Here is a 144,179-nt window from a genome sequence, read left to right as displayed (position 1 = left end):
TTTGGAAATGGGAATTTATGGACAGGTGGGATTGCTCAATCTGACTGCACTGAGCCCTCATGCAGGACAGAGCTCTGGATCTCCTTCCTGCTTGGCAGGGTTCAGTTTCCAGGTAGTGTGGGCAAGGACTGGCACTCACCTGCACAGAAAGGCTTCTGACTTTTGTTCCTGTAGCTAAACCCAGGGTGAGATTCCTCTTTCAGTGCTCAAAGAAAGGAAAGGAAATCCCAGAAGGGATGTGCTGTGTCTTTGAAACCATTACCAACTGTGAGGAACACCCCTGCTAGAGTAGAACATGTCCCTGGTCAAAGGAGGTCACCCCTCTGACCAAACTGATCCCAGCCCAAAAGCCAGGCCTTCTGCTGTGCTCTGGAAGGGGTTCTGCAGGCAATGTGCTCAGGAGAGAGATCTCCACTGGCCTCACTTCTCCCAGGGACAACACATCCCATCCCATCCCAAGGGTTCCCAGGATGGCCACAGACAAAAGCAATGGGATCCAGCACACTTACTTAGCTCTTTGAATAGCGCTTCTACACCTTTCTGAGCCAGACAGCCAGCAGCCACAGACACTGGACATCAGGTGCACATGAAAATAAAATCAAAGACAGGATATTTAACAAGGACCTTTCCCCAAGGAACTCCAGGGCTGCACTGAGCAGGTTCTGGGGCAGAACACATCCCACAGCTGGCCCAGGAGCCCCATGCAGTGCTGGGGGGTCCCTGACCCTCGGGCCCACTGAGGCTCTCCTGGGCCAGGAAGCTGCCTCAGCTGCCACAGCACTCAGGCACCATACAGGTGCCTCAGTCCCACCAGAGCACAGCCACCCACGAGAGGGTGAGACCCTTCTGCCTCACACCAGGAGTGGAGAGGAACCTCCCAGGCCCCTTCACTGTCCCTTGGCACGTTCATTTCAGCCTGACCCTCAAAGCCCTGCTCAGCAACATCCCCCACTAGAGTAGGATGTGTCCCTGGTCAAAGGAGGTCACCCCTCTGACCAAACTGATCCCAGCCCAATGGTCAGGCCTTCTGTTGGGCTCTGGAAGGGGTTCTGAAGGCAATGTGCTCAGGGGAGAGATCTCTATTGGCCTCACTTCTCTCAGGGATAACACATCCCATCCAAGGTTCCCAAGGATGGGCACAGGCAAGAGCAATGGGAGCCATGAGTCCACACTTACTTATGGACTCAAATTGACCTCCTTGGTCATGCTGCCATGAACTCCCTCTTTTGGGGCCATTAGGTTCACCTGAAAAGAAAAAGAAAAATGAACAAGAGGAAGCTTCACTATGATATTTCCCCTTAGGTTTTAAAAAATGCATTTAAGAGCTTTTTTGTGACACATAGATCCCTCAAAATATACTGAAACCTCTGATCTACTCAGGGTTTTTTAATTTACCGATTTTCCCTTCCTCACTGTCCAAACAGAATACAGCTCTTTCCAAGATATTCCGTCCTTGCTTCTGGTCTCCTGTATCATTTTCTCTAGGTTCACTCTGCAATGCAAGTGAAAAGAGGGGCAAAATCTCTGTGGTGAGCAACATCTCAGCACTAGAGAAGATAAGGCAGTTGATAAGATGTTCTGTTGCACTCCCAGCTGGTCCCTAACCCATCTTGTCTGCCCTGGAGCTCTGAGAATTCTCACAGACACACACTTCATCTTCCTTGGTAAAAATTAAGACCTGCTTTTGCAGAGTGCAGAACCTGGTGTTCAACCCCAGTCATATTTTCCTCAGAGGCAAGGGACCATTTTCCATTCCTTCAGACTCAAATCCTGGAGGTTATCCTGACCAGCTATGAAGAAATCTATGGTGAAAGGACAAGTGACCTTGGCTGGAGTCGACGCAGGAGGTGTCCCGACCAGAGAATAATTACCACTCATTCCATGATGCAGAAGGCATGAAAGACACTTTATTACTCGTGTATAGTATTAAGAAATATATAGTTCCTATAGGAACAGTAGTGGACGTAAGACCTGATTGGTCTTAAGGTGAAAACCTCTCACACTATTGATGCACTATGAATAGTACACTCTAGCAAACCATTTTTATAAACAATGGTTATAGAAAGAGCGATAATAATGGTTTGATTTTTTTTTCTAAGATTGTTAGGTGCAGTTTGTGAGAAATTGTCTCTGTTCATTCTTTGACTGAACTGAGAATATTTACAGGCTGGCTGCCAAATGCCCATCAAACTTCTCTCACTCCCCCTCCTCAACTGGACAGGAGGAAAAAATACAACTGAAGAGCTCACATAAAGCCTGGGACATCCCTCTCCAGCTGCCACCATGGGCAAACCAGACTCCACTTGGGGACGATTGCTTTGCTTTTTCAGCAATTCCCAATAGAGCAGCAAGCTGGGTAACAAAGACAAAACTGAAATCACCTCACTCCCACTCTTCCCTCTCCTGGCTGTGAACACACCTGGTGCAGGTGGCTGGGGCAGCTGCAGTGCCTGATGCAAGCTGAGCTCCAGGTGGGAGCCTGAGACAAGAGCTCATGAATGGCCAACACAGCCCAACAAAGGGCACCAAGAGTTGTGGCACCGCTGGGGAAGGGGCATCGAGAGACCCAGCAGGAGCTGAGGGCCCGGGAGGAAGAGCCAGACTTGAGCCTTGGGCATGCAGACTGAGGGGATAAAACTGAGGGGCTCCCTTGCTGGGGGAACAGCTCAGGCTGTTCCTGTGTCACTGCACTGGGAATAAATGGCTTTATGGAATCAGACAGCTGAGACTGCTCTGGGAAACCTGGGCTGGAACCAGGGTGGCTAGAGTGTGATGGCCAGAGAGCCTTGGGAAGGGTCAGACTGGGAAGTTTCCCAAATATCCTCTTCTGCACAGCTGGCTGCAGAAAGCAGGGCCCTGCTGACCCTTCCAACAAAGCCACCTGTCCCTTCTGAGTACATCCATCAGAGCAGCAGGGACGAGGTGAAGGCAGAAACAGGGACTGCTCAGGAGTGAGGAAAGGTCTGCTCAGGGCACAGCTCACTGCTGTGCTCTGCTCTCCCTCTTTCTTGCACTCCATTTCCTTGGGCTTTCTGCTCCTTGGGACCTTCTGTTTTCTTTGGCCACGTTCCAGAGGAGGACCTGGACTGAATTAAGGGACCCCTTGCCAAAAGCTGCTGCATGTAAGAAAGCTTTCCTGGTGCTCAAGGAGAGGATAGACCCAGGTGAGGAAAAGAGGGGAGGATTAGAAATAGAGAAATGCTGGCAGGGACCCAAGAGAAGTCACAGCCCCAGGGCCCATGGCTGTCCCAGGGGTCTAACTGAAGGCATCAGACAGGAAATGCCAGGGGTGATTTCCTAGGAATGAACCCTGCTCCATCTCCTCCCACTACATTTTGCTGTTTTGCTCTGGTCTGAAAGGAGGGAAAGCATATAAATGGCAAAAAATGCTCAGAGTTTGAGAGGTTTTCTCCTAAAGCAGAGCAATAGCGAGATGGCTTCTCAAACAGTAACAATGAGTAGGTGATGTGCATGTGGAGCTGTCCTGGATGTGCTTCTGCCATTGATCACTGATGAGCACAGACATTAGCTCAGATCACCGCTCATGGAAAGATGGTTGTGCTTCCAGGGATGGGTCACTCCACTTCTCACAGTCAGAGACACATTGTCCTCTCTGTCTCTCATATTTGGAAGGAGCCCTGACAACTGCTTTAGACAGGAGAATTATTTTCGGCAGGGCCAGAGCTGCAGTCCTGAGCCAAAGTGGAAGCTTTGAGGTGGAAAAAGAAAATGAAGGAGGAAAGACAGAAGAGGAGAGGATAAAGGAAAAGAAAATGAGGTGCTGCAGGGAGAGAGGAGAAAGGTAAACAAACAAAACCAACAACAACAAAACCAAGCCAAAAGAAAACAAAAAAAAACTCACAAAAAACTCTCTCTTCTGCATTGTCAGTGATGTCTCTTGCCCAGAGACCAACAGAGTCTGGTCCGCCAACAGAGGCCCAATAAATTAGACATTTTGAGTTATGCATTGAGTCTAATATAACATCAATACCAGCATGTGAGTTAAATCCAGGAGCATTGTATGAGTGGTGGTGAAATCTCATGCTCTGTCTGGGGTGCTAAGGTGAGCTATTGTTTTAATATTTATATTTTACATTTTTAAGTTCTAATCACTCCATGAAATAATTATTTATTACATATTCAGACTAAAAATTTTTCCTGATCACCCAAGATCAAAGAAACAAACATTTGGCCATAATGTATTCATGGCATCCAGGCTGGGCCTAATCAACATGGTACTTACTTTTTACTTTTCTCCCATTTAATGTGTAGCAAGAGTCATGGCAACAATTTTTGCTATTGATCAAAAATAACATTAGATAAATAAATAAGGCCTGAATTGACGATTTTTTCTCTGTAGGAATAAATTAGGAACTGCATTAGTCTCTGTAGACTCTGGGCAGGAAGGGACAACAGACTTTGAATGGGAATTCTATGAAATATTTACTTTGTGGTCTCCCTCCAACCCTTCCTGACTGATCCCCCACCCTCTGCTGCACTACTAGGCCTTGATGAGACAAAGACACTGAAAGCCCTGGGGCCCTGGAGGGCAGCAGGGCTCCCTCAGGCCTTAGCAAAACCCAGTGAAGGCCCCAGGATGGTCCAGGGAGCTTTTCCCACTCAATCCCCTCTGGCAGAACTGATCTCAGCACTTGAGGGCCCTCAGCAGTGCCCAGCCCAGGGACGGTCACTGCCCAAGAGGCCTTGTGAGGAGGGGGTGTCACTGCTGTGCATGGCCAACAGTGATTGCACTGGCCTTGCCCACAGGGGAGGCTGCAGACTGTGCAGATTGCTCTGCTGCAGACAGTTCTGTTTGGACAGGGTCACGCTTCTGTTGTTGCAGACACTGATATTCTTTAGGAAATCCCACCAGGACTGAAGGACAGCTGGAGGAGGATTGCCACCCCAGGGACCTCCAGGGCAGTGGTTCCTGAGTGCCACAGCCCCCTGTGGCTGGGCAGGTGTGGTGCCAATGTGCTGGGCAGGGATCAGCCCTTCCCCTGGCGGGGCTCCTGCTCACACAGCCGCGGGTGCTGCTGCCTTGCTTGGCTGCTGGCCCGTGTGCTCCACCTCCCAAGCGCTGCCTTTTCACCTGGAGCTCAGGTGAAGGGAACTCAGGAAGCTCTGCGAGTCCAGAAAAGCAACTTGGGGAGCTTCAGGGCTCAGGAACACAAATTTAATGAAGTTCGGGGCTCAGAAATTCAGTCTCCAGACACTTGGGGCTCAAAAGCAGCAATTGAGGATACTTTGGGGCTCAGTAATACCATTTCAGGGCACTTTTGGCCTCAAAAATTGGTATTTGGGGACGTTCACAGCTGAGAATATAGGAGTCTCAGGAGCATTGGGGCTCACCCACCTGGGGACGTTTTTGGGACCTGAAACAGCATTTGGGTTCAGAAATACTGATTTAGGGAGCACTGGGGCTCTTAAACACCAATTTAGGGACACACAGGCCTATGAAACCCTGATTTGGGGAGTTCAAGGCTGAGAAAAAATCATGTTGGGAGCTTTGGGAATCAGGGAGAGTGATTTGGGGATATTTTCAGAGCAAAAAGAACAATTTAAAGAGCTTTTGTGCTCCAAAAAACCAATTTAAGCCGATTTTGGGCTCTGTAGTCCCTATTTAGGGAGCTTTGGAGCTCCAAAACAGCGATTTAGGGAACTTTTGGGCTGAGAAACATCAATTTCGGGAGCAGAAGGAGCAAGCCCTGAGGAAACCCGGGAGCAAGGGGCAGGCGCTTACCTGGGACAGGTCTGGGAAGAAGCTGCTCTGCGCTGGGGCGCAAGCACTGCTTAAAAACAGCTCACTTGCTCACTGTGCCCGACCCGTTCCCGCCCCCACGGGCTCCTCCCTCTCTCCCCGCAGCTCCTTTCCTGCTTTTACACCGATTTCCCCTAAATGAAGTTTCCCCGCTCCGGTCAGGGAGCGGTTCCTTGGCTGGGGGTGGGAAATGGGCACAGCCAGCGCTCCCCGCCCATCGCTCCCGGAGCCTCCCAGGCTGGGATGAACCCCACGGGCTGATGGCACGCCGGGCACAGGGCGTGAGTGAGGGGCATCAGGGCTCTGGAACACTGATCTGGGAACTTCATGGCTTAGAAACCCCTGTGTCAGCAGCTTCGGAGCCAGAACGGTGAGCTCAGGAGCTTTGGGGCCGAGAATGAGCAATTCTGGGGGCTTTGGGGCTCCAGAACACTGATTTTGGGAGGTTTTTGGCTCGGGGAAAAAATATTTAGGGAGCTCCGAGTCTCAACGAAAGCAATTTAGGGCTATTTTTAGCTCAGAAGCAGCAATTTAGAGAGATTTTGGGCTGAGAAACATCAATTTAAGGATATTTTGGTGTCTGAAATACCAGTTTAGGGAGCTTAGAAACACTCATTTAGGGAGGATTTGGGCTCAGAAATATCAAATAAAGAGTTTTTGACCTCCCAAATAAAAAACCTTTTTGGGGAGGGTTTTGCTTCTGAGGGCTGGAATATAAGTGTGGGGAGTCCTGGCAGACTGACTATACCCCAAACCCACCACGGCAAGTGCTGTGTGCCTGTGGTGGCGAGAACAACCCCTGGATGACTGCAGACAGACCCTGTGTCCCATGTCACTGCCTGGGACACTGTCCTGAGCTTGGAGCTTGGAAATGGGTGCTATGGGCACAGGTGCCCCATGAAAGAATTTAATCAGAGTGTGGTACTCATTGCCAAAGCAATCTTACAGAAACCTGGGGAAGAAGCAGGCACCGAGTGGATTTAGGACACCCCCTGTGATGGACCAGCCTCTGGAATGATGGAATGGGCTGGTGAGGATGACAGCGAGCAATGGGTCCTTTCGGGACTACAGCTCCCATCATGCACGGCGGCATCCACTGAGCGCCATTGCAGCCGAGACTTCATCTCCCGTGAAGCTCTGCGCACCGTAGAGCGTCTTTGCAGCCGGACCACCATCTTCAATATGCCCCGCGACCCCAGAGCCCCGACATAACCCGTTCCGGCCGTACAAGTCCCGTCATGTTCCGTGCCCCAAAGGGAACGACTCTCCAGGTGTCCCCCAGGGCTTCCCGGCACCATAAGTTCCCCGCAGGTGCCCCCTGAGGACCCGAAGTGGCCGCCCGCAACCACAACTGGCTCCCCGGACCCCCAAGTGCTGCAGTGGAGCTACTTTCGGGACTACAGCTCCCATCATGCTCCGCGGCGCTCGTGGCCTTTGAATGCAGCCGGGACTTCATTTCCCGTCACCCCCGCGCTCTGCAGGGCGCCATTAGCGCTCTGCCTTCACCCCCGCGCCCAGAAAGCCCCGTTAGAGTCCCCCAAGGGCCCGCCCGGACCCCGAAGGGCCCCAAATTCCCCTCCCTGATCTCCAAGGGCCCCCCTGCATCCCCAAGGGGTCCTCTGGACCCTGAATTGTCCCTCAGAATCCCTGAGTGCTTCCCCCCACCCCCCATTTCCCACCCGGCTCCCCCAAGTGTTCTCCCGATGCTCAAGTTCTCTCTGAATTCCCCCCCGAGACCCAAAACTGCCCCAAATGTGCCCCAAAATGATCTCCATGTAAGCCCAAGTGCCCCCTTGAACCATGTGTGAGAAAAACATGACTAAAAAGATTACAAAAGGACTAAACATAGGGCGAATTAGCATAGAGGAAAAATTAATAACCAATAGAGGTGAAGTAGTGAATGAAGGGAATTGTGATACTTAGAACCAGTTACCATTAATTTTATTGGTTGTTAAACACGGATAGATTTTTGATATAAATATAAAATTAGGTAATAAAAATGAAACAACTATTATTACAAATAAGAAATAAATACAATAAATACATTTAATTGAAAAATATTAAAAATAAAGAATAAATTACTTTTTTTTTAATATATTTTGGGATGTTACTCCCAGGTGGAGGATGTCAGACATGGTGAGGCTGGGGATGAGGAGCAGGTTTACCAAACAGAGTCAGCCTGCAAGGGTGTCATTCTTCTCTGCGCCCAGACCTCCTAAGGAGACATTCAGCATCAAGATCACTTGGGGAAAGCTTCAGTTACCTTTTCTCTGAACTGAAAAATAAAAAAAACTACTCATGATTAAAAAACTATAAATCATGAGGTGCACTTTGAAATTATCCTCCTGAACAGAACTCCAAACTGACTCTAATCACTGCACAAGCCCTGGAGACTCAAAGACAATGGAAGAGAGACAAAGAGCCCCTGAGGGCATTCTGTATTTTCATGATCCCCATGGTGGGTTTGGAGCTGGGTCCAGGAGCCTCAGGCACGGAGAGAAGGATGAAGAAGCTGCTCAAGGAGTCAGCAGCAAAACTCCAAGTGCCTTGGAGTATGGCTGGGCCCCAGTGAGGGCAGGGAGTGCCAAAGGCTGCCCAGGGACTGCTGAGAGCAGATCTTTGAGGCCAGGGAGTGCCAAAGGCTGCCCAGGGACTGCTGAGAGGAGATCCTTGAGGCCAGGATTGCAGGGAGCCCAAGGCTCTGAGCAGGGAACTGCAGTGCTGAGCAAGGCCTGGCTTGGCTGCAGGAAGCAGAAAGACCAAGCCCTGAGCCCAGCCTGGAACAGCAGGGCCTGTCCCTCACGGGTGGCTCAGGGCTGTTTGTGGGCCAGGGGGATGTGAGGGGCAGCAAGGACAAATGCCATAAACCTGTGTGACACTCCAGATCCTCAGGGAACTGAGGGGCCAGTGGGACACTGTGAGAAGTTGTGGAACCAAGGGGATCATGGTGGCACTGTTGGGGCCCATAGAACCAAGGGGCCAGTGTGACACTGTGGGGCCTCATGGAAACAAGAGGCCATTGTGAGCCTGCAGGGCTGCAACACCCCAGAACACTGAAATGCTGGGGGTAACCAAAGGTTCCTTGACTCGAGTTTGGTGCACAGGAGAAACACCAACCAGATATTCCCAACATGGACAGATGCAAAGAATATTCTTGGTAGGAAGGGACCCAGAAGTATCCTCAAGTCCAGCTCTTAAGTGAATGGCCCACACAGGGTTGAACCCACAGCCCCACTAATACCAGCACCATGCTCTGATCAATGGAGCTAAGAGGTCAAAAGGACCCAAAATTTTACTGGCAAAATATAGACAATCAATAAACTTTTGCAAAAGGTTTAGTACAATATCCACTTCAATATGAAACCCTTATCATAGCATTAAATTCAATAACTTAATCTAAAAATTTAATCGAAAAACCTTTATCCCTTAAGATGTTATGTTACCCAAAAATGTTCCAGCTAAGTAGGATTAGAAGGAGAAGAAATAGCGAACAACAGAAAGACAGAAGATCCATAGAAAGACACACACAGGTACCAGCTGCTCAGGTTCCAGCATTGCTAACAAAAGAACCCCAGGAGAAGGCAGGACCCAGACCATAGTCTGGCCTTGTGCTCTGGCTTTTAACCCCCTGGCCTTCATGAGCCCGCCTCTGGGTGGGACTGCCAGTTGCTTGTCCAATCAGAGCCAGGGTAGCACCAGCTGCTAGTGTGTGATTGATTGATTAACAGCTGGGCTAATCAGAGCTGGGTTAACATCACCCCCTGCTGTGTGATTGACAGCTCTGCCAGGCCAGGGCTGGGGGCAAGGCTCTGTCCCACCACAAACCAAGGCCTGACCCGGCCCTGGCCCCACACGGGCATTCCGAGCATCCCAAGGTGTCTCGGCACGTCAATCTCATCCAGCTTCTGACAGCGACCACGGTGACACTACGGAACCTCATGAAACCATGGGTCAGGTGTGACAATGTGAGTCCAAGATCACCACGGTGAGACTATGGAGCCTCATGGAATCAAGGAGGCCATTGTGCAACTCAGAGGCCCTATTAGAAGCAAGGGTCAATGATCAAACTGTGGGGCCCATGGGAACAAGGAGCCATTGTGACACAGCAGGACCGCATGGAGCCATGTGGGCCTCATGAAACCAAGAAACCATTGTGACATTGCAAGACCTCATGGAATCAAGGGGATCATTGTGACAGTATGGGACTCCATGAAATCAGGGGAACATGGAACAGGTCTGCCTGGTTTGGCCTCCTGTGGGCTGTCTGACAGGTCCCACTGAATTAGCCATGCCAAGGGCCACTTCCCATCTGACCATGACGCACTGGGGCTCTGTGCTTTTATTCCTGTGCAAAAGAACTGTCTTTCTTGTCTAGCCTCCCATGGCTGAAATTAGGATTCCACCTCTAAAATTCCCTGTATCCAAGGGTTGCACCCAGATAAAATCTGCTAATACAGTCAAGTCTGGCTAGCCTTGGCCTCTGGTGACTGCCTCTCATCTGCCCCTGCACCACTGGGGCTCACTTGTTTCCTTCCTATGGAGACCATTGTGACACTGCGGGGCGTTGTGGAGCCAAAGGGCCATAGTGACACTGCAGGCCCTTGTGGAGCCTGTTACACTGTAGGAACTTGTGGAACCAAGGAGATCATTGTGACACTGTGAGTACCATGGATCCATGGGGCCATTGTGACACTGTGGGGTCTTGAGGAACCATGGAGACCATTGTGACTTTTTTGAGCCTTGTGACATGCAGGGGCCATTGTGACACTGCAGAGTACCATGGATCCAAGGGACCACTGTGACACTGTGGGGCCTCGTGGAAACAAGGACATCATTGCGGCTCTGTTGGGCTGCATGGTCCCAAGGGGCCAGTGTGAAGCAGCAGGGCTTTGTGGAACCAAGAGGCCATTGCTGCATTTCAGGGCCTCGTGGAGCCAAAGGGCCATTGTGATCCTGAGGGGCGCCGTGGATCCATGGAGATCATTGTGGCATTGCAAGGCCCCATGGAATCATGGAGACCGTTTGTCATGATCCGTCCTAGTGAATGGATGATGTGATGGTTCGTAGGGGTGATCTCAGGGTGCAAAAAAAACCAACACGGCACAGGGGATTTGCAGTAACAATCAACAAGTGCAATTTTCTTGAAATAACCACAAGAGAAATGCATTGGTGAGGGGAACCGGGGGAACAAAGGAGAAAATAAGGAAAAGAGGGAGGAAGAGGAGGGATGGGTTATAGCTACCAAACGTGGTGCTGCGTTATCCTTCGGGATCCAGCCAATGAAGTCTGCCAGGCCACGTCCAGGGAGATCTTGGAGGCATAATTCATCTGGACCCCAAGTTATACTATTTTTCGTTGGGGGAAGGGGGAATGAATTTCACAACCGAAACAAAGGTCTTCAGGGGGTGTGGAGAGTTAGGGATATGCGTGCGGAAGAAATCGAGCTGTACGGTCAGTCGGGACATCCCCCCCACCCTGCAGTCAGACCTTTGCCCCGTACCTGGCCGCACCCAGCCGGACGTGAGCAGAAGGAAATGACACTGACTGCCCAAACTATAAAAACCCTTGTGACCCCTCAATAAACGCCATTTGCTGTCCACCACGTTTGTGTCAGGAGCATATGGACCGAGTGACCCTGGGGTTAGGGCCACCGTGCCGGGCTAAGAACCAGGTTGCCACGCCTTGAGAAGGCAACATCTGGTGCCAAAAACCCAGGACACGATCACCGCCCGGGGTTCGGGGATTGCCGTGACGAGGAACCGGCGGCTGCACAGCTGGCCTAGTGCAGCGGGGGGGACGCCCCCGGACCAGTGAGGAGCATGGACGCTATTGTGAAGGTCGTAAGTCAGATCCGCACTCAGTGGGGTATCGAGTTAAAGCTTAAGGATTTTATTCTCACAGTGCCGAGACTGATAAAGCTAGGGGCTATAGAAAGCCCAGTAGAAATTCTCCGTCCGGAGATATGGGATAATTGCACGAAGGCTCTGGCTGAGGAAACCATGTCCTCAGGCTCAGGGAAAACCCTCAAATCATGGGGCAGAGTTATTCAGGCTCTGCAAAAAGCTCGGCAAGAGCAAGAAACCTGGAAAGCGGCGCAAACTTGTTTATTAGCCATGCCACAGTTGGGGGTAGGGGCAGCGATGCAAACCGCGGAGGACTTTGACCCGTTCGGGTGCACGGAGGCGCGAACGCTGGAACCCCCTCAGCAACCGGACTCACCATCGGAGGCGGGGGAGCACGTTTTGGCAGGGGCTAGCAGAGGAGGCGCGGAATGCTGCTATAATATCGGACCCCGATGCGGTTGATAAAATGGCACCCCTGCCATATGCGTTTGAAATGGCGCCGGAGCACGTGACCAGGGCTGGAATGATGACATGGGGGGTGAAAATGCAGAAGGTTTGCTGAACAGCACAAGCGTGGGTAAGCGGGGAGGAGGGGCGGCCCCCGAGAAGGAGCCTAAGACCATTCAAAGCGCTCATTTTAAATTAGGTCCTTATAGGGCAAGAACCTCCCCCAGCAGGAGGCGGGGGGAGCCCAGAGGGAGGGAACAGCCTGACCCTCGCAAGAAGGGGTGGGGTCGGAGCCCGAGAAAACGGCTGAGCAGCCCGGAAATGTCCGGCCAGTCGACTTCCAGCTCGGACTCTGACTCGAGCTGGGACGGGCTCGAAAGGTGGTCGGAGGACGATTCCGACACCGACTCGGGCTTTAACAAAAAGGGAGCAGCGGCATAAAAGATCCCTAGCTGCAGCGCTCCTGCGTGGGTTAAGGGGATATCAGAGAAAGATCGAACGCCACTTACAGACTGGTGGAAAATAAAAATGGCTTGTGCGTAGTGGGCTCCGTCTGCCACACTGGTGTTCCCGATCCGTGTGGGGGGGCAGGTGGAAATCAAAGAACCTACTCCCCGGTAAACCCGAAAGACGTGCAGGCAATTGTTAAAGCGGTTGCAGACAGGGGGATTAATTCTGCCATGGTTTCCACACTCATTGACAGCGTTTTTGGAGGCGATGATATGCTTCCCTTTGATATCAAACAGACTTGCAGGCTGATTTTTGATGGGGCAGGGATGATCGTTTTTAAACAGGAATGGGAGGACAATTGTGTAAAACAGCTAGCCTTAGTAACAGGGGCAGACCATCCACTGCACGGCTCCAGCATACAGAGGCTAATGGGCACAGACCCCACTATGATCACCCCCCAGGCGCAGGCTGAGGGCCTGCGGGCCCATGAGGTTATGACAACAACCCGTGCTGCCCGAGAAGCCATCCGTGTTGCTTCCAAAATAAGAGCCAAACCATCCCCATGGTCAACTATAAAGCAGAGTGAGAGTGAGAGCTTCACTCACTTTGTGGACCACCTTCAGGCAGCATTAGATCTCTCTGCATTACCCTCAGAGGCAAAGGGTCCTGTGCTAGCAGACTGCCTATGCCAGCAATGCAACTCAGCCACCAAGGACATTTTAAGATCACTGCCACCTGGGTCCAATGTTGCTGCCATGATCAGACATGTTGCAAAGGAAGAACACCTAGCTCCCATCCTAGCAGCAGTTCACACTGCAATAACCAGTGTGATGGCATGCTTTAAGTGTGGCCAGGCAGGCCATGTGGCAGTAAACTGCCCCCAGTCAGGACGCCCCCGCAACCCATACGCCCCACTACCAGGAAAGAGAGAGAGACCACCGAGCAACCCGACATCACCTGAGAAGCTCACACCATCAAAATCAAAGCAGCAACGGTATCTCTGTGTGATCTTGTTTCTAGGGCTAGCAGGCAGAGGACAGGCAGACACAAAACATTACCCTCACCAGCCATTCAGGTGGGTTCTATGCCATCTCTCAGGTGAGGGGGTCATCAAAGAAATTGTTACAGCCGACACCCCATCTTTCGAGTTCAGGCTAAAAGACATTTTTCCCTCGCATACAGGGCACCCCAAATTTGAGGAGACGACATTATTTCAGACCTACTGGTGCCCTGCTTCCAACCCAGGAAAAAATTACTGTAATTACCCAGGGTACGGATATTGTGGATATTGGGGGTGTGAAACTATTGTGACAAGCAATAGATGGAAACCACAACTCTGCCTGATAAGTTCCTGCAAATTAAGTATACTCCCCACGGCTGTCTAGAACCAAAATTTGATATGGATGGGTACGTGATTTTGCCCCAAGGCAGAAAACAGCACACCTGCACAGGCTTTATAATGACAATCCTGCAGCTGACCCATGATGGCTGGGCCACGGGCAAAGTGTGGACAGCGTTTATTTATCTCTCTCGCCGCATCTGGGCGAACATACAAATTATCAGATTCCCACCTCCAATATCCCAATCAGTCGGACCCAATCCGATTCTAGCAATGAGTAGACCCAGGAAGGGGATTGCAGCTAACAGCAGTTCTAGCCACAAAACACAGATGCTAAAACTAACCTCCTCCCCATCCGATCTCTTAGCCAAACCAACCCTCTCCAATCCATTCTTAAGCATGTTAAATGCTACCTTCTTATCGTTAAACCAATCCAACCCGAACCTCACAGAGTCATGCTGGTTATGCTATGATGCACAACCCCCTTTTTCCGAAGGTGTTGCCCTCGATCTTCTGTTCATCTTCTCAAAGTCAGACAATCTACGCCAATGCAGATGGGACACCCCCCGGAGAGGCATTACTCTAAGTCAGGTTATGGGCCAAGGCAAATGCTTTGGCAATGCAACCTTGGCAAAGCAGATGGGCGTCTGCCGGGAATTCGTCAAACTTAAGAGAGGGAAGTTCCAGTGGGTGATCCCAGCTGCATCGGGAATGTGGGTCTGTCAACGATCCGGGGTAAGCCCATGTCTACTCCTTGACAAATTTGATCATTCTACTGACTTTTGTGTCCAAGTTTTAATTGTCCCCAGAGTCCTGTATCGCCATGAAGAAGAGGTGTACTGCTTGTTCGACGAACCCGACTGGCTCCACAAACGAGAAGTGATAACGGGCATCACCATCGCAATGCTCCTTGGTTTAGGAGCTACTGGCGCTGCCACAGGCATCTCGGCCCCTGCAACACAGCATCAAGGACTGGCACAACTGCAGATGACTGTCGACGAGGACTTGCATAGGATTGAGAAATCCATTTCTTCCCTAGAAAAATCCCTTTCCTCGCTCTCAGAGGTTGTCCTCCAAAACAGGCGAGGACTGGACCTTTTGTTCATGCAGCAAGGAGGCCTGTGTGCCGTCTTGAAAGAGGAATGCTGCTTTTATGCGGACCACACCTGAGTTGTTAGAGACTCCATGGCCGAACTGAGAAACCGACTAAACCTAAGAAAAATGGACAGAGAAACTCAACAGGGCTGGTTCGAGTCATGGTTCAACCAGTGCCCATGGCTCACCACCCTGATTTCTACCCTAATAGGCCCACTCGCTATAATCTTACTAACCCTAATCTTCGGGCCTTGCATATTAAACAAACTGGTGCTATTCATTGAAAAGCGTTTAGAAACGCTTAACATTATGTTTGTCGAGTGCCAACAATTACTTTAAGGCGTGCCAGTTACTAACACACTTACAATTTTATACTAATTTTACTAACCCATGAAATTTTGTAACCTCTACATTTTATAATTTTAAATGATTTTTACTAATCATGAGGGAGGGGGGAAACGTGGAGAGTTAGGGATATGCGTGCGGAAGAAATCGGGCTGTACGGTCAGTCAGGACATCCCCCCCACTCTGCAGTCAGACCTTTGCCCCGTACCTGGCTGCACCCAGCCGGACGTGAGCAGAAGGAAATGACACTGACTGCCCAAACTATAAAAACCCTTGTGACCCCTCAATAAACGCCATTTGCTGTCCACCACGTTTGTGTCAGGAGCATATGGACCGAGTGACCCTGGGGTTAGGGCCACCGTGCCGGACTAAGAACCAGGTTGCCACGCCTTGAGAAGGCAACAAGGGGGAAAGAATAGTATTTGTTCAGGGGTACACAAAATCGAGCCAGGCAGCAAGCGAGAACCATTGTTTTCATGGCCCAGTGCCTGCACCTGTGCTTGCTCTGGGCAGCTTTCCTCCCTGCCCTCTGCACAGCTCCCCCGAGTTGGGAGGGTTTCAGTCACAGTCCCTGGAAGAAGGTGAGAGGGGGCCTTCTCACACAGGGGTTTCATGTCTTGGGTCCTTGATGAAGAGGCCTACATCTCTACTTGTCTATCACGATGGTTGAGAACAGGCTAGAGGGGTCTTCTCTTAGAGGAGGGACCACGCTAAAGCTCAAACCAGCCAGGCCAGGAGGCGGGGAGAAATTCCAGGACGATTGTTCAGGAAAAAGGGCAGGGTGCTCCTTCGAGTTCAGTGTTGCATATAGCAAACAACACCTCTGGAAACAGTGAGCTAAGAGGCACATGATTTTCCCTCCCTCCCCCCACTGGTTCAGCAGTTTTTAATTTTTCGGTGGTCTCTCTTCATGGCAACTGTGAGGCAAAAATGAAGGATATTTTGGACAGACTCTCACATGGCCTCGGGCCCAGGGCCAGCAGCCATGGCCAAAGTGCTGCCCACGTTGGCTCTGGCAGGGCTGTCTTGCAGCTGCTGCCCATCCCTGTGCAGCCCAGGCTGCCCCTGCCCTGCACCTCTGTCCCTGCAGGCTGTCGGCATCCCCTGGCTGCCCCACCTGGCGTGGCCCTTCCTTTGCTGACAGCTCTGCCTCCTGCCTGCCTCTGCCTGCCCACACAGAGCCTTGGGCTGCTCCAGGCTACTGCCAGGGATGTGTTGCACCACAGCCCTGCCCTGGCAGGGAAATTCCTTTCTGCTGGTGTCCACTCTGCACCTCCCCAGCTGCTCTTGGTGCTATTATGTCTTCTTCAGGCTCATTCCCACTATGAAGAAAAGCTCCTGCCCCTCTGAAACCACCTTTCATCCCTCCCAGGCTACTCCTGTTCTGTCCTCAGTCTCCACACCACTGAGCCCAGAGCCTGCAGACTCTCCCTGCTGGTTTTGTGATGAGGCCTCCAAAACCCCATCCTGGGAGATTTTTGGAAAAAAAATAAGGTCTGTGAAAATGGAAAAATTGTGGTCAAAGTTATTTTCTCCCAAATCTTGCCATGACAGAAAAAGGGTCAATATCTTTAAACTGAATGAAGGTGGATTTACATTTGTTAGAAGGAAGAAATATTCTACAATTATGAAAGTGGCATGAAACTGCAGCTGTTTTTCTAGAGAATTGGATGCCCTATCCCAGGGATTGTCCAAGAATGGGAGCTTTGTGCAGCCTGACCCAGTGAAACCCTCCCCACCCCAAGAACAGAATTCCCATAGTGTGTGTTATCTGCTGTGCTGAGTGCCCTCACAAGGCTTCTGGCCAGAATGTCTGCTGAGGGCAGCCAGGCTGCTGCAGGGGCAGTGGCCTCCCAGCCATCACCATGGCAGCCCTGTGCCCTGGGCCTGGCTCTCCCCTTTCCTCTGCCCCTGCCTTGGCTCTGCTGGCATGAAGAGTTTTGTCATTAATATCTTGTCCCCGAGGTGCTGGGGCCAATGGCTTCCCATTCAGGCTCCTGGGGCAGAAGTGGCTTTTCCGAGCCCAGCCAGGAAGGAGCCCTGAGGCAGCAGCTCTGCAGTGGTGGCCACCAGGCCGGACTGCCAAGGGAGGCTTCTGGCCATGGCCTGCAAGCAGCTGCTGCTGCCACGGTGCCTTTGGTGCCTCAGGCTCTCCCTGGCACAGCTCCCAGCACGGCGCTCTGCCCTTGTGCCCGAGCCCTTCCCTGTGCTGGGGCTGGCCTTGGGCTTTTCCTGCAGTGGGACCTGCCCTGCTCATGGCACAGGAAAGGCAGCTCCTGCTGGAGCAGGAGGCTCTGCCTGCAGTGTGCTCCAACAACTCCAGCAAGGCCCTGTTGACTTCAAACTTGCTGCCTAGAGCAGAATATTCTAATTGTTAGATCTCCTATGCTGTGGAGGAAATAACTCTGATCAAGATCTTTCTGTCTAATCATGATCAGAATCAATCAGAGCTGTATTTCTAGAAATCTGTCTGGTATACCATCATTAATCCTGTGGGACAAGTTCAATTCCCCCTGTCCGATCTTTTGCACCTTTGTCAATGTCTAGGGCCCCTTCTCCTCTCTGAGATGGAAGTAAAGAAGTCTAGGGGTCCTGGAGTGTTTTATGGGTTCTATGGTGGCTGCTGTGTGCCATTTCTCCATCCCATGACTCAGCAGGAGTTTCTCCAAGGAAGAAACAAAGCTTTTGCCTGAAGCTCCCACTCTGCCCATGACAGGAACCCCTGTGAGTGTGTGGGACATCCTAGGTCTTTGGCAGCCTGGGGACTCCTGGGATGTCACCGTGGAGCCCCCGTGAGTGCCTGTGACAGATCGGTGCCTTTGCAGCCCAAGGTGCCCTGGGATGTCACCATGGAATGGCTGTGACTTCCTCTGACCACAGGGCTCTTTACCACCCCCAGAAAACCCTGGGAGGTGTCCATGCAGCCCTTGTCTCTGTGTGTGACATTGCAGCTCTTGAACATCCTGGGGACTCTTGGAATGTCCCCATGTGTTGCTATAGGACATGAAAGAACACAAGTGCACACCGCTCTTCTCATGGTGAAAAAAAAAGGAAGTTTATTTTCTGACTCCAACATTTATAGTTTCCCAAGAGTGACAGTGGATTGCCACCTCTCCAATGACACTGGACAAACCAAGAGTCCATCAACTTTCTCCTCCTCCATAAAGGAATGCAAAAAAATGAGTTATTTACAGCAAGTGTGTGAGAAAGTTCGCTACAAGAATGTCAATATCTTAGAAAATCTTAAAAAATCAGGGCGCCTCCCATGGAATCCCTCTGAGTGCCTGTGGCAACTCAGTTCCTTAGCAGGCACCCATCACCAGAATCCATTACTCTGGACAGTTTCCATGGCAACCCTCCCCAGCCCCCTGTTGCTATGGTCAGTTTCCATGGCAACCATCACCAGCTTCCTTGTTGCTATGGTCAGTTTCCATGGCAACCATCACCAGCCCCCTGTTGCTATGGTCAGTTTCCATGACAACCATCACCAGCCCCCTGTTGCTATGCTCAGTCCCCCGGCAGCTCCACGGAGACCCCATGCCAAGGGTGGTTGCCGTGGACACCAGCTCAGGCCTACAGCCAGAGCCCATTGCCATGGCAACCATTGGCAGTCCTATCCCCAGGCTCATGGGATCCCAGAACCACAGAATTGGCTGAGCTGGGAGGGACCCATCAGGATCCTCCAGTCCAACTGCCGGCCCTGCACAGGACACCCCAACAATGCCAGCCTGGGCCTGGCAGTGCTGTCCAAACGCTGCTGGAGCTCAGAGAGCCCTGGAGCTGGGACCCTTCCCTGGGGAGCCTGGGCAGGGCCCCAGCAGCCTCTGGGCAAAAAAACCTTTTCCTGACATCCAACCTGAGCCTGCCCCGACTCAGCTGCAGCTGTTCCCTCCACTCCTGTCCCTGGGCACCAGAGGGAAGAGGCTCCCACAGCCCCAGCCAGGGACCCGCTCCCAAGGCTGTTGCCATGGCCACCAGGGCTAGGACCAGCTGGGATGCTTGGTTTCCAGGGGCCGGGGTTCAGAAATGGGATTCCCCAATTTCCTGCTCCTGCTAAAACTGTGCTGCTGCTCGCTGCCCTCCTGCCTCCCATGGAATGCACAAAAGGCAAAATCCCACCCTGGGGTAGGAACAATTTATTGGGAACAGCAACCAGATAAGGAACAAACAGGAACAGCAACAACACTGGTAACAGAAGGGATCAGAAAAACTATTTAGAGGGAAAACTACAACACCACTGACTGTCTCTTTCCAGCCACATATTCACTCCTGCCTGTAAAGGACACCCTTCTCTCAAGGGGAGAGATTCCCTTTCCTGCCTCTAGCATTGACCTGAAGCAGGAGTGAAAATAATGACATGGCATTAGCCAGACCCTTACGTTCTTCGATCCCACATCATGTCGTTGGCAGGGGCAGGAAAAGGGAAAGGAGTCTTGCCAGTAAGGATCACTGGGAATTTGGAGCACCAGCATTCTTTCCAACATGGGTTCTCCAATGGGGGATGAAACTGGAGCTGTGCACCAAGATCTTCCTGCAGTTAGGGCATTTGCAGGGCTTCCCTTACTGGTGCCTCTGTTGGTGTTTGGTCAAGGCACAGCTCCGGGTGAAGCTCTTCCCACACTGGGGACACTCATAGGGCCTCTCCCCGGTGTGGATTCGTTGATGGATGATGAGGTGGGAGTTTTGCTTGAAGCCCTTCCCACAGTCAGGGCAGCGGAATGGCCTCTCCTCTGTGTGAATCCGCTGGTGCAGGATGAGATGGGAGCTGATCCGAAACCTCTTCTGACACTCGGAACACTCATAGGGCCATTCCCCGGTGTGGATGCGTTGGTGGGTAACAAGCTCAGAGCTGCAGCTGAAGCCTTTCCCACATTCCCCACACTTGTAGGGCCACTGCCCGGCGTGGATCATCTGGTGGCGATCAGGGTGCTGCTCTGCCTGAAGCTCTTCCCACACTCCAAGCACTTGTAGGGCTTCTCCCCATCGTGAAGCTGCTCATGCACCACCAGCTCCGAGCCCTGGCTGAAGCTCTGTCCACCTTCCTGGCCCAGGGTGGGTCTTTCCTCCTCAGAGCAACCCGGGCTGGGTTTGGTGCCACTCGTCCTGTGGGACCTCTGGGACTTTTCCTCCCCATTGGATTCATGCGCAGTGGAGCTGCTCAAAGTGGCCTCTTCCACCAGGTTCTGCTCTGGAGATTTGTCCTTCCTGGTCTCCATCCTCAGCTTCTTGTCTGGGGGAGGAAGGACAAAGAGAGGATGAGGTTTGCCTCTGTGCCAGAGGGAAGGGGAAGGAGATGTCCCCAGTGCTTCCCCAGCAGGACGGGATTGGCAGTGGGGTTATCCTGCAGCCTTGGTTCCATGAGATTCCATTGTATCACGTGGTGTCCTTGGTTCCATGAGGCCCTGCTGGGTCACAATAGAGCCTTTGTGCCATTCGTTTCCATGAGGCCATGCAGCAAAAGAGTGGACCCTTGAATCCATGAGTTTCCATTCCATCACAATGGTCTCTTGCATTCCATGAGGCCATACTGTAAAATGGTGGACCCTTGGTTCCATGAGTTTCCATTCCATCAGGATGATCTCTTGCATTCCATGAGGCCATACTGTAAAATGGTGGACCCTTGGTTCCATGAGTTTCCATTCCATCAGGATGATCTCTTGCATTCCATGAGGCCCTGCTGTGTCACTAAGGAGCCTTTGTTCCATGTGTTCCCATTGGGACACAATGGTCTCCAACGCTCCATGAGACTGAGCCATGAAACTCTGGGCACTTGATTCCATGAGATTCCACCACAGTGTCAGCATGGTCTCCTGGGTCCTGTCCCAATTCACACTTGGTTCCATGAGATTCCACCATGGTGTCGCCATGGCCTCCTGGGTCCTGTCCGAATTCACACTTGGTTCCATGAGATTCCACGGTGTTACCCCCTTGATCTTCTTTAGCCTTCAGTTCCATTTTAAAAGTCACAATTACAATTCTTCATTAGCAGACTCACATTTGCATAAAGCTGTGTCCCGGTTTTACAACCCTGTGTGGCCTCAGCGCCTGCATCAGTTCCTCCTGTGGTGCTCATCAGTCTTCTGGTGGTCTTTTGATGAAGGCTTCTATCGTCCTTCTCACATTGGAACTTTTTACCTGGATCATCAGCCCATGCCTGGTGCTCCTTGTTCTGCAGTCTAACCTGGTTTGAGCTGATTTTGCCCTTTGCAAGTTCTGTTCAAACTTGCTCTCTTGCTCTTGGTGCGTTTGTTGTGTCGCTTGCTCTGCTCTCTCGCTTTCTCTGCTGTCTCGCTGGCTTTGCCTGCATGTGAAAAATGCATGTATTTTATGATTGGCTTTTCGCAAATATTCAAATGAATATTATATGTGTTGTGTTAGAAAGTAATGCTGTATTAATTCTCTTAAGTACTGTGTTAAATATAGTTTTAGGTTATAAAAACTGTTAAAATAGAAACTATGCTATGTAAGATACTTTTTTTAAAGAAAGGACTCACAGTGAGATAGCAGCCACAGGACACCTAAATCGTTCAGAGAAAAAGAATTTGTTGCTCTCTTATGAAAGGAAATGAACTTCTTCCCACCTCGAAGGCGCTGTTAGGATTCAGAGGAAGATAGTGAGAATTACCAGACAGAATCCTGTGTTTGAATGGAATTTATGCGTCATGGATGAGGTGTATGAATATGCAACAGGCTATTGCTTTTAAGGGTCAATCCTTTGTTAACATGGGTCCTCTTTCAGGCTCATGCTGCCCAGAAAAAGGTACCCGGACATCCGTAACTCTTTGTCTCTATTGTTTCATATTGTCCTAATTCAAATTGTCCAAAGTGTTATCACTCTAATTATATTACTATTTTTATAACCATTTTATTACTATTCAACTTGTAAAATTTTAAGAACAATTGATTGGCATTTTTCCCACTGGCAAAGGGATTTTTCAGAAAACATCACAGTGATACTGTCCCAGCTGCAGGATCTGCTTGCCATCAGCCCTGAGCCCAGCCTGCTGCTGAACAAAGGGGCTGGGCTGGGGTCATCCCTTGATGGGGGCTGTGCACCCCCTCTGCCCCCTCCCCAAATTCCCTCTGGGGAGCAGGAGCTGGGGCAAGAGCCCTGTGGGGAGGGACAAAGGGGTGACACCGGCATGGGGAGGACACACACAGCCCCTGGGGACCCCCCCTCACCTTCTGCTGCAGCACCAGGAGGATGAACCCCAACATGGAGCCACAGAGCCCTGGCAGCATCTTGGGGGGTGATTGCTTTGGGGGGGTCACATCTGCCCTAAAACCCCTCCCTGGCCCCTCAAACCACCCCACAGCTCCTGCCCAGGACTCCCTCAAAGCTCTCCCTCTGTGGTGGTGTTTGAGAGTCCCCAGGACGAGGGAAGAGATGAGAATCTTGACTCCATGTTTCAGAAGGCTGATTTATTATTTTATGATATATAGGATAAGAAAATGATATATTAAAACTACACTAAAAAAAGAGAAAGGAGACATCAGAAGGCTAGCAAAGAAAGTAATAAAATCTTGTGACTGCTCAGAGTCCTGACACAGCTGGACCTGTGATTGGTCATTAATTATAAACAACCACGTGAGACCAATCAAAGATGCACCTGTTGGTAAACCATCTCCAGATCACATTCCAGAGATAGTTATTGTTTACATTTCTTTTCTGAGGCTTCTCAGCTCCTCAGGAGAAAAATCCTAGCGAAAGGATTTTTTAGGAAATATGTCCGTGACACTCCCTGCAATGTAAATGGCCCTAAGAGCCACCAAAGCCCCTTCCCATCTCCCCCAAAATCCACCCAAATTCTCTCCAAGCCACACAGCCCGGCCAGGACCTCAAACCCCCCTCACAGTGTGCCCCAAAAGCTCCCCAAACCCCCTCCCAGCACCACATGGCACTGACCAGGAGAGGTTGGTGGGCAGGAACATCCCCAGCCAGGGGCAGTCCAGGCACTTCAGCAGAGATTTGGGCACTTTGGGGGAACACCCCAAATGGGGAGACCCAGGCCAGGGACTGGGACAAAACCAGAATTCCTGGAGAGCAGACGGGCTCAGGGGGACAAACTCTGCCAGCAGAGCTACGAGATTGTGGCCCCATCTGCCTGGCTCCATGGCCCTACAACACCCACATCTTCCTGGATATTCCTCTGAACCCCCAATTCACTTCCAAATCCCAGTGAAGTGGTGCAGCTTTAGATCTCTTTGTTTAATTTCTTTTTTTTTTTACCTGAGTTCTGGGTGTTTTGATGGGATAAAGATGGAAATTATTTAAGTTGGAAAAGACCTGCAAGGATCATCCAGCTATGCTCCATGCCACCAGAAGAAATGATTGGACAGAGCAGAAATTTTAGGGTGCAAAGGTATGTTGGTGGTTCCTTTTGTTCCTTTTTACTTAGAGAATTGCTAGGAAACACTAACAACTGGATACTTAAGAAAACAAAAGATGTGATCAAGCTTAGGGAGGAGGGCATCTGGCTGCACTTCTCTTATCTGGGAGTTTCTCCTGAGCCCAGCCCAGAGCTGCTTCTCCAGCTGTGGGTTAGAAATTTAAGTCGGGATAGAAAGCAATTTTAGATTTAGCTGAAGTCTGCTGTTTAATCTCCTGTAGTCTGTTAACTTGTGTGCTCCCAAAAAAGCCTGCAGAGGAAACAAAGGAGATTCAAGGCTACCTAGAAAGGAATGCAAACACCCAAGCTGAAGAGAGATAAGGAGAGTGGGCCTCCGCACCGACCCTGGGGCTGAAGCAGATGGAAAAACTGAATCTGGGTTACAACTACATGACTAAACAACTGGCAGGCTCGTAGAGTTTATAAGACAGTTTAATACATGTGTACCAGGAAAATGAATCCACAAACATCAGAGGTTTATGTCCAGAAAGGAGACAGAGGAGTCCTTTGACTTTATTTGAATAAAGGGAGAGACCATGGGGCATTTCCCTGGAGTCTCTCAAAATTTTGGAGGATGCAGCCTCCTTTTTATCCCAATTTCCCTTCTCTCTTTCCCCATTTCTGAGGTACTTGAGAGGTACAGACTTCCCAAAATGCCTGATGCCAAAGATTTCCCTCTAAAGTATCACCCCCCCCTTTTAATTTTTAAATCTTATGGAATTTAGGGGTTTCCCTGATTATTTCTTTCATCTTTCAATGTCCAATTTCATTTATCAGCAAACCTAGAGTTTGTTTGTAAAAGCAAATATCTTTTTCCATTCATCAATGATTGGAATCCTTCCCATTGTTTCTTTTATCTCTCAGTGCTGGTTTTATCTAGCAGCAGACCCACAGCTGGTTTGTAAAGACAAATCCCACATTCCTCCCATATGCATATGCAACAAGTTAAGAGGTAAAATAGCCTTGGTAATTTTTGGGGGTGCCCATGTCCTTAGGGCAGTACTGAAATCAATCATATTGGCTTTACAGCCTCTACAAATTGTGGGTTTTTTCTGCAAATCAGGGTGAGCCTTTGCTTGTGAGACTGCACTGGGACGTTTTTGTGTAAAATGCATGTATTTTATGATTGGCTTTTTGCAAATATTCAAATGAATATTATATGTGTTGTGTTAGAAAGTAATGCTGTATTAATTCTCTTAAGTACTTTGTTAAATATAGTTTTAGGTTATAAAAAATGTTAAAATAGAAACTATGCTATGTAGGATTCCTTTTTTAAAGAAAGGACTTGAAATGAGATAGCAGCCAAAGGACACCTAAATCTTTCAGAGAAAAAGAATTTATTGATTTATTGCCAGCTTATCAGAAAAAACTACCTTCGTCCTGCCTTGAAGGTGCTTTTAGGATTCAGAGGAAGAAGCTGACACTGACCAGACAGAATCCTGTGTTTGAATGGAATTTATGCATCATGTATGAAGTGTATGAATATGTAAGAGGCGGTTGTTTTTAATGGTTAATCCTCTGCTACTGGGTGTCCTTTTTCGGGCTCATGCTGCCCAGAGAAATGTACTCGGACGTCCGTAACTCTTTGTCTCTCTTCTCTCATACTGTCCTAATTCAAATTGTCCAAATTGTTATTACTCTAATTGTATTGCTATTTTTTATAACCATTTTATTAGTATTAAACTTCTAAAATTGGTAGGATGTCCTTCCCTCTGGCATGGAGGCAAATCCCATCCTCTTGTTGCCCTTCCTCCCCCAGACCAGGAGCTGAGGATGGAGACCAGGGAGGACAAATCCCCATGGCAGCAGAACCTTGTGGAAGACAAGTTGGGAAGACGCCTGGCTGGTGGTCTCCACGTCATCCTGGATCCCAGTAGGCACCTGACTCAACGCTGGGGCAGGAACATCCATTGGGTCTCAGCTCCATATTGGAAACCCCTTGGGAAGAGCTGATTTTTTACCTTGTCATGGTTTGAAAGACAGGTGTCTGCTAAGGAAGGCAGGAGCCCTCCTTGGAATGGAAAATGTAAACCCTGTCCCTCTGAATTATTAGAATCATGAAATTAAGGGGCTCTCAGGCAAAGATACGGGAATAGGAATAACAGTTATTTATTGGTGTGTATAATAAAGCAAACAAACAACAACTACAGCACTGACAGAGGCTTTGCTGCACAAACCCACAGGGGTGGGTTGGATGATCCAGGTGCCCCAGCAGGGCTTGGGCAGCACCAGGCTGGGCTGCCAAGATATGTCAGCAGGCAGGGGGTGTGGGGTGTGAAAAATACATTCAATCTCCTGTGAAAATATAAAAAATTTAAAAAAGGACAATAGGAAACAAGGAATATAGAGCAAAGGTTATTACAGCCAGGTGCATCTTGGCACTCAGCTGGGAATACCCCTTAAATACCTTTTCTCTTACACCAACCTTTTGCATATTCATAGACCCTCATGCATAGTAAACATTTCCCCTAACCAGTTTACATGTTCCGAGAACTCCTAAGCCTATCTTGCCCTTGGATCTGCCTTTTTGGAGCATGAGTATTCCTGGCTTATGGTTTTAGTCCATTTTTTATCATCATCCTCAGTTTTGGGTCCAGACCACACTGCCTTCAGACAGTGGTTGCTGACAGTTGGCAGATCTGTACAGGTGTCCTCCTCCTGTGTTCATTGTGTTAGGAAAATTAATCCACAAATATCAGAGATTTATGTCCAGAAAGGAGACAGAGGAGTCCTTTTACTTATTCAAATAAAGGGAGAGGCCATGGGGCATTCCCCTGGGGTCTCTCAAAATTTTGGAGGATGCAGCCTCCTTTTTATCCCAATTTCCCTGCCACATTTCCCTTCTCTCTTTCCCCACTGGCTGAGGTACTTGAGAAGCACAGACTTCCTGAAACACCTGATACCAAAGATTTCCCTCTAACGAATAACCGTCCCTATTAATTTTTAATTCTTATGGAATTTAGTGGTTTCCCCATTATTTCTTTCATCTTTCAATGTCCAATTTCATTTATCACCAATCCTGAAGTTTACATATAAAGGCAACTATTTTTTTCCGTTAATCAATGGAATCCTTCCCATTGTTTCTTTCATCTCCCAGAGCTAGTTTTATCTACCAGCAGACCCACAGCTGGTTTGTAAAGACAAATCTGCTGTTCGTCTCAATTGGATGTTATCCCAACCAAAGCAGGCATTTTAGCACAAGCATAATTATATCAGCTATTTCACTACTATGTCTAATATTAATTAACAACAGAAACAGAAACTATATAGCAAAGTTATTTCAACACCATAGATATAAAATCCATTTTTACATTTGTGAAAAGCCACTATTATAATATGTATCTATAACAGTGGCTGCAGGGCAGGGAGAGCCGAGCTCTGGGTCTCAGGCAGACGAGGATGGTCCCTCTTTTACGGAGGGGGGTGTTAATAAGTGTGAAAAACACCAATCACTTGTTTTTAAAATTTTAGAAGTTTAATAGCAATAAAGTGGTTTTAAAAAATAGCAATACAATTAGAGAAATAACAATTTGGACAATTTGAATTAGGACAGTATGAGAGAAGAGAGACAAAGAGTTACGGACGTCCGAGTACATTTCTCTGGGCAGCATGAGCCCGAAAAAGGACACCCAGTAGCAGAGGATTAACCATTAAAAACAACAGCCTGTTGCATATTCAGACACCTCCTCCATGATGCATAAATTCCATTCAAACACAGGATTCTGTCTGGTCAGTGCCACCTTCTTCCTCTGAATCCTGACAGACCCTTCAAGGTGGGAAGAAGTTCATTTCTTTTCATAAGAGAGCAACAAATTCTTTTTCTCTGAACGATTTAGGTGTCCTGTGGCTGCTATCTCACTGTGAGTCCGTTCTTTAAAAAAAGAAATCTACATAGCATAGTTTCTATTTTAACATTTTTTATAACCTAAAACTGTATTTAACACAGTACTTAAGAGAATTAATACACATTACTTTCTAACACAACATATAATATTCATTTGAATATTTGCGAAAAGCCAATCATAAAATACATGCATTTTTCACATGCAGGCAAAGCCAGCGAGACAGCAGAGAAAGCGAGAGAGCAGAGCAAGCGACACAACAAACGCACCAAGAGCAAGAGAGCAAGTTTGAACAGAACTTGCAAAGGGCAAAATCAGCTCAAACCAGGTTAGACTGCAGAACAAGGAACACCAGGCATGGGCTGATGATCCAGGTAAAAAGTTCCAATGTGAGAAGGACGATAGAAGCCTTCATCAAAAGACCACCAGAAGACTGACGAGCACCACAGGAGGAACTGATGCAGGTGCTGAAGCCACACAGGCTTATAAAACTGTGACACAGCTTTATGCAAATGTGAGTCTGCTAATGAAGTGTTGTAATTATGACTTTTAAAATGGAACTGAAGGATAAAGGAGATCGAGTGGGTGACACCGTGGAATCTCATGGAACCAAGTGTGAATCGGGACAGGACCCAGCAGGCCATGGTGACACCATGGTGGAATCTCATGGAACCAAGTGCCCAGAGTTTCACGGCTCAGCCTCATGGAGCGCTGGAGACCATTGTGTCCCAATGGGAACACATGGAACAAAGGCTCCTTAGTGACACAGCAGGGCCTCATGGAATGCAAGAGATCATCCTGATGGAATGGAAACTCATGGAACCAAGGGTCCACCATTTTACAGTATGGCCTCATGGAATGCAAGAGATCATCCTTATGGAATGGAAACTCATGGAACCAAGGGTCCACCATTTTACAGTATGGCCTCGTGGAATGCAAGAGACCATTGTGATGGAATGGAAACTCATGGAACCAAGGGTCCACTCTTTTGCTGCATGGCCTCATGGAATGCTGGAGACCATTGTGGCACTGTGGAAACGAATGGCACAAAGGCTCCACTGTGACCCAGCAGGGCCTCATGGAACCAAGGACGCCACTGTGATACAATGGAATCTCATGGAACCAAGGTCCAGCTGTGACAAAGCTGGGCCTTATGGAACCAAGGATACTGCCATGATGCAGTGGAATCTCTAGGATCCAAGGATCAATTGTCAACACATCAGGTTCTCATGAAACCAAGCAGAACATTGTGACACAGTGGAATCTCATGGGAGCAAGGCTCTGCTTTGATCAAGTGGGACCTCATGGGACACAGGTGCCACAGGGACATTGTCAGGCCTAGTAGGAACAAGACACCACTGTGTCAGACCAAGGCCTCATGGGACCTGGGAGAGCACTGTGACACAATGGAACCTGATGGAACCAAGAGCCCATTGTGACACAGCAGGGTCTCATGGAACCCCTGTGCCACTGGGACATTGCCAAGGCTCGTGCAAGCAAGGTTGCACTGTGACAAAGGCAGGCCTCGTGGAACCTAGGAGACCATTGTGGGACATTGGAATCTCATGGAACCAAGGCCCCATTGTGACAAAGCATGGCCTCATGGAAGCCCAGTGCCACTGGGACATCTCCAGCCTTGGTGTAAACAAGTGTCCATTGTGACACAGCACAGCCTCAAATCACAGGAGAGCAGAGGGATGCCATGGAATCTTGGGGAAGCAAGTGTCAATTCTAAACACAGCGAGGACTCATGGAACCCAGGAGACCATTGTGACACTGCCCTTTGTCACAATGGGGCCGTGCTTCTATGAGGATCCATGGACCCACAATGTTCTCCTGGGTTCCAAGAGACCCCGCTGTGTCACAATGGCCCCTTGCTCCCATGAGCCACAGCACGGTCCCCATTGCCCCTGGTTTCTGTGAGGCCATGCTGCATTCACAACTGAAACTTGCTTCCATGAGGTTCTGCTGTGTCACAGTGGACACTGGGTTCCACAAGAGCTGGCATTGTCCCGGTGGCACCTGTGTCCTGTGGGCCCCACTTTGCCAAAGCAGAGCCTTGGCTCCATGAGATTCCAGGCTGTCCCAGTGCTCTGCTGAGTTCCATGAGGCTGTGCTGTGTCACAGTGGACAGTGAGTTCCACCTGCCCTGGCAATATCCAAATGGCACCTGGCTTCCATGAGGCCCCGTTGTGTTTGCAGGTGACACTTGGTTCCCCAAGATGTCATTGTCACGCCGCTCTCCTGGGCGCCCTGAGTCCTTGCTGTGCAATAATGGAGCCTTGTTCCTACCAGACCCGGCAATGTCCCAGTTGCACCTGTGTCCCATGAGGCCCCACTTGGTCACAGGAGAGCCTTGGCTTAACAACTGACCCTTGTTTCCTTGAGATTCCATTGGTGAAAAGCACGTTCACCCTCCTGTGAAAATGTAAAAAGTTTAATAAAGGAGAATGGGAGACCAGGGCCATGGAGCAAAGGTTATTACGGCTCTCAGCCAGGAGCACCCTGTTACCTTTGGGGATCCCCCTGAAATACCTTTCCCCTTATATCAGCCTGTTGCATATTCATAGACCCTCATGCATATCCATAAACTACTTTACATATTCCAGGAACAATTTTACATGACCGCTCCTTGGGTCTGCCTTTTCAGAGCATGTGTGTTTCTTGGCTGTGGTTTTGGCTCCTCTTTATCACCTCCAGTTTCTGGGCCTTGGTCCACTCTGCCTTCAGACAGTGAGTGCTGATAGTTGGCAGATCTGTACAGGCGTCCTCATCCTGTGTGCATTGGATGTGATCCCATCCAAGCAGGCAGTTTAACACAAGCACACTTCTATCAGATATTTCACTACTATGTCTAAGCTTAATTAAAAACAGAAATAAAAATTATATCTTTACAACAAAGCTATTGTAACATAACACATATTAAATTCATTTTAATATTTGCAAAAAGCCAATATTATGATATTTATCTATAGCAGGGTGAAGGAGCCCTGGCCCAGGCTCTGGCCCTGGGGGACACGGAGACTCTGCCGGGGGGTCCCTGTCCCCCTGTCCCACCCCCAGGGCCCCGGCCCCCCGTCCCCGTGTCAGGCTCTGGGGTCGATCTCATGGAACATCCTCTGGGGGAGGCTGTGGGGCCAGGGGCAGGGGGACCTGGGGGGACAGGGGACCCTGCTGTGCATGAGCAGGTTTGGACTGCTCTGGGGGGAGCTGTGAGTGGGACCAGGGCAGAGTGACCTCCCCAGAGACCTCACACTGCCCCTGTGATGTCACACACCCCTTGTGATGTCACACTGCCCATGTGATGTCACACAGCCCCGTGATGTCACACAGCCCCTGTGATGTCACGCAGCCATCTGTGATGTCACACAGTCCCTCTGATGTCACGCAGCCATCTCTGTGATGTCACACTGCCCCTTTGATGTCACAGAGCAAACTCTGTCCCCTTATGATGTCATACAGCAGTGCTATGATGTCACAGAAGACTGATGTCAGAATGTCACCCCGTGACGTCACAATCTGTTCTGTGATGTCACGGCCTGCTCCATGATGTTACACAGTCACCTGGTGATGTCACAACCCACTCTCTGATGCCACAGAGCCACCCTCTATGATGGCAGACTCTGCTCTATGCCCTCACACCCTACTCTGTGATGTCACAACCAGCCCTGTGATGTTACAGCCAGCTCTGAGATGCCACCAGCCCCTGAGTGATGTCACAGAACCATCAAGAACTCAGTTCTATTGAAACACTGAATTTTCTTGGACTTTGAAGAGACCCATGTCAGGGACACAAGTGAGAAAGTGTCCCCAGGTTCCAGCTAGAGCCAAGTCCTGCAGGCAGTGATGCCAGCTGGGGACAAGCAACGGAAAGGTGTCTCTGGTGCTGAGCAAACCTGGATGTGTTTGAGGAAGGCAAAGGGCCAAGGCCTGAGCCCCAGCCCCTGGCCAGGCAGATCCTGTCCCTCCCTCCTTGCTCAGGGCTCTTCCCGGGATGGGCACTGGCATGTGGGGATGTGCAATGCCAGGGGCAGGAGCATGGGGCGGCCCCTGCCAGGCTACTGAGCAGGGACAAGGAGGCCATGAGGCCCCAGGCCTGCAAGGGTCACTTGTCCCCTCCTGGCCCCAGGGCCAGCAGCTATGGCCAAAGTGCTGCCCAAGTTGGCTCTGTCAGGGCTGTCTTGCAGCTGCTGCCCATCCCTGTGCCCTGTGCAGCCCAGGCTGTCCCACAGTGTCCCTGCCCTGCGCCTCTGTCCCTGCAGGCTGTTGGCATCCCCTGGCTGCCCCACCTGGCTGTGAAGCCATTCATTACAATGAACAGTAGTTTCTGAGAAAGAATTAAAAAACCTGAGGAATAAAAGAATTAAAAGACACTCTATCAAGGGAAACACAGAAGTTAATAAATAACCTAAAATACATTGTTTGGGAAAACTTTGATTAGATAAGTTAATAAATAATCTAAAATACACTCACAAAAGAAACTTTGGAGTTAGAATATTTGAAGAAGCGAAAGTAGAAGCCAAAAAGTTAAGGTGACCTGCCAAGCCGTCAGAATCAAGCCAAGTGCAACAGTGATTTCTGCCAAGTCATGGAAAAACATGCCAAGGATGACAGGAAGATGCCCAAATTAGGAGAAGCTTAAAATTTAACTAAGGAAGACCAAGAGTTCCTGGAAAACCCCGCCTATACTCCTGCCTGCTTATTAATATGCATATAATAAATGATGTAATTCTTGTTCAAAATTTTATAAAAACCTGCTTTTGCTGTACCGGATTCAGAAATCCACTTGGTGATTTCTCCAACGCGTTGTCAATAAATACCTCCTGCCTATAGACCTCAAATCTAGTCTCTGGGCAGCTTATTATCACCTTTTGGGGCAAAATTCGGCATCATTTTTGGCGACCGCGGCAGGACGGAAAGGGTCCTCCCGAGCCTTGGCTCGGGGGGGACCGGGATCTCTTCGGGGCCCTTGACGGAATTCTGTCAGAAGGGATCCCCATCCCCCAGCCAACGCACAACGGTGGACAAGAACTTTCTGCATCTCCTGCTCCAAATTAAGAGGTATTTATCTTTGCTTAAGGGATTTATGGTAAAGCGCTTTATTGGGAAACGAGGGTCAGACGTGACCGCTCGAAGGGAAGCCGGGGGACGCCCTGGTAAAGAATCCCAGTTGTGTTAGAGGTACGGTAATAGTAACGCAGGTTGGAGTCCTGCTGTGAGGAATATTTGTTTTTCGTAACGCAGGTTAGAGTCCTGCTGAAAGGAGTATTTGTTTTTCGTTTATCTTGGTATTCTTTGGAAAGAATATTTGTTTTTCGTTTATCTTGGTATCTTTAGTTTGTTCTAATTATGTGGGAAACCGTTTTTACATTGTGTTTAATGTTATAATACTGTGAATTAAGGGTCAAGAACTGAAATTGTCCTCTGAGACCGGAAGAGAGGTCGGTCAGTTTGTGGTATTTTTGTGTCTGCTCTATGGGTCTGTTGCAAAATCTTACAGGAGGCGTCTTGTCACTCTTCATGTAATAGACACACGTCTCAATCCCGGGAAGAAATTTGTCACCCCCCTGCAATTGTTACGGTGCTTTGCGATTGCATGAATCTGGCAAACCGGTATCTCACGGTCTGTAGGCGACCTCTCGTGACCCTACCTGGTAAACAATCCGTTCTGATATAGACCATAAGGTAGGAACTATTTCATAAAGGTGTGTGGGTGAGAGTGAATGAGACGCAGCATCGCTGCGAAGCGAGAGGGAGTCCCACTCCGCATTTCCTGTTCTTCGCGAGAAGCCAGGTCGGAAACGGACAAAGCGATTGGAAATTGTGTGTATGAAGTGTTAAAATCAATTGGCATATAGTATTTACGAGAAAGAGACTGTTCCGGTTAAACAGAAAACGCAGACACAGGAAATAGCAATGGGAGGTCAACAGAGTAGGGACGTGAATATGAAAACCCCCTTAGGATGTATCCTGAAGCACTGGAAGGACTTGGGAGGGATTCCGGGGGGAAACATAAGTAAAAAGACGCTCCTTAAATATTGCACACAGTGGTGGCCATTGTATAAGTTAGGTGACGATGAGAAATGGCCACCGGAGGGAACAACTAATTATAACACTATTTTACAACTGATGCTTTTCCTCCGTTGACTTAATAAATGGGATGAAGTGATGTATGCTGACATGTTCTTTACCCTAAGAAATAAACCAGAGTGGCAAAAAGAATGCGGGGTAAATGTAGCACCTCAGGACCCCCTAGTACTAGCTCTAGAAAAAGATAAGAAAGGTTCAAAGCCTAAAGAACGTTGCTGTGATGCATGTAGCATTGGGGAACAATGTCTTAAGCTAACGAGAAGGGATAGTGGAAAGGAGAGCGAAATAAGCCTGTGGGAATATCATCCATTCGCCCCAGGACGGGAAGGGCCTCTACCCAGGCCAAAAGAGGAACAAGGGGACCCTAGCCCATTAAAGGAACTGGAACGATGGTGGAAATCTAAGTTTGGGCGCAGCCCTCAGAAGCTAGACAACAGTTGGCAAGAAGGTAGCCCATCAAAATCGGGGGTTGAAAAGAGGGAAAGCAGCCCGCAGGGACCAGATAGTCCACAGGGGTCGGGGAGCTACAGGGATGCTGACAGCCCACCCAGACTAGAAGTTGAGAGGGAAGAAGCCAGTCCACATGGAGCTGAAAGCCGAGGGGAGACACGCAGCCTGCCCGAACTAAGTCCATGTAGGGCTAGTAGCACACCTAAGAATGGAAGTTTAAGGAAATCAGGTACCTGTAGAATGGAAACTAGCACACCAAGGACTAGAGACAAAAGTAGCTCACTGGGAGGCGATGTCTCTGAGTTGAAATATAGTGAGAAGAATGACAATGAGGCATGCGAAAGAGAGGCAGAGAACAACTCACAGAAGCTGAATATAGTAATCCAGATAGAGGATAAGAGAGACGGAAGGGGAACGGAAGATGAGGAGGACAATAGCCCGGAACAGGACAGGCGCCGGCAGATGCGGGAAGAAAGGCGACAGATGCAGAGCGAGAGGCGGTTGGACTGTGTAAACCATGTTAGGGGAGTAGTAGGAAAAGAGTTGACAGAAATTGAAAGTGAAGATGAAGAACAGGGAAAGGGAAAGAGAAAAGAGAAGAGAAAGAATAGGGAAGACACTGAGGCGCAGGAAGAAGATCCCGGGGAGGGGATCAGTCACTCGTATTATACCAGATCTGTGGCACGGAGGGAAGCAAAGCAAAGAGAGAAAGGTAATCATACGATAGCTCCTCTCCGACAAATTATGCCAATGGTAGGGGAAAGGACTAGGGTAAAGGTGCCGTTCTCCACGAGTGACTTGAACAATTGGAGGGATGAGGCAAGGAACTTCAGGAGGAATCCAGAGGGAGTAGCGAAGAGGTTTGAATTAATGGCGAAGAATTTAGATATTGATTGGGAAGACATAGAGGTGATGCTTTCAGAATTGACAGATACCGAAAGGGAACTCGTATTAGAAACAGGAAAACGACATGCTCAAGTATTATCAGGGAGACTAGAAGATAATTTCCCCAGCAGTAAACCAGAATGGTACCCGGGCAACGAAGAGCACTATCGGCGGCTGGTGCAGTATAGAAAACTGATAGCGATGGGCTTGCGTAATGCGATCCCTAAGGCTATCAACTGGTCGATGCTATATGACATCAGGCAGGGAAAGGATGAGACCCCATCAGAGTTTTTGGATAGACTTAGGGCAGCCATGAGACAGTATACACCCCTGGACCCAGCAATGGAAGAAGGGAAACAACACCTGTTAGGATTAATGATGGGGCAGAGTAATCCAGACATCAGGAAGAAATTACAAAAGCTCGAACATCCAACAAATATAAACCTGGAGGCATTGCTGAATGAGGCATGGAAGGTGTATAATAATAGGGAAATAGAGGAAAAGAAAAAAGAAGTTAAGAGGCTAGCTCGAATAGTGGCTGTAGCAGTAGGAGCTCAAAATACAAACCGTTTGGGGCATAACACCAGGGGTAGGGGTAGAGGCTACCCAGTGAGAGGGGGAGGGAGGTTCCAACCCCACCCAGTTAGAATAGGGCCAAACCAGTGTGCCTATTGCTTCCAAACGGGACACTGGAAACATGAGTGCCCTCAATTAAGAGAAAGATCAATGGACACTACTACTATCGCACATCAGGGCAGTGAATGAGGGGGACCGGTGGGCTGTACCCTAGCAGACCCACTGGTTAAAATGGAGCTAGGGGAAGGTAAAAAGGAATTGGATTTTTTGATTGATACAGGAGCAACATTTTTGGTTTTAAATCAGGAATTGGTACCTAAGAGTGATGAATTTGTACAAGTTGTGGGAGCAACAGGCCAACCAGAAAAAGCTTACTTTTTGAAACCCATTAAATACAAAATTGGGAAACAAATGGGAATTCACCAGTTTCTGTATTTGCCAAATTCACCAAAGCCTCTACTAGGAAGAGACTTACTGGAGAATTTGGGAGCCATAATAAAATTCAACAAAGACAAATTGGAATTTCAAGTAAGTGAAGAGCAACTGATTACAGCCTTAAGCCTAACAATCAGTTGTATAGAACCGAAGCCTGAAGGCCACAATATTGAGCGTATCCTGAGTGAAACATATCCATTAGTATGGGCTACCGATATACCTGGGAGATCAAAACAAGCAACACCTATCATTATTGAACTTATACGGGGAGCGAGGCCGGTAGTTAGGAAACAATACCCACTGAGGTTAGAAGATAGAAAGGGAATTGAGCCTATAATCAAAAGGTTTTTAGAATTAGGGTTATTGATAGAATGTGAATCAGATTTTAATACCCCAATTCTGCCAGTAAGGAAACCTAATGGAGCTTATAGACTAGTCCAAGATCTGAGGGCAGTAAATGAGATAACCAAGACGCTACATCCGGTAGTTGCTAACCCTTACACACTCTTAACTAAATTAAAAGATAATTTGACATGGTTTACAGTGTTAGATTTAAAAGACGCATTCTTCTGCCTTCCTTTAGCTCCGGAGAGCCAAAAGATCTTTGCGTTTGAATGGGAATCTGTAGATAGGGGAAGAAAAACCCAACTTACCTGGACGGTATTGCCCCAAGGATGGAGAAATTCCCCCACGATTTTTGGGAACCAGTTAGCCAAAGAATTAGAACAGTGGGAAAGGCCGCTGGGAGATGGTACTCTTTTGCAATACGTAGACGACCTCCTAATAGCAACAGAAACAGAAGAAGAATGTATTGAATGGACTATTTCCCTGTTAAACTTTCTGGGTTTAAGTGGATATCGAGTTTCTCAACAGAAAGCACAGCTGGTGCAAGAAGAAGTGGTGTATCTGGGATATGAAGTTTCCAGAGGACAGCGATCCCTGGGAGCAGCCAGGAAAGAAGCCATCTGCCAAATGCCTAGACCAGAGACGGTGAGAGATTTGCGCGCTTTCCTGGGGATGACAGGTTGGTGTCGGCTATGGATCTATCAATACGGAATACTCGCCAAACCACTCTATGACTTACTGAAGGAAAGTAAGGGTGTTCTAGTTTGGACCCCCGAGGCAAAGGGAGCCTATAAGAGACTGAAACAGGAACTCATGAGAGCACCAGCCTTGGGTCTTCCAGACGTGACAAAACCATTCTGGCTGTTTTCTCATGAGCGACAAGGAATGGCCCTAGGAGTCCTAGCACAACAGTTAGGACCACATAAAAGGGCTGTGGCCTACTTCTCCAAACAGTTGGATGAAGTGAGTAAAGGATGGCCTGGCTGCCTAAGAGCAGTGGCCGCAGTGATAATCAACATTGAAGAGGCCAGAAAACTCACGCTGGGCCAGAAAATGACTGTGTTAGTGACTCACACTGTGTCTGCTGTGTTAGAGCAGAAAGGGAATCACTGGCTGTCACCTTCCAGATTCCTAAAGTATCAAGCTATTTTGGCTGAGTCAGATGACGTTACTATTCAGGTAACTAACGTTGTGAACCCAGCTTCATTCCTAGAAGGAAAGACCTCAGCAGAACCCATCAAGCACGATTGCCTGGAAACAATCGAAGCCGTTTACTCCAGCCGCCCGGATCTCAAAGAAGAGCCATTCGAAGATGCAGACGATTGGTTCTCGGATGGTAGCAGCTTCGTAAAACAAGGAATAAGAATGGCTGGTTATGCAGTAACTACTACAGAAAAGGTAATCGAGTCAAACCCTTTGCCTGCAGGGACCTCAGCCCAGAAGGCAGAATTGATAGCTCTGACTCGAGCCCTGGAATTGGCAGAGAACATGCGAATAAATATTTGGACAGACTCTAAGTATGCCTTCTCCGTTGTTCACGCTCATGGAGCCATCTGGAAAGAAAGAGGACTGTTGACTACTCAAGGGAAAACAGTCAAACATGCAGAGGAGATTCTACGATTGCTAGAAGCAGTCCAACTCCCAGCACAAGTGGCCATAATGCATTGTAAAGGACATCTAAAAGGTAACACTATTCCAGAAGTTGGGAATAGAAAGGCAGATGCAGAAGCTAAATTAGCTGCTGCAAGGACCGGAAAGGTAAATATAACAGCTCTGATACCAGGGGAGCTGGATGTAAACCTCCAACCAAACTATCAGGAATCAGATCATAGATGGATTCAAAGGAATAAAGGTAAACTGTTAGACAGTGGATGGGGACAATTAGAGACAGGACAGTTGGTAATACCAGGGAACCTAATGTGGCAGGTTGTAAAGACGGAGCATGAAAAGGCCCATTGGGGTCTAGATCCGCTTTACCAATATTTGCAAGCCAGGATAGCAGGACCGAAATTATTTACCACTATAAAGCACGTCACATCCCAGTGCGAGCGGTGTCTGAAAAACAACCCGAATACGGGAACCAAGGTACACCAAGGAGCCATAAATCGAGGTAAATTCCCAGGTGAAGTATGGCAAATTGATTTTTCTGAACTCCCAAGAAAAGGGGGGTTTCGGTATTTGTTGGTATTAACTGATACATTTTCTGGGTGGCCTGAAGCATTCCCTTGCAGGACAAATAAGGAAAGAGAAGTGACTAAAGTGCTGTTGAATGAAATTATTCCACGGTTTGGGGTACCGAAAAGCATTTCTTCGGATAGGGGTACACATTTCTGCGCAAAAGTGGTAAGAGCAATAAGCAAAGCATTACAAATCAAATGGCAATTACACGCGCCTTACCGTCCACAGGCCAGTGGGCAAGTGGAAAAGATGAATCATCTCATCAAACAGCAAATTGCCAAAATATGCCAGGAGACTAATTTGCAGTGGTATCAAGCTTTGCCTATTGCTCTGCTTAGGCTGAGAGTCAAACCAAGATCAAAAGAAAAGTTAAGCCCATTTGAAATTTTGTATGGTAGACCTTATGCTATGCAAGCGGTAAATGGAGACGCTATAGACCAAATCGGTAATCAGTACATTTATGATTATGTAATTATGGTGGGGAAACAGTCCGATAAGAATGCTACTGTGGTGATGGAGCACCAGCCTAAACAACCTGATTGCAAATTGCATCCGTTTAATCCCGGTGATTGGGTGTATGTTAAGAATCTTTTAGGAAAACCCCTACAAGAAAAGTGGGAGGGACCTTTCCAAGTGCTGCTGACTACCTTCACCGCGGTTTGGATCAAGGAGCGACCTATGTGGATCCATTACTCACGGGTCAAGAAAGCTCCGGGGAATAAACAAGAGGAGCAGACACCATGATCCTGACTTCACCTCAGACCCTCCTGATCATTGGACTGATAAGTATTCTTCCCTGAGACTCCGCCTCAATAGACCCATGGTCTAATGCACACCAGTGTATCCACCCGGAATTGGAAATGGAATCGAAGGGACCCTATTTTGAGGTATATGCCTTACGTAACCAACAGCCATACGCGAGTGAAGTATGGAATCAGCCTTCCATGGTAGCATACAAGGGAGACCAAATCCAAATTGGGTGTCGAGAACTTGACCCAGTAGAAGGAAAAACAAGGCGGCTAGTATTAACAATTCAACCCTCGATAGCAGCCTCTGAAAATAACCTAATTACCTTTAGTCCAGTGAAAATGGGCAACCCCACTGTCTGGATCCAGCAAAAGGGCCCAATTTCATGTCAGTGGAGTGATCTCAGGGAAGATCCACCCGGAACACAAACACAACCCCAAAACTCGGTAATCTATACAGAAGATTCGCTTGGGGAACTACATCCTCGAAAAATAACCCTCGACCCCCACCCTCTTCTCTCCCCTGCAGGAAAGATCGTAGTATCTAGTGGTCCTGAGGAAGGGAGAGCGCAGTGTGAGATGGCCTTTAGATTAGACCAGTCGGTGACGTTCACATGCGAAAGGGAGTTGAAAATGCTAGAGCGGGGTTTTGGCTTCCCTAGGCGTGCTGTCCAATATAAGGTGGCATTACCGGGAGACATGATCCCATTGTATCCAGACCTAGACCTGCCCCAAGAAATCACTCCACCGGTGGAATGTAAAGCAGTACACAACCTAACCTTTATAGGGCCTCAGGTGATTAGAAGATCTAATGAACAAAAATTATTGTTAGACCCCACTTATTCTCTGAAAAAGGTGCAGATGAACTTTCACACCGATATTACGTATTTACAGAAGGACTGCCAACCATTTATACAGCAAAGCCTAAAGGGATGGAATGCATGGCTAGCAGCAAGGTCTCATCACAGAAGAGCACAACGAGATCTAAGTGGATGGATTGGTACAGGATTTGGTATATTAAATACAATAGACCAAGAGGTTTTAGTGAACAAATTAAGTACCGTCACGTCAAACTTAGGAAAGCTTAAAATGCCCCTCAGTTCGTCCATACTTACATTAGCAGAAACACAATCGTTAGTAGTAAAATTGCTAACCATGGTAGCAAACCACACTGCAGAGGACTTTGTGAAATTCGCTGACTATACAGGAGAACTTAACAAGGAAATCGCACTAGCTATCCAATGCCCTCAGACGCAACAATGGGTACAATCAGTAGCGGCAGGAATAATGAGAGAAGGAACGGCAGGTATATTACCTCAAGAAATCAGAGAAACAATATTAAAAGACAATCATACTACACAATTTGAAAGAGACCACCAAGCCTGGTGGCAATTAGTAAATTTCACTTATGACTCTCAACAAGAACACATTGAAGCCTATGTCCTCACCATTAGTGCAGCAGAGGAAAGAGCTATCTTTCCTATCCTCACTCTAGGGACAATACATCAAGATATCATTGTTAAGCCAATAGACCATAGTGTCTGGGCCAGTTATGATAATTCCAAAAATAGATGGCAATTGGTTAGTATAGACGCATGTATTCCTAGAGGACAATTAGGCTATATCTGCGAAAACGCTGTAGTAGAAGCAGAAGATTTATGCTTAGATGCCGAGAATAGTATATGTACTTTTGAAATGCTTCCGCATAATAGAACACAATCACAAGTATACTATATAGGGAATGGGTGCGCTTGCGTGAGGACAGCTTGTGACAACATCACTATAGATAATTGCCAAGAAGAGACTAATAACACTAACTTCTGTGTATGCAACTTCACCAAGATAGTAGGTTGTGACTTTCATTATACTGTCCCAATAACTACTCAACAGCTAATTAACGCAGATTTCAACCTATATCAAGAGATACCGAAATTACAAATAGGGATGGACGTCAAAGTTCTTAAAGCAATGCTTGCACATCCTAAAATAGAGAAATTGGTGCGGAAGGTGAATCAAACAACTAAACGAATGGTATGGCAGGTAGAACATAATTCAGAAAAAATAAAGAATGTCCTGACCGAAGTAGAAAAAGTAGGCCAGCATCATTGGTGGGATATCTTCACAGGATACTCCCCAACAGCTACACAGGTCTTTAACTACCTGGTGCACCCAATGCTAATAGTAGTTGTAGTTCTATTAACTCTCACAAATATTTGTATGTGGTGGAGACTGAGAATCATAATGAAAAGGACCCAAATGATTTGGGCTATGGTGCGAGCGTACCAGCGCCCTATAGGATTAGAATTTGACGAAAGAATTCGTAAGTTATAAGAAAAGGGGGGAATGAAGCCATTCATTACAATGAACAGTAGTTTCTGAGAAAGAAAAGAATTAAAAGACCTGAGGAATAAAAGAATTAAAAGACACTCTATCAAGGGAAACACAGAAGTTAATAAATAACCTAAAATACATTGTTTGGGAAAACTTTGATTAGATAAGTTAATAAATAATCTAAAATACACTCACAAAAGAAACTTTGGAGTTAGAATATTTGAAGAAGCGAAAGTAGAAGCCAAAAAGTTAAGGTGACCTGCCAAGCCGTCAGAATCAAGCCAAGTGCAACAGTGATTTCTGCCAAGTCATGGAAAAACATGCCAAGGATGACAGGAAGATGCCCAAATTAGGAGAAGCTTAAAATTTAACTAAGGAAGACCAAGAGTTCCTGGAAAACCCCGCCTATACTCCTGCCTGCTTATTAATATGCATATAATAAATGATGTAATTCTTGTTCAAAATTTTATAAAAACCTGCTTTTGCTGTACCGGATTCAGAAATCCACTTGGTGATTTCTCCAACGCGTTGTCAATAAATACCTCCTGCCTATAGACCTCAAATCTAGTCTCTGGGCAGCTTATTATCGCCTTTTGGGGCAAAATTCGGCATCAGCTGGGCCCTTCCTTTGCTGGCAGCTCTGCCTCCTGCCTCCCTCTGCCTGCCCACACAATGCCTTGGGCTTATTATCAAAAGGGTTAAATAACTTTTATTGTGCCTATGAGCTTTTAGCACAGGAACAAGGTGTGGGAATCTACAATCTGTGAAAAACTTTGTTAGACTAAAAGAATAATAAAAAAAAACCAGCCTAAACAGTTCAGTCGCCAGAAGCCCAAGCTGTTAAAAAGAAGAATAAATCATCCCCTTTGTTGTCTACACCTGATGTCCTTGTAAGTAGTAAGTAGCATTCTAGGGGCTCCTGGGCTACACAATGGGAAATCATTTATCTAAACAGAAGAGAATGTTTTTTACCCGCTTAAGAAAATTTTACAAGATAAAAGACGTTCAAACATCTCAAAACATAAACTGAAAGATTTATTAATCTGAGTAAAAGCAAATACTCAAAATATAGATTTCAGTCTGCTTTTACCTTTAAGACCTAATAAACTGGAAAATTTGTAATCTATTCTCTCTCCAAAAGGAAAAGACTGTAAACAAACTAATGGCTGTCTCCAAAGCTTTAATAAATAGCTTTAAACAAAATAATCATAATAGAAACTTTCTCAAATGCCAAAAAAGAACATCTAGTTCTGAGACTTTAATTCTGGGTAGTGCTGAGCCGTTGTCCTCTTCTGAAGAAATCTCAAGTTCTGTTCAAGTTTCCTTCCTTTCTAGTGCGTCCAAAGTTTCTCCAAGCAGTGTAGACAGCACCCCAATCCCCAAAAAAGAAAAATCAGATCCACTTTCAGCTTCAGTTGTGTTCTCTGTTTCTTCTGGGATTCCCTGCGTCACTGATGCTGAGACAGGCCGTCCTCCCATTCCTCCACAAAACCATTCACCCCTGCAATTCCCAAGAAAATGCTCGGGATTTTCGTTGCGTTCCAAGAATGTGAAGAGTCAGAAGTTGTGTTCTAGAGAAGATGAGAGTCACGCAAGTCTGAAAGATGAGAGTTAAAAGAAGCTTTGCAATACAAAAGCTGCTTGTTCTGAAGTTGTGCAAGCAAAAACTGCTGAAATTAGCTCTATATCTACTCTGCCTAGTAAAAAAGCTGCGAAAATCACTCCTGCCACTGCTTCCCCTTCTCAAGAGGACTCCCTCTCAGATCTCGCTCAAGCGAGCAAATTGCTTTGCAGTTCTGAGAATTTTTTTCATGTAAATTCCTCCCCCAAGCCTCTCCCAAAATTTTTGCCGTTTTTAGTTCCCCAGCCTCCAAATACAAGCAGCCATCATTTTTTGCTAGCTTTTGCTTCATTGGGTGTGCCCCAAGAAGTAAAAACCGACAATAGTCCTGCGTATATATATCTCAGAAATTAGCCACATTTCTAAAAAAATAGGGTGTTCGTCACATCTTTAGTATTCCACACTCTCCCAAAAGTCAAGCAATTATTGAGAGTGCACATCAGACATTAAAACACATTCTAGACCAACAAAGGGAGGGAGTGGAGGTCACAGTACTCCCTGTTGAAGTAGGGTTAAACAAAGCTTTGTATGTATTTAATTTTTTAAACAGCTCAGTTGCAGAACCCGATCCACCGGTTTTTGGGCATTTTTCAAATAACACACAGGCAAAACTGAAAGAAAATCCCCCTGTTTTAATTAGAAAGCCTGACACTGGACAAATGGAAGGTCCTTTCTGATTAATCACCTGGGGCAAAGGGTATGATTCTGTCTCTAAAGGTGCTGGAATTAAGTGGGTCCCAGCCAAAAATGTCAAACCATATCGCACCCCAGAATGTGTTGATGAGTCTAGAACGGAGGAAGCAAGTATGCAGATGTGAGCCAAGCAGAGGGATCCCGGGTCACGCCTGACGTTTCTTGTGCATTGGTGGAACCTGCAAACTCTGATTTTATGTTATTTATAAGTGTGTCAATTGTTTGTTTTATAGAGCTTATTTTTGGCAAAAGCATGGTTTTTGTTAAGTTATAGATCCCCTCTATTGGATCTTTAAGTCAAAATCTTATCTTAAGGTAAAAGCCAAGTTTTTAAATTGATATATATGTGAAAATTTTACTAAAACTTAGCTCATGAAAAGGATGGAGCAAAATCAAATTATATGCTGGTGTTGGTTGGTTTTAATTGCTTCTTGTCGTGCAGATTTGCCTGTTGAACAACCAAAACCAAATGCTTGGGTGACCTTTGCCAAGGCAGCCGGCTCGGATACCATATGTTTGTCTAATTTGGAACCAGAAAAGCCTTACTCAACCTGTCTGGTCGGTGTGCCAGTAAAAGATTTGCCTTTGATCAAAAAGCAATCCAATGGTGAGCCAGGTGAAATTGACAATGGGAACAATCCTGCACTGAATTGGAACGTTTGGGCCAAAGAACTTCCCAAAGCAGTATCTGAGCCCCAAGAATTGTAAATCCTTGGTTCTTTAGCAATGGATTTTTGCCTTACATTTACAGCTAATGATTAGCAAGAAGGGGATCCCCCAAATACAATGTTACTCCCCATTATTTTGCATACAGAAACTTAAGTTTTTGGTGTAATTATTCAAACAGTTAGGATGTGCTTTCTGAGGCTGACCAATATCCACGACAATTGCCCAAGGGATATTGGTTCATTTGTGGAGATAGGGCTTGGCAGGGCATTCCAGAACACCTTGAAGGTGGCCCATGTAGCCCATTGGAATGCTCACTGTGATAGCACCTACTACCGAGGCAGTCATTAGGAAGAAACAAAGGGGAACAGGATTTGCTTGTCATTATTATGAAAACTGGAAAAGATTTCATGCCTTGGAAGACTGCAAAAAGAATTTCAGCAGGTTTGTTTTTACCCCAATTGGCTTCAGCAATGGCATTGAAACAATAAGATCAGGTTGGATGTTGCTGAGTAAACAAACTAATGCCACATCCACTGCAATCAGTGCTATGTTGACTGATGTTAATAGTATTAGACCTGCTACTCTATTCAAAATAGAGCAGCAATTGATTTTCTTTTACTGGCCCAAGGACATGGTTGTGAGGAATTTGAAGGATTGTGTTGCATGAACCTGTCAGATCATTCTGAATCCATCCACAAAAGCATACAAAAGCTGAAAGCTTTGACAGCTCCAATTAAAGAAGATGGAGGGTCATGGTTAGATGATCTGTTCCAAGAATGGAGCTTTGCACCTTGGCTAAGGGAACTTTGTAGAATAGGTCTCTATGTATTGGGTGTTTTGGCAGTGATACTAGTGGTAATACTGTTGCAGTGTGTTGTAAACTCTTTTAAACTCCCAGGTCCCTTTCCCAGGTGTGCCTATATGCCTCTCCCTTCCCCCTTGTCCCCACGCTGAGTGAGTCCTGTCAATCAGGCTTAACATTCCAGTGAGGCGTCGTGTGGTTGGTCAAGTTCAAAAGATGCCCCTATGCCCTGGGGTCATTGGCCAGTCTGGGTGTCGTCCCCCCCCTGAGACCCAGCCCCCCTCACCTGGTTGGGTGGCTCACCTGTACCTCCCCTCCCCCTGTCCCTGAGCTTAAAAGGTTAATGAGACCATGCGGCTTGATTCTGTTGGAGCAGCTGCTCACGTGCAGACCTCTGTAACCATGGAATAAACCACTGGATTAAACCCTCCAGCAGAATCCATCTCCTTTTTCTCTTCACCATCGCCAGAAGCTCTTCCTCCTGAGGTAAATGAGTTCCTGACAAGCCTGGACTTGTTCAGTGCCCAGCTGCAACTTCCAGCAAGCCAAGGTATCTCTGGGGTGTTACACCGCAGTTGCTGCCTTTGGCCCAGCAGCGAGGGTCAGACTGGCCCAGGCACAATTTAACTGGTAATATTGGGATTCTTATTCCAATACCTGGCGTCCCTGAGGGTGGGCAAGCGACTCTGCAGCCCGAGAACGGACTTTCACTACCTCGGAGAAGCTTCTGGCAGCCATGCATCCAGCTGAAAAGGGCTTTGCTTGCATCGCCCTCAGCTAGAGACTTCGGGAATATTCCCAGAAGAAGTTTCGTGGATTTGTTCGGCGCCTCTGGAAAGCCCAGCTCCTGTTTGGTGAGCAGATTTTCCAGAGGGAGGACAGGGTAGCTTCTCTTGCCATAGAGAGGTCCTGTCCTGTCCTCTCCTGTGAGGAGACCTGCCTGTACCCAGCCAGCTTCAGCTTCCATTTCAAGTGAGTATCTCTGCTTTCGGTAGAGCAGAAGCTCAAAAACAGACTCTGCCGTGAGTTCTGTTCTTTTTTTTGCCTTTGCATTTTTGGCTGCGCAGCCCCACAGACCGGAATTCTTTGCGTTCTAGTTTTTAGCTTTTTGCTGCGTGTGTTACTCTCTTTTGGAATTCGCGCCGGAGCGGCGGGATTGCTCTGCCCTTCCCCCCCCCCCGCTCGGCAGCGCAGCGTGCTCGGCTCTTGCCGCGGGAAATCCCTCTCTCTCTTTCTCTCTCCGTGCGGGGGAGGGGGGGCTCTCGGCTCTCGCCGCAGGAGACTCTCTTTCTTTCTCTGTGCGGGGGAGGGGGGGCTCTCTTTCCACGTGGCCGAGGGACCTCTCTCGGTGCGGGGGTAGGGGGTGTTCTCAGCACACGCGGCGCGGGGGGGACCGGGGTTTCGGCTTGCCACGTGGCTCTCAGCTTCGCGGGGGGGCTGCATTCCACGGCGGGGGAGGCTTTGTTTCCACCTCGGTTCGGCAGGGCGTGCCCTGCTGCTGCTGCCCGGGAAATTTAAAAGCAGTGTACACAGCTGCATTGTGAAGCTTTGTCTGTTCGTTATCGCTTCCTATCTGTGGTTTTTTTTAGAAATCGGTAGCTGATTTTAGCTTTGTTTTTGGTCAGGCAGGATTCAGTACTTTGCTTTTTACATCTAACATGGGTTCCAAACTCAGCATTGTACAAAAAGGAGTGTATTATAATATTGTTAGCATTTTAGACAGTAGTAATGTGAAGTTCTCAAAAGGAAAATTGAAACAGTTTGTAAGATGGCTTTTCCTCCACTTCCCAAAAATTTCCCCTGAAGAAATCCACAATATTCAATTCTGGGATAAAGTTGGGAATGAATTGATAACCTTAGGACAATCTGGCAATGTACCCTCAGCTAAATTTGTGTTCTGGAGTTTACAAATTCGAACTGCATTGCTCAAACAAAGGGAAATGGAGATAAAGCCAAATGCCAAGCCATGTACCTCTGCTCTCCCTGTTTCTCCCTCTCCTAGCTCTAAAACCCCTAAACCTCTTCACCCAAAACTTGGTATTTTAAAGAGAGCAAACTCATTGGGAAGTCGACTCTCAGAGTCTGCTGAAATACCTGAGTTGCCCTGTCCACAAGGCCCTGGCCAGGCTGCGTGGAACCTTTCCCAATCCCCTGTGTCCTCTCCTCTGAAACCCAGAGTCAGCTTTCCGGAGAGCAGTGATGCCCAAAATGGCCCCCAGTCCCTAGGGGGTTCACAAAATGGTGGATGCCACGTGGCATCTTCCCAAACCTGGTCTTCTTCTTCCCAAAATCCTCTTAAACATCCCAAAATTCCAGCCCCATCCCCCTCTCCTCCTGTTCCTCGTGACCCCTTCCCCCCTTCCCCCCCCTTTCTTGCAGTACCCTCAGCTCCGCCTCTTTACTCCTCCCAAGGGGCGTCTGCTGACGTGATGTCACCAGGTGTCCCCGCCCCCTGCTTGCCCCCTGACCCCGCCCCCTGTTCCCACGGTTTCCCTGCCCCCTGCCAACCCCCTGTCCCCGCCCCCTCCTCGGGTTCCCACGGTGGAGACACACCCACTGCCGGTCCCCAAACCTGTATGTGTTATCCCAATGCTTCTGTTTCAAGGGATACAGAGCAGGGAACAGCAGATTCAATGCATAATCCCATGTTGTCACTGGCTCCTGTTACCTTTCAGCCTGCAGCACAAGGGGGGGCAGCCCCGACTGCTATTTGGAATTCTTTTGGACGACAATTGATTAAAGAGATCTGTAAATCTCATAAAGAATATGGTCCACACAGTCCATATTTCCGTGGCCTTTTCAATTCTGAATTGAGTAGGACTGTGGTGATTCCACATGATTTAAAACAGCTTTTTTCCTGTCTTATGACCTCCACGGAATTCAAATTATAGGAAATAGCATGGAAACAACTGCTAAAAGATGCTCTCCCAGGCTTGCATGCTGATCCAAATACAGCCAAAGACAACAGTGGTAACCCTATTACCATTGAGCACCTCTGTGGTGAGGGCCAGTGGTCTTCCCCCTCAATCCAAGCTACTGCAATTCCTGCAGAAACACTTGAGAAAGTAAAGGAAGCAGCTGAAAAAGCATTCTTTTCCCTCCAACTTGAGGGGCCTTTTGAGCCCTATAGTAAAATTAAACAGCTACCATCAGAGCCTTTTGTGAAATTTGTAGAAAGGTTAACTAGAGCTATTGAAATACAAGTTAAAAAAGAAAATGCTAGAGAAGCAATTTTAGAGGAAATGGCATTTACAAATGCAAATGCACAGTGTCAAGCGGCAATCCTGAGCCTTCCTACGGAATTTACTCCTACATTAAAAGACATGCTTCTAGTCTGTAACAGGAAAATGCCTCTGATGAGTGTGGCTGAAGACTCCAGACCAAGGCTGCTGCCAAGACCACCTCAGCGTGTCGCCGTTGCCAGCCCTGCGCCTTTCCCCTCAGCACAGCAGTACCCTGGGCAGCAGCGGAGACCAGCAATGGCTGAGCCCACAAAACCATGCCTGCTTTGTAATAACCTAGGGCACTGGAGTAACCAGTGCCCCCTGAAAAGGGAATTTGATGAATTTAGACATGGCAGAGGAGGACAACTACAAGCCCTCCCTGGGGGTCAACAACAACAAAAAAACTGAAAACAGAGCGCCGGCCTGCCAGGCGTGCAGATATAAAAAGAGCAGGCCAAGGGAATAAGGGTAGCAAAACAAATCAAGCGCGTGATAATATTAATGTTTGTGTAAGTGAAGCAGGTGCTTCAAAGACCAAGTCTGCTAGTACGCTGTTGAAAGTGAAACAAAATAACCTTTGTTATGATTTAGGTAATCCTGTGTTAACCACGTCTTCTGTCAATGAGCCTTACAGGTTGCAGCTGACAGAGTCACTTCTCCTGGAGGACACTGACTGGCATTTTGTCTCTGTAAATCCTGAACAGAAGGGTACTTGGAACCGAATTCGTTGTAAGTACATCGTCATTGGGGACACCAAACACACACCACAAGAGATCAGAATTGCTCTGGGAATGACAACATCAGATCCTGAGCAATTTGTTCTCGGCCTGCACTGTTTCCACCCACCCCTGTTTCTTCCCAAGGGACAAATTGTTGCACAAGCTATCCCTGTGCCATCTTTACCTGAAAATATTGAAAAACAAGGGCCCACAGTCACCCGGGTCCAAGTTATTGGGAAAGATAAACCCAAATTATGGTGCAATGTCAGTGGGGGTGGGGAGTCTAAACACATTGAGATGCTTGTAGACACAGGTGCAGACTGCACAGTGATTCCAGTACAAGACTGGCCAGCACATTGGCCTTTGCAAAATGTTGCTTGTCACCTGCAAGGTGTGGGAGGCCTGCAATTGGCAAGACAATCCAAAAGCATTATTCAATTCAAGGGTCCAAACGGACAATTGGCAAATATCCGTCCATTTGTGTTAGATTATTCGGAACCTCTGTTAGGGAGAGATTTAATGGCCCAGTGGGGTGTCACAATTGATATTCCAGACTCTCCACAGCATTTTTGTGCAGCAGTCAGTGAACAACAGCGCCCCACCCAAAAACTGAAGTGGAAAACAGACAAACCAGTTCAAGTCAAACAGTGGCCACTCAGTAAACAAAAAATAAAGGTGCTTGAGGTACTAGTAGAAGAGCAACTAAAAAAGGGCCACATTGTGGAGACCATGTCCCCATGGAACTCTCCAGTGTTTGTCATCCAAAAAGCTGACAAAAAGAGATGGTGGCTCCTCTGTGACCTCCGACAAATTAATAATGTAATTGAAGATATGGGTTCTCCCCAACCTGGTATGCCATCCCCAACAATGCTTCCCCAAGATTGGAAATTAGCTGTTATTGATATTAAAGATTGTTTTTTCCAAATCCCCTTGCACCCTGACGATGCACCGCGTTTTGCATTCTCAGTCCCTTCCATTAATATGGAATCCCCTATGAAAAGGTACCATTGGACCGTTCTTCCTCAGGGACTCAAGGTATCTCCAGCTATCTGCCAGTGGTATGTCTCTTCCCTGCTTTCCCCAGTACGTGCAGCCGCAGAGAAGGCCATCATCTATCATTATATGGATGATATCCTTGTGTGTGCCCCCAATGATGATTTACTCACGCATGCGCTTGACCTAACAATCGATGCATTGATTGTTGCAGGGTTCGAGCTCCAGGAAAAGAAAATTCAAAAGATGCCACCTTGGAAGTATTTGGGCTTAGAAATTGGAAATAGGACCATTGTTCCTCAAAAATTAGAAATTAATCCAAGGATCAAGACCCTTGCGGATGTCCACAAGCTGTGTGGGTCTTTGAATTGGGTAAGACCATGGCTCGGTCTGACTAATGAAGACCTTGCCCCTCTTTTCAATTTACTGAAAGGGGGAGAGGACCCAGGTGCTCCTAGGTCTATTACCCCAGAGGCACGGAAAGCTCTAGAAAAGGTTCAGGTTGCAATGTCCACAAGACAGGCCTACCGATGCTGGCCTGACCTGCCATTCAAATTTATCATTCTAGGTAAGTTGCCACACCTCCATGGAATTATTTTCCAGTGGGAGGAAAAACAAACACCTAAAGCAAAGGACGCACCAAAAAAGGACCGGGACCAGAGGGACCCTCTCTTGATCATAGAATGGGTTTTCCTCAGTCACAAAAGGTCCAAGAGACTGACAAAGCCTCAGGAGCTGGTAGCAGAACTGATCCGGAAAGCAAGGACCCGGATCATGGAGTTAGCAGGATGTGATTTTAAGTGCATTCACATTCCAGTTCAGTTAAAATCAGGTCAAAATACTATGAAATTACTGGAACAATTGTTTCAAGAAAATGAAGTGTTGCAGTTTGCTCTGGATTCTTACTCAGGACAAATTTCGGTAGCGCGGCCCGCTCACAAATTGTTTGAACAAGATGTTCAATTTACTTTAAAATTGAGAAGTGCTCTAAGTAGGAGACCTTTAAAAAGGGCTCTGACTGTCTTTACAGATACGTCCGGGAGGTCCCACAAGTCTGTTATGACTTGGAAGGATCCTCAAACCCAGCAGTGGGAGACGGACATTGCTGAGGTGGAAGGTTCACCTCAGGTTGCTGAATTGGCTGCTGTTGTTAGGGCTTTTGAAAGGTTCTCAGAACCATTTAATCTGATTACAGACTCTGCAAACGTGGCAGGAGTAGTATCCAGGGCAGATCAAGCAATTCTGCAAGATGTATCTAACATCGCACTTTTCGAATTGCTCTCAAAACTGGTAAATTTAGTCACTCACCGAGAGCAACCATTTTATGTGATGCATGTCAGGTCACACACTGACTTGCCAGGGTTTATCGCTGAAGGCAACAGAAGGGCAGATGCTCTTGCTGCGCCTGCAGTGATGGCCACTCTCCCAAATGTTTTTGAACAGGCAAAAATCAGCCACCAGCTTTTCCACCAAAATGCACCTGGCCTGGTTCGTCAGTTTAACATCACTCGAGAACAGGCCAAAGCAATTGTTGCCACATGCCCAAATTGCCAACAACATGCACTCCCTACAGTGAGTACGGGAGCAAACCCAAGGGGACTGAACAGTTGTGAACTGTGGCAAACAGATGTAACACACATGCAGTCTTTTGGACGGCAGAAATATGTTCATGTTAGTGTAGATACCTATTCTGGAGCGGTCTATGCTTCTGCCCACACAGGAGAATCATCTATTGATGCTATTAAGCACCTCTTACAGGCTTTTTCTTTCATGGGCATCCCCAAGGAGCTGAAAACTGATAATGGGCCTGCTTATAAATCCAAGGAATTCGGGAGCTTCCTGCAGCAATGGGGAGTAGAGCAAAAAACTGGCATCCCCTACTCCCCTACAGGTCAAGCCATTGTAGAAAGAACTCACCGTGATATTAAAAGGGTCCTGGACCAGCAACAACAGGTTCTGAAGGTGGAACCTCCCCACATCCGGTTATCCTGGGCGCTATTCACAATCAATTTTCTGAATTGTTCTTTTGACAGCCTGAACCCACCCATCCTACGCCACTTTGGGGGGAGCAATCACAGGTTGATGAAAGAAAAGCCTCCGGTTTTAGTAAAAGACCCTGAGACTTGGAAAATGGTGGGACCTTACAAATTGGTTACTTGGGGACGTGGATACGCCTGTGTGTCCACCCCCTCTGGTTTAAGGTGGGTTCCTTCCAAATGGGTAAAGCCCTATGTTCCCAAAGTCTCAGAGAAATCTGCAGAAGCACCCCAGGTTGCTCATGCTGCCTGGAGAAGAAAACGCCGCACGCGTTCTCTGGAGGAAATTCCATTTAAGCCTCCTATCTGGAATAGTTTGTAATATATGTTTGTTTCAAGTTTTTGTACCAGTTTAGATCCCACTGTTCGTGTGTAGCCTCGAGACACCATGAGACCGAGCCTGCTTCTCATCCTACTCGTGATCATCCCACCTGCGATCTGCATAATGCTGCAGCCCAAACCACATATGGACTACCCTGACAAAGGCTCTTGGACATCAAGAAAGAAACTGACAACTGGCTGAATGGACTGTTCAAAGGCTGGGGACTCTCGGGCTGGTTGGGATCTATTCTGAAAACTGTGTTTTTAGTGCTGTTTATTTTAGTTATAGTTATTGTAGTTTTTAGCATTGTTTTTAGACTAATCAAACGCATGGTCCTCAAGTTAATTTCAAGCTCATCTCCCCCTCCTGAGCTCTACCATTTGGAAGCCCTCAGTGCTCCAATGGATGACCTGGAAGCCTCAGTGGAAGAACTGATTTACCAACCATGGTTTGGCAATCATTCTGCACCACAAACACAGCCCTCTTCTTTTTAAACAAAACTAGGGGGAGATGTTGCAGTGTGTTGTAAACTGTTTTAAACTCCCGGGTCCCTTTCCCAGGTGTGCCTATATGCCTCTCCCTTCCCCCTTGTCCCCATGCTGAGTGAGTCCTGTCAATCAGGCTTAACATTCCAGCAAGGCGTCGTGTGGTTGGTCAAGTTCAAAAGATGCCCCTATGCCCTGGGGTCATTGGCCAGTCTGGGTGTCGTCCCCCCCTGAGACCCAGCCCCCCTCACCTGGTTGGGTGGCTCACCTGTACCTCCCCTCCCCCTGTCCCTGAGCTTAAAAGGTTAATGAGACCATGCGGCTTGATTCTGTTGGAGCAGCTGCTCACGTGCAGACCTCTGTAACCATGGAATAAACCACTGGATTAAACCCTCCAGCAGAATCCATCTCCTTTTTCTCTTCACCATCGCCAGAAGCTCTTCCTCCTGAGGTAAATGAGTTCCTGACAAGCCTGGACTTGTTCAGTGCCCAGCTGCAACTTCCAGCAAGCCAAGGTATCTCTGGGGTGTTACACCACAGTTGCTGCCTTTGGCCCAGCAGCGAGGGTCAGACTGGCCCAGGCACCATCTAACTGATAATATTGGAATTCATATTCCAATAATACTAGTAGTAATACCTTGCATATGTCGGTGTGTGCGACAAATGATGGACAAAACTATCAAAGAAGCTTTTATCACACAAGAGCGAGCGAGGTAGGAAATGGATTCTCAGAGAGTTCTCAAAATCTCACAGAGATGGTCGATGAAGGTATAGACATGGAAGAAGGTTTAGAATTAAGACCTTGGAATCAACAAGACTTTTTCGAACAATGACTTGTAACTATTGTCAGGCATAATTTATGCCCTTTCAACTGACAGGACTTCCACAGCATTAAAATTGCTGTGTTGTAATATAGCAATGTTTAGTGCAAGCGAGAAAATGCTTCAAATAGGCAATAAGCAGAAATATTATAGTAAGGCTACGAAATGCAAGTAATAAACGACACGATTATGAAGGTTTCTTTTTAGGTGAACAGAGAGGGGGAATTGTGGGAATCTACAAAATTAGAGGGTGTCCTGGGGTGACGTTATGATGCTTGTATCCCCATTCATATGTTCTGTGCCTTTAAGACCAGCTCTGAAGAGTGGAAGTTTTGTTTGGGTTTCTCTTATCAGGGACACAGAGATGGGCAGTACATAGGGCTGTTTTGGCTTCTTGCTTTCAGCTTGCTGCTTTGCTTGCTCTCTTTTCTGCTCTTGCTTCTGCTCTCGCTTTTGCTTCTGCTTATTAGCTAGTTTAGCTAAACAATCCAAATTCCTTCCTGGACTCTTTCTCCTCTCCTGTTTCTGTGACCATCTCGAACATCTCCGGACTGGGACCTGGGAACACCGAAGGTTTGCACCGTTTGGCTGCAGCAGCTGCCCCAGTGCCGGAGGGACTGAGAACAGAGCAACCACCCCTGAAAGAGACTTTCTGATTTTGTCATCTTTCTCAGAGCGGTGTCATCTGGTATTGTTCATTTTGTGTGCTGGGGGTGCTGTGTCTGTCAAATAAACAGGTTCTTTCCACTTCTCTCCGAGGAATTCTTCCCGAACCAGTTGGGGGGGAGGGGCTGTGTGGGTTTGCTTTCTGGAGGGGCTCCCCTTTGCAGATTCTTTAACAAATTTGCCCTAAACCAGGACAGAGAGTTTTGGGGAAAGCTGCAAAAGGAAGGCCCCAGAGGCAGTAGAACTGTGATTAGAGCTAAGCAGCAGCCATGAGATAGGTCAGCAGAAAAATTATTTAAACTGCAGAAAAGCAAGGACAAATAGAACAATGGTCTGTGTATTAATGCTTGTCTAGAATGACTCTCTAAGGTATAGAAAAGTTTATCTAGGAAGATATTAGGAAGCTTGAAGCTTAATAATGGAGCTCTGTGCATTGCCTTTTAAGGCTTACAAGTAAGTATTGTATTCAAAATAAGCAAGCATTGTTTTAACCAAAGATACATGTGTTTGTATTGATTGGATAGAACTACTGTCAATATGCTTTTGCGTTGTGTGATTGGTCAAGAAACTTATAAAGTAAGTTGTAACATCAAGTTCCTTGTCTGCTGCCTGGGATGTGAGCTGCTGGCATCTTCCCATTGTCATAACCATGTAATGAGACTGATGCTGGAAAATAAAACAGCTCAAGGCGTATTCCACAGCAGACTCGGCCCATTTGTGATTTCTACATAGCCCCCTGCCAGCATCAAATGGCATGGCTTGATTTGCAGGGCAGACAGTCTTAAACATCTGCAATATCCTCTCAGAGTCCTAGTCTGGCTTCATTCAAAGAAAGAGGAGAGTGCATCTAACACTGACCACTTGTTAGGCAATATCCTTGACCTTGCCCATGTACCCCTACAGAGAGGCTGTCTGCAAAATGCCCAGAACACCATCCAAATCTGCAGCAAGGACAGGAAAAGCAGGCAGAGAATCTTTCTGTTTTCAAGGTCCCTCTTCCTAGGCGACTTGACCCTTTCTACCTGATTCTCACTTGAGATCTACCCATGATAGAGCACTGCAGGAAAACATTTTAAAGGGTCATTAACCAGAATCTGCTTGGAAAGCAAGGGTAGAAACTTTCCCTCCTTGATGGGTTGTGGGCTGGCAACTGCTGCTCTGAAGATGTGCAGCTGCTCCTCTCTGGAGAGGCCATGGAAGAGTTGTGATGATCTACGGGAACCAGAGGAACGATGAGCTCAGGCTGGCATTTAAGCTTCATGGGAAGAAGCAGAATGAAGAGCTCACAGTGGAGATGAAATTTGCCTGTGTCTGGCTTCTCCGATGAAACCCCAAGAAGTCCAAATGATGCAAACACCTTCTCCCAAGAACCTAGGAAAACTTTGGAGTCCTGAGCACATTCACTTAGCCTGGAAGGGCCTGGAGGCAGCTCTAAATCCTCAGGTGAGGCAGCACTGAAGTCCTGGTATGAGAGCGCTGTGTAGCAGTGAGGGAAGGAAAAGGGAAGCAAAGGGAAGGCTGGGTCACTACTGGTCTTTGGGTGTGTTTCCCTTGGCAGCAACTGTACTTCTGTCAGGGAAAACAAAAGCTCCCTGAATTGTTAAAACTGAAAATCACCAACAAAGACTCTCTAACTAGTCAAAGTTAGAAAGTGGTATGTTCATTACGCTGGCAGGCGGCACAGGGGAGGGTCATTTCCAAAATGCGTGACCGCTGGCTGGGCTCGGCTCGGCACAGCACAGCACAGCACAGCACAGCACAGCAGGATCCACCAGGACAGGGAAGGGCAAGGCAGGCAGGGAAGGGCAGGTCAGGGCACTGGGAGCAGTGACAGGCTCTGTCCCCATGCTGCATCCCATGCCTGGGTCATCATCGAGGACAGAGAGGAAGGACATTGCTCTCTCTTGGCTGCGGAAAGGATGAAAAGGGGGAGTTAGAAAACATTAATTTGGACTCCTTTTCAGCAGACTAGCTGTTTTTATCTCACCATGTCTGCCTGTCTTTAGCAGAGTTGGCACATTTCTCGTGAATTGGAGTCAGCTACAGCAGCAGGAAGGGGCAGCAATTTTGTCAGCATTGATATCAAAGCCAAAGTGCTGCCCCATGGATGGATGTTGCTTTCTTCAAGAGATTTCTGGCCTAGAGTTGTAGTGAATTCATGCTGATGTCTTCCCAAAGGTCGTTGCCTTTTTCTATCCTCAGGAATCACCTCTTCTTTTTCTTCCCCCCATCTGGGGAGAGCTCCATTGCAAATGCCTCCTGCAGCCAACTCTTGTCACTGTAGACTGACAAAGAAGTTCTTGCAGTGGGAAGAGACTCCCTGCTGTGGAGAGCTGCTGTGGAGAGCTGAAGGGGGAAGCTTTGTCCCTTAGTCTTGAAATCTTGTTGGGGAGCTGCTTGTGCTCTGGGGGATGGCCACCAGTGATGTTTATCCAAGCCTTGCAGGTTCATTCCTGAGCTTCCTGACACACCAGAGGGACTTTGGGGTTGGTGTATTGGCAAACAGATTTAAGTCTGGGCACTTCTTGAAATGCTTCAATTATTCTTTTTTTGCTTTTCTGCGGAAATGTTGTCTTCATCTATTCCTTCCAGAGAATCTTTTCCTATTTTTTGGGGAATTCCTTTTGCTGCCCTCCCAGATCAGGCCAATTCCCAGGGCTCCTTCCCAAAGTGAGGTGCAGCCCATGGCTTCCACTCTCCAGCTGGAACAGAAGGAAGCACAGAGTTTGCTGTTGTGGGAGAGGAACTTCTCATTCCTGCCTGCTTTCCCTTTGGGACAGGTTGGTGTGTGCTCATTTGATAAAGGCAGGTTTAAACTCTGAAGCAGTTGTGTTTCAAACTGCTGCCTTCTCCAACACTTCTGTGGGTATCCTTGGACAAAAGGTGGGAGCTCCCCATGGCAGGTTAAGGAAGGAGGTTGATATTTCAGGGTTCTGACTGCTGAAAGCAGCTGGTTTCTGGAGGTGTCCAGAACTGGGAGTGGTTCCTTTTCTCACCTGTCTGCAGAAAAGGAAGTTACAAAGTGGGAATTTCATTTGTGCAGATGGCCATTAGGAGTGTTTGCCAAGAGATAGGGTGGCAGAGAGGCAGGTCTCGTGCTAAACTGGCTGTGTGTTTGTTTTGATGGTGGGGAGGGTCGGAGATGCAGACACAGACAACAAGCTGAAGGAATAGTGTAATTTACTGTAATGCAAAAGTGCAAAAAAGAGTCAGGAAAGGATAAGCTAAGCAATGCACCTCAGCATTATTACAAAAGGGTGCCTCTGGTGATTAAGGAAGATCCATCACCAGGTAGCCCAATGGTTTCCCCTTCATCCAGAGCTGCACATCAGCTGGGGGAAGCTGTCCCAGCCCAGCCCTGCAGAGCCACGGCCGGGAACCAGGAAATCCTGCGGTGCCTCCACCTTTGGTGGCCACGAGGCTTCTGAGTGCGCTGTTGTAGAAGTCCATCCGAAAATCCTTCATTTTTTGCCTCACAATTGTCATGAGAACTACCGAAGGGTTAAAACTGCTGAGCCAGTTGGGAAAGAAAGTCTCCTGCTTATCTAGTGTGCTCACAAGTGATGTTTGCAGAACACGCCATGCTGTACTCGAAGGGGGCATGCTGCCCTTTTCTGGACCATTGAACTGGACTTTCTTCCAAACTCCTGATCTGGCTGGACTGAGCTCTGGGGTGGCTCCTCCCCGCTCCATGAGAAGACCCCTCTTGCCTGTCTTCAACCACCGTGACGGACCAACCGAGATGCGACTCCCCTCATCAAGGAACCAAGGACCCCTCTGGCACCCTATTGGCACCCCCATGGCACCCCCATGGCACCCCCCTGGCAACCTCCTTCCAGAGACTGGGACCTGTGAGCATTCGGCCATGAAAACAATGGACTTCTCCCCTCCATAGAAACCTAATTTCAGCCACCCTTCCCCCAACCAAGAACAGTATATATATTGGGGTTCGGTCCGACTGTCCTTGGAGTACTCCCCAAGACGTGTACCAGCGAGTTTCGGTGGCAGGACCCCGAAGACCTCACATTTTGGTAGCTATACCCCATTCCCTGACCTTCTTTCCTCCCTTTTTTCCTTGTCTTACCCTTCTCTTTCCCGGATCCCTTAACCTAATGCATATTTAGCTGTGGTTATAATCAATAAAATTGCACCTTGTTGATTTGTTACTGCAAAACCCCTGTGCCTTTGTTGGTTATTTTTGCACCCAAAAATCATTCGTCACCCGTTCATTTCAGGCAGACCTTCACATAATTGGCATCACGGACAGGATTCCAGTAGCCAGTGAGGTTTTGCGGGTTTTGTGTAGTCTGTAACCTCTCACAGACTGCACACGCCAAAGCCAAATCTAACGCTCGATTGAGCACACAGCCTTCGGAATTGACACAAAAGATTTTTCGGTGCAAAAGCAGGGGAAATTGTTACTGTCACTTCTGTTACTGATCTTACCGGCACGGACACTGACACTGATATTTCTCCTGATCCTGATATTGATGCTGTTACTGATATTGATATTGATACTGTTGTTGTTGTTGTTGTATTTGAGTTGAATCTGAAACTGTTACTGTTGTTTTTGAGCTGAATTTGAACCTGTTACTGTTTTTTACTGCTGTATTTTTGTGTACCTGGACTGTCTAAAAGGGAAGGGGCAGACTTGAAGTAATTAAGCAGTGCCTTTTAGACAGATATTGTCCCTTCACCTACACAGGGAGCGAGGGGCGGCTCAGCGAAGGCTGAGTGGTTTTTTCCCTGTTTTAGGTTTCTGGTCCCCTCACAGAGAAAACATTTGTGTGTGAGTGTAAGTGTGTGTGTCTAGACTGTCTGGAAAGGAAGGGACAATCTGAAGCAATTAAAACAGTGCCTTCCAGACAGATTTGGTTTCTTCAGCTATCTAGGGAGACAGAGTGGAACAAAAGTCTGTATGATTGTGTAACTTGATTTCTCAAATCAGCTCCCTGGTATAGTCCTAGTCCCTTCACACAAAATGAGTGAAAATCTCAATCCTAAAGCAAAAGCTGACTTTTACACGTTGCTTGCTAAATACCATGCCAAACCGTCATCTGGCGGAGAAACTTGGTCAGTGAACAATTGGTTTAATTTGGAAAACGTCATTGATAGAATATGTTCTCTGCAACACGAATCAAAATTCAAAATGGGTAAAAATAAAAACATTCTTTGCTCAGTTCTTGGAGCATGTCTTACTGCAGCCATAGAAAACCGCTGTAAACGGAGAACTGAGGAAATGGTAATTATAGATTCCCTTCAAAATTTGGTTGAAATTTTGCAAAAACAGTTAAATGAGGACAGAAATGAAATTCACATGCTGCGAGCTGCTCTTAGGGAAGAACACACCAAAGCCATACACAAAATCAACTCCTCTACAGAGGAGGAAGAAAAGGTAACACCTTACATTAAAAAGATTTATCCTAACAAAGAGCTCAAGGCAACAAAACAAAACTATCCTTACAAAGAATCTGAAACAGCTAAAAATTGTGGGGAAAATTGTTGTCCTCATTTGAGACCTTTTATTAAAACTGAATATAATTACATTAATGATGAAGACATGGATCCCCACATAACAACCAAACAAACACCATTCAGCGCTACCGAATTAGCTAAATTGAAAAAGGAATTCGGTCACCTCCCCCATGAATCAGAAACAGAATATGTGTTCCGTGTGTCCCTTACTGGCGGAGACCAGATTAAGTTAACTGAACAAGAAGCCAGTGGTTACTGGGGACACGGTGTTTTCCTAACAACAGGAGATAAGTGTGATGCCTGGTCTCTAACACAACATGCAGCCCATTGGGCCGGGGGAATAAATCCCCTGGAAAGGGGTGATCCCTTAGCAATTGCTACTACCCCTGACCAAATCCTAGAAAGTGTACAAAAAGCTGCATGTTTGCAAATGATTCATGAGAAAAAATTAATTCCTGGTTTTGAATCCCCAATGCAATTGCCTGTGAAGCCTGAAATAATGACCCCTTTAATTCATGGGCTTCCAGAAACATTGAAATCAACAGCAATCACTATTCAGAAAACAGTTATGACTCTAAGCCCAATAGATAGATTAGAAAGACTTCTTAACAACTCCACTGATCAGTCTGAATCCACTGACACTGCACCTTCACCTTACACACCAACACAGGCCCCCACAACACCATCTGACACATCTAGCAGCAATCGCAAGATTTGGACATGGGGTGAGGTAGCAGTTGATTTAATAAACTATTGTAGACAGTATGGGCCTGTAAAAACCCTGGAAGAAAAATCAGAAAAAACAAAAGGTGTCCGGTTTATGGGAACCCCTAATACTGAAAACACAGAACCAGGAAAACAGATTTCCAACAGACAACGCTGGTGGATGCTGGGAATAAAGAAAGGGGTTCCCCGGGACATAATGGATGGTTTACCACTTGAAAAATTGCAGAAAATCATAACTAACTGGAATTTTAGAAGAACAACTACCCAGCCCAGTGCCCCGATCCCCCTCCCTCACCAGAAACTAACAAACACTCCTACCAATACACAGTTCAGTACACACAGTACATCACAGTCTTTCACACAGAACACAGGCAATGAGCCAAAGTTAACCCTTCCCCAGTTTCTCCCTCGGAACCTGGGCAGTGAGGCTGCATCTCAGTCTCTCCAACAGAACACAGCCAGTGAGCCAAAATTAACTCTTTCTCAGCTTCTTTCACAGAACCTGGACAGTGAAACCCTGGCTGCGTGTCTCCTGAAAAGCACCAGCAGTAAGCCGGAAGTAACTCTTTCGCAACTTCTTTCACAGAATCTAAGCAACATAACTGCCCACCCGCCCGTGCCCCAAAACACAAACAGTGAATCTTCACCAACAGAGCTTTCGGGAAACTAATATCTCCACCGCTTACAGGTGAGCGAAGGGGTGGAGGTTGGGTTTACTTACGAATGCTCACAAAAAATAAATCAGGAGACATGTTAATTACAGCAATCACAGGCCCTAAAAAAGTTTTGGTAACCTACATTGTTGATACAGGAGCCCAGATCTCCGCACTAACACATAGAGATGCCCAGAAGTGCGGAGTCGTTCCAACAAAAAGGCAATGCTGCGTTCTTAATGCTTTAGGAACCATAGAACCCATGAATGTTGCTTTAGTCAAAGTAACACTCCCTGGAGAAGAAAATCAATTGGTTGTCAAAATGGTAATTGGGGACATACCGAATAATCTGCTAGGGATGGATGTCCTCTCAGGAAGGCAGTGGGAAGACACTGAGGGTTTCCTGTGGTCTTTTGGCACTCCGCCACTAAACATTAGACTGCTTCAGACCGCACCCGCACTGCCTTACAGTAAAACAATCAATGTGAAACAGTATCCCTTGCCTTCTGGAGCCAGAGAAGGCATCAAACCAGTTATTCAGGAATTGCGTGATCAAGGAATAATTATTAACACACACTCCCCATACAATTCACCCGTGTGGCCAGTCCGAAAGCCTAACAGGAAGTGGAGGCTTACGGTTGATTACCGTAGGCTGAATGACAACACTGACCCTCTAACTGCAGCAGTGCCAAATTTAGCTGAACTGATAACATCAATACAAGAAAAGGCTCACACAATCATGGCAACCATAGATGTCAAAGACATGTTCTTCATGATACCTATACAGCCAGAGGACATGGATCGCTTTGCATTCACATGGGAGGGACAACAGTACACATTCACCAGACTCCCTCAGGGATACAAACACTCTCCAACACTAGCACATCATGCTTTAGCTAAAGAATTAGAAAAAATACCTAAACCTGACACTGTAGCTGTGTACCAATACATTGATGATATTTTGTTTGGAGGAGAGGAAATTAAAGAGGTGGGGGATCTCCAGCAGAATATAATCTCTCATCTGGAGAGCCTTGATTTAAAGATTCCCTCAGAGAAAATTCAAAAGCCTTCTCAGGAAGTAAAATTCCTGGGAATTTGGTGGCGATCTGGCAGCACGTGCATCCCACCTGACACTTTAACTTCTCTAGAGCAGATGAAAATGCCTGAAAACAAAAAAGACCTCCAGCAAGCCTTAGGACTGTTAGTGTTCTGGAGGAAACACATCCCAGATTTCTCAATCATTGCTAGGCCCCTTTACAATTTACTGAGAAAAGGAATCAAATGGGATTGGACTCCTTCTCAGGAGGAAGCATTACAATTACTGATTTTTGAAGCCACTGCACATCAGGCATTGGGGCCCATTCACCCTAAAGACCCCTTCCAAGTGGAATGGGGATTTGCCTCCTCAGGGCTATCAATACACATCTGGCAGCGAGGTCCTGAAGGCCCAACAAGGCCTGTCAGCTTCTTTTCCCGTGGTTTTAAAGATGCTGAAAAAAGATACACTACCTGGGAAAAAGGATTGTTTGTTGTTAGTTTGGCTCTCATTGAAGTAGAGAAAATCACATGGCAGCAAGCTATCATCTTGAGAGGTCCCTTCAAGGTAATCAAAGCTGTCACAAACGGGACCCCTCCACCTGACGGCATAGCTCAAAAGTCATCAGTCAGGAAATGGTATGCTCAAGTAGAGTATTATTGCAATAGCTTTTCTGTCACAGAAGGTGCTGCAAAATTCTTGGCAATACAAGACACTGAGAGCCTGGATAGTAGCCAAGACAAACCTGCTTCTGTAATAAAAATAGCATCACCATTCTCACCTGAAATAGCAGCAAACTGTTGGTTTACAGATGCTTCCTCAAAGCGGGAAGGAAAAATTTGGAAATATAAGGTGGCTGCCTTACATATTTCATCTGGTGAAAAGATTATCACAGAAGGGGAGGGCAGCGCTCAGGTAGGAGAACTCATAGCCCTCTGGAGTGTTTTCCAGCGTGAGGCACAAAACACTTCTCCTGTTTACATCTATACTGATTCATATTCGGTATACAAAGGCTGCACTGAGTGGCTCCCTTTCTGGCAAAAGAATGGCTGGGAAGTTAACAGAATCCCAGTGTGGCAGAAAGATAAGTGGAAAGAAATCCTAGAAATCGCCAGTAAAGGAAACTTTCTGGTTGGTTGGGTAGCTTCTCATCAAACTGATGGGAATCAAGCAGGTGAATGGAGCAACAAAGTTGATGAACTAGCAAGGCTTAGCCCCCTGAAAAAAGAAACTATTTCAGAGGATTGGAATCAACTGTTAGAATGGTTACATGTAAAAAGGCAGCACACACGTGCCAAAGATCTGTACCAGGAAGCACACACCTGCGGCTGGCCAGTCACCAGGGAAATGTGTAAAACATGCATATCGGCCTGCGAACAGTGCCGCAAGCGACTGGAAAGGCATCCTTTAGAGGATGACCCTCTGCATTTGAGGAAAGGTAAAGGCTTGTGGGATGCGTGGCAGGTAGATTATATTGGTCCTTTTAAGAAATCAGGAGGTAAACATTTTGTGTTAGTAGGAGTGGAAATTGTATCTGGGTTGGTACAAGCTGATGCTTTTAAAAGGGCCACAGGTGAAAATACAGTGAAAGCTTTGCAGGGATGGTTTGGAACTTTTCCTAAGCCGCAAGAAATTCAGTCTGACAACGGGTCTCACTTTACTGCCAAGGTGGTTCAGGATTGGGCCAAAGCCGAAGGCATAAAGTGGACCTTTCATACTCCTTACTACCCTCAGGCTAACGGGATCGTGGAAAGGACAAATGGCCTTTTGAAGCGATTCCTTAAGCCCCAGAAAGCAAGCTGGGACTGTCAACTGTGGGAGGCCATTAAAGGGGTAAATAGCAGGTGGGGAGTGAATGGCTGCCCCAAAGTCACCGCTTTTTACCCCACACCTCCAAGCATCATCCCTTCACTGGAAGGTCCTGACGATGCAAACAATCCATCACATTACCCTGGACAACCTGTCCTAGTGGACCTCCCCACGGTGGGCGAGGTACCACTTGTGCTGAAAACCCCTCTGAATAAATATGCATGGGTAGCCTCTGACGCTCTTGGAAAAGAGCACCGCATACACACACACTGGATAATCCCCTCATTTTAAAATCCTTTCTGCCTCTCAGTGGCAGGATTTTTTGTTGTTCTTGCTTTTACAGGTGAAAAAATTAGTGTTAGGTGTCGAATGGTTAATGGTTCTACTTAAAGCAAAGCAAGGTCAATCAGTGTTTCCACAGATCGGGAAAACGAACAGCAGCAAATCTGCACGCACCCTAGCGTACGGGATTGTTGGTACAGTTTCACATTAACCGGTACTACAGAGGTAATTTGTCTCTGGGCCAAGGATACTCAAGGCCTTTCTTTTAAATTTGTAATTAATGTTGAAACCACTGTTCCCACTGTCGCCACTGTTACCACTTCACCCATACCACCAACAGTCACACTCATCCCGATAATTTTCGAGATTGGACCTTATGTGATCAGGAAAACTGGCCAACAACAAATATTGTTCAATCCGGCATGGTCTCTCAAACAGGTAAAATTGCTAATGCAGAATAATGTTTCAGATATTCAACCAGCCTGTTCTCCGTTCCTGCAAACCTCTTTTGAAGGCTGGACCACTTGGCTTCGGAAACGAAGCTCCTTTAAGAGAACACCAAGGGATGTGACCGGTGTTGTGGGTACAGGATTGGGAATTCTGAATAGCATTGATTCTGAAGTACTAATGAACAAATTGGCTGCTACAACAAGGGACCTGACTGGATTGCAGCAACCACTGAGATCATCTCTGTCAGCCTTAGGGACGCACCAGTGGCTGCTGTCAAACATTTTGCCAAATTGGGAAAGAGTGAATGTGGATGATCACAAATTGGTAATTGATGCACTTAGTGCTACGCAGAACAATGTTTCCTTAGCCCTCAGGTGCATCCAGGCACAATTGTGGATGCAATCAGTCTCTGCTGCAATTATAAGAGAGGGCGAGGAAGGCACCTTCCCCACAGAAATTCGGAAGATAATCTGGGACAATGCCACTGAATTTGAAAGAGAATTCCAATCCTGGTGGAACCTGGTGAACTTTACCTATGATCCCATTTCAAACACAGCCACTGCTTTTGTTTTAACCATACGCAATGCCTCTGTACATTTGGTCTTCCCTGTTATTGCATTAGGACTAAACCATGACGGAGCTGTTCTCTATCCTACTGAACATAGGGGATGGGCCCGTCAGGTTGATGACAAATGGCAAACTGTTAATCTGGAAACTTGTATTGTCCGAGAACAACAAGGGCTTATCTGTGAAAGCAATGCAATTGTAGCTCAGGATATCTGTTTGGACACAGAGCAAAACATCTGTCATTTCGAGATTCGTCCACATGAGGATATCCAGACAGTTCTTATATACATAGGCAATGGCTGTGCATGCTTTAGAACTACGTGTGATTCTGTTTTTGTAGAAGATGTTGTAGTAGATACAAAGAATCATTCAAACTTTTGTGCTTGTAACTTTACTAATATAGTAGGATGTGATTTCTCTTACGAAGCTCCAGTTACCTCTCACCACCTGTTGCAATCCAACTACACACTGATCCAGAAGCTGATGCCCACTCCTATCAGAATGAACCTCACCCTTGTGAGACAACTGCTGCTCCATCAGGACCTGGTTGACATCCTCGAGAAAATCAAGGAGAGCAGACAGAAGACTCTGGTGACTGTTCATCACAACGTGAGACAAATACACCAGGTTATGGAGAGGGTAAAGCAGGATGCTGAGCATAGGTGGTGGGATACTCTCTTTGGGTGGTCACCTACTGCCACAGGTGTTCTGAACAGTGTGTGCCATCCAATTGTTGTTCTTTTGATCCTAGTTACGCTTGGCTTTATCTTATCAGCAGCCCTATTCATTCTGAATTGGAGAATGATGAAAAAGCTTAAGAGACTGTCAACTGTAGTCAATGCACACCGCTTAGCTGATGTACTCTATACAATAGATGTCCCCAAAACACTTGATACGAAACAGTTATGAATCAAGCATATGTGCTTTAGAACAACTTCTTAAATATCAAGTATGATTTACAGAAAGTTACTTTAATTTTTAGAAAATAATTTTAAAGGACAATAATTATATTATGATTTGTTTGTTGTTTTGATTATTTGTGATTTGTCTTAATCATTTTGAAATTGGTAAACAAATGATATTGCTTTAATTGATTAATATTTTTTGAAATTGTCAAAACTAATCATAATTTTTTGAAATTGTTATAACAAATAACCACGTGTGAAGTTGTTATGATGATCAATATTAATTATGTTTACATTTATTGGTTCCCCTTTTTCCCTCTTTCTTTTCCTTCTCTTCCCCTCTTATCCCCTCTCTCCTGTCATCCCTACTTTTCTGGGGTTATGCTACCGACATGCAACGAGTTTCGAAAACACTCTAGAGCTCTGCTGATGAAGATTCCTCAAGACAATCGTGAGTCACGGGGTCGTGTAGAAGTCCACCCGAAAATCCTTCATTTTTTGCCTCACAATTGTCATGAGAACTACCGAAGGGTTAAAACTGCTGAGCCAGTTGGGAAAGAAAGTCTCCTGCTTATCTAGTGTGCTCACAAGTGATGTTTGCAGAACACGCCATGCTGTACTCGAAGGGGGCATGCTGCCCTTTTCTGGACAATTGAACTGGACTTTCTTCCAAACTCCTGATCTGGCTGGACTGAGCTCTGGGGTGGCTCCCCCCCGCTCCATGAGAAGACCCCTCTTGCCTGTCTTCAACCACTGTGACGGACCAACCGAGATGCGACTCCCCTCATCAAGGAACCAAGGACCCCTCTGGCACCCTATTGACACCCCCATGGCACCCCCCTGGCAACCTCCTTCCAGAGACTGGGACCTGTGAGCATTCGGCCATGAAAACAATGGACTTCTCCCCTCCATAGAAACCTAATTTCAGCCACCCTTCTCCCAACCAAGAACAGTATATATATTGGGGTTCGGTCCGACTGTCCTTGGAGTACTCCCCAAGACGTGTACCAGCGAGTTTCAGCGGCGGGACCCCGAAGACATCACGTTTTGGTAGCTATACCCATTCCCTGACCTTCTTTCCTCCCTTTTTTCCTTGTCTTACCCTTCTCTTTCCCGGATCCCTTAACCTAATGCATATTTAGCTGTGGTTATAATCAATAAAATTGCACCTTGTTGATTTGTTACTGCAAAACCCCTGTGCCTTTGTTGGTTATTTTTGCACCCAAAAATCATTCGTCACCCGTTCATTTCGGGCGGACCTTCATAGCTGTGAGAGTAGCCCGGCTCTGATCGTGCTGGACGAGCAATGTGCCAGAGCTTCTGCTGGGGGCACAGCTGGTGTCATTCTCCTCTTGTTTTTCTCCCCCAGCCTGGCCAGGAGAGAACCAAGGCCAGGTGTGGCCTGGTCCATTTTCCTCATGCAGAAAGGTAAAGACGTGTTTCACCAGTGAATGGATGCAACAATCCTTTTGATAATAACACTTGGTTAAGGAGCAGGTACATAGAACATTGGGTTGGGAAGGTGATCTAGAGGGCAGCTTTGGCTCAGGTCCTGTTGTTGAGGCTTCAGTCAGGGTCTGTTGTTCAGGCCTTAGTCCTTCAGTATTTTGTGCTGTAAATCACACCTGTGCAGAGCTGGAAACAAACAAGTCTGTCTTTAGCACATTTCAGACAGGGAACAGCATTAGCTCTGCAAGGCCAGGCTGGGGCCAAGAGCAGAAGGCCAGCACCCTGCTTTTGCCCACAGGCAGCCCTGCAGAGCAAGCAGCCTCTCCTGCCCAGGGGCTGAGGTGCCCAAAGCTGCCTCCCCACTGTGCAGCTCTGCAGAGCCCGCGGGGCGCAGGGTCCTGGGCAGCCAGGGCAGCCCGGCTGCCTTGGAGCACAAGGAGTGGCCCAGAGAGAAGCTGCTGCCCTTTGCTTTGGAACTGTTCCTCAGAGTCTTGTCAATAATCCACAGTGTCTGATGTGTTTTTCTTTCTTCTCCCAAATTTAACACAGCTTTTTGAGAAAACTGACTGATGTAGCTGCTGCTGGTGGTGGTGCTTTTGTCTGCAGGTGAGGGCAGGTGATTTGAACCAAGGACGGAGTCCATTGTTAATACCCCAGCCTTTGCCAAGTCAAGGAAACCATTCACAATTGGGCTACCACTACTGAGCTGTTTTCCTAGGTTTTGTAAAGCTACCACCTTAAGAAACCCAACAGATTTTCCTCCAGGAGGATACCAGCAGTAGCATGATGCCAATGTTTTCCACCCCTCTTCTGTGTCTTTTTTAGAGTTCTGCAGTGCCCAGCAGGAATGAAATGATCTGTGATAATGCGATTTGAGAGCTCTGTGTTGCTCGTTGCCACATGAGTGTTCATGACAAGCTGGACACCCCACTCGTGGCTCTGTTGAGGTAAATTCATCCCAATTCTGTGCAAACACCAGCCCCGAGATGCTGAGAAAAGCAAGCACAGTGGGTGGATGCATGCACACACCCGGGAGCTGACTGCTGTGTGAGCAGATGGTTTTGCACTGTTGTAAATCTTCATACTCCCAAGCTGGAGGAAGAAAACAAATCTATATAAATCTATATGAAATTAAAAGATATCAAAATGAATGAAATAATACATATTAATTTATCATAGATGCAATTAAGGATCTATATATTATTGCCAGCAGGGGGTCTATGTACAAATCACAAACAGGATGGGACTGCTGAGGAACTGCCTCGAGCTGTTTGTTTTCTAGCATCAGTCTCATTACATGGTTATGACTATGGGAAGATGCCAGCAGCTCACATCTCTGGCAGCAGGCAAAGAACTTAATGGTACAACTTACTTGAAAAGTTTTTGACCAATCACACAAAGCAGAAGTATATTGATAGTAGTTCTATCCAACCACTATAAGCACACGTACCTTTGGTTAAAACAATGCTTGCTTATTTTGAATACAATACCTACTTGTAAGCCTTAAAAGGCAATGCACAGAGCTCCATTATTAAGCTTAGAAGTTCTAATATCTTGGTAGAGATACTTTGTTGAAGCTTAGGGAGTTATTCTAGCCAAGCATTAATACACAGACCATTGTTCTATTTGCCCTTACTTTTCTACTTCTTATGTAACTTTTCTGCTGACCTATCTCATGGCTGCTGCTTAGCTCTAATTGCAGTTCTGCTGTCTCTGAGGCCTGCCTTTTGCAGCTTTCCCAAAACCCTTTGATTTGAAGGATTCCCACAATTCCCTCTCTCGATACAACTAAAAAGAAACCTTTGTAACCATGTTGTTTATTAACTACTTTGCATTTCATAGCTTCACTATACTATACCTGCTTATTACTTGCTTAAAGCATCCTTTTTGCTCGCATTAAGCTTAGCTATATTCCAACACAGCAATTTCAATGCTGTGGAAGTCCAGTCAGTTCAAAGGGCATGAGTCATGTCTGATAGCAATCACAAGTCATTGTTCCAAAAAAGTCTTGTCTGTTCCAAGGTCTTAATTCAAAACCTTCCTCCATGTCTATACCTTCATCGACCATCTCTGTGAGATTTCAAGAACACTCTGTGAATCCATTTCCTACCTGTATCTCTTTTGTGATTAAAACTTCTTTGATAGTTTTGTCCATCATTTGTCGCACACACCAACGTATGCAAGGTATTACTATTACTATCACTACCAAAACACCCAATACATAGAGACCTATTCTACAAAGTTCTCTTAGCCAAGGTGCAAAGCTCCATCCTTGGAACAAATAATCTAACCATGACCCACAATTTTCTTTTATTGGAGCTGTCAAATCTTTCAGCTTTTGTATGCTTTTGTGGATGGATTCAGAGTGATCAGACAGGTTCATGCAACACAGTCCTTCAAATTGCTCACAACCATATCCATGTGCCTGTAAAGGAAAATCAATTGCTGCTCTGTTCTGTAAGGTTGCATGTCTGACAGCACTAACATCAGTCATCATGTCACTAATTGCAATGGAAGTAGCACTGTCTTCTTTCTTCAGCCAACACCCCAATCGGTATAATGGTTTCAATGCCCTGAACAAGTGCTAAAAAGATTTGCTTGAGAACTGAAATAGATGGGGAAACTTTTGCCAAAAAGCAGCTGAACAGGAACATGGAGTTTGATCAAATGATATACTGGCGCTTGTTGGTTTTGCTTGCTTGCTTTGGCATGCATATATGCCTGTAGATCAACCAGTAAAGAATGTTTGCCTTGCTTTAGCCTTTAGACTTGGCTATAGGCTCAGACACCATATGTTTGACCAATTTGAGCCCAGACAAACCCTTTGCAACCCATTTGGTCAGTGTGCCTGTGCCAGCCAAGGAGTAACCAATACCCAATCGTGACAAATATTGGTGTGAGGCTGCCAACGAGACCAATCCCATAACCAGCTGGCATCACTGGGCCCCTGATCTTCTTAAAGCAACTTCTGAACCTCAAGAATTGGAATTCTTGGTTCATTGGCAATGGAATTTTGTGCTGAGTTTCAGTACCAGGGAGATCCTCAGTTAAATGTTACTCCCCATATCCTGAGGACAGATACTCCAGTTTGTGGTGTAATTGTACTACCCCAGTGCCCCCTAAGGGTGAAACTGCTGACAATGGACATCACGCTTTTGCTGAAAGAGCTCTATGATCCAAACCATTTTCACAGTCCAAAAATCAACATCAAACTCAAGATTTGTAGCTTTCACAGGTTGAACAGGGAATGTCTGGCATGCATCGTAGCTTCTCTGTGCGGCTCATGTCTGCGTGCTCATTTCCCTGCTGGTGGAATTGTGGGTGCGCTCTTGTGTATGAGACGGTTTCACGTCCTTTGCGGGGACCCACTTAGGTCTAGCACCTGTGCAAACGCAAGCATACTCTTTGCCCCAAATGATTAGTGCAAATAGTCCTTCAATTTGTCCTAACTCAAGGTTTCTAATCAAAACTGGAGGATTTTCTTTCAATTTTGCCTGTGTGCTGTTTGAAAAGTGCCTAAAAATTGGAGGATTAGGTTCTGCAAATGAGCTATTCAAAACATAAAGACATATAAAGCGTTGCTCAACCTCATCTGAGGTGTTGCTTGGGCCACTCCCCCTTTTGTTGATCTCGAATGGGTTTTAGAGTGTGGTGCGTCCTTTCAACAATTGCCTGACCTGTGTGAGAATAGGGAATTCCAAAAGTGTGGCAAATGCTCCAGTCCATCAAAAATGTGGCCAATTTTTGAGCTGGGTATGTGGGGCCATTTGTCAGTTTTCACCTCATGGGGGATCAGTTTGGCGAGCTCTGGGCCCAGTGACACTGACAAGGACAAAAGCAAAAGACGAGAGGTGCTCTCTCTTCCTGGGACCAAAGTCCCACAGCTTTAATGGAGAACAACTCCAGGAGAGAATGGGAATGTCCAGGAGAGGACAGAGGATGTCCAGGGGAAGAAAGAGAGCGTCCACCTTGTGGCAGGAGATTTTAAACCCTCAGGGTGGAGGGGTGGTAAAAAAGAAACTACCATAGTTCAACATAATACATCACCACACTGTAGTTTGCTGCATAATTGCTGCAGTTGTTGAAAGCAAAATCATAAAATCTCACCAAACACAACTGTGCAGTCCCAAATGACCACAATGTGGGAGAAAAACCACTCAACCCCCCTGTATACCCAAGAACCAGGTGTCACAGGGAACACCAACCCCTGCAATTAGAAAGTCCCCACACACAGACTCACCAGGAAAGGAGTATCTCTTTATGAGGGGACAGAGTGCTAGCTTTTCTCAACACAACACACACCATCCACCACATCAGCATCCACCTACATCATCTTCCTCAAACATTCACACACTGAAAACACAGCCACAAATACAACACACAGGAAAAATAGCAGCAATAAAACAGGATTTGCTCAATTCACCCCCAGAATTGCTAGCAGGTCCTTATTGACACAGCAAATCCTTTCTGCCAGCAGCCAGACCCAAACCCAAACTGTACAGGTGTACGTTGTGCACAGGACATCTCTGTGGGACTTATGAACAGCCCTTCCCCTGCGTACGCCTTACGGGTTACTTTATACAGAGTTAAACATTCCCTTTCTCCACAGTCCTAGCAATCTTGACTGTCTCCCACAAGGAACAGCCAAGAGCGGAGGTTCCTCCAGGAAAGGAATGTCCTGGCAGCATCCAGACACGTCCAGAGCCCGGTTGTTCTCGCTGGAGCAGAGAGGCGTTCCTGCCACGATCACCAAATGAGGTGTGGAATAGAACTCACCACAGTTAAAGGTAGAAGGTGGTATGTTTATTACAGTGCCAGGCACACGAGGAGTTGTCTCCTAAAGACATGTGTGAAGAATCACTGCTGCTCTACTTATCTAAAAAAGTCTTACATATTCATATAATTCCCAAAACGAGTAATTCATATTCATTAGGTACCCCACCTACCCCCTCTGTATTAAAATGTGTTATAATTGAGTCCAAAGTTCCTTCACATTTGCAGATTTTTTCACATCACGTGGGTGGGTGGGTTTTAAAGTGGGGAATGGTCTCCTTCAGATGAAGGCCAAGACGTCTTCCTCAATTTGACCTCTTTCCTTATGACCTGTTGGCAGGCTTTCGCACCCCTTGGCCATAGCTGAAGTTTCGGGGCCCAGGTGCGGGCTACGGTCCTCTTCTTTGTCACAAAGAAATCTGCATCCCATCCCGCTTCTTTAAACCTAGTAAAGACAGGCAAGTGATATATTACCCTAGCCTTAACCACCTTATCTGCTAAAAATTAACTATTCCTTATTATTTCTTCTCTTCTTGCTATACTCTTTCCCCCTAACTAAATCTTGCTAAAATTTTAACTCTTCCAGCTCTTTTAAATCCTTGATTCATTGGCCTCATCTCACATGCCAGCCATGTGTGAGCCGGTGCTGTAACTGGGAAATTCCACTCCTAAGCAGGAGATACAAGGCCTGGTTCTGAGCTAGAAGGGTGAGAAGGATGAGATGCACAGCGTTTTGATCCAGGAGATGTCCTGAAAGTGCACTGCCTACCTGCCCCTGCTGCTGAGCACCACTATCCATCTCCTTCTGCTCAGCGGATTTTTAGGACTCCAGGGCTTGGTATGTATTATTTGCTACTTCAACAAATAGAATGAATTTCCTTTGCAAGCCCAGTTTTGTCCTGGGTTATTTTGTGCATGGGTCTCCCCCTGAACCTGTGACAATGACCAGCAGGGACTTAAAGGACACTCCTCATGTCAGTAAGTTTGGAGAAGTAATTTAAGTATCAATAAGTCAATAAGTATCAATCAGTAAATTAAATAATTTGGGGGAATATTTAGCCTGTGAGTTTCAGCAAAGTATTGAATGGATACAAACTAGTAAGTGAGATTGTTGGGTGTGCATGTATTAGGGAAGTGATTCCCCACACACCCAGTGCTGAGATCAAGGATTACCTCTCTTCTAACCCTGGGCTGGCAGCAGGGATCGGGCCCTGCTTGGTAACGTTCATTTTGAAGACTTCTGTTGAGCAGGTAAGAATGGTCAAAATGAAATCTTTTACAGCTCTTTCCCTTTGGTTTACCTGTTTGAGGGTTAAAATTCTGTGCTGCAGTATCCTGGGTGTGTGCAGAGCAGTGCAGCCCCAGAAACCCCTTGGCTTCCTCAAAAGTTGTCATGCCTTGTTTCCAGGTGTGCCCAGCTGTGGCAGCAGAAGGAGCCCACAGCGCAGTGGGCACTGTGCCCTGCCCAGCCGGGGCTCTCTGGCACAGAGCAGCAGCAGCGCCAGCACCGTTCAACCCACCCCTGCCTTGGCTTCCCCTGGCACACAGAAGCCTCTGGAAATCAGAACCGCCAGTGGCATTCCCAGCTTGGAGCAGCTGCTGCTGGCGGGAAGATGCTGCCAGTTCCACGGCTGCCAAAGGGGAAGAGAGGCAGAGATGTACACGCACCGGAGCCCTGGGCATGTCCAATAAAGGTGCAAATATGTGGGGAGATTTGTTAGGAAGCATTTCAGCTGTGATGCCAACAGTGGCTTCTCTCCTGGTTCTGTGTATTCTAGACGAGTAATGCAATGGTTGGCTCTGACAATTAAGAAGTAGATGTTATGTGGATGTTCAAATGTGTAGTGATGGTATTGTAATATATCCTCCCATAGTCCTCTTTCCCATCCCCCTTGTAATAGCCTTGGTAGTCAGGGCATTTGGGGAGGGCTGGCTTGTGACCAGCAGGCAGGGTGTAACAACACCTGACCTCCAGTCAAGATGCAAGAAAGTAATCTCCACCAATGGACAGCAGAGAAAGAGTTGACTGACAAAACTTTTGGAGGGGCTAAGGGTATAAAAGGCAGAGCATCCTTTTTGTAGATGAGCACATGGCTGCTAGTCACAGAGACTCCCAATGCTGCAATTTTTCCCTTTGTAGTCCTTTGTTAAGGTTTAATAAACCTTTAAAATTTTAAAAGTGAGAGTCATTTTTCACATGTGCAATGCTGTGTGCCATTTTCTTGGTCTGGTTTCCTTTGCTTGCGTCCCATCTGAGTGCTCAGCTGAGGTACAGGCTGTAGGTGCTTGAGGCACTCTTGGAGTTCCTCTTGGATCCCTTGAACAACAGGGTTTGGCCCATTAAGGGAATTTGTGCTGCTTTGTGACAGAGAAGAACTTCCCAGGCTCTTTTGTGTTTGCTGTAGGGGAGGTTGGTTATTGCTGTGCATAAATTCACAGACCAACGTGGAGCGTTTGCTTTGTGATGTCAGGGCATGGTTGCCACCCTGTAAATAGTGACATCAGAAGGTTGCCTTGGTGCATGGAAGGCCTGAGTGTCAGAGCAGCCCTAGGCCTTGCTCACATCAGGAGAACCCTCCTGGTTGGGGAATTTGTCAGTGGGTAGCTGCCCACTGACAAGAGCCTTGTTTTTTCTATATTTACCTAACTTTCAAAAAGGACAATGCTTCACCATCTGGCCAGGGCAGCTTTTGCTGCGTATGGCATTTCTTTCTCCATGTATTACGTGACACACTTCACCCGTAAGTAGAGGTTTCCCTTCTACTTAGGTTAGGGTGTAACCTAACCTGACTCTTGCATGTCTTCCTCCTCTTTCTTTGTGGCTGAGTTTCTGATTTTGAAAGAGAAAGAGCATTAGGATGCCACTGGTTTGGTAAAGCTCCTGTCAAGAGGTTCAGCTAAAGAGGGGGTGTCTGTAGCCACAGGGACAGCATTTGCAGGGGAACTTGCAGAGCTTCCGTTCCGTTCCGTTCCATGGGAGAGTCTGTGGCAGCAGAGTCTGTCATTTCCTCAGTTTGCTGGGACAAGCAGGACAACTTCCCAAATGCAGACTGGGACGCCTTCTCAGAAGGCCTTCTAAGGACTTCATAGTTCTCCCCAGAACTCAGGAAAAACTTCTTTTAATCTAAATTTTGTAATGAAAGGATTTGATTGTCCGTTTTGACACTTGACTGAGTGCTAAAATAGTGATTCCCTTTGAAAGGAAATGCAAACTCCTAAGAAGTGAGTGTCTGCTCCTGAACCCTAGAGGTGCTGCTGTGCTCTTCCACAACAGAACTGCCACAGCTCAGGGGAATTTTGGGAAGCTTTTCTGGGCAACTGTTTCCTGCAAGTTAATGAGAATTTAATGAGAATTAGTGCATGTAACTCATTGAAAACTAAAAGAGTACCTGAAGGAGAGGATTTCAGAAGCTGTTTTATGTGTTTGGTAGAACAGGAGCATTGAGTGTTAAAGAACAATTTGCATTTTCTTGATCATATTTGTATTCATTTACTGGCTAAACAGGCCGAAGTATAGGCACAGCCAAGAATATTGTCCTGATCTCTTGCTGACTGTGTGAATGAAATGTGTCTCCTGGAGGGGTGTTGTGAGATGGGAAATCATCTCTGTTTGGGTTGACTTGTTCTGTGGGATTCAACAGCTCAGGAAGTTTTCTGACAGCATCTGGTTCATTTTCCCTTCCCACTATAGGTCACCTGAAGCGTGTATTCAGCAGTGCTGAAGATCCTGAGGTGAGTGAGAAGGGAACATTTCATGTTCCTGGTGTTTAAGAATTGTAGAGCAAGCTGAGAGCTTGGCCAGTAGCAGTAGATTGTAGAGGGCCAGCTAGGAAGGCTGAAAGAAAATCCATTTCCATGCCTGAAACAAAAGTAACAAACACAGCTATAGATATTTTTAAATTTTCATCTCAGAGTTTGAAGAACTAAAAACATAGTTTTGAAAGGAGAACGATGCTTGCTGACAGCAGATAGGAAAAATTTAATTAAGAGCAATTTCCTGTACAGTTGAATTAGATCATTTTAATTTAAACAGAGTGACTTAGAATCCTATTCCTGTCAAACTTAATGATATCTACTTAGAAGATGTGGTTATAGAACAGGAAGGCCATCTTGCAATGGTGCCTGCTGGATGTGAAGTGAAATGGGCACCTTTGTGGCTGGGGAGCTGCGTGGGCCAAAAGGACACGGGGCTGGCGGCCTTGAGCAGTTGAAGATGAGGCAGCGTGTGGCCAGGGAGCCAAGAAGGCCAAGGGCACGGTGGCCTGTGCCAGCAGCAGTGGGGCAGCAGGAGCAGGGCAGTGAGCGTGGCCCTGTGCTGGGCCCTGGAGTGCTGTGTGCAGCTGTGGGCCCTGGGAAGCAGAAAGTCATGGAGGGGCTACAGCGTGTGCACAGAAGGACAGGGGAGCTGGGCAGGGGGGTGCAGCACAAGGCCAGTGAGGAGGTGCTGAGGGAGCTTTAGCCTGGACAATGGGGGCTCCTAAGGGACCTTCAGGCAGACTTCCACAGATCCCTGCCTTAGATCCATAGAGCCAATGCTCAGCACAAGGGCTCTTTCCCTGCCAAACATCCCTTCACTGCATCCAAGTGCTTTAGACACTGGAGTGGGTAATACTTTCATATTTTGTTTATTTGTTTGTTTGTTTGTTTGCTCGAAGGAGAAGCCTTGTGTAATTTCTCCTTCTCCAGGGAGCAAGGGAGCTTTTTCTCAATCTTTCCTGCCCTTTTCCAGCACTGGCAGAAACACATCACTTTCGGGGTAACGGCTCAGGTGTCTTTTGGCAGCCCAGGGAATCAGTGTGTGTTGTGTTTGGGAATTGAGCAGGAAATCAATGCCCTTGCATTCCAGCTGGTGCTCAGAGATTAGAGGAGCTGGAGGGGCTGGGCTGCATTTCTGATTCCAGCCACTTTAGCACCATCAGTGTGGTCAAGTCCAAGAGAAGAACTTGCCCGAGCACAGATGCACAGAGAGTGCAGTTCCCAGTGCAATGCTCTGGGTCTGGTTGCATTCCATAGGGACCCACATGCTCCAGATTCCCCAAGAGTGTGGGTTACTGAAGCAACAGGAGAGCAAGTTCAGGATGGCTGCTGATCGGGGCACTGCTACCGAGTGCTCATGTGTATAGCGACAGAAAGGACAGTATAGATTCAGGGTGACGCCCACGTGGTGAATAATGTGCTTTGGCTCTATGATATAGAAGGTTAAACAAATGCTTTCTTAAGCTATATTACACTAGTACTATATTAAAACTAGACTAAAGAGATGCTATACTAAAAAGCTACTAAAGAAAAACTCGTGACTGTCTCCAGACAGTCACGACACAGCTTTTATCTAATTAGCTAATCAAGCTAAACAACTATCACTAAAATCCAATTAACAAATCCCTTTCAGTAAACAATCACTATAACACATTCTACATATACTAAACAACAAGAACAGCCAGTAGAGATAATAATTGTTTTCTCTTCTTCTCTAAGTTTCTCACTACCTTCCCTTAAAAAAAAACCTAGGAGAGAGAATTATATCTCTCTGTGTTCAAAGAATGTAAATACCACAGTACAGTAAAGAGAGATTCTAAAAGGGAGATCTATCTATCTATCTATTTGAATCTTCCTGGCTCTGCTCCAAAGCAGTGGAAGATGCAAAGCTCACCTAAAGGCATCCCTTTGATAGTGGAACCTTGGAAAAAGTTAAAGATAGAACCTAAAATGTTAGGCTTTGTGCTTTCCCAGATCAACTGCACCTGCGTAAGCAGTATGATAAATTATATAATTGTTAGATGTGATGATTGTTTAGTAATTAAATGTAATTATTATATAACAATAAGAAGAATAGTGAGAAACTATGTTGGAAATTCAGAGAGGGGCTAAATTTATGTATACAATAGAACAATATAAGTTTAATAATTAACATGAAAGTTATGTAACGATAGAGTATAAAACATGATCATTTCGGATGTATGGTTGGAGTCAGATTTGGGTTGAATATACCCCGATTCCCAGAGCTCTTAATAAAAAGCACCACATATAATCGCTCCGTGATTATGTGTTTTTGAACGCTAACACCTTCAGGAGAGGAGACAAGTTCCATTGACTGATCGTGAGCAGGCAGAGATGTTTTCCCCTCCAGAGATGATTGTTTTTTCCCCTCATGTTTTCCTACTCCAGCCTCTTGTGCCCTGAAGCCTTCTTTTTATCCTTTAAATTTTTGCATGTCCTGAGGGAGTGGAACTATCCCATGCTGTAGCTGGGGTCTGGTGACTTTGCTCATACATGCATTATATGACACATGGTTTCCTTCATTGGCATCCCCAGGGCTGTGTAAGTGCATTCGCTTATGAGAAACTCTGTTAGTGCTGGTCAGAATTCTCAGTTGACAAAAGAGGGAGAAGAAACACCTTGGTCCTCCTCCATGTACTGAGGTGGCCGTAGAGGTTCTCTGACTTCCATCTGAGATCTTTGCATGCATCCTTATCTCCTGAATGACCCGGTTTTCTAACAAGAGTGTGGATGTCAGGAAGGAGGAATGCTGGTGCAGACCCGAAGAGAAGGTGAACTCCAGAAGTGTCTCTCACAAGGAATGAGCTCACCCAGGAAGCCACCTGCAGAGCCAGGATGGAGCTGTGGGACAGGCCGGGGTGTCAGTCACTACTGAAAGACAAACACGACATGGCAGAAGCAGAGGGAGGCCCTCACCAGACCCTTGAGAAATGCCACACCTTCCCTGTCAGCTGCCTGAGAGGCTGTTGGAGCTTCAGTCCCAGATGGCCCAGATTGTAGGGCCAGGGTCACTTTGGAATCTGTGCCTCCCTCGGGCAGAGAACGACCCAGGAGAGCAGCAGCACAGTGCTTTGGGAATGTGTGAGCCCAGCAGCCTTTGAGTCTTGGCCCACAAAGGGCGTATGGGAAGTTGAAACCCATCTTCTCTTGCTTTCTGTGCAGGTGCTTCTAGAGAAAGAGCAGGAGCATACTGCCTTATCTGAGATGCCATGCCAGACTCAGGGAGAGCTGTTCCCTGCCCGAGAGCAGGAAGAGCAGCTCAGGCAGCAGATGGAAGAGCCACAGGAGAATGGCCAGGTAAACATGACTGGCCAGGTGACAGAGGGAAGGGCAGGAAGAGGGGCATAAACCAGAGCTCCTGGGACTGAGGAGGCCAGGAGTCCCACAGGCAATGGAAGCACAGAGCCTTGGAATCTGCAGAGATCAGCACCAGGACAGGATGGTTACAGTGGAAACAGAGCTGGGAAGGGAAGCAGAAAGAAGGGGCTGAATAAATGTGATTTTGAGGCTAAAAGAGGGAAAAGCTGAGCTTGATGGCAGCTCTCAGTCACTTGCTCTGCTTTTGTGTGTACAGAACATCAAGGCAGAGCCACAAGCAGAGCTGCCTGAAGCTCAGAGTGCCATCATGGCAGCGAAGAGGGGGAATGAAGACATCCAAGAGGAGAAGAATCTCCCTATGCAGAGTGGCAATCAACAAAAACAGGCGAATGAAGGACTGGCAGCCACTCCACTCATGAAAGAGTCCTTTCCATTGTTGTTTACAGAAAATTGACAAACAGATGCAGGCACAGCTGTATGAAACTGAGGCTAGGACCAAGGTAAGGAAGATGAGGCTAGACAAAAAAATTAAAATCATCAAAGAGAAAATGAATCACCTCCTTCAGGAGCAAAAGGCTTTAGAAAAGCAAGTGAGTGAATTAGCAATAGGCACTGCAGTCACCCAAGGGGTGGTTTCCGCCCTCCTTGCCTTTCCAGTGCAGAGCAGCAGGGGGTGGGTGATGCCTCTGAGTGCCATCCTGATGAGGCCTCTGTCAGAGCTGCTCTCAAGGACACTTCCTGCTCTGCTGGATCTCAGCTGATGCTCTAGACAGTGGCATTACCCCTTTGGCCATTTAGCCAGCAGTCATCCGAATGAACTCCTGCTGGCTTCTTCCAGTTGACCTTGTTTCTTGAGGTGTTTTTGCAGGTGAACATGGTCACTCACATAGATTTGGAATACGAGCTACAAGCTGTCTGTATCCCTTGTGAATAATCTGCTCCTGTCCTTTTCTTTCCTTTTTTCCCAGTCGATGACTCCTGGCTGACAGGGACAAGCTGTAGTCTCTGACTGCTTTGTTCTGTTTGACTTGAGGTGGAAGTGTCGCCATCCTACCTGGCAGCCTGCACAGAGTTCCAGCAAATGATGGGCAACCAAGAGCCCCGAGGCTGGCATGAGGCCCAGGAACTGAACCATCCAGAGATGCTGCAGGATGAGCACGTCCCGAGGAAGGTGCAGAAAAAGAGAATTTCATGGCAGGAGGTAAAACATTAGAATGAGGAGCTGCAAATGTATCTGCAGACCTAGGAGGGGGAAAGGAGTCTTTGGGAGGAAGTGGAGCGGTCGTTGCTGCAGTCATCCTTTAGAACAAGAAACTGGCTATGAACTCAAGTAAAACCAGCCTTTGGTTTTGAACATTTGGTTTCACAAGTAGACATCCAAAGCAATCCAGTTGAAGAGCTCTGCATGTGGCTGACAGCAGCTTCCTAAGGGCTTGCATTTCAAATGGCAATCTCTCTTGCATTTCAGGGCAATCTCTGCCACACCTTCCTGACATCAACTCATTTCTTGTCTCAGATCTACACCAGCTCTGACATTGAAGCTGCTGCAGAAGCAGCAGTGCCGTCCCAAGGAGCCTTTGCTCCCCAGCTGAAGAAGTGGAGCCTGAGCCCTTGGTTCACCTCCCGTGCTGACCCAGCTGCTGCTCAGCAACAGGAGATGACGGGTGACTCCCTGGAGCAGCAGAGTACATCTGGTATCTTTCTTATCTGAGGGACAGTGTGCTGTGTGCACGTGTCAGCATAGCTGTACCAAAGGGTTCTCTTCAGTTTAGTGTCACAGAAGTGCTGGCATTGCTCCGAGACAGCAAGAGAGAGCTCTGGGTGCTCCTGCTGCCTGTGAGGGCAGCTTAGACTGGCTGGAGTTTGCCTGGGCTTCCCTCTCCGCCGAAGGCAGAAGCAGGGATTGTTCCTGGATCAGCAGAATGCTGTGCTGCTTGAGTCCTAGCCACTGGCAGAAGCCCTGCTGAGATCATTCTCTAGGAGAACACAACAAGCCCTTTGTGATTCTGCAGCACAACCCAATGAATCTGCTCCTTGCCCTTAACAGCTGCCAGTGCTGTGCTCTCAGATAAGATCTGGTAGGGTTGAGAAGAGAGCCCAGTGGATTCTGTGTATACCATCACCAGCTGGGACAAAAAGGGCACTGATCTGCGCCTTGGTGTGGCTGATCTCAAAGCCCATCCTGTTGTGTCCTGAATGGGGGCAACAGCTTGTCCGGGGCTCAGGCTCACTCTGGCTTCTTCCCATCAGTGCCTGTCAGTGCTCATGCTTGGGCTTTGCCAGCCTTGTTGTGGTCGCTGCCCTGCCCCTGACGGCTGGTGGGAATGCAGAGGCTGGAGCCTTCCTTAGCTGGGAGGGTCCCACTGCTGCTCGGCTGCTGCAGCGCGGAGCTGCCTGAGGCAGCAGCCCCTTCTCTGGGCCGGCTTCTGGCTCGCACGGCCTGGACTCACAAGAGGGTCAGCATCTCCTCTGGGCAGCTCTCTGTGTCACGGGGACGCCTGAGGAGCACTGCTGTCCTCTGTGCCCGTGCCCGCCGTGCCGAGTTGGGAAGATGGGGATATGTGCGGTGCTGAGAGGGTGAGTGCAATGGGAGTGACTGATCCGCGCTGTCAGGGTGAAGAGATGCGGCGCGGTTCTTCACACGGGGCACGGGCAAGGGCACCTTTGAGCTCAGTCTGCTCATAAAGGGTGAGGGTCCTGATGCTGAAAACCCCGTGGGGATTGGTTCTAGCAGGAGCTGCTCTGGTTTACAAATGCAGAGGCATTCTTCTGGCAAACTCCTGCAAGGTGGAAAAGATGGGAGCATTTGGCAATATTCCTCCTGTTCTGAACTTGGCATCTGTTCAGAAGAATTGATTCTAGATGTCCAGGTGCATTTAATCTTAGCAAGGAGGAAACCTTTTCTAAATCTCGCAGTGTTTATTCCCAAGAAAACAAAGGCACTGTTAGTTCCAGCTCTCCTTAATGTTTCTAGATGACAAACTTACTTGCCTTTCTAGGTATTCTCTTCTAGTCTCAGTCTCCTCTGAATCTATCTCCCGGTGCTTCCCTGTGTGTCTGCTGTCAAGAGGTCTCTCAATTCAAAGGATGCTAGAAATCAGTCTCTGTGCCAGCCACTTGTGCTGTGGGCCTGCTGTTCTTTTCTTGTTGTTCCAGTTCCTGTTCCTGTTGTTGTTAGCCAGCTGTCCACAAAGGGAGGGCTCAGAGCCCCAGACAGTGGGGCTGCCTTTTGTATCTCCTAGAAGGTGGGATCTCTGCTTTAAAGTGAACATCTTGCATTTTGTTTCCTTCAGGGAGAATGGTGAAGATGGAAAATCCTATTCTAAAATACATTGAACTGGAAAATATTGGCAGTGGGTGAGTCCAAGCAATGTTAATTTTACAAAACCATGCATCAGGTGTTTTGCTGATGGAATAGGTATCAAGTGTGAAATCAGACAAGCTGCAAATGTGTTCAGGCACTGGGCTTAGATTGTCAGTGCTGATCAGAATTGCTAAGTGTGCTCAGAAGGCATTGTCAAAGACATCTCCATGCTTCCAGTGTCCTGCAGGTCTTAGGCATTGACAGCACAGATCTCCTGTGTGGGCTGGCTTTCACTGCAAGGTCTAAATGGCTTCTCCTTTCTCTGCTGTTTTGTTTCTAGGACTTTTGGAGATGTTTATAGAGCACTCAACACTGCCACAGGAGGAGAGGTAAATGTCAACAGCACCTGCAGACTCTACTGCACTCGAGGGCTTTCCCCTCTGGTGTGAGCTGTGGCTGGAGCTTTGGGCAGAGCTGTGCTGAAAAGGCACAAGAAGCACAGACTGGTGCCAGCCCATAAAACACATTTGGGACTTTGTCCTCCTCAGCTGCCAGAAGGAAGGCACGGACGGCAGCAGTTCCTTTCAGAGAAGGATGCGCTCACTCGCTCTCCATTGCTAAAACAAAGGTGGTGCCTGCGAGCACCTCACTGCTCTGTGGGGCTACAGCTTCAGAGTCCTGAATTCTCGATTCTGGCTGCCAGCAAATCCATCTGAAAGTTACTGGTAGTTCCTTAGCCACCTGCAGTGCTGCACTTGGCAACTGCATGAGGAGAGATCTGCAAGGCGTCCCTGAAAGCCCTAAGCCCTGCCCATAGCCCAAGATGTATCCACAGAGTATTGAGGCATGGATTACTTCTTCTGAGTCCCAAACAAAGCAGCAGAGAGTGTGGTCAGAGGTTTGTGGATGATAACTGAGACACCACTGTTACCACGTGGTCAAGGCAAAATGTCAGTGGCCCTACGTGTCCTGTAACTGGCTCCCAAGGGAACAGAGAAATGGGCTGTTGGAATGTCAGTTCCTAATTATTGCAGTGCCTAATCGCAAGGCAGTTTGGCACAGCTCAGCTATGTCATTGCAAAATCACTCGCTCCACGTGCCTTGTGGTCTTGTGCCACCAACCTCTCAAGTTACTGATTTTCAATGTCATTTTAGGTGGCCATAAAGAAAATACAGCTTCAAGGACTGAGGAAGAAGGAACTAAAAGTCAACAAACTCATGGTCATGAAGGTGAATAGAAATCCCAACCTGGTCAACTGTTTAGACAGGTGAGTTGTGCTTTTGTCTCATGAATGTTTGTTCACGTACTGCAAACATGCAAGGTAAAATCCCACTTTGGTCACTGGCAGAAAATAGAGCTGTAATTATTGGCCAATAATTATTGCTCTTTTCATCTCCAGTGGATAGGAAGAGATTGCATTTTGTCTGCATGGGTCTTTGCTGGCACACGCTATTTGAAAATTGTTCAAAAACCCGGATGAGTCGTGTCTTACTAAATCAATGATGTCTATATTCACAGCCACCACTTGGTTTTGCAGCTTGATTTTTTTCAAGTGTCTTCTTACGTCCAGGTAAACTAACAAGGATTTCCCTTGGATTGTTGCCACTGTTTTCCATGGCTATGCATGCCAGGAAGACTAGGTGCTTTTTTCCAGAAACATCATGCATGACAGGTTTTTTATCTGGGCTGTTACTAAACTGCACATTTTGCTTGCTGCCCATCTAAGACATCTCCTTTTTCACAGCTGTGCCTTTCTCCTTGAGACTGCACAGATGGCAAACAATGCACAGCCAAGAGGGAATATCTATTCCTTTATTTTGTCTTTGTCTCAAAGGGATCTGAAAAGAAGAATCAACCCGTCTTTTCCAAACAGCAACCTAGCCATGTACATTCATCTCCAAGCCCTTGTTTCCTTCTTTCAGCTACCTTGTGGGTGAGGAACTGTCCCTGGTTATGGAGTACATGGATGGAGGCACTCTGAGCAATGTCATCAGCCAGACCTACCTGTCGGAAGATGAGATGGCATCCATCAGTCGGGAGGTCAGCAATCCCATCTGTGTTTCCAAGGGCTTGGGCAGGATAGTCTGGGAAACAGGGGCTCAGAGCTGGAGTGATTTCCCGTGCCAAGCTTTGTTTCTGTGTTGCTGCTATTCTATGGGCAAGTAAAAGCATCTCAAGTGAAAGGCCTGCCAGTGCCCCTGCACTCTCTGTACTCAGTGCCAGTACTCTTATCTTCTGCTGTTGTATTCTCACTTTGTCTCTTGTATTTGTATTTGCTGTTCTCCACCTTGCCTCTCTAAATGTTTTCCTGGAGTCTGTCTTCACTGCATTCCTTACCTGTAAAAGCAAAGGGGCTGGTGGCAGGATTTGAAATGACCAGCAAAGAAAAAAGACTCATTTCTCACAGTCCTCAGCTGTAAAGGATAGTAGTGCAGCCAAAATGCTCTTTGCTTCCGGAAAATGACTGGTGTGATACTTCCACGCCTGTGCCGAGGCCAGCAAGAAAATCTTTGTCATGCAGCCTCCCACCCAAAAGTGATCTGCTTCACACCAAAGGGAGGGACTTTTCCTTTCAAAACCCCTCCTTTGTCCTCTTCAAGGAAAAAGCACGTCCACTGCAGCAGGAGTCATCCTGGATGGTTGGCAGGGGACAGCCTACAACAGCAGATGCTGTTGCTCTTTTAAAAGCTGACGTGCCTTTCCTCAGAAAGGTCCTGCTCTGCAAGTGTTGGAGCAGCAAGCTCTTCCTCTCAGTGGCCATTACTGCTCTGCCATTACTCCCCATTCCCCTGGAGATGGAATCTTTTAGGTTCTTTGTTTCCTTTCTTGTGTGATGAAATCACATCACTCATTTTTGCCCTCCTCTTTCTGTTTTCTCTCTCAGTGCCTGCAAGGACTGCATTTTCTTCATTCAAACCACGTCATCCACCAAGATGTGAAGAGCAGAAACATCCTTCTCAGAACTGACGGTTCTGTCAAGCTGGGTCAGTATATTCTTGGTCAGGTGCAGCGTTCCAGGGATGTGGGTGTGGGGCTGCTTGGAGTGACTGCCAGCTCCCCAAAAATGGTGCTGGTGGCAGTGCAGGGACCCCTGCTGCGAGCCGAGGGCACAGTTGCAACGTGCACAGAGGTATAAGGAACCACAAGCAGTCAAGAGTGGCCTTGCTCTGTGTGTGTCCCTTCCAGACAGAGGGAACTACAATCTAAAGCTTCAGTGGCAAAAAGTCCACTGCTGTGAGCAGTGTTAAGAAACTTGGGTTTTTTTGGAAGTGGCCAATTCCATACTCCCTTGGCTAAAGCCCCAAGGAAATCGAGCGTGGACAGTTCTCTGGGAGATTCAACAGCACATTCTTAGCCTGAGAGTGGGGAATTCTTTTGCTTGGTTTCCTAATTGGAGCTGGCTTTCATGGTTTGTTGTTTTCTCCACAGCTGACTTTGGCCTCTTTGCTCAGCTCAGCCCTGAGCAGGGCAGACGGAGCTCTGTGGCCGGCACTGCTGGCTGGCTGGCGCCTGAAGTAGTGACAGGTCAACCATGTGGCCCCAAAGTGGACATATGGTCTTTGGGAATCGTGGGCATCGAAATGGTGGAACGAGAAGTTCCTTCCTGGAATGCAACTCCTGTCTTGGTAAGGTGCAAATACTCACTGATCCCACTGTCCTTCTCACCTGTCTCATGTTCTGTGTGCCATTGGACAAAATCCCATTGCCATCTGCTGGCATCACTTCCACCAAGGTCCCCTTCTAAAAATGCCCCTGCAACACATCAGCATCTGCGGTAGCTTTGGTTGTATCAGAAAGGAAAGTGGCAGTTCAGAAACCTAACCAGTTCAGAAACCTGCCATTTTGGCCTCCAGCCATGCCGGACATTTCTCACTTGTTTTTTGAACAATGTTGGAACTCTCTTTCTGAAGGACAAGAATTTGTCAGTGGAGAGGGTAGACATATGATAAACATCCTGAGCAATGGAGGTTAGACCTTCCCAGTTTCAATTTTATAGAAAACATAAGAAAAAAAGGAAAAAGAAAAGTAAACAGAAAAGAAAAAGAGAAAAAACCTACTACCAAACCAATGCTCAAGCAGTTCTGCTTGCTTTTTCATTTTTTAAACACAGCTCTTCTCTTCCATTCTGTAGCATCTTTTCCAAATCCTGTGGGTCTTCAAAACTTTCAGGCTTTCAAGTCATCTGTACATTGTTCAGTCACGTATGTGGGTGGCCTGGATAAGTTTAGGATGTGTTTTTCTCCGACTGCAGTTAGAATTGTTTGCCAAACCCTTGGCTGTTTCTTGGTACTTTAACAAGTTGATGAGCTTGCAGGCAGGTGCCTGGGCTGGGATCCAACACGGGCAGTTGACACCGGTGCTGTGTTCCTTTACCACAGGAGCAGGGCCATCCCTGGCCTGCACAGTTCTAATGACAGGGAGGACTCCAGCTCCCCACCATGGCCAGTGGCTGAGCTCAGCTGAGGGTCAGGATAAAACCCTCTTTGTCACCTCTGGTGATGTGGGGAAAGGACAGAAAGCCACATAAATTATTTGTACAAAAGGGGAGTGCATTGCCATTTCTGGCTTTGAAATTCTCCTTTGGGTTAAAGAGGATAATAGCAAAGTCTCTTTTGTCACCATCTATTTCACTGCCACGAGCACAGAGTTATCATTACAGTGGTGGGCATTTTTATGGAGACTCCAAAGCCTCTTGCCATTGTTATTTTTCTCTATTTGAGATGGATTCTGCAAGTTGAGGTTTGAATAGTTCCAAGTCAGTGTCTTATGTTTCTAAATACCATCTTGCAAAAGCAGAATGAGCTCTCTCCCTCTGACTTGTCAGCATGTTAGAGCTTGGTTCCACATGAACCACACTGGATAATGATCAGCCGATGTCTTGCCAATCTACACTGTAATTCCTTGGCCTGAGGAGTATCAGAAAGACCTGCTGAGCTCCATGGACACTGTCAGCTGCATGGAAGTGAGCATCCTTGGCCTTGCTGAAGAAACTGGAGCTCAGCTTAGGTTAGATGCTCTTGAGCAGGAGAAAGGCTGGAATCCTTGGGTGTTTCCAGAGGCCTGCGTGCCCAGAGGGACTGAGTTCTGGGGAGCAGCTGCATGTTTCTGCACATCATGGAAGGGAATTGCCAGACAGCTCAAGCCTCACCACAGGCAAACACTCCCCAGCTCTTCTCAGGCAACATTTGCTTTGGGTTTCAAGTTGTTCCCACTTGTCTGTCTGTGAAGATGCCCCTAAAACCACAAGGCAAGCCTCTCAGAACTGGTGTTCCATTTCCAGAAATGAAGAAAAGAAGCCCAAACACAAGAAAGTTGCTAAGGCACTGGTTTTTAGAGAGGAACTTAACCCCCTGTGCAGTTTCTCCTCACTGGGAAACATGCCTGAAAGCTGGGCATGAGGGTGTAAAGGCCACAGAGTCTCTTCTGCTTCTTGTGCAGTGCTGCTGAAACACTCAGTGACCGTGTTTCTCTCCTAGCCCAAGGCACATTGTGCACATCACCAAGCTAGAGCCTGGTGATGTGGAGAGCCTGCCAAAACCTCCCATTTGTTTCCTGGCACTTTCTGGGATGGGCCTACCATTCATGCATTGACTTAAGTAGCCAAAGGAGTCGAGGGTGACCATAGGGATGGAACTTCTCCTGATTTGACCATGAAAAGTTTTTCTTTCCCATGTAAGGAAAGCAGAAATTTTCAGAGTGCTGAGACACAGAGCTGCAGGTGCCTCCTGTGTGTCCAAGCAGGCCTTTTCATCCCAGTACATTTGTGCATGCATCTTAATGTGTCTGTGTTGAAGATGAGATTCCCAATGTTTGTTTCCTTACCTGAGGAATACCTGATGGATTTCCTTTCTTTACTTCCAATTCCCATTGTTTTCAAGAACAAAGCAAAAAGCTTGATTCGTTTTCTTTTATGGCATCCGTGCTTAACGGACAAGAAGCACTGCAGAGATACTTTTCATGTACTAACCCTTGGATACAGTAGAGTCAATATAGCAAAATCCTTCTTCCAAAAAGCCTCTCAAGCTGGTATGAATCCTCAGGGAAGGAAATGTGCTTGTGCTGATGTAGTTCCCACTAACTGGGTCAGTCAATGAAATCAGCTGCCAAGGGAAGATCTGCAGGATGGTGGGAAAGCTGTGGGTGCATCGGAGTTTGGGTTTTTGGTTGGTAAAGGAAAGTCATCTCTGGGTCTCTGCCAGGGCAGAAACTGCTACTGCAGAGTGGAGCTTAATCAATGGGATCTGGGAGAGCAGTGACAGATGGGAAAGAAGCAGGTGGAGCCTGGTGTCTCCTTTTTCTCCAGCCTCAACTCCTGATAGCCACAGCAGGAAGACAAAAGCTGCAGCAGCCCAACCTATTTTCATCTTGCCTGCATGACTTCCTGAGCTGCTGCCTGCAGAGAGACGAGGCGCAGCGCTGGTCTGCCAAGGAGCTCCTGCAGGTAAAATGTGAAGGGGCTGCAGGTGAAACAGGGTCTGAGGGATGGGCTCCTCCTCCACCCAAGTCCATGGCATCAGATGAGCCCCCTTCCTCCTCACCTCCATTCTTGGTGCTCTTAAAATGAAAACAGTGAGGAATTCTAGACTGGGCTGGGCTGGCAGGGCCCTGTAAAGGTCCTCCGGTGCAAGTGTCCTGCAATGAGCAGGGACATCTTTAAAGAGATCAGGTTGCTCAGAGCCCTTTGCCACCCGAGCCGGAATGGTTGCAGGGATGGGGCACCTACAAGCTCTTGGGGCAAGCTGTGCCAGGGTGGCACCATGCTCTGAGTAAACAAGTTCTTCCTTAGACCTACTCTGATTAGATGCCCTTTGTGTTTAAAAATATTTGTCCATATCCTATTGTAACTGACCCTGTTAAAAAAGATGTCCCCCACTTTCTTCAAAGCCACTCTGAAGTCTTAGAAAGTGGCAATAAAGTCTCCCTGGGGCCTGTTCTTCACAAAACTGAATAACTCCAGCTCCCTCTGCATTTCCTGAGAGGAGAGGCGCTCTGTCCTCTGACTGTTTCTGTCACCCTCTTTTGTAATTTGGTGGAGTGTTCAGTTTTATCTAATGGCAAAAGAATTGAAGTAGAGCAATGCAGGGTACAGAGACATGAAATGGTGGTGGAGGAACCCAAGGAAGCCAGTCCCAGCTGAGCAGTCAGAGATTTGGCTGTGGGCAGGAGGGGCTGTGGGGGGCTCACTCTGAGGGGCCCTGGTTTGTGCCCCCCAGCCCACCCTTAGAGGTTTCTGCTATGCAAACAGGGACAGCTGGGAGGGACTTGTCCCAGCCCCATCTGCTGCCTGGCACGCTCAAGCAGATGGGAATTGTGCCAGGGTTACTGCCAGGTTGTGTGGCAGAGAGGGAACTGCAGGGCCCAGTGCCACTGGGCTGGCCCTGCTGGGAAGGAAGGTGCCATCCAGCACACAAGGGACAGGGCATGGAAAGGTAGACACTGCTTTCTGTTCCTGTGAGAATTAGCACAGTGCCTGTCTTTCAAAGGCAGGGACCTGTGTGAGTCATTGGAATTTGCTGAAAGCAAGCTAACCCAGGAACAGAAAGCACCATTTCTAGAGCACTGGCAGGGCAAAAATCCCAACAAGATAAAGAAACCTGAATAAATGGATGAGTGGGATTCTGGGCCAGGTTTGCCTATGATGGCAGGGTCCTGCACATGACTGCTGGGTAGCAGATGGTCCCACTGCTCCTCTTTCTGGGTCTTTTTAGGACCCAGAGCAATCCCAACTGAGCCTGTGAAGCACTGAGCTTGGAAAGTAATGGCTCACTGTTCACTGTTCTTTGTCTTTTTGTTGTTTGGTTTGTTGTTTGTTTTTGGCTTATTTGTTTTGTTTTGGTTTTGGGTTTTTTGTTTGTGTTTGTTTTCTTTTTTGCTTTTGTTTTTGTATTCGTTTTTTGGTTTTTGGGGTTTATTTTGTGAACAGCGTCCATTTGTAACATCAGCCAAGGCTACATCCACCCTGGCACCACTCATCATCTCAGTGAAGAGGAGGACGGAGAAGCAAACAGTGCTATAATCATATCAGGACCATTTTCTCCATAGCCATCTTAGAGTAGGATTGTAGAGTAGGACTGTAGAGTAGGATTTAGAGTAGGGCTATGTGGAGAAAAGAAAAAAGACTCTGCACAATTTAATGTGAATCAAGGAGAAGCCATTTATTGTGCTTCTAAACATAGTTTATAATTAGTTCCTATCCTATAGCTTTCTGTAGTCATGCATTGTTTGGTTGCATCTTTTTCTTAATCTAATTGGTAGATGCTGTAAGGGTCATTTTATTTGGGTTGCTACCCCTTTGTCTGTCAGCAACTCTTCTGCTTCTTCTTTCTGCTCGCAACATCACCTTTTTATCCACAAAGTTGAATGCAGCTTTATTAAAAACCTGACTTAGTCCTAGAAGGTTAGTTAGTTTAGTTAGCTCCAGAAGCTTAGGCTGGTTCATTTAGTGCCTGTCCATTTTTCTGTAAATATCACCCTACAGGATTATAGAGTAGGATTTTAAATAAATAAAGTTTCTGAAACTTTAACTCATCTGGAAGAATCCTTTCTTTCTCACCCTGTGAACAAGCTGAGCATTTCCTTCTGAGTTGTCAGCTGTCTCTTAAAGGTGCAATGGCTTCTTTGGTGTTGTGAAAAGTACATATTACAGGATAGGCTCTTCACAGATATTAAAATTTTTATATATATATGTATATATATATATATATATATATATAAAATTAATATACTATATGTGTTATGTTGTCTTAGTAGTACTGTATTTTTTTAAGTAGTGTGCTATGTTGTGATGTCACGGTTTGCCTCAGATACCCCAGGTTCCTCCCTGATAATTCCCTGCCAGGTGTGTCAATCATCCCTCCTTTCCACATCCTGACCCCCGTTGAGTGCTGTCTGTCAATCCTGGCATTCCAGAAGGGCGTTGAGTGATTGGCAGAATTCAAAAGATGCCCTCCCCTCCTGGAAGGACATTGGGCCATCCAGGTGTCCTCTGTCCCTTGAGACTTCCCCGCCCCCGTACCTGGTTGGTGTTCCTTCCCTGCCCCTCTGCCCCGGGTAAAAGGGCAAGCAAACCATGCGGTTGGGAGTTCTCCTGGAGCCGTTGCTGGATCCAGAGGCCTGTGGGCCAGGAATGAAGCTCTGCATCGAAACCCTCCATCAGAACCAACTCCTTTCCTTCACCTTGCCTTAAAGCTTCTCCACCAACTCCTGCATGCCTGGACTTGCCTCCAAGCGCCCAGCTGCAGCATCCAGCTAGCCAAAAGTGTCTCTGGGGTAAAATTCCACAGTTGCCGCTATTTGGTCAAGCAGCAAAGGCCAGACAAGCTCATGTATGTCCCGTCCAGCTATACTGGTAATTATTTCAGTGGTAAATACAGTTTTAGGTTATAACATTATGTAAAACAGGAGCTATGCGACGTAAGATACTTTTTAAACTAGCTCAAGAAAGGGATGGGGTAATCAAGAAATTCTTTGCCCAGAGATGACAGCAACAGGACACCAAAAGCCCCAAGGGAAGAATCTTGCATCCTTATTGGAAAAGACCAACTTTCTTCCACCTCCTTCCTGACTTCGAGGAGCCAACAGGATTAAGGGGGAGAACTTGACAATAAGCAGAGAACACCCTTTGTTTGAAAAGAATTTATGCATCATGTATGAGATACATGAATATGCAACAGGCTATTGCTTTTAAGGGCTAATCCTTTGTTAGCGTGTGTGCTTTCGGCGCATAATTGCCCAGGAGGCACCAGGACTGTCCTTACGTCTTTGTTTTCATTGTCCTTTACTGTTCTAACTCTGATTGTCCAAATTCTTATTATTCTAGCTTCTATTACTATCTTAATAACCATTTTATTGCTACTAAACTGTTAGAATTTAAAAAGAAGGGATTGTTGTTTTTTGCAATGTGCTTTGAAAGCTGGGAAGACTCTTCATTCATCATCTCCAGAGCACACTGCCTTTGGCCAGCACACTGGCCCATTTTGGTACATTCTGTGACACTTCTAGTTGAGGCAGAAAGAGCAATGGCATTTGAAGGCAAAACCAAAGGAAGAATGGAGCAGCCCAAACATCTTGCACAGATGCAGGCCTTCAGCTGTGACTGGAGAGCATTGGGGTTCCTGCCACTTGGATTTGTATCCCTAGGTGTAATGTCTTTGGCTGGAGGAGAGCCTTGCTCAAGTGAGAAAGCAGAAAGATCAGAGAGGGTGCTCGGGAAGGTCTCCTGTGGTGCAGAGCTGTCAGCGCCTGTGAGGTGAGAGCGGGCCCGGCCTTGCCCGGGGTGGAGCCCCAGCAGAGTCCCGGCAGAGGCCGGAGCAGGCTGAGCCCCGGCAGAGGCAGGCTGGAAGGAGGCCCTTGGAGCTGCAAAAGGCCCAGCCTCTTCCTGGGAGCAGGCGAATCCTCCGCTCTCAGAGCCCAGGTGGCAGCTGGCTGCTCCCGAGGGGAAGCACAGCCGTGCTGGGCACAGCCCGGCCTGGAGGCATTGGCCATCTGGAGTGTGCCCAGGAGCAGAGAAAGGCCAAGGGCAGCCGCGGGCTGCTGGGCTGCCTGAGGATTCCTCCTCTTCTGCCGGCTGCCCTGCAACTCCTGGCAAAGGCCAGCAGTGTGTGCAGCACTCTGGGCACCAGGGCAGGGAGCCAGGCTGCTCGGCAGGCTGGAGCACAGGGCAGCCTCCTTCAGGCCCGGCACTTGTGGGGAAGTGAGGCCAGCATGAGGCAGGGACAGCTTGGCAGGGCACATCTGCAGCAGCCAGGGCCTCACGCAGTTCTGGGAGGAAGCGCCTGCAGTCCTGCAGTTCTGCGCTGAGCCAGAGCAAAGGCGTGAGATGAAGAGTGTTTGGCAGAAATATTCAGGCCCACCAGGCCAGCCTGCTTTGTGCTCTCTGGCGCACAGCAAGCACTGTGCAATGCAGCTCTGAGCTGCTGGGAGGGAAGGCATTGGGGATGTGCCTGAGGTGAGTCAAGGGGTTAGCTGAAAATGTAATTAGGATAATTGAAAAGTGCAGATGAAAAGCTTTCCTTGTGTATTTGATTTACGTCTGCAAATCTTGATACGTTACTTTAGCTACCTGAATTTAGCCCATTTCTCCTCTCGCTTTAATTTCAGAAAATGTCAGAATTACAGATGTATGCACTAAAGTATCCAAGATTTCTGTGCAACTGAAAGTTGAGTAAACAGTAGTACAGCCCAATCTACATTACCTTTAGCAGTTACCAAAGCCAGTAGGGATTTAGAAAAGTGTGCCTTCTTTCAGCAATATTACAAATAGAATGGTATATACAAATTTTAATATTATAATACTGGCTTTACACAAATATTAAAATGGATTCTATATGTGGGATGTTAAAGTTGTGATCTTTATAACTTTGTTATCAAGATATAGTTTTTATTTCTGTTGCTAATTTAGCTTAGAGAGCTCCCAAGGCCTTGAACATACTTGAGACTGATTTTGCAACAAACTATCTTTTAAAACTCTGTTTGGAAAGCAGAAGGTAGGAACATCAGTCATCTGTTGTGTTTGACTTTATTGTTATTTGAGATTGTAGTAAATACTGAGCATGAGCTGGGATGCAGATTGTAATTGCTCATCTTTCCAAAGATAGATATGGATACTATTAACATGTGCCCTGTTTATTGTTCCTAACTGACTAATTTACTGCAGTAGTTTTATAGTGCATTTTTATTGTTGTAATGTCTAAATGTAGTGGGAGAATATATATTTGACTTGGGGTAGTTTGGCTTTTGTTTTTCGAATAATAAAACCACTCTCTTCAACCTGGTGAAGAAGAAATCTGCTTCTGTCCTTGTGTACAGCTATGGGTTTGTTTACATAGCTTCTCCTTCCCTTTTCTGCCTAGGCTTTCTCATCGGCAGTTTTCAGAAGAAAAGCAACAAACCTTTGAAAGGCTAAACCTCAACATAACTGTGACCCTCAATCAATACTTCCTTCTTCCAATTTCTTAAGATCTCTTTGTCCTGGGCACTCATTATGGCCTTTTTCCTCAAAGTTCTTTGGCTGTCTTGAATGCTTACAGCGTAAAAGGTAATCCCTGATCTATTTTCAACTCCCTGCTCAGATGCAGACTGCTGGAAGGGAGCTAGAACTGGTACTGGAGACCTGGCAGCTTTTCCAGGAAGCAAAATTTTTGAAATAATTGAAATGTGGAGAAGCATGCAAGTCCGGGTGGTGAACTCATATATGCAAGTACTTGCAGTTTCCTGACAGGACTTTACAGTTCAAGGGTATGGTCTCTTCTTATTTCTGTCCCTTCACGTTCATCCTTGCCACATTTCTTCAACTACTTTTGCATTGTCATCTTCCGTGTTTTCTTCCTCTCTTCATCTCTCTGTGACTTTCTATGCAGGACAGATAACCTGTCATACACTGTCAGCTTGCTCAGTGACCAAGTAGTGATATGATGGTGTAGAAATTGTAGGTGCACAGTAGGCAAACATGTCATGCTTCTGTGTGCCCTCTGCAGGCAGACCTGCTTCCCAAACCTTCAGTCAGACTTGGAAAAAAGGCTTGTCACCACTGCTTTGTTGTGGTTTATGCATTGATGAAGAAACACTTCCATCTCAGCCTGCTTAAGCCACTGCAGAGCAGGAATTGTTGTTTTGGTAGCAGATGTGCTGTCAGGGTCCTTACAGCTCCACAAGATGTGCCTCTTCTAGAACAGATTTTTGCATTTTTGTACAATAAAAACTATGCTTTAAATTGCACCAGTGTAAGTCATGCACTCATGTAGATGTGTTTTCAGACATAGATATTTATATATATGCCTAGTGAATGGCCTCCTGGGGAGCAGGAACAAATGAGGAAGGAAACTGGGCTGATAAAACATGTTTCTGCTTCAAGAAAAACCCCCCAGTCTTCCCTTTCCAGAGAAGGCTATAAATTTTTTCTTGATTGGCCTAAAGGGGATAAACAAGTCCCTCCACGTCCTGATCTTTTACTAGTCTCAAATTATTTAGAAAAGTTTTTTTTTTTTTTTTTTTTGGTGGGGGGGGTGGTGGTGTTCGGGTCTGCACTTCAGACCTGTTCTCCCAGCAGCCAGGGACCTACAGCTGCTGTGGGTGGGGCAGGTGCTCAGGTAATTACCAACAGGTGCTTGGTAATTGCTAGCAGCAGTTGAGGTGAGAAGTTGGCTTGTGCCTGGCTGAGGGCTTGAGGACTGTGGGAAGAGAAGGGATAGGGAGTGGAGTGGAAAATATTAGTTACACAAGCAAATCTGAGGTGTAGGTGGGATTTAACTGGATTAGGTACTGCATTTCATGGACTTGATCACAATTTATGAAGAACTGAACATTTAACTATGAGATAGGACTATTTAGTTGTTATTCTAAATGCTGCATTTACTAATATGTAATGTAGTTTCTTTGTATTTTGCTCAGAAGCTGTCTCAAAAACATTGAAGTCCAACTAAAGTCTTCATAAACACAAGTTAATAGCTTACTTTTTGTTAAAAACAGAAGCTGAAAGGGCCAATGGCTCTTGCATTCAGTAATTCACACATTTTAAAAGAAGTGCCTCTCTCTTGTTCCTGTGGCTAGCTTGTCTCTTCAGGCTAGAAAACATTTCTGGGAGCATTTCCTTGCTGCTCCTATATCTCTAAGCCTTTGGAATCTGATGCTAATACTATATTTTTCTAAAATTAGAAAATTTTAAATTTCTGTAGGCCCTTTCATTTTGTAATTTGCACTTGTCACTCGTGAAATAAACAGGGCAGGAGACTTTCCTTTTAATGCCTTTATTAAAAGTGATCAGCTCAGGATTGGGCAGCTCAGACGGGTCTGCAGCCTCCCGTCGTGTCTCCCAGGGCGACTCAGAGAAGGAGGATATGTGCAGCTTTGTCCACTAGGGGCAGAACTGGGGGTCCGGTCCTCGTGGGAGCCTTTAGGGCGTGGTGACCCCTTCCGATGTTACTGTTTGCCGCCTTGCTCTGTCTGCTCCCGGTTTTGGGACGACTCCATGCTCAGAGTGAGAGGGACTCTGAAGGTGTTCAGCATCTCTGCAGGCTCAGCACTCCATTCCTGACGTCCAGACATCACTCCAATCTCTCAACTCTTAGGTGGCTTGTTGGTTTTGGGGTCATTTTTAGCAAGCTAGCAGCAGTAGCTTCTCATGGCATGCTGGTCCTTGGAGTTATTTTGCACATCCCTCCCCTCAAGTCTCTTTTCCTCATTGTTCGGGATGTCCCCACCCTTCACTGTCTCAGAGAAGGGCCATTAACTCGCCCCAGCCAGGGCTTTTACTGATACAAAAACAACTATTAACAATAACGACCCGTAATTACCATAACACAAGCAGCACCCCAGCAGCAACAGTGGTAATCTTTTTCTCACAGAAAAAAATTGGCCGAATTTTTGTTCATAACAGTCCCCCCTCTTTTTCTTTGATCGAGCTTAAATTTTAAGCTCGCATCAACTTACAGTTTTTGACTCATGAGCTTCATATTTTATTTTTTGAATTGACTATAAATTCCTTGAGCACTTTGGTAATCACTGTTGCTTAACCTTGTTCCTTTCCTTGGTTTCTTTAGGTTGGTCTGCACGGCAAATACTATTTTAATGAAACAGATAAATAAGCATAGTAAAAAGAGCAATCCTCCAAGTATACACACAGTGAGAAAAACCACTTTTTCCCATACATCCTTTTTGAAAATCTCCAGGTTCTCCCACCAACTGGAATCAAGTGTAGGAGTTTGTTCTTGATTATTTACACATGCTAATATTTTTATGTTGTTTGAAATGTTCCTAATAATTGAATTCTTTATTTTTAATACTGCCTGGAGCCTGATGACTTTGTTCAACATAGATATTGGGGTCTGAACTTGTCTTTTACAATTTTGAATTTCCTCAATTTCTATTTCACTTGGCTTGTTCTGTTTAATTTCTCCCAAATCATTATATATAGGAACTCCTAAACTTGATCCAGTTTCTTTGGGCAACAAGAAGAAAATTGGTTTTATCATTCTAGCGGTGCAGCTGCCAGACCAGTCTCCTGACAATTTGGTGTGTGCTGTGGTGAAATAAACAGGGCCAGGAGACTTCTTCTCCTTTTTAATGCCTTTATTAAAAGTGATCAGCTCAGGATTGGGTGGCTCGGCGGGTCTGCAGGTCCCGTCGTCTCCCAGGGCGACTCAGAGGAGGAGGATATGCGCAGCTCCGTCCACAAGGGGCAGAGCTGGGGGAATCCAGTCCTCGTGGGAGCCTTTAGGGCGTGATTCCCGTCAGAGGGTACTTTTGCCGGCTCAGTCGGCCTGGTCTCACCGCCGGGGTCGTCTCTCATGGTCAGGGCGAGAGGGTCCGAAGGTGTTCCGCGTCTCTGCAGGCTCAGCATTCGGCTCCTCACGTCCAGACATCACTCCAGTCTCTCAATTCTTAGGTGGCTCGTTGTTTTGGGGTTTTCTCCGTACAGCGGGGCACCCATGCTGCATTGTGGTCTTGGAGTCACTTTGCATAGCCCCCCTCACCTTCTCAGGTCTCTTCACCCTTCTGGGAAAAGAACACCTTAGCCTCGGACGAGGCTCTGCTGATACAAAAGGAGCGATTAGCCTCAACGACCCGTGATTACAATAACAAATCACGAAGAACTTGGGCAGCTAGTGCTCTGGCTGCCTTTTTGTAACTTTTTCTCACAAAAAAAATATTACCCGAATTTTGTTCATAACAGTCCCCCCTCTTTTTCTTTGATCGAGCCTAAATTCTAAGCTCGCATCAACTCACAATTTTTTTGTTTTGAATCTACTATAAATCGCTTGTGCAGTTTGGTAATCATGGTTACTTAACCTTGTTACTTTCCTTGGTTTCTACAGGTTGGTCTGCACGGCAAGTACTATTCTACTAAAACAGATAAATAAGCATAGTAAAGAGAGCAATCCTCCAAGTATACACACACCGAGAAAAACTACCTTTTCCCATGCATCCTTTTTGAAAATCTCCAGGTTCTCCCACCCACTGGGATCAAGTGTAGGAGTTTGTTCTTCATTATTTACACATGCTAATCTTTTTATTTCGTTTGAAATGTTTCTAATAATTGAATTCTTTATTTTTAATACTGCCTGGAGGCGGATTACTTTATTTAACATAGAAATTGGGATTCGAATTTGGCTTTTACAATTTTGGATTTTCTCAATTTCTATTTCACTTTCCCGGTTCCGTTTATTTTCTCTCAAATCATTATATATAGGAACTCCCAAACTTGATCCAGTTTCTTTGGGTAATAAGAAAATTGGTTTTATCACTCTAGCAATGCAGCTGCTAGACGAGATCAAACCTAGGGGTTTAGGGCTCCCCTGAAATGTGTTCCAAAAGGGGTTTATCTCTTTTCCAGTACACTCATATAAATACTTGTAACAAACAATTTTTCTTACCATTTTCACCATTTCTTTGCTTTTTCCTAGATCTGCTGAGCTTGTTTCAGCAGCATCACATTCAAAGCACAACCAGGCTTCCCCTATAGTACACTCTTCTAGGAGTGGCTGCCTAAAAGTGGCAGTATTGTATGCTCTCCAATACACTCTCTTATTTTTCTGATAAAGGACCAATTGGGAGGGGTTAACATGATCAGGGTCAGAACTGATGTGGACTCTAGACAAGGAGCTCACTTCCTCCTCATAGAGGGATTGGTAGCATTCACTGTGCCCCTCAGCTGGGCTCCCCTGAGCACCACCAGCAATCAGAGCCATCAGTACTACCCTTCCCAAGAGTCCGGTATGGGTCATCTTGCACAGTCTGCCCACCCAGCCTTGCCTCTTGGGGAATTTTACTGAGGAAAGCTTCCAAGCTCTTTAGAGTCCCTTCTACCCGCTTCTCTGGTTAAACCTCTCTTGGTCTGTTCCCTACCAATTTTGGTTTCCCCTCCCAGGGGAGTGTTCTGTAGAGGATTAACCTGGAGTCTTTAGAATTAAATTAAGGAACTTAACCAGAATTACTTAATTACAGTCTTAAACTTTTTCCCAACATAGTTTACACATAACAGTTTTGAAACATTTTAAGCAATATTAGAACTCTTGATACCAAATTTTTTTTTTCCCACACAGTTCAGTCTATTTGACTCTTCCTTCTGAGAGTCAACTTTAATCCTTTGGTCCCTTTACCACAGTATACTCAGGTGATTTAGCTTGTGATGTAGATGAATCCTTATCCAGTGCCCGGAGGTGAGTGGTGTGGACTCTGGCTAAATGCCAGAGGGAAAAACTGGGACTCTGGCCCAATGCCAGAAGGAGAAAGGGCTGGAGTCCGGTCCAATGCCAGAGGGAGAATAGGGTGCAGTCCAGTCCAATGCCAGAATGCCAGAGGGAAAAAAAAACTGGTGTTGAATCCTGGTCCAATGCCAGGGGGTGAGAGTGATGTGAGTCCAACCTTTTTCTTTTGGTCTGCACAGTCGAATTAGTAATGAAGAGTACCTGAAACGGGCTTTCAAACACAGGCATTAATGGTCTGCTATTTAATGATTTTATCAAAACTCAGTTTCTCTGTTTAATGTTATTGGTTAATTTCTCTTTTTCCATAGCTTGCATGTTTCTCTCATCAACTTCTACATACTCTGTATTTTGCAAGGAGTTGTATTTCTCAGCTAACTTAACTCCCAAAGTACTTTTATTCTCCTATATCTCTGTGTATTTAATTCACTGGTTTTCTGTTCTATTTTTCAAGATCTTATCTATTTATCTCTTGCTTCTGTTTCTTACTTTCACTTACAGCTTAAATCTTTCAACCCCTTACACTTAAGCTTTTATTTTTTCTCACACTATTCTTCTACACAATGCACTTCCCTCTAAGGAGATGTGGTAAAACTTAATAACACACAATCTACATTACCTCTACTTTAATTCGTCTACATTATTTCTCATTCACTTTCACACATTCCTTCACACCCTCAAGACACAAACTGGATCATTATTCCTAGAAAATCACGGGTCCCTGTAGCCCCCCCTCACCTTAGGGTTGGCCCACAGGTCTCAGTATCTCTGGGCCTCTTGGAAGGGCCCTGACTCTGGTTGCCTCTGGTGCACATTCACCTGTGAGGCTGTCTGTGTGTCAATCACGCTCTCACAGCTACAGCTCCCTCAAACATCTGGGGAGCACTAGTTTGGTTTGCAGGTCACACACACACACACTTTGGCCATTGCCCCCACCGACCCGGGGGACACAAGCCTGGTTTGCAGGTCACACACACTCTTTGGCCACAGCCCCCACCCGCCCGGGGGACACAGGCCTGGTTTGCAGGTCACACACACACTTCCACTGCCCCCTTCCCACCTGCCCGGGAAGTTGAGGCTGACTTTGCTTATGACTCACTCCTACACACACAACAAGACAACAATAAGGTACCTTTTACTTTCACATCACTTATTACAAGTTTAGTGTTACTGGCCAGTTTCTGTGGTATTGGATATTCTTTCTACCTAGCTGTTTTTGTCTAACTTCAGATGTTACTTTGTTGAGACAGGACTTATCTGCTCCTGTAGCTACTCAAAAATTCAAATTCTTCATTTAGGGGTCCCACTTCAAAGTTTACCAAGGGCTCTTCTAGATGTTGCATCAGGTCCCCTAAAGTGTAAAGCCCCTGACCCTCTAATCATCACCTCTGAGGATCTTCCCTAAATTATCTCGTTCCCTGGCTATTGCCGCATCGAGACTGAGCTTTCTACAAAACCTCCTGACGTGTCCTGACTCTCCACAGTAATTGCAATGTCGTTCTCTCAAAGGGACTTGAGGTCTCTCCATCCCTCTTGTACCTGACAGTGAAAGAGGCCTATCCTTGCCTCCTCCTGGTGGTGGACCCGCCCACCCTGCACTTTCTCTAGCTACAGCAACCATGATCTTAGCCTTGGCCTTTGCTTTTTCTTCCTCCCTCCTTAAATACACCTTCAATGCCTCTCTTAATAACTCATTTATGTCCTTCTCTTGCCAATCTTCCATCTTTTCCAATTTTCTCCATATATCAGGCCAAGATTTGGTAACAAATTGGACTTTTAGTAGCATTTGACCTTCTAGGGTGTCTGGGTTTATTCTAGAGTACAACTGGAAGTTCCGCTTTAGGCGGTTAAGCCAGGCAGCAGGAGCTTCATCCTTCTCTTGAGCACCCTCAAATGCCAATTGGGTATTAGTTCCTTTGGGAACTGACTCTTTAATCCCCCGTATGATCAAAGATCTATATTCCCTCATGGCCTTCCTCCCCTCCTCCTGGTTAGGGTTCCAGCTGGGATCTGTTAGTGGCAATTCACTATCAGTTCACCTGATGGCACCTGGGGTCCTGGACTGTTATCTTTCTCCCATATTCTTATGCCAGCTGCCCTAATCATCTGGACCTCTTCTGGGGAAAATAATATATTCAGGATGGAATTAAGCTCCCCCCAACTGTAGATATTTGGACCTAGAAATTGATCCACTTGGTTGGCTATGCCCACTGGGTCCTCAACTAAATGCCCCAACTCTTTCTTGAATCCTCTCACCTCAGAAGCAGTTAGGGGAGCATTCACAAAGCCAACACCTCCCGCTACTCCTCCCATAGGAAACTCTCTGAGGGGAAACAGTCTCTCTTCCTTGGAGGTCTTGGATCTGGTACTACAGTACGGCCCATCTTCAGATGCCAAACTACTTTGAGGGATATCTGGGTTACCCTGAACGTTCTGCCCATCAGCAGGTGTATTTGCTGATAGCTGTTTACTGGGTAAGGAGGCATTTGTGTCCCAACTAGGAGGAGGTAAAGGGACAGCAATTGGAGGGGGAGAAGAGCGTGAGTGGATATTAAGTGGAGCTGGAGAAGGGGTGGAGAATGCAGCAGGTGGAGTAGGCACTTGTGGTGATGCAGAAGGAACTGGAGGAGCTGAGGGTGGTGAGAGAGTAGTGACTGGAGGGGATACTGGGTTTATCATAGGGGAAGCTGAAGAGGTAGAAGGAGGAATTTGAGCAGGTGGTAATGAGATGGCAGCCGGGGGAAGAACTGGACCTGCCATCTGAGGTGTTTGAAGAAGAGGATTATAAGGTGGAGAATGCAGAAGGAGGCAAATAATCCAGGGGGTCCCATCTTTTACTAGTCCTATCATCCCCTCCTTCATTCCCCTCTTCCTTCCTCTGTACCTTACAAATTCACACCACTTCATCCCCAATAGCGTTCTTTAACCAGCAAGATACATACAGTAATTGCTCAGGATCAGTATCTCCTCGAGCTGTCAGATAATGACTCAGTTGTTGGCATATCCACTTATCCTTTGTCCCACACCAAGGCCATCCTCCTTGCACCTCTAATTCCGGCCAGACTTCTACACAATAATGGATCCTTTTCACTTTATCTAATCCCTCCGTGGCCTCCATAGAGTCCTATTTTACTAACAGTTCTCCTAAGGGACTATTGGGATGTATATACCTCAGTCTCTTGCCAGTCTTTTTACTATTACACCCTCCCATTTTTCAGGTCTCAACAGTAAAAGTACCAAAGGTGCCTCTCCTGACCGGTAATTTTCAAAAAAAACCTTCTTTGAGGAGCTTCAGCCTCCTCCACTGAACTTCAAATTTCTGCCTGATGCTCAGGACTTTATACTGAAACAACTGTCCAATCTCTTGATTGCCCAACTTTCCAACGTCAGGTCTTACATCTGTCGGGACTTGAACACACGAAACCTCGGCCTAAGAATCCGGGTCGTGCCTGACTCCCTCAGTCAGGAAAAACAACTGCCTGATTTTTTAGTTTGCCTAACCTGCCATTTCTTAGGCTTCACCGTATCAGGACTTAAAAGCAAACCGCAGCCTCCTTCACTGGGGTTTGTGCCTGACTCCTTTGTCAGGACTTACTTTGCCTGCAGGGCTTGAGCTTACCCGAATCCTTCTCGGGACTTACAAATCCTACCCGAATCCTTCTCGGGACTTACAAATCTGCCTGACTTCCCTCTGTCAGGACTTACATTGGGTGCGTGCCACTCATACAACTATTCCCTCCGCACGCCCGGAGGGGGGGGGGGGGGGGGGGGCCTTTTTTTCCTCCTTAGGAGATGACTCACTCACGCTACCCGGCCGGCTTTCTCACAAAAGTTCAGAAATGCGGTACTCAGGGCTCCGCTCTCACTTTGAAGGTCCGGCTGCCGGCCCTTGTCTCACTCATACACACATGTGCACGTCTCCCACTCCCGCCACCAGATTTCTCACCAGTCTGGTGCTCCGATGCTCCTCTGTGTCGCTGGTCCTGAGCTGATCCCTCTGGTCCTGGTAGCCAGCTGTCCTGGAGGTCCAAGATGGCCAGTCCTGTTGTCCTCTTTCGGCGTGGCTATTCCGGATGAGCGCCCCAGCTGAAATAAACAGGGCCAGGAGACTTCTTCTCCTTTTTAATGCCTTTATTAAAAGTGATCAGCTCAGGATTGGGTAGCTCGGCGGGGCTGCAGTCTCCCACCGTCTCTCCCAGGGCGACTCAGAGGAGGAGGATATGCGCAGCTTTGTCCACTAGGGGCAGAGCTGGGGGTCTGGTCCTCGTGGGAGCCTTTAGGGCATCAAGACCCTCTGTTGTTAATTTTTGCTGGCTGTCTTAACCGGCCCTCGGCACTGGGGGCGACTCCCATGCTCAGGGCGAGAGGGACTCCGAAGGTGTTTCGCATCTCTGCAGGCCCAGCACTCCGCTCCTCTCGTCCAGACATCACTCCAATCTCTCAACTCTTAGGTAGCTCGTTGTTTCTGGGGTTCTCCCAGCACGTTTGGAGTAGGGGTCCACACAGCATGCTGGTCCTTGGAGTATTTTGCATATCCCTCCCCTCCAAAGTCTCTTCTCCTCACTGTTCGGGAGGTACCCCACCCTTCACTGTCTCAGAGAAGGGCCATTAACTCGCCCTAGCCAGGGCTTTTACTGATGCAAAAACAACTATTAACAACAATGACCTGTAATTACCATAACACAACAAGCAGAACTTTGGCAGCAACAGTGATCTCAGCTGATTTTTGTAACCTTTTCTAAAAAAAAAAAATTAACAGAATTTTTGTTCATAACAGGGAATCCTCAGGGGAGCACTGAGGGGATTACATCAAGTGTCTAGGGCCACTTTGGGTAGGAGGGTGGGGAGTGATGGCTCACATGGGCCAATGGGGCCTCCAGGAATAGGGGAATTCCAAAGGGGTGTTGCAGACAGGGATTGGCTCCAGGTTAAATTGGCAAAGAAGGTTGGGGAACAAAAGGGGCTGGGTTTGACAGGCAGGGAAACAGCTAGACCAAGGGGAAGGGAATGGCATGAGGAACAGCTTTGAGGGAGGGTAAAACCCAGGGGTAAACCAGCTCAGGGAGAACATGGGGTACAACAGAACAAAACACTTAACAAGGAATCAATAAAATAAATTTGAACCGCTACACATGACTGCAGAGTTTTTCGTCTCCACTGGAGCTTCCTGCAGTGAACACAAATCATTCTGCTCTCCAAGAGGGGGGAAATAAGACAAAGAAGAAAAGCTAACTGCTTTATACAATAACATATCTCTAACAGCCACCTTCTGCCCTCATCCTTGCTCTGCCCCCTTGCAATCAAATCAATCGCTCTCAAAAACACAAGAATGGCTTCAGGCCTTGACCATAAGGTCTGTGAGCTCAGCATATGATTCTGGAAACCAAACAGTGCTCCTTGAGGAACATCCCGAGTAAGCCAGCTAGCAGAGGCCTCCCAGCAGTGCAGATCTCTCAGTACCAGGATGCTCCAAGCTGGCACCAGAGCTAAAGCCCTCCCACCCTGCAGTGCAGCTCCAGCCCTGGTGCTGCAGCGTCTGTGGCCGGGCTCTTGCCGTACCTTGATGTCCTGGTGTCCCTGGGGGAGGATGGTGACTTGGCTGGGATTCATGGTGAACTCCCTGGGCTCCACACAGAAATGGATTCCCTTCCTCCAGGCCGGGTTGGTGTCCCTGCGGATCTGATCCACGCTGTCCACAGCCGGCTGTGTGCCATCGTCCGACATGCGGAGCTGGAACGTCAGGGGCATCGGGGAGCTGTTGGTGAGGCGGCAGTGCTGCGTGTAGGGAAAGCCTGGGCAAGGACACAAATTTCCATTCAGGCACCCATCAGGGCATGATCCTGGGGGGAATATCCTGGCAGGATCAAAGGGACATTGGAGTTGAGCTCTTTATTATCTGAACTACAGCTCACCCAGAAGCTGCAGGAGGAATTAATTGTCACTTAGTTCCCTTTGACACTGATTCCAGACTGCAGCCTTGAAAATGCCCACTCCTAGCCCTGCTGAACACTGCAAGCTTCTCTCTTTGTGATGGGGAGCAGCTCCCTCACCTGCCCCAAACCAGCACCAGTTCTCTCTCAGTGATGAGTGTGCACCCAGACCCAGCATTTAGTCTGAGAATTCAAGCTGCAAAATTCCCTGGTCAGCCTGCCAACACTCCTACCACTTTCAAGATATATAAACAGTGAGTTGTCATTGAGAAGAAGCTACAGCCAAAGAAAGTGAGGATGGAATCAGGAACTAGAATGTGATGCAAAGCACCCTAATGCAGCTTGTCTCTGCAGGAACCTTAAGGCATCTCTTGGTTTAGGCCAAACAGACTGAGCACGTGACAGCTCAGAGCCCACTCAACTGGGAGCACAGCCAAGCCTTGCTTTGAGATTAGCAATTAAGAACCAGGTCCCACCTCACCCAACAGATCGGGACATCACAGCCATGCTGCTCACTGGGATTGCTGCCTGCAAGGGTTTACCCCACTTTAGCTCTGAGATTTGCTTTCCCTCCTGGAAAGCCAGAGATGCAGCCATTCATGGTGGGGATGTCCTGCAGAGCCCGCAGATCAGCCACAGCCTGCTCTGCAGTGCACATCTGGCTGGGCTGGCCAGCTCTGTGGGGAGGAGACTTCTCCCCAGGCCCACTCACCAAGGGCATCTGGGACACAGATGGGGAGAAAAAACAACTGCAGGTGCAGCCCAGAGCTTCTCTGTGCCCATCCAAGTGACCACTGCCAGCTCCAGCAGGGACTCCAGCAGGGAGGCAAGAGAGGCATAAAAAGGACAAACCCAGATGTCAAAACTTCAACTGGGACTTGTGGGATCTCAGCCTCTCAGGACTGGGGTGCAGGGTGACCAAGACCACCCCTGGGGGGCTCGGGAGTCCTGGAATGCTGCCAGAAATGTCTGGTGGCTAGACTTTGATCCCACACGAGAGACGACATCAGTATGAGGATAGGAGGATTTCACTGGGGTGAATGGTGAAGGGATAAGTTAATTGGAGTGTGAGATACAGGGTTTAAGATTTCTGTACAGGGGGGTCTAGAGAAGTAAGATGGAGGAATTGGGGCGTGCCCTTCTCCTCCTTCTTCTTCTTCTTGGCCTCCATCTTCTGTGGTGATGTTGGCACTTTGGGATTGGACCTTACTAAAAGTGCACTGGTTAATAAGGGTAGAGGGTATTGGAGAAAAATGATAAATATTGTATACGTAACTCCGAGTATAAAGATAAATGACCGCCCCGGGGGCTCTCAGTGTGTGCCCATGGCTGACTGCTGAGCAGAACTCTGTCAGGCCAAGAGAAAATCTTTTAGATAAGCAATTAATAAACACCGAGACCGAGAAGAGATCTGAAGTCCCTTCTCGTCCTTTGGAGCGCGGGCTGCCCAAGGCCATCTTGGGCCTTTCCAGACCATCTAAACAGCCGGAAATCTAACAGGACTGAGGCCAGCACATGCAGACAACAGTCAACAGTTATCAAAGAAGCAAAGCTACAACAGCTGCCTTCAGCTGAAGAGACCTTAGGAATGAAATCACATTCAGCAGGATCAATCTCCTGCTTCAGAACCATATTTCCATCTGTTGCCTTCCTTGTTTCATTTCTTCAAAAGGCAACTTGACAAGTGCCTCTGTGGTGATTCAGGCTGGGGCAGAAGCAGCTCAGAAAAGGCAATGAGTTTCCTTCAGAAGTTCATGAACTTCATTGTTCTGGGTTTAGGCTTGGCAGCAAATGTTGCCCTTGGCAGTGAACTGTTGCTCCAGTCTGGGAAGGGGGATAGGGGTTCTGGGGGGTTTTGGGGAGTTTTGGCCCTGAGCTGGGCTTTTCCCTTGGGGGTTTTTGGGAGTTGTGGTGTGATGCCGTGGGCGGCTGTGCAGTGGGAGCTGAGGCTGGGCAGGGAGCGGAGCTTCCCTTCCTCCCGCTCGGGGATCGCACCTCAGCCGCTGCTGCTGCGGGAGGTTTGTGCTTGGCCTGGGACTGCCCTGGCTGCAGCTCACCGCTGGCACCGACCCTGCCTGCCTGCCCCGCTGCTGCTGCTGTTGCTGGGCACTGCCCACATCCCCCTTCCCTTTGGGGCTTTGCAAAAGGAGCATTTCCCCCTTCCCTTCCCTTCCCTTCCCTTCCCTTCCCTTCCCTTCCCTTCCCTTCCCTTCCCTTCCCTTCCCTTCCCTTCCCTTCCCTTCCCTTCCCTTCCCTTCCCTTCCCTTCCCTTCCCGCAATGGCTGGGAGGGGATCCCTGCCCTGCCAGAGCCCACAGCTCCTCCTGCTGTGACCACAACTCCACCAAAGCGGAAAAACGAGACTTGGCCCCTGGCAAACGTCTGTTCTTGCCTTCTTGTTTGTGCTCTCCTGAGATAGTCTAGCAAAGAACTGTTATTCCTTTTCCCATAGTTTTGCCTGGGAGCCCTGTCATTTCAAAGGGATAATCATTTGGAGGGAAGAGGCTCATCTTTCCATTGCAGGAAGATTCCCACCTTCCTTGGCAGACATCTGTCTTTTAAAGCAGCACAGAGACACCAGAAAATACTGCCTTTCTATTCCTTGCTTCCATTGGATCTCACAATGGCAAAATGCCCCCTGAGGCAGCAGCAGCAGCAGCCCTGCAGTTCACAGCCTGAAGAGGCTGCTGGGGCAGAGCAGGAGTGAGGGATGCTTTTCTGTTGGAAGGCACAGATCCCTGAGGCTGTGTCCCAGCCCAGGGAACACTCACCAAAGGAGATGTCCCCGAAGTCGAGCTCAGTGAGGTCGAAGTGTAAACTCGGTGCAGTGATGCTGCCCCTGGAGGCCGAGGACAGAGCAGGCAATGGCTCAGTTAAAGGCATTGCAATGGTCCGGCTGTTGTGGCTCGGGGGCACGAAACCTGGGCTCAGGCACCCTGGCTTTCCAACCAACCCAGCCCCGTGTGCTCAGCACAGGGCCCTGGGCACAGGAGACAGCTCAAGCCAAGGGGCAGCAGCCAACAGCCCCTGATGGGCTCTGGGCACAGGGCAGGCAGGAGAAGCCCCCAGGGTGCTGGGGGTCCCATGAAGGACCCTGAACACACACCCAGACATGGTTCCGTGCCTCAGTTTCCCCATCTGCAATGGCATGGACATCAAGGTGTCCCCACAAACTTCTGTAAGCAGCCCTTCCAGCCACAGCTTCCCTGCTTTGCTCCTTCTGAGCTGGAACTGCTGTTCCCATGGAGGAGCTTTCTCAGGAGAGTTTGACCCACACAATCATTACAAACACAGTTCTGAGACACAAATCCAGGGCATTCCCAAACATCCTCTGAAAAGAGCAGCAACAGTTCTACCCAGGGCCCAGATGGATCCTAGAGGAAAGGACCAGCTTGTCAGCAGTGCACCAGCTGGCACAGCCAAGAGCAAGAGCTTCAACAACCAAACTTGGCTGTCCTGAATCTAGCACAGCACCTCACCTGTCCTTGAACTCAGCAGACACACTCCAAAAGTCACCAACATACACTGAAATCAGCACTTGAAGCTGCACAACACTCACCAGTTGATTTCATGGTTGATGCCCATCAATGCCCACTCTGCCTTTTGGTTCAAAATCAAGAAGCAGTGACCTGGGCCTTGTGTTGTACTCACAGGACTGCCCCTGGCTCTGCTCTGCACATCTCAACAAGAGACACCTGCCCTTGCTCAAGGAGAAAGCTACTTATGCAGAAACACCCCATGACCACTTTGGGGGAGGAACAGAGGAGAATCAATTCTTTGATGGTGAAAGGTTCCCTCTTGATTTCCAAAAGAAAAAAGCAGCACTTTTCCTCCAAACACAAAGCCAGCATCATTGTTTCTCCACTATGGGCACACATGCTCACCACTTTTCTCTTGCTAAGGAATAACTTCCTTATCCATCTCCCTTATCTCTTTGGTATAATCCAGTGCAGATTGCTTTCATTTCTTTACTGCCTTGAGCCAGTGCCTCCCAAGAGCAGCAGCCCAGCTCCAAAACTGCAGAGCAGCCAGCATCAGCTCTCCCGCTTCCACTGCATTATCCTGGCAGCACATGGCTCAGGCTGGCAGGGACAAGGCCTCACGCTGCTGTGGTGCTGAGCACTGAGCTCTGCCTCCCCTATGATCAGCCCTTCTCCCTCTGGCTGGGCCAGGATTGTCTCTTGCCATGGCAACAGCCCACGGGATGGTGCCCAAGTCCTTGGCACAGTTCCTGCTGCACAGTTCCTGACTCCACCATCAGCCCTTGGCTGGCTGTGCAAAGGAGGCACCAGAGCCCTCTGTGCACAGGAGCTGGGGCCATAGCTTGTCCCCACAGCATGGCTGGCAGAGCTTAGCTGAGGCTGCTGCTCCCCATCTAGCAGGGATTATTCACAGAAATTTTTACAAACACTGCTGCTGTATTACAGCAACCTGATGAGGTCTTCATGGGTGAGAGAAGTGGACGAGAATCTTGGTTGATGATCAGAAGGCTGGATTTATTGTTATATGATATATAATACATTATAACTATCCTAAAAAGAATATGGAGAGAAGTTGCAGAGGCTGCTAAGCTAAGAATAGAATAGAAAAGAATGAATAACAAAGTTCTGTGTCCAGCAGAAAGCAAGGACAAACTCTTCTGTGAGTGGTTAGCAAATCCAAACACTCACAGAAGCCAAATCACCGCTGCACCTGTTACATTCCACACCAGCCGATAACAATTGTTTACATTCTTCTTCTGGGGTCTCAGCTTCCCAGAAGATGAACAAATCCCAAAGAAAGGATTTCTATGAAAAAATGTCTGTGACACTGCTGCTGCAGAATCACCCAGGCTGGCCCAACTGCAAAGCCCTGGTGGCCTTGCTGGGTGTTCAGGTGGGACATCCCAGAGCAGCTGCTGCCCAAAGCTGATCCATCCCACTGCCTGCCATGGCCCAAGGCACAGGGAGATCCCTGCAGTGAGGAGTCATTCCAGCTCCCAGGCACCACACCCTGCAGCAAGCAGCCTCACACTAAAGCAATGCTAGCAGCAGAGCAGAGATTCACACCTCAGGATACACCTTTTTTCTCTGCTCCAGCCCAAAAGGAGGTAGGTGGGGCATATCCCAGAGACAGCCACAGATGTGCTGACGCAGCTCCCAGGGTCCTCACTTGATGGTCAGCATGGCAGGCACAAGAGATCCAGCCACACTGAACTGGAACTCCTCCTCAAAGCTCCCCAGCTTGGTGGCACTGAAGGAGATCTGCACACTCTGGCTCCCACCTGCTGCAATGATGCCCTCCTCAGGGGCAAACTTGAAACACAAACCCATGTTGGTGGCTGAAGGGAGACAGGTGAAGGGAGCATCAAGAGCTCTTTGGTTCATCAGTTTCACCTGCAGCAGCAAGAGAGCAAAATGGAAATACATGTGGAACCTTCCCTTCTTGTGAGTTATTGTCCAATGATGCAATGAGCACCCAGCAAAGGCAGAAGATGCTTTGTGCTGCTGAATGGCAGAAGTCCAAAGATACAACAGGACAAGTTCTGCCTTTGGGTTTTCATGCAGAGCAGTGGCAAGTCCACAGAACTGCAGTCACCCTGGGTTTCTCCCATGGACACAGAGCAGTGCCCCTCTGCTCAGCAGCACCAAGCTCATGGAGAGCTGGCCCTGAGAGCAATGTGGGCTGATTGCAGCTGTGTAGGGAATCACCCCAGAGCTGCTGCTGCCCCACTGAGCACAGCTCCAACAGCACCATCTACTCATTCACCTTCTCCCATAACATGAAAACAATCTATTGAGAATGAGGCATCAACATCAAAATGTACAGACAGCACCGTCTTTTGGTAAGAAAACTCAGGTGTCTTTCTCTTCTCCAGCCAAGCTTTTAAAAGTGACTGGCATGATACAGACATGCCTCATGAAGTTTTTGCAAGCTTGACACTACTGGGGGGAGGCAAATAGGTAGAAAAATCCTTTGCTTTATTCCCAGGAACACTTTTCTCTTTCTAGAGCCAGAGATGCAGCAAGGCTGAAGTGTGGTGAGGGACTGGTCAGCAAGGGAGAGAACTCCCAAGGCTTTCCTCTGATTGCAGGAATAAGCAGGGACACTTGGCTGGGAGCTGTTGGCAGTGGGCTGAAGCTCAAAGGCAGCCAGTTTGTTGCAGCTGCTTCTGCAGAGCCCAGTCCAAAGGTGCCTTGTGTCTGGCACTGCCACAAAAGCCTCTGAACATGCAGCTTTTGGAGCCAGTGCTGGTTTCATGGGCCAAGGGGTTGTTTTGCAGGAAGCCTCCCAGCTGATCCCTAAGGAAGGCTGCCCAAAAGCAGGGACTGGGGCTTCAGGAGCAACAGACACACCTTTGTGACCCCCCAGATTTGAGCAGTCCATCAAATATTCCCTGCTCACAAATGACCAGGCTGGCAGCAATTCCACAGCTGCACCAGGCTTGCTGCTGCCTCAGGAGCCATCAGGATCCATCCCAAGCCCTGCTGCTCACCTCACAGACATGGGGGGTGTTGACAAAAACGTTCCCAAGGCTCAGACTCTGAGAGCTGAGTTCAACCAAGGGTCCTTGGCCTTCCCCTCTGAGCTCCAGGGGCAGCCTGCTCTCACAGCCTGGGGAGAGATGTCCATTGCAGTACAATCATTCCCTCTGTGCCACTGCATTTTCCAGGCTGCCTTAGTGTTAGTCCCTGACTCTGAGCTGGATGCAACCAGCTCCTGATGCTGCAGGAGAAGATATGCACCCTTCTCTTCCCTTAGGAGAAATCCCTTGGGGCTGACTTGCAATTTCTAACCCATTCCTTGGGCTGCTTTCCCATTTGAGCCACCAGTTTGCTGAGTTTAAAACATCTCTGGTGCCTGTAGTGACAGGCCAAGGAGTAATGGGTAGAAATGGAAAGAAAGGAAATTTAGGTTAGATATTAGGGAAGAAGTTTTTCCTGTGAGCGTGGTGAGGCACTGGAGCAGGTTCCCCTGGGAAGTTGTGGAGGTTCCAGCCCTGCAAGTGTTGCAAGCCAGGCTGGATAGGGCTTGGAGCTACCTGCTCTAGGGGGAGGTGTCCTTGCCCATGGCAGGGGCCTTGGCACTAGATGATCTTTAAGGTCCATTCCATCCTTAACATACTGTGATTCTATGGTTTCCTTCCCATGCACCTAGAGGAGCTTTGAAATACATTCAGTGCAGGCACAAAGCTCATACAGAGTTTGGCAATTCCCAAACTCCCTGGCCCAGGAGCACAGGGCTTTGTTGCCCAAGTGCTCCCCTTCTGACACTCAGCACTGTGTTCTATTCCAAAGACTGAGAGCTGCAAGGTGACAACTCCCACCCAGGGAGAGCAGCAGCTGCTGGCCAAGGCTGCTTCCGCTGGCTGAACAGCCTGGGCTCAGTGGGGTGCAGCCCCCTCTGCTCTGCGGCTGTCTGGGCACTGGGAGGTGATCCAGGCTCAGGGAGCCCATTTCTAACTCAGCTCCTCCCCCCTGATGATGGATCCATGGCAAATGGACCCATCCTGGATCCAAGGCCAACTGTGGATCTCTCTCCCCCTCTCACTCTTCTCCTGATTTCCTCTTCTCAAAATCCACACCTTCTCTGGGCAAACTGTTCCAGGAGGGTCTTTTTTCTGAATCCCTACCTAAACCTACTCTCTTTCCATTTGGATTCATTCTCCCTTGTCCTGTCCTTGCCTGCCCTCATACAAAGTCCCCATCCAGCTTTCTTGTAGGTTGCCCTCAGGTACTGGAAGGCCACAGCTCGATCAAGTCTGAGTCTTTTTGCCAGGCTGAAGAAGCCGAGCTGTGTCAGCCTTCCCTTGCAGGAGAGGAGCTGCAGCCCTAGCGCCATCTGGGTGTCCCTGCTGGGCCCCTGCTGCAGCGTGTCCACGTCCTTGCTGTCCGTGCCGGGGAGCCCGGCAGAGCCGGAAGCAGCGCTGCAGGTGCAGGGTCAGCGTCGGGAGGAGACACGGCCCTGGCAGCGGCTCCGGGAGCAGCGATTGGCGCTGGGCCGCCCGCACTGCAGAGAGCCGGGGCCCTCGTGCCTGCCCTTGTGCCCAGGGCGCCTTTCCCCGCCGCTCGCCCGTCCGCCCGCCCACTCGGGGGAAACGCCCCCTGTGCCGCCCTCAGGGCTGCCCCGGGGGCTCCCCGGCGCCAGCTGGAGGGGCCCAGGCCTCGGCCTCACCCTGCTCAGCCCAAGGACTAGAAAAGCAGATTCAAACACCCACCCAGAAAGTGCCCCAGGATTCCAATCTTTTCTCTACAGCACAGCTTTGCTATCAGAGTCTGCACGGGATTATAAAATCACCAGGAGAAAAGAGCATGAACAAGTTCTGCTTTGGCAGTACCTCAAGACTTTGAGGGAGACAGTGTGGTGCTTACTTGCTCACAGGGATGCACAGAAAGTGTTGAAATGGTAAAAATAGTCCAAACCCCTTAGAACTGGGAAGAAAAACCTGAGGCACTGGCAGCTAGCACCTCAGAAACACTTGGTTTTTGCTCCTCTCTTGCACCTGAGAGCTTCCTGGACAGGGGCAATTCTTCCAATGGCCATGGCTACAAAGGGCAGCGAGCAGCTTCTCCTACCAGCCCTGAAATGCCAGTTGTCATTTGTGTGCACTGAGGATTCTGTTTCAGACTCTGAACTGGCGCAGCTGCTCCTCGGGTGCTGCTCGCACGCAGGCGCAGCGGTGCTGCAGCAGCTGTCCTTACACAGGGAGGGCTCTGGAGCCTCCCTGGGGCCACCAAGGAGCGCAGGAGGGAATGTGCCTGGGATGTGGTGCAAAACCATGGGGTTGGGGGATCCTTTGGTCTCTTTGATGGGGGAGGGAGCGGGGCAGATGGAATCAAGATGAGACAGGGATCAGACAGCCCCACACCAGGCGGCGTTTTCTCCTCTGACAGCTCCTCTGAGCTGAGCGAGCTGGTGAAGCCTGTGGAGCAAATGAGACCCAGGAGTGAGGGAAAGGCTGGCTGGGAAGGAGTCAGATAAAGCCTGTGTGGGCATTTTGCTTTCCAAGGGGCTCCTGGGAGGCAAAGCAGACAAGAAGGATGTCCCATCCCATGACATTTCCTGGGATATGCTTTAGTGGTGGCCATGGTAGTGTTAGTGGTCTCAGGTTATTGGGAGGACTTTATGATCTTAAAAGTCTTTTCCAATGGAAACAGTTCTGCAACTCTAAACCTCCATTCCTGCTTTTGAAGGAAGCAGTCCCAAATAGACCCACATTTGTGTTTTTAAGGAATTTAGCATCTACCATTCCTTGAAAGTAATAGAAATCAGGCTTTTAATGCTCTCAAAACACTTGAATTCCTTGATCTTAAGCTGTGTGTTTGAACTGAGGTGCTTTTATTCAGAAAGGTTTGACCATGGGATAAATGCAGGAAATTCAGCCACAATGGCACTTGCTTCATCTGCTTTTCTTCTTCCTTTCCCCATGGGTGGCTGATTTGGGACTATTTGTCTTGTAGTTTGAGTTCTGGCTCAGACTTGCTCATGCATGTGCTGTAAAATCTTATCTACTCCTTTGTAGTGAAAAATGCTTGCAGACTGGTGGGAATTGCTAGAGACAAGGCTTACAAACCAGCCCCCAGTATGATTAGCCCAGTATCCCTGCTTAAATCCCTGCTTGTATTAAAAAGGAATGAGCTATTCTAACTCACTTGTCCCCTCCCCCACCCCCTTTTTTTTTTGTTTTTTGTAGCTCTTGGGACAGTCCTGTGTGTTGTTCCTAGTCTTTGTTATCAAATGTGTGAAGGCATGGAGCTGCTGTAGCAGCAGCCTGAGTTCAGTGGGAACATGTCCAAAGCACTGGGTCCCACAGCAGAGGGCACGGTGAGAGACTTGCCTCTGCTGCCATGGCCATCCAGCCTGGGGAGAGCAGCTGCTGGGGCTTCCCCCATTCTGCCAACAGCAGTCTGCCTCCAGCATGTGGCCTGTATGGCCATGATCTTGCCAGAGTGTGGAAAATGCATTGTTTGAATGTATTTTGATGGTGTCTGACATCACCTGACTGGAGCAGTTTGGTGGGCAGGACGCCCTGTGGGCAGGGCCATGGCAGGGATGGGTCACTGGCACTGGCAGTGTTATTTTTCCAGACAGGCTCCTGGTACAGCTGTGGAGGAGGGCACCAGCAGCTGTATCAGCCCAGCGAGCAGCAGCACATGGAGGAGACCCTCATCTGCAAAGAGCCCCTAACCCCTTTGCTCCCCTATGGCAGCGCAAGATGATTCCGCCACAGGTGAAGAGCTGCTGTTGCAGGCTGGAGACTCCTGCAGCCAGGCCTTGTTGCAATCTCCTTGCTGCAGCTATGCCTGGAGGGTGTTGGCCTGCAGCAGCATTGCTGATGCCCGGGAATGCTGCTGGGCTCAGAGAGGCAGAGTGTGTACAAAAGATGCATTCAAAGCCCTGATGGCGAGACCCCGGACCCGCTGGCAAGGGCAGCAGCTCTTCTTCATTCCGTGCAGGTGAGAGCCCAGCCTTGGAGCCTGTCCCTGGGGACAGGGAAACGCTCTGAGTATAGGTTTGAATTCTCAGGGAAAGTCCAAATGAGAACTGCTTTGTGTTGCAATGTTGGGTTTGGGTGTGTCTGCAGGAAAGAAAGTGGGAATAAACCCCTTGAACAACAAAGGAGAACTCTGCATGGCCAATTTACACCCTACAGATACACTGATCATATTGGCCCACTGAACACTGGGGGTATCTAATGCAGAGTACAAAGATTCTTTGAATAGATAGGAGAGATGAGACTTGAAGAAATAATTTTGCAGATGGAGAAAAAAGGGATCAGCCCCAGGGGTCCCATAGATTGGACTTAGTTCTGCCAAATCAATCATGATTAGTCTTATCTGCTCTGTTGGGGACTGCCCCTTGCCATTTCCATTAGGAAAAATTGGAATTTTCAGGAACTGCCAGGATCAGAAATGTTTTGAGGCAGATCATGTTTCTGTTGGGTGTGGGTGTCTGTGCAATAAAGAAAGAGAAAAAAACCTCAAGGAACAATGAAGCAAAGCAAAAGAGGAACATTTGAAAGGTCAGTTTGTTTCCTACAGCTCTCAGCCAACTGATTTTGGGGTGATTTAGTGGGGAGTGCAAAGCTGCTTTTACTTCCACTGCTGGGTGTCAGAACCCAGGAAATTCCTCTGGCTGTCCTGGAGGACTTGAGCCCCTGCCCAGGGGGCTCAGAGACCTTGGCACAGAGCCCCTGTGCCTTTGATTTAGCCCTTGGAAAAAACTATCACCAACCTTATATGAAGAATTACAAGCCATGAAATTTTCAGTAGAATAATAGTTAGCTTGTCACGGGGTGAAAAATACATTTTTGAAGCTTTTAGAATGAGGGCTTGGGGTCCCAAGATGGAGGAATTTGGGTGTGCCTTGTCCTTTTTCCTTCTTCCTAGCCTCAATCTTCAGCTGTGATGTTGGCACTTTTAGATTGGGTTAGAGTAGAAAACTGTCTAACATAGATGATAGGTATTGGAAAGTAATTGTAAACATTATAAACATAGTTTTTAGTAAAAAAAGATAACATCGCCTCAGAGGCAGGCAGAGTGCCTCTGACATTTTTGCTGAGTGGACCTCAGCAGGTCAGGAGAAAGAAGTTTATAGATAGGATACAAGAAACAACCTGGAGACCAAGAAATGAAGAGCTCTGACTCCTACTTCAACCGCCTGGCTGGGAAAAGAGACTTTCTAACTTATCTTGGGGTCCTCTGACCAGCTAGAGTCCTGAGAGCCCGGTGCCATTGTTTGTGTCCCACCACTTTGTTTGATGTGAAGAGAGTTAAACAAAATACCACACCAACAAGCTGCAACCCAGAACTGAGTAGGAATTACAGAAATAAAGGCCCTGAAAAGTAGCTTTGGAAAGGGTCTCCTTCCTATGTTATAGGTAAAAGTTAAGTTAAATAAGGGTGTAGTTCAATTATATTGTATTAATTATGTTATATTAATTGTATTATGTTAAAAGGGGGGGGCTTACTAGAATGTGCTAGGAGAAGGGTCCAGGGTTTGTTTGAACAGTGGTCTGGTGGGGCAAGGCGAGGTTGAAGATGGATTGGATGGAAGATGTGACCAATCATTTGAAGGTCTGCAGAAACGATTGGTCCAGAATGAACGGCGTTAAAGACCAATGAGAAGCCTGGAAATGGACAAGTCGTCATGCAGATCCAAAATTGACCAATCCTGGATTCAAAAGGAGCTATAAATGGGGGGAGTTCGGTTGGGTCAGGGTTCTTCTTTTTGGATACTTGTTTTTTTTGGGGAGAACCCAGTGCACTTGGGGTTAGCGCACTGTTCTGTTTTTGGCTCACTATGTGGGTGCCTGGGCTCATCCTGGGTGCTCTGTTCCTTGTAGCTATTTTAATAAACGAGAACCTCTTTCTCTGGAGAAGGTTTGGCCTCGTTCATATTCATAACACCTAGACAATGTAAAACGCTCAGGCCTGGCCCAGCTGGGCTTAGTGTTGGCTGCCCTTGGCAAGGGAATGGAAGGAGATGGAGTTGGGGTGGGGTTTTGAAGCCATGGAAACGAGAGAACCATGGTGAGCGTGTCACAAAGGGGCAGCCCCATGCTGGGCTGGTGCAGGTTTTGCTGGACACGGCCCCAGTGGCAGCAGACGCGTCTGGCTCTCCCTTTCTGTGCCGAGTGCCAGCGATTGGCGTCACCCGGCCTTGTTCAAAGGCTGGGACCGAGCTTCCGGCGCTCACTGCTCTGAGAGCGTTCCCAAAGTCAAACCCAGACACTTCTGCGAGGCAGAAGCACGGGTTCAAACATGGATTTTACTGGAAAAGGAAAGACAACTGAAGGAAAAGGTGAGGATAGAAAGGAGCTGGAAGGCCAGAGCCAAATGGAAAAAAATCCCCCCAGGTTTCAGAGAAAACTGGTCCATGGTGGTCAGTGCTGACTCTGTGTCAGAGCAGGTGGCTGGCAGCTACAGATGATCCTGCAAGGATGTCCTGAGGCATGACAACATTCTATCCTTAGTTTACTCTGCTTTCTCATTTTTGACAGTAGCCAAATCACTCATACTGTCAGCCAGGACAGGGACTGTGGCCGTAACTGACCACAGGTTGGACATGGTCGTGAGATGCAAATTTTGTTGTTTTCTTTGCCATCAATGTTGGGTCTGACTACAGATAAATTTCCCATTCTTCCTCTGCTTGCTGATAGGGTCTGAGCCTGAGGGTGGGATTACGGTGCTACAGATATGCCAATAAAGCCTACCTGCTTGCTGAGAGGTCTTTGTGGTTTGCAGAAATAAGATCACAACTGTGAGGGTTTTTCCTGTGGATTCACAGGCCACCCTCAATAAGGAATCTTTTTTTCCCCTTTTATCATCGGAGCCTTCCACCTTTCCCTTCAAACTTGCTAACTCAATACTGCTAAGAGGAATTAAATGCAGGCTAGTTCCATGAGAAATAAAACAAAAACAATATTCCCAATAATTAAAAATTATTCCTCTTGAGTACCACACCCATTAGATGTGTTGATGATAAAGGTGGGTGTTCGCCTAACTCACTTCTTCCCTTGTGAGCATGGCTCAGCCTCACACAGAGGTGAGGGGGGAGCTGGGCCAATCTCTGCTGGAAGGGTCTTGTGGCAGCCCAGAGAGGCTGTGCACGTTGCCAGGGAACAGCTGTGCCCTGCATGTGCCCCTGCAATGAGCTGTGCTGCTGCCAGTGCCCCTGGAGCTGTAGGGCTGCTGAGCTGTGGGGCAGGCAGAGGAGCAGGAGGGTGCATGTGCTGAGCCATTCCTGGAGAGCACAGGGCTTTGGGCTCCCTGCTGTCCCAGGGCAGCCCAGAGGCCAGGCTGTGCCTGTGCTAGCTCTGGGGAAGTGGCTCAGGATTTTGCCCTGGCCTGCCTCAAGTGTCTGCCAGCAGGAGCATATTTCCCTGTGCAGCTGTTTAGAAGTTTGCAGGAAATGTGTCCCAGGAAATATGGAGCTTCAGATGCTTTAGGTTTGCATTGTGGCCTGTGTTGTATTTTGTGTCTCCACTTTGCAGGCCTGACTGGCTACCCTCTTGCCAAGAGGTTTTCCCTGGCAAGTGCCTCCATGCTCCTGCCCTCCAAGCCATTGCCTCCCATCCAGGAGAGCTCTCCTCCTACCAAGCCAAGCCCAACATGCAGAGGAGAGCAGGAGAATGGGAAAAATGGCGCTGGCTGGGATGAGGAGAGGAGAAAAAAACAGGAGCTGAGTTCAGAGGGAAAAGGATGGAAGGTAAGGAGACCAAGCAAAGTCCTGTGTGGCAAATGTTCAGTTTATGTGCTGTTGGCAGAGCTTGGAGAACTTTTCCCTGACAGGAACTGACCCTTTCAGTGAAGTTTGAACAGGTCCTGGTTTGTCACTTTAGCTGGGCCAGAAATGATGGGATACTAAGGATGAGTGTGCACCTGCCCCTGCTGCCTCCAGCCCCATTCCTGGCCATGGCATGGAGGCCCTGGAGCAACTTGGGCAGGCAGAGAGCTTGCAGAGAGCAGCAGGGCAGGGAGCTCTGCTGAACTTGCTCAGTGCCAGGGAGCCTGAGCTGATGGATGTGTGGGAGCTGGAGAGCAGCCAGCATGCTGAGAGCTCAGCAGCACCTGGGCTCAAAGGCTGCTGGGGAAGTGTAGGAGGGAAGGGCAGCAGCAGAAAAAATGAGGGGCTTGAGAAAAGCAGGTTTTGACATCCTGCAGAATGGCTTTGTGGGGACATGGCTGGAGATCAGCTCTGGTTGTGAGACGCCTTAGGGGCAGGGAGAGAACAGTGATCTAAAGCCACTGCCATGCCATCCAAAAGGGCAGTGGAGGCAGTGGCACACCAGAACATCTTGATGTCAAACATGTGAATGCCAGCTGGGAATGCAGCCACACTTGCAGAGGAGTGAGCACGGGGGCAGAGGTGGCAAATGTGGGACATGGTTTCTCCCTCACCACATCGTGTTCTCTTCCCCATCCTGGGCCAAGCTGGACGACCAGTTTGACTTTTCCTGCCAGATCCCAGTTAAATGCATGGCTAAATGTCCTGAGGCATGAATGGAGGCAAGGCTGGATTCTTGATCTGATCACTGTGTTCTACTCTTTCCAGACTTCCTTGCTGTATTCCAGTGGTGGGGATATGAAGAAGGGGTTGCTGGGACCACCTTTGATCCCCCCCATAGGCAGGGCAGTGAGTCCCCCTGTGGGCACTGCTGCAGGGTCCCTGCCAAGCTCTCCCCAGCTGGAATTCCAGGAGTCCCAGGAGATGAGGTAAGCCAAGGTGTCTGCTGCTGCAGTGTGCTGTTCAGCTCTCTCTTCGCATCTTGTGGGGTTATTTTGCCCAGTCAGGTGTCCCATGTATTTTGGCAAACCTCTGTGTATTCTCCATTCTGGCCATCTATGATGATCCAGCGCAATGTCAAAGGCAACACCAATGTCCCAAGAGCAGAGGTGGTGGTGGAGAAGAGGAGGCAGGGCTTTAAAGCACCTCAGGATGGGTCCTCTGCTGGACCTTGGCCATTGTTTCATACAGAGCTTGGCCAGCTCTCTGTGACTCCAGCAACTGAAAGCTTAAGGAGCATGAATTAGCTTTGCATCCTGTTGGGTTTATCGGTTGCATTTCCTCCTTTATCATAGTGACCATGTTTAAAAGTTTTGCCTCCTTTCATGGTACACACTTTCCCTCCCTTCTCTTTCTACCTCCTCACATGTTCTTTTGTCCTCCATTTTCTCCAGGCCAAGACCCAGCTGCAGAAGCAAAGAGAATTCTGTACCTGCAGGTAGGTACAGGGCATGTCTGTCCTAAAATGACCATTGCATTCTTGACTCAGAGGTGACATTTGGAAAGCTTGGTTAAAGCCAATTCTTCTCAAAATTTCCTTAAATTCATTTCAATTCATTGGTGGGCTCAGTGGACTCTCCCAGAGGCCAGTCACTGGGAATGTTCTCTGGTGGCCCAGTGAAAATTCCTCCAGTGTGAAGTGTTGAGTGGTACCTGGGGGCCATAGGGATGCAGCGCTGGAAGAGGATACCTTCCTCTCCATGCTGCTCATTCTTTTTATCTCCCAGCAGCCTTTTTAGTGTCCCAATTAGCAGGGGAAAGAAGGCATTTAGCATGAAATGAGAGAGGTTCCCCCTCCTTCCTCCTGCTTTTGAAGCAGAAAACCTTTCCTTGGGGCACTTTCTGAGCGGAACCCTTTGAGATGTGAAGGGGATTCATGGACATTGCCTGGTTTTGTATTGGCAGAAATAGGGAAACTTGCTATGATAGAAAGTTCTTTTGAATTTGCCATTGAAGGAGAAAGAGCCTTCCAAATGGATACATCCTATGCAGGGTGTGAGTTTGTCATCCTGTGGCAGAACAAGCCCAAAGCCACCTATGGCAGGTTCACAATGACAAATCTCTTCCCAGCTCTCTCTGCCTGTGTCAGCGTTGCAGGCTGAGGCTGGGGCAGGAGATGCCTTCTGCCTTGTCCCTGTCCCTGCCTTGCCTGATCCCTGACAAGTGGAATTGTGCCAAACAAAATGCAGTCTCTGGTGCATCTGGGTCAGGCAATGCTTTCAAGTTGAAAGCCTCAATGACACTGTTGTTGTTCCTTTGCCATCTCTGGGTGTGTAATGATAGGAGAGATGAGACTTGGAGAAATAATTCTGCTGATGCAGAACAAGGGATCAGATCCCCATGTCCCTTTGGGGGTCAGGGTTAGTTCTGCCAAATCCTGGCGACGGCCCCCCATTGGAATGACTCCTTCATGCTGATATGAAGCTGAAATGCTTAATGCACTAGAAAATAGTATTGCTCAGTAAGTAAGGTGACATTTTTGCTGGATCAATTCTGGACTAGAAATGACCTATCTCATTAAACACTACCTGTCTCACTTTTATTACTGACCACTGCATTCTACAGGGTGAAGGAATCTGGGTTTAAGACACTCATCCTGCTTGGCTGCCATATGATTTTATTCTCTGTGCTGCCATGTAAAGAACTACTTCTCTTAATTCTAACTGCTTTGTTGGAGAGTATTTCAAAATTACCTACCCTCTGCTATTTCCATTAGGAATATTTTGAATTGACAGTATTAGCCAAGATCAGAAATGTTTTGAGGCAGGTCATGTTTATGTTGTGTTTGGGTGTCTCTGCTGAAAAGACAGCAGGGAATAAACCCCTGGAACAAGTAAGTAGAGCAAAAGTGGAACTTTGGGATGAGCACTTTGTTCCCTACCAATACAGGCTCACAGAATACTGGGTACATCTAATGCAGAAAGCAAAGCTTCTTTTTTATCTGAAACGTGGTGCTATTGTTTGTGTCCCAGCACTTCTTTTGTTGTAAAAAGTAATATAAAAATCCCAAAAATGCAATACTCCACCTGGAATTGAGTGGGACCTACAGAAACAAAGGCCTTGAAAATTACTTTTGAAAACAATGACTTCCTTGCCAGTGTCAGATTCTAGAGAACACTGTGAATTCCCAACTGTTTGGAAGGAAAGGGATCCTGTAGTAGTGGGGAGGCGATGGGCATCGCATGAACTAGTAGAGCCCTTCTCTTTTGGCTTGCCAGCTCCATATTGTTCAGAGAAATTAAACTGATGCTTGTTTCATGAAAAATAAAAAACCAAGCAATCTTCTCAGTAACTAAAATACGCTTTGAATTCCTCACCCATTAGATGGGTTGATTGTAAAGGCATGAGTTCAATTAACTCACTTCTTCTCTTGTACCTGAATGTCAGCTGCTTCTGAGCCTACAGCAAAAACCCACAGGAAGAAGGGAAAGAGCTCTGGGTTCAAGACAGGAGCTGGGATGCCTCTGTTGCCAAGGAAACGGGCTGAGCTGTTGGGCTTGGAGCCTCCTGTGCCGGCCCATTCCGGCCTTGGGAATGGAAATCGGGGCTCGCAGGAGGCTCAGGGGCCTTGGCCCAGGAGCCCCGGCAGAGCCGTGGAGCAGCGCCGACCCCAGGGGCACTGGAGGGAGGACAAGGACAGAGGGCAGGGGGAGCTGGGCTGTTGGCTGGCAGGAGGAAGGGTCTTGTGGCAGCCCAGAGAGGCTGTGCCCATTGCCAGGGAACAGCTGTGCCCTGCATGTGCCCCTGCAATGAGCTGTGCTGCTGCCAGTGCCTCTGGAGCTGTAGGGCTGCTGAGCTGTGGGACAGGGAGAGGAGCAGGAGGGTGCATGTGGAGCTGAGCCATTCCTGGGGAGCACAGGGCTCTGGGCTCCCTGCTGTCCCAGGGCAGCCCAGAGGCCAGGCTGTGCCCGTACTAGCTCTGGGAAAATGGCTCAGGATTTTGCCCTGGCCTGCCTCAAGTGTCTGCCAGCAGGAGCATGTTTCCCTGTGCAGCTGTTTAGAAGTTTGCAGGAAATGTGTCCCAGGAATTATGGAGCTTCAGATGATTTAGATTGCATCTCCGCCTCTGTTATATTTTGTGTGCCCCTTTTGCTGGCCTGACTGACAGCAGTGGTCCCAAGGAGGTTACCTTGGGATCTGTAGTTTCCCTGCCAACATCCCAAATGCATTTACCTTCCAAGGCCCTCCTTTCACAGAGCCGCTATCTAAGTCTCCTTTTTTATTATTATGCTGACCATTTGCAGGGGCAAAAAATCCTGATTTAAGACATTGCTTTTTTTCTACTGCATTGCCACTTAATTTATCCTCTGTGAAGTTGTTGTATAGAATTGCAACTAGAAAATCAGCCTTTAGTCATCCTGGCCTGAAAGTGGCCCAATCTCATACAGTTTAGAATGAAAATCCTTGGGGAAAATGAAATATCTAGTGTCAAGAACACAGTTCACACTTGGCTAACACTCCTGCACTCCTGCAATGCTCGGATTTTCTTTGAATGTCCTATGAAATATTCCAACAAAGAGAAGACAATGATGATCTAAATGCATCCAGGTATTGGAACCAGGGGCTTCTTTCAGGAACCGGAAAGATGATGTTATCTCAATCAGCATGAATAAGGGCAGATAAGAATCTATGTCAAGGGCAATCTCCTTCTCTGCCCTTCTCTATCACACAGAGAGGCTTTCCAGCATGCAGGGGCTGGGGCCTTCATCATGCAGCAGGTTTCAGTCTGCTGGCCAACAGAGTCATGTCATGTCTGCTGCCAGTAGTCCATCCCCTGGGAGAGGGTCTAGGCACTGTACCTTGCTGCTCTCAATCCCAGTCTCTGTGTCTTGAGAGCTCTGCACTCCGGAACCTGTCTTGGCTGTTGCCTAGCATTGTGTTTTTGGGGGCTTGAAGTCTGTCAGAGGTTTACAGGAACCTTTGCTTCCATTCCCAGGCCTCCCACTGAGCCAGGCCAAGGAGACAGATCATTCCACCAGTCCTGGTCTTACAAGGGACAAAGAGCTGAGGGACGCCTTTGGAAAGGTAAGGGATAAGAACACGGATGAGCAGACTTCCTTTCCAGTGGCTGTTTAGTGCTTGGCCCAAAATGTCACTGAAAATCATCATCTTCCACTCTAGGGGAATGGGGATTCACTTGGGAATATATTGGACAGCTACAGAACCACTGCTTGGCTATTTCCAGTGGTGCCAAGGTCTCTGGTTTGGAGATGGTGCTAAGGTCATGCCTGAAGCATTTTTTATGTGCAAAGGCTGTTTTAGAGAAGTTCTCAATGACAGAGCAAGCTACACATCAGTGAACGTGGGCAAAGTGCATCCTTGGAAGCAGAGAAGCTAAGATTCTAATGTTGGGTGCAAGCAAGGCTGCAAAATCAAATGGTAGAGGTTGATTTTTCCTGGTTACCTTTGTGTCTGTATCTCACAGCCTCTCATTCTCAAGTTTTCTGCTCATGAACATCAATGCTTCTGTAACTTGTTTTCACATGACTCCTCCTTTTGGTCTCCTGGTCTCAGAGACCAAGTCCTTCAGAGTCCTTCAGAGCTGAGTCCTTCAGAAGCCAGGAAGTGAGAAACAGCTGCAATTCCTGGCCATGAGTGTTAAGCAACAGCTCATTAGCCCTCCTTGCTGGGTATTGCACATGGTTTTTATTCTCCTGCCATGGCCTGTAGGAACTGAACTGCCTGCTCCCTGGCCATGTCAGCTCTTCCTCTGCCTTGGAGCACTCCTATGACTTTCATGCTTCAAGCAGGGCTTCCTGACATTGGTTGCAGTTGCAACAGTGTAAGGTTGTGGCTCTGAAGTGTTCCGCCTCACTGTGTGTAATTGCCAAGGTGAGGACAGGAGACATTCCTCTGAAACTATTGGAATGTGGATAGAGCTGCATTGAAGCCTATGGCACTCTGTGGACTCTGTGCTCCTGATGAGATGTTGTGTGTGGTTTGTGTGTCTCTGCTTACAGTCTATGATGTATTTCCGTTGCACCCAGATCCGTGCTGCTTTGTACATGTTGGCTCAAAAGAACTTGGGGCGGAAGGACGCAGAGCTTTTGGAGAGAGAGATGAAGCAAAGGAGACAAAGGAAAACATTCTTGCAGCCTGTTCCTGAGACAGTTGAGCTTGGGGATGCAGCTGAAGCAAGTAAGTGGTGCCTACACTTGTGGTGGTCCTTTTTCACCTCTTGCTTGCCCTGTGCATAGATAGTGTTGCAGTCAGACTGGGGAACTGTTCAGCCTGCATCTGAGTGGAAGCTTGCTTGGGATTTAATTCTGTTTCCCAAAGAAAAATACAGAGGCATGAAGTGTCTTGCCCATGGCCTCACTGAGTCAGTAACAGAATATCAGCTTCCCCCCTTTACCTCTAAAGTCCTTCAGAGTAGAAAATTCTGTCTTGCAAAGTACACTAAGGTTTCAGACTCTCCTGGAGAGCAGCTTCCAGGGAAGGGGAGTCCAAAAGAATGCTTTTCAACCAGGCTGCAACCTGGAAGAAACAAAATTCAGCTCCTTCTAATGAAAACACCAGAGATCCTTCTCCTGCCACTCCCTGCTGAGGAGCTGGCACTGTAGGGCTGTGCTGAAGCCCTAGCCAGGGCTAATGTTGCAGTCCCAGGAGCAGCAGCGTTCCCGACTGGATCCTGGCTGAGGGGCTCTGCCTGCAGGGCTGTGAGCGCTGCCCGAGGGCAGCAGCAGGGCCCTGAGGAGGCAGCACTCAGCCCGAGGGCAGCATGCAGAGTTATCTGCACTTTCCTTTGGCAACTGCCCCTGCCAGCCTCTGGAACAGGAGAACAAAAGCAAAGCAATACTGGGTTTCCTTGTTTCTTAGGGGAAGCATCACTGCAATTTGGTTTTAAGCTAGAATAAGGTAGATTTTTTTTTTATAATGAAGGGGATGAAAAGCTGGAAGGTTTTCCCAGAGAAGCTGTTGGTCCATCCTTGAAGGTGTTCAAGGCCAGCTTACATGGGGCTCTGAGGAACCTGATCAGGATGAAGATGTCCCTGCTCACAGGGGTTGGACTAGATGATGCTTAAAGGTGCCTTCCTACCCAAACTCTACTAAGATTCTGTGATCATTGTCCCATGTTAGTGTTGTACTTGGTATAAAGTAGTATTTCGTTGTTATACTTGAAGTTCTTTGGGGTAACAAGCAGATGTTACCCAGCTCCAGCAAGTTTTCTGGTCCTTTCCATCATCACCTGTCCAGCACTCTCCCCTTACAAGTTCCTCTTTGGTCCCTGCAGCCTTTAGCCTACCACCTGTTGATGGCACAGCTTCTAGAGGGCAGAGAAAACACCCTGGTAGTGCCTTGAAGGAGAAGGTCTTGAGGAAGCAGGACAATGTGCCCATACTGCCCAGTACACCCATCATCCATGGGGATGGCAGCTTCCCATGCAGCTCCTCAGGTAAGCCTGCTCCATGGCAGCTTTTCCCACTTGGGTTTTTCCTTGCACAAGGAGCACAAACTGCCTCCTGCCTCAGCCAGCACTGCTGGGATCTTGGCTCCATAGTCTGTCCTGAGAGTGAACAGCAAATATACTTTTGAGTTACTCCAGCTTGGAAGTACTGGAGCAGTTGGTTCTTAAAGATCCATTGGAAAGCTGAACTGAATAAAGTCGTGGTAAAGGCCAAATCTGTCGGATTTTCGGCTGTTTAGATGGTCTGGGAAGGCCCGAGGTGGCCTTGGGCCGCCCGCGCTCCAAAGGACGAGAAGGGACTTCAGATCTCTTCTCGGTCTCGGTGTTTATTAAATGCTTATCTAAAAGATTTTCTCTGGGCCTGACAGAGTTCTGCTCAGCAGTCAGCCATGGGCACACACTGCGAGCCCCCGGGGCGGTCACTTATCTTTATACTCGGAGTTACGTATACAATATTTATCATTTTTCTCCAATACCTTTCACCCTTATTAACCAGTACACTTTTAGTAAGGTCCAATCCCAAAGTGCCAACATCACCACAGAAGATGGAGGCCAAGAAGAAGAAGAAGGAGAAGGGCATGCCCCAATTCCTCCATCTTACTTCTCTAGACCCCCCTGTACAGAAATCTTAAACCCTGTATCTCACACTCCAATTAACTTATCCCTTCACCATTCACCCCAGTGAAATCCTCCTATCCTCATACTGATGTCGTCTCTCGTGTGGGATCAAAGTCTAGCCACCAGACATTTCTGGCAGCATTCCAGGACTCCTGAGCCCCCCAGGGGTGGTCTTGGTCACCCTGCACCCCAGTCCTGAGAGGCTGAGATCCCACATCTCCCCCTTCTGTTTGCACCAAAAAGATCTTTTTCGCTATCCGATTCATCGCATGTTTTAAACATGCAAATATGCATGGGACAACAAGTATGAGGACTAGGAGAACTATTAAAACATAGAATCCTATCTTTAAAATTCCTCTCCAAATGGGAGAGATGTCAAAAAATTCTACCAGTTGATCGATCCATGAACCTGTGATCTCACCAAGCTTATTTATGCTGTCCTTTATATTTTTGATATTTTCATGAATTGACTTGGAATGATCTGAGAGATTCATGCAGCACATCCCTTCGAACTCTTCACACCCATGTCCATGAGCGAGCAATAGATAATCAATTGCTGCTCTATTTTGAAGAGTCGCCTGTCTTACACTACCGATGTCTTTTAACATGTCATCCAATGTGACAGACACAGACCGCGCATGTTTGTTCAACCAACAACCCATGCGGTCAATCTGAGTCAAGGCCACCCCTGATGCTGTCTGAGGTGAGAAGATTGCTGTAGCAATACTCGTTTTCTTGTCCCAAGAAAACATTTTATCATTGCAATCTGCCGCATATTGTTCTATTGATCTTTTTCCTCTGTGCCTTTTCTCTCTTAACATGTTCAAATCAGGCGATAGCATTGAAATTTCCCCAATGCTGCATGGACCTCCCGTGGCATTAGCAGGAATGCCGTGCCAAATTCTGTCCCCGCAAATTAAGAACAGACCCCGCAGCAATTGCACCAGGACTTGGATCGATCCTTTGGTGGTTTTCTTTGTATATTTACACCAAGCTGACGCATTCTTATAGAATTCATGAATGGGAGTCAAATCGATAGTTTTTGCCTTTGTGATCTTTGGAGCTTCAAACTGCATGCAGAGTCTCATTGTCATGGACCCAAAAATCTCCAATTCCTGAGGTTCTGTAGAAGCCACAGGAAGCAGGTGTGTCCAAGCACACCACTCTTTTATAGGATCTTTAATGACCTGCGAAATGTTAATTGCAGAGTGCCCTGGAACTGGCCATTCGTCCACCAGCAATCCAACCATGCATGCTGAAAATGGTTTTTCTGGCCTCGAATGTGTCAGGCAAATACTATCTAAATTCGCTGCCCGAGCTAAAGCCTCCCATACATTTTGCCTTGGTTGACTAACAGGTAAATTTCCCCCACTGCTTACTGCAATGAATGAAAGAATGATGCACAAAGGCATCATGAAACCCATTACTTCGCTTTTATGTGAAAACCCCCAAAGTCCTTAGTTTCTTTTTATTTCTCTTCCGGGTCGTTTTTCGCAGTCTGAGTCTCGACTTCTGTCTGAGTACTCGTCTCTTTGTTTCTTGGATCAGCGTTCTCGTGTTCTCGTGTTCGGAATGGCTTCACGTGCCGCGCCGACACCCACTTCAGACCTCGATCTGTGGAAATACAAGCGAAACCCTTGCCCCAAGTGATTAGTTTGAAAGGACCCTCTATTTGTCCTGTCTCTGGGTTTCTGATCAAAACTAAAGGATTTTCCCTTAGCTTTGCCTGTGTGTTGTTTAGAAAATGTCTCACGATCGGTGGATTAGGTTCTGAGGATGAGCTATTTAGGAAATTCAGCACGTACAGTGCCTTATTTAATTTCATGTGAGGTGTTGCCTCTGGCTCACCCCTTCTCTGTCTGTCCAGAAGGGATTTCAGGGTGTGATGTGTTCTCTCAATGATCGCCTGACTTGTGGGTGAATGTGGAATACCAAACGTGTGTCTGACACCCCATCTTTTCAGGAATCTGTCAAGCACCCTGCCTGTGTATGTTGGACCATTGTCTGTTTTTATCTCCTGAGGCACACCTAATGCTGCAAATGCCTGCAGAAAATGTCGGCAAGCATGGTCGGCTGTTTCCCCAGCATGTGCTGAAGCAAAGACTGCACCTGAGAATGTATCTACAGAAACATGAACATTTTTGAGCCTCCCAAAAGATGGATATTTCGTGACATCAGCTTGCCACAACTGAAGACTTTGCAGCCCCCGCGGATTGATGGCCCCAGTAGAAGAGGGTGGCTGCACAAGCTGACAGTCTGGACAGGCACTAATGATCTCCCTCGCCTGACTCTTTGTGAGACGAAAGGACTCCATTAGCGCTTGCGCATTCTGATGAAAGAACGCATGACTTAATCTTGCCTGCTCAAAAATGTCCGGCAGTGTTTGCAAAATGGGCATTGTCAACCTGTCCGCCCGAGCATTCCCTTCCGCTAAAAGCCCCGGAAGTGTCGTGTGCGCTCTAATGTGTGTGATAAAATACTCTCTTTCCCTGCTCTCTAGCAGTGTTTTCAAGCTTGTCAGATACGAGTATAAAACCTCATTACTGACTTCTTTCAAGAGCGAACCCTCCAATCTCTTGACCACACCCGCAACATATGCGGAATCTGTCACCAGATTGAGGGGTTGTTTGAACAACTGAAATGCTCGGACAACGGCTGCCAATTCCACAATTTGTGGAGAGCCCTGAACCATCCTCACGTCTGATTCCCAATCCCCTGTCGTTGAGTCTCTCCACGTGATCACTGACTTGTGTGTCTTCCCTGAGCCATCCGTGAACACTGTGACCCCGTTCAAAGGTTCTTCACTTATTCGTGGTTTTGCTCTATAGCATATTTGCGATTGCAGTATTCTGTGTTGTGGAAAGTGGACTGTGCAAGTTCCTGGGAACGCTAACAACGCGATTAACAGGTCTTTCGATTGTTGCATTGCCCAATCGAAATAGTCTCGTTTCAGAGGTAACCTGATGACTGAGAATTCTCTTCCTGCCATTGTCAGCAGCCTTGTTCTCGCCTTTATGATGATTTGTGCTGCCATCTCCAAATCTGTGAGAATCGTTTTCGTGGGCCTGTGTGGTAGGAAAATCCACTCTATGATTATCAAAGAGTCCTTTTGTGATTCATCCCATTGGAAGATCAAACCATGGAACTGCATTTTCTTCCCCAGCACTGCCAACTGAAAAGGCAACGATGGAACAAATCGATGTGCCTGCCTTTTCTGTATCGCGTTCGTGATTTTCTCCAACTCTTTTCTCGCTTCTGGCGTGAGTGTCCTGGGAGAACGAATGTCTGTGTCTCCTCTCAAGAGATCAAGCAGCGCTGGAATGTCGCTGTTTGTGATTCCCAAAGCTGGTCTCATCCAGTTGATTTCTCCCAAAAGCTGTTGCAAATCATGCAAATTGTTGACCTTTGTGCTGATCTCCACTTTTTGAGGCTTGTTTTCTCTGAAATTTTCCACCCTAGATATTTCCAAGGCGCAACCTCTTGAATCTTCGAAATGCTGATTTCCAGTCCTGCCTTTTGCACCTCTGCAATCACACAGTCGCGACCTTCTTGCAGCTCCTGTCGTGTTGATGCTGCAATGAGCAAATCATCCATATAATGAATGATCTTCGCCTTCGGAAATTTCTTCCGTGCTGGTGCCAAAGCTCGTGCCACGTACCATTGACAGATCGTCGGTGAATTTTTTAGGCCTTGTGGAAGAACGACCCAATGGTACCGCTGCAGAGGCGTTTCCCTGTTGATACTCGGGACTGAAAAGGCAAATCTCGGAGCATCATCTGGATGGAGTGGGATACTGAAAAAACAATCCTTGAGGTCAATGACCACAAGCTGCCAATCTCTGGGAATCATCGAGACAGATGGAAGTCCCAACTGAAGTGGCCCCATGTCTTCTATGACTTTGTTGATCTTCCTGAGATCGTGTAACAACCTCCATTTGCCCGATAGCTTTTTCTTGATGACAAACACCGGAGAATTCCAAGGGCTGTCTGTTGGCTTGATGTGTCCCTTCTGCAATTGTTCTTGGACCAGGTCTTTCAAAGCACTCAATTTTTTCCGCTCAAGGGGCCACTGATCCACCCAAATTGGATCATCTGTTTTCCATGTCAGCTTCAGTGTGGCGAGTGCTGCAGTGACCCCTATTAAAAATCCATTTCGATCTTCACGCCCCATTGTGCCAAAAGGTCCCGACCCCAGACTGTGATCGGCTTTTGGACGACAAAAGGACGAATGATCGCCGTCTTATCTCCTGGTCCCGTGACAACGACGGAATTCTCACTTTGCAGACACAGAGATGCTCCCCCGATGCCTGAGAGAGAGCCCAATGGCGCGACCAAGCTCCAATTGCGTGGCCAAAAGATGTACGATATTACCGTTACATCCGCCCCTGTGTCGAGCATACCTCTGATCGATATTGTCCTGTCCCCACATGTCAATTGGCACGTGAGCGTGGGTCGATCTCGACCTATGTGCTTCACCCATGTTGTATGTACTTCAACATGCTCTTTCATAGGGAGACCTTCTTCGTCGAAGATTGACATGACCTCTCCAACTGCGTGTGGCGGCAATGCGAAGGCTCTCGCAACCACAGTATGTTCCGGCACAGTCAATGGTGGACGAAGCGCTCTTGCCAAAACTGTTAACTCTGTATTTTTGTCTGCTGAGACAACTGTTGGATAAACAATGAGTCCAAGAATACTGCACTTGTCTTGTCCAATTATCAAGAAATCTTGTTTCTTGTATGAGTCCCCGCGGATACCTGTTGGTATCTCTGCATGACTTTCATCTAGAAAGCATACTAGTTTTGAAGCTGCCAATGCACACTGTGCCCCTGGTGGGAGAAGGTCTGGGTCACTGTGGCATCGACTGAGGGTTTTGCTGAGGGTATCTGCTTGTCGCTCACTGATGACTGCCCTGTCTGTTCTTGTGACACCGCCAGTACTTGTGTCTGGGCGCGCTGGCGATTTCCCGCGCTGAATTTCCCATTTCCCAGATGCGGTAACGGATTTCCTTCCAGATCTGTCCGGGAATAACACTCTTTCACAGAGTGTCTTCCTCTTCCGCACCGTGCACAAATTGGCCTTTCTGCTTTCTGGGCTGGCATTGGTATATGTGTTCGTGGGCAATTCCTTTTCATGTGCCCAGACTCCCCGCATCTGTAGCACTGTCCTCCTTGGGGTTTATTCTTTTTCTGCATTGTCGCAAGAACTTTGTTGACGTTTTCGTCCTGTCGATGGAGTAATTTCTCTAACATCTTCTCCAATGTCTTGTCCTCTGATTGCCCTTCTGAGCATTCCTTTAGCTGTTCTTCCCATTCCTCTTTTAATTCATTCTTCACAATCGCTGCGACGTGCTGAGGTGTCCCCACCTTGCTGCATGCCTCCACCATCTCTGCCAAGGATGGCCGTCCTGGCATGGTGCTAATCACCCGTTGACAATCCGGGTTGGCGTTGCCGAAAGCTAAACTCTCCAAGAGAGGCCTCTTCACTTCTTCTGTTGTCACCTGTCGATCCACGGCTTGCGTGAGTAGGTCGATGAATGACATGAATGGCTCTGTGGGACCTTGCCTGATGCAAGAGAACGGAACATCCGGAGCTCCTGTCGGCGTAATTTGTACGATTGCCAATCGCGCTGCTTCTTTGATGTCATTTAGCACTCTTCATGGAAGCCGCGCTGCTTGTTCCCCTGGATTGTCATCTGGAGGATCCCCTGCTAATTGCCCTTCTGTGAGGTTCGCATTTGGCCCACCTTGATATCTGTTCCACAACTCAGCAAGATATTTTCTCCACCTTTTTTCCCAGATAAGATTCTGTGTGTCAGTGAGGATCATTGCCACAATACTTCGAATGTGATATGGTGTGAGATCATACATAGTGAATGTCCCTCTTAGTAGCTGTTTGAAGTATTGTGAGTTCAGCCCAAAAGTTTGAGCCGCCTTCCCTAAGTCTTTGAGTGTCTCATGACCCATCCTTTCCCACCTTGGATTCTGTCCCTGGGCATCATATGTCACTGGCATTGTCAAATCTCCTGATCCCGGGAATAAATGCTTTTCCTTTGCCAACGCTTTTCTGATTCGCTTCCAATCCATCGTCTTCACCGGCTCTTGAAATCCCTCTTCTTCAGACTCCATTGGGATTTGCATAAATAATGGTGTTGTGGACGTCATCGGTGATTCATCGTGTCTCATTTTTCGCCTTGAGGTTTTTGGCCTTGCTCCTAAATCCGAAAAGGAAACTCGAGGATCCTGTTGATATTTCTTTTTTACTGTATCGAATGAATGCAAGAAGCTTTTTGCTGCTTCTGCTGCTGATAGCATCCATGTTGGGACGCCTTGTGATGCTGTGATCCTTATGACATCTTCTCCTTGTAGCTGTTCTTCATCTGAGCTTTCATCATCTTCATGAAATTCTGAAGTGGATGGATAATCCCTTTGTTGTGTTAACATTGTCTTCTTTGAAGTGCTTTTCTTTTTATATATTGTAGGAAAAAATTGCTGCATTGTTGCAGTCTCGCCACGAGATGGCGCTGTGGCTCCGCCAAACCGACCCGGCATGTCGTGCACTTCTGCCCTCCTGCCACTAGGTGGCGCTGTCACCGGCCTCCCTGGCTCGGATGACGGCGTGAGCTCGACTGCCCCATTTCCTCTTCCGGTCTGGCGTGCCGGCGATCTCATTTGAGACTGTGTTTGCTTGGCTTTTAATTCAGGTAAAAATGGGGCTTGAACACCAAAGCGTCTCCCGTGAAGGGAAGGGACTGGGACTCCGAGGGTATCAACCAGAGGCACCGAGTCCGGAGAGGGTGTGGGGCCCCTCCTCGCCCGGGACGTCACAGGGGATCGGGCCCGCCTCCACCCGCGCCCTACTCTCTGCGCATGCGTGCTCTCCGAGCCGCTCCCTGTGTCTCCCGAGCTGACGTCATCCTCTCCTCCTCGTTCCACCCCCGAGGCCTCCTCCCCTCGGTCTGTCCCTGACTCTGCCTCCTCCTCCTCTGACGCTGTGTTCACTCCTCCCTCCGGTGTGTCCAGCCCGCCTCCCGCCGGCATTCGGGCCCGCCCCGTGATCCGAGCTGACCTCCACACCGGGTCTGACGTCACAACCGCGTGCCTCCTGCGTCTTGCCACGGTGGCCCTCTGGGGCTGTATGGTTTCCCCCAGTTCGCCGCCCGCGTTCGCCGCCCCCGCGCTGGTATGTGACTCCGCACCCCCCGGGTTCTTGCGAGTTTCGCCCTCCACGCGCGTCTCCTCATCTTCTCCCACGCTGCCTGCGTTTGCCGCCGCCGCCGCGTCGCCGCCTTGTCCGCCGCGAGTAAGCGCCCCCCCCGATCCCTTGTTTTCCTCCTGCTCCCCCCCTTCCACTCCTGACTCCTCTACACTCTCTGGGGTTTCAGGACGCTTTTGGGGTTTCTTGCATTTTTTTACCGGGAGGTTTAATATTATTTTCTGCTCTCTTTCCTCGAGAGCCCTTTCCCCCAGCTTTTTGAAGCCAGAGCTAATTTTTTCCCGGAGCTTTGCTCCGCCCCCTCCTCTGAGGGTGCCGCAGTTTTTCCCTGCTTTTCCAGTCTTTTAGACTGCACTGAGATACCTTGTAACATAATTCTTGCTGGTGAGAGTAGCTTTAACGCTGTCTCATCTTTTTTCGTTGCTAAGACATATAAATGCCTATTGATTTCTTGCCAAAACCCCACTTCGAATAACAGGCATGTCTCTGCCAGTGGGTAGTTGAGTCTTGCCCACAATAATACCTGTTTTAATTCTTTCTTTGGGATCCCTTCTGTATATAATTCAGCCACGCCTTGTAAGGCGGACAAGATTTCCCGTTGTTCCTGGGAGAGTGTGGCCCCCATATTTTTGTTTTGGCCTTCTTACCGAATCTGTCGTCAGAGTGGTCTGAAGGCTCCCGATCTCCGTCCAGCAGGTCACGAGAGATGGATCCAGAGGCGCCTTTCTGGTCCCAGTCCAGGCTGCTCTGCTACGAACTGTCTTCGGCAGAAGCTGAGAGATGAAATTCTCAGTGACTGCTGATTTTTGCAGATTCTCCTGGCCGTTTTTTTTTTTTTCTTCTTTCTTTCTTCAGGCTTCTCTCCTCAGGAGTTATCAGTGCTGTCCTCTTGGCTCTTCAGCTCTTCAGGGCTTATCCCCCCCCCGAAAGGTTTGGTGGGAGATAGCCCACGCAGCGGACGCCACTTGTCTGATTTTCGGCTGTTTAGATGGTCTGGGAAGGCCCGAGGTGGCCTTGGGCCGCCCGCGCTCCAAAGGACGAGAAGGGACTTCAGATCTTTTCTCGGTCTCGGTGTTTATTAAATGCTTATCTAAAAGATTTTCTCTGGGCCTGACAGAGTTCTGCTCAGCAGTCAGCCATGGGCACACACTGCGAGCCCCCAGGGCGGTCACTTATCTTTATACTCGGAGTTACGTATACAATATTTATCATTTTTCTCCAATACCTTTCACCCTTATTAACCAGTACACTTTTAGTAAGGTCCAATCCCAAAGTGCCAACATCACCACAGAAGATGGAGGCCAAGAAGAAGAAGAAGAAGGAGAAGGGCACGCCCCAATTCCTCCATCTTACTTCTCTAGACCCCCCTGTACAGAAATCTTAAACCCTGTATCTCACACTCCAATTAACTTATCCCTTCACCATTCACCCCAGTGAAATCCTCCTATCCTCATACTGATGTCGTCTCTCGTGTGGGATCAAAGTCTAGCCACCAGACATTTCTGGCAGCATTCCAGGACTCCTGAGCCCCCCAGGGGTGGTCTTGGTCACCCTGCACCCCAGTCCTGAGAGGCTGAGATCCCACACTAATCTCTGGCTTTTGCCCAGCCTGAGAGTCCAAACTACAGCACTGGTGCCAGGAGGCAGCTGGAACTGCACGGATGAGCTGCAGGGCAGTCTGCTGCCGTGCTCACTGTGCTCCTATGAGAACCACCACGATCAGTTGTTCACTCACCATCTGGGCCCTGTGCCTGTGCTGCTGTCCAGTTCTGCAGCCAGTTGTTCTGCTCTCCAGCAAGGGCTATCTCTGCAGGGCAGTCAGGGGCTTGGTGCAGTTGTGCTGCTGCTGTTCCCAGAAGTGCCCGATGGCTCCTCGCTGCCGCCACCCCACAGCCTGCAGTGCCAAGAGGGAACAAGCAGTGCCTCCTGTGTCAGCCAGCAAATACAGCACCCCTGTGCAGCAGATGGCAGCCAGGAGGGGCTGCCTGCTGCTCCCAGGCTGTTTGCTGCCTGCAGCAAATAGACAGCAGAGAGTCCCTAGTGGCTCTTGTCCCTCCTTTGTGGGTAGCCTTGTGGGTAGCACAGCTTGTGCTGTGATCCCAAGTAGGGTGAGATAAGAAGAAGGGAGCTAGGAGTGATAGTTGAATGCTCTTCTCTAGTGATGCTACTTCCATGTTCAGAATTGACCAGAACTAGCCTGACGTGGCTCTCCATTCACAGTGAATCTAGATGTGTGTGTCTACATCACTGGTGTCAGTGGCTGGGGTACCTCAGTGACATCCAGATTAGCTCCCTTCTGAATATATTTTGAAGTTATCATTCCTCCATACTTTGTGAGAACATGCAAGGTAGCACAAAAACCCTACAGAGTCCAGAGCTGTTCATCTAGATTCTGTGCAATATTTATACTCCATCATTTTAAACATCTCAAATGTTTTCAGAATCAGGGCAGGGTCACTTCTACAATACAGAGATCTTTTACTGCCATACATATATTTACTCAGACCCCTGTATTTCCCCCTTTTCTTTTAACAATTACAATAGTTACAATACACATATCTGTCCCAGCTCTCAGGCTGCCACAGCTCTCGGCTGTCTTGAATACATACATATCCCTAGATGTTCTCAGGCTCCTTTCCTCAAAGGCCATGCTACTCACAGCTCTCTGCTGTCACAGCTCCTTGATTCAAAGCTTCTGCTTCTTTCTTCTACATATCTGTCCCAGCTCTCAGGCTGCCACAGCTCTCGGCTGTCCTATCTTCTATCATGTCAGGGGGGTCCCATACCTTCTCTTGGTGTTTTCTTATGGCTGCAGATCTTCATCACATCGGGGTCACTAGATGTTGTATTCATATTGTTGTATACCATATTTCCAGAATCTCATACCTTCTGGGTGGTTTTCTCACAGCAGCTCTTCACAGAAGTGTTGTTGTTGCTTCTCAATCAGGGCTCCTCTCCAACTCTCCCTGAATGCCAACCCCCCGTTTTATCCCAGCTACCTCCACGGGCTACAGCAGCTGCCCAATTAAGGACATCACAGCTGCAGCCCACTTACAATAACTAGAATCAGGGCAGGGTCACTTCTACAATACAGAGATCTTTTACTGCCATACATATATTTACTCAGACCCCTATAAAACAGGGCTTTTTTTTCATCTGAGTGGAGTCATTTTCAGATAGGTGTTTTGATGAGAAATCTCAGTCTGGAAGCAAGATGCCATTCCACAAAGGTGGAGTTCTCATCTGTGAGGTTTGGCCTGGCTGAATTATGGTTTTCTTTCCCTCAAACAGTACCAAGTTTGAGTAGTAAGTAGCAAGGCAATTCCTGAACAACTTCAGTCAACGGGTGTCTGAATGTGGACTTTTTACCTTGATATTCCTGTCCTTCATGTAATTTGCTTGATGGACAGCATGTTTGGTTTATTTCCCCCTGTGCTGCAATCAGCATTTAAGACAGGAATTGCTCCTTGCTGTCTCTTCATTGCAGTTGCAGAGCTACTTGTACCTGTTCTCCTCTGATAGCAGAGGGGATTTATTTAGCTCTGTCCTGCTCAGCAGTGGCAGGAAAGTGACCACATGCCTCAGTAGCATAGCTACCATCTTCCTGTGCTCATGGAAGAGACAGGTTGATCAGGAGAATTGTTCCCAGTGGGGTTGTTAAACTGTGCATCTAGTCTCCAGGGAAGCAAATGAAATGGGAGCGTAGTTCTGGGATATCTGGCTTTTGTTTTTATCTGTTACTGATTTTCTGAATCCTTCAACTATGGCCCTGTTTATCTGTTCAGATGCATCTGAGCTACTTTTCCAGATTGTCATGCCTGGTTGTAGAGACACTTCTCCAGAGTGATGAGTTCCCTTATTCTAAGATACACATGTCCCATATAAGGAGGCATTTAAACTTGGAAGTAGTGTCTCTCTTTCTCCACAAAGCAATGTGACCTGTGTGCCCTGGCAGCCATCTGAAGATAGGTCAGATGCATCTCATCCTTGGTTTTCCTGAGCGAGCACTGGCAAGAATGTTACTTGCAGATTGTCTGCCATAATGATTATCATGAAGTCCACGTTGTTCTTCAGAGCCTCATGATTTTCCAGCTTGAAATCACATGATTAGGAAAACTGCTCAAGATGTTTTGCTCACAATTAACTTGAAGGTATTGTCTGTGGCTGCAGCTCTCTCCATAGAGAGCAGCAGGCACAACTTTGCCAGGCATTGTCCTGGGGAAGGATGTTAGAAGACCAGAGAAAAGAATGAGAAACAATTCTTATCTTCACTTGCTGCACCTGTTGTTGTGAACATGTGGAATGTGATATGGAGATTTATTTACCAAAGGCTAATTTCTTAATTGGCCACTGGTGATGGTGTTTTGGATTCAATTGGCCAGTCTGGTCTGTCTGTATCAGACTGTCTGTAAGGGCAATGAGGCATGGCATGGCATGGCATGGTATGGCATAGCAATTGATCAGCCTTCTGGAATCATGGAGTCAATGCTAATTATTTCCTCAACAGGGATGCCATGCTACGATAATTATCACCAACAGGTCCTCATTTGGTTTTATTTTCCAGGGTGAAACCTACCTCTGATGGACACCTCCTACACTGTGCAAAAGCCCAGGTCACGTCACCTCCAGCTGTGGAAGAAACGGAGCTGCTCCAGAAGCTTTACCATCTCCTGGAAGCCAAGGGGTTTCAGACAAGGATGGAAGGAGTGGAACTCCTCCTAGACCTGTGCAAAACCAGCCCCCAGCTCATCTCCACTAACATTGTCCAAGTATCTAGGGTATCTTCAATGCTCCTTTCCTTTAGCTCCTTTCCTAAGCCTGTAGCAGCAAAGTTAATTCAGTGTGTCTTGGCACTCCATCCTGGCTGTTTGTCACACGCTGGTCCCTCTTACCCAGAAAAAATTTAATTCAGGTCCAGGCTTCAGGACAAGTTATTTCAGTCCAGCTGTATTTGTCTGGCAGGTGCTTATTGATGCTGTTCATCACATGATGGCAGAATTTTCTGCTGGTGTAACTGCTGCTCTCTCCTACTCCCAGTTGGGTGAAGTGAAGGGAATCCAGCCCCTGAAAGCATGGCAATTGTTCTCTAGACCAAACATGGGTTTGCATAGGGAAGAGAAGTATCAGGCTGGGTTGGTTTAAACCCAGTTGCTTTTTTAAGAATACTTCTATATACTCCATCTTGTCTTACACGGGCAGAGCTCTGGCTACTCATTTCCCTTCTTGTTCCTATTCCTCTTTGTAAAGACAGTGCTCACCCTTCTTGGGGGTCTGTTTTTCTCTTTGGAAAAGGAGGAAAACAGCTAAGGACTCATCTCTGCCTTCCCCTCCCAGTAGCTGCTTTTTCCCTTTTTCCAGGAAAAGGTGCCTGATAATGAGGCTGTCAAGAGACTGAACCTGCTCTAATGAGAGCTGTACAACACATGACATTTCAGAAGTCTACTTGTTACTTAGAGAAATGGTCCAGATCCTGGAAGAGTTGATCATAGCCCTGCACTTCTCCAGACATTGGCTCAGAAACAAACAAAAGAAAACTTAGATCTCCTCCAGCCATAGTTTTGGCAAAATCATAATTGCCCTCAGTACTTGAGGCAACTGTATAGAAAACTGGGCATTGTAAACATCTGCTTCCATTCAAAGCAAAGGTACTCTTTAGCATTAATAAATGGAATTAATTTAATGATTTATAGATGGAGAGAAATAGCATAGGAACTATTTTGTCCCCAGCCAAACCTCTTAAAAACAGAAGAAAATCTTTCAACCAGCATGAGGTTGTGCCACCATTCCAGTGAGTGGCCCACAGGAAAACAGTGAAATTGTGCAAGCAAGTGCTGACCTGACAGAAAGAATCACTTTCATCTTTGACATTGCTGACTGCTACATCCGCTCTTCAAACAAGGACATTTGAATCCAACTTTCATGTTGCTTGTTCTCTTCACAGATTTTTGAACATTTTGTCCTGAGAATATCTGACAGCCACAAGAAAGTGAAGCAGAGGGCGCTGGATGTGCTGGCTGAAATCACAGGGGCCCTGAAAGATGCCTTGAACCCGGTGATCATTGGTTTGGTGGAGGGAATAACAAAGAACCTGAACTCAAAGGATCCCAGGGTTCGTGGGGCAGCTGTGAAAGCACTGGAAGAATCCATTGCTCATTTGGGTAAGGCTGAGCCCTGGCAGGGACTCTCCTCAACTTCGTCTCTGTCTCTCCTGCACAAGAGAGCACTGAGTGCCTTGACAGCTGCTCTTGTCTGTGGAACACTGCAGCTGACACCCACCAGAAGCTGTGCAGGTGCAGTCCTTATGCACCATTCCCAACAGGCTGGAGTGGGATCAGCATTCCCCAACAGTCCCAGGAGCCCTTGGCTCTGTGCTGCTTGTCTGAAGAGCAAGTCCTGGGCTGCAGCTTTGCTACAGTTCAGAGGCAAAGGGAGTTGTGGAGTTTGCTTGGGCACCATCTGACTTCCCAAATAAACAGCTTTGCTGTTGGCATGAAGGGACGCTGACCCACCAGAGCTTCTGCAGAGCAGCCACCTGGGAGGCTCCACATTAGAGGCATTAGCTGCCTATTTTCCACTTTTCTTCTTTGTCTTCTATTTTCAAAGGGGAACTTGTGATGCAACAAGTTCATTTCTTTAGAGCAAAGAGGTATAAACCCAGCTGTCAATGATGCCTTGTTCCACTTGTTGTTTTGCATGGGGCAAGATGGCCAGAGCAATTTCCTACATAGGCAAGGGCTGCTCTAAATTCCTTTGCCACACACATTTATGTCAGCTCTGAAAATTCCGTACTGGGGGAATATGACTGAAAAAAGGAGTGTTGAAGAGGCAGGTCTTCAAGGGGAGTTTCCACTTTCTCCCCCCCAGCTGCTCTGTGATCTCTGACTGTCTGACTGTCTGACTCCGTGCCTTTCTGTGACCCAAGTATGGGGCTCTTCCTTTTTGCTCTGAGATGCAAAACCTTTTCACTGCTTCCATGTGACTGAACTCTTGAGGTCTCTGATGTGAAATGTTTTAACACAGCTCCTGGTACAGCAGACATGTTTGGATATACAAATGTGAAAGGAGAGCTTTTCTTTTGGAATTTAAAACCCTGCCAAGTATGCTGGAAGAAAAGAAGAATAGGATTCAAACATCTGCAGAAATGTGCTTCATTTTATAAAATGGGGTTGGCCCTGCCCTTTCTCCTATGACCTGAGAAAAGTGAGCAGAAACATGTGTTTCACTTGTAGATAAAGTGTCACTGCTGAAAGAGTTCAGCTACCAATGGAATCACCTGAGTGGCCAAGCCCTGCTGGATGTCACCGAGCGTATCACAGGTATGGCCTCCCCTTCTGAGCCAAGAGCTCTTCCCAGGGAGTATTTACAGGGAATGCCTGTGAGCAGACAGCAGAGCAGCTCCTCCAAATCAGGAGGTGCTGAGCTTGTCCCTGCTGCCCCATAGCCAAGGCAGGTGGGTTTGGCAGGTTTTCCCTGGCTGCTGCAGAGCTGGGCAGCATCTGAGATGGGGGCAGTGCTCGGCCGGGGGCTGAGGTTCACTGGGGCATCTCAGAACCACCTCCAGCAAAGGGAGGGCTAAAAATGCCCCAGCTGGCTCCTCTCTGGGGAGCTCAGGGACATCTGTGATCTTTGAGGGGAAATGGTAGCAAATGCTGTTTCAGGGCATCAGTTTGTTTTGTTCTCACAGAATTCTTTTTTTTCTCTTGGAAAGTTTTGAGACTGAACTGTGCAGAGCCTGGGGGTCACAGCTTGGGTCAAAACTCAACAGAGGTATCAGAGGCATGGGTTTAGTGCAAGGCAGCCTCTGGGGGCACAGGGACAGAAGCAGACTGCTGAGGCTCCCTGCCTGTGCTGTCAGAGTGGCCTTGGACTGAGCCTTTCAGGGTGTGCAAACAGTGTCTGCCTGTGTCAGCGCTGTCCAAAATGCTACAAATGCAGCTGATAATTGATTCCTCAGAGGAGCTTGCTGTGTCAGCAAGAGCCAAGGAATGGAAAAATGATAATCTCAATATATAGTAGAGAAGATGATTGATAGCCTTGCTTTAACTGGGGCTAAATCCACTGCTAATTATGCCAACATCTTTGAATGCAAGGTTTAATACACTTTGTGTCTTCATTAGGAATCTCAAAAGGGCATGTTCAGCGATTGGGAATGTCAAAGGCCCTTTAAAGAGCATTTGAAAAATATAGATCTCCAGCAACAGGGCATTTAGTTTAGCAGTTCTTTTGATCTCTTTTTCAAATAAAGGAATTAACCATAAATTAGGACTACTTTAGAAAAAGCAGATGTTCTCTCTGAGATTTAGGAGGACCGGACAGCTGTTCCTCACATTCAGTAGTCACTGATGTCTTTAATTGCATTTAAATTCAAATGAATTCCCATTTTAAAATGCGTACCATAACCCTTTCTTGCTTAGAAG

The sequence above is a fragment of the Melozone crissalis genome, unplaced genomic scaffold (assembly GCF_028551555.1).
Source record: "Melozone crissalis strain CALT ecotype California unplaced genomic scaffold, PUWL_Pcris_2 ptg000021l_1, whole genome shotgun sequence".
NCBI classification, from domain to species: Eukaryota; Metazoa; Chordata; class Aves; order Passeriformes; family Passerellidae; genus Melozone; species Melozone crissalis.
The sequence above is the reverse complement of the archived record's forward strand: the minus strand, read 5'-3'. Positions refer to the sequence as shown.